This window comes from Dendrobates tinctorius, unplaced genomic scaffold (genome assembly GCF_039654945.1).
Source record: "Dendrobates tinctorius isolate UK_male_01 unplaced genomic scaffold, ASM3965494v1 ptg000430l, whole genome shotgun sequence".
Classification (NCBI taxonomy): domain Eukaryota; kingdom Metazoa; phylum Chordata; class Amphibia; order Anura; family Dendrobatidae; genus Dendrobates; species Dendrobates tinctorius.
The window spans coordinates 835,195-979,373 of record NW_027362093.1 but is presented as its reverse complement, the minus strand read 5'-3'; the positions used below and the strand labels follow the sequence as shown (position 1 = coordinate 979,373).

Here is a 144,179-nt window from a genome sequence, read left to right as displayed (position 1 = left end):
CCTCACTCTACCTAACATCGAAATAACCCTGGAGGGTTCAACCATAACTCCCAAGCAGCATGCCCGCTGTCTTGGGGTCATATTCGACACTGAACTTTCCTTTACTCCGTACATCCGATCACTCAGTCGCTCTTGTCACCTGCATCTTAAAAACATCTCCAGAATCCGACCTTTTTTCACCTTTGAAACTGCTAAGACTCTTACTGTCGCTCTTATTCATTCTCGCCTGGACTACTGCAACTCTCTTCTGATCGGTCTCCCTCTTACCAAACTTTCTCCTCTCCAATCCATCTTGAATGCGGCAGCCAGGGTCATATTTCTGTCCAGCCGCTTCACCGATGCCTCCATCTTGTGCCAGTCATTACACTGGCTACCTATTCGCTACAGGGTCCAGTATAAACTCATCTCTCTCACCCACAAAGCTCTCCACTGTTCTGCACCGCCTTATATCTCCTCTCTCATCTCTGTCTATCGCCCTACACGTGCCCTCCGTTCTACAAATGACCTAAGACTAACATCCCCCGTAATCCGAACCTCGCACCTCCGCCTCCAAGACTTCTCTCGTGCTGCTCCAGCTCTCTGGAATGCACTTCCCCAGGCGATCAGACTGATACCTAGCCCTGACCTATTCAAGCGCGCTTTGAAAACCCATCTCTTCAAACAAGCCTACCACATCAACTACCCAGCAAGCTAACTTTGCCCTGTTCCCTCCTTCCAAATATTATTCTGAATCTGCACCCTACTATTCATCTGTCTCCACACCCTTCATGCACATGATAACTGCACTTGATACTTGTCTATTGCACTTAAACACACGGGCTGATGACCGGATCATGCAGCTTTATATGAAAATCCCTATTATAATTGCCAGACCTGAATTAACAAGCATTTTTCACCTGCTGTGTCCCCCCATTTCCTTGTAGATTGTAAGCTTGCGAGCAGGGACCTCACTCCTAATGTCACTGTTTGAATTGTCTTAACTTGTATTGAATTTATTGTCTGTACATGTCCCCGCTTAATTGTAAAGTGCTGCGGAATATGTTGGCGCTATATAAATAAAAATTATTATTATTATTATTATTACACTTGTGTCTTCTGATTTTCTACTTTCTCTGCTCTCCTGGTTATGGCCAACTACCTGACTATTCTTCTTGCCATCTCACTCCACAGAATAGCAGGTAACACAATGGCCCAGATCCATGTAATGGTGTTAGATGAGCAAGGCAATCACTGGGATCTGGAAAATAGAGTAGATAGAGCCAAGCCTTCTTGTGGTGGCCATCTTTTGATCTGCCAGGTGATCACTAACAGTGCTCCCAATACATCGTGTCTGCAAACTATTCCATCAAGGTCTGTGTACGAATAGCTAAATGGCGCTCCTTCCTTTCTTACCCCTACCATGTGCCCAGAAAGTAGTGTACAACCATATATAGGGGATTGTTGGATTCAAGAGACATTGGGAAATAATTTGTAAGGTCCATTTGTTTCCTATTATCCTGGTGAACACTCTCTGGGTAATTAGAGTATGAGGCTCAGTGGCTCTTGGCAATCTAAACTATCGTAAGGGCCAATATTTTCCATCAGATGAGTTTCAAGAAGAAATATTAGACATTCACAAAGCATTTTTATAATAGTGCAGAGCTGAGGTGTCTTAAATTTAGATCTCAGGCATTTGGCAGAGGTAATGGAGATATAATTTTAAAGGCTACCAGGTAGTGGCAGACTCACATAAGTGAGGCAGGCCGATCCCACAATCATCACTCTACCATACAAAATGAACCTGTACAAAAAGAACTAGAATAAAAAACATGTTACCGTTTTTTGGACTATAAGACTTTCCTGATTATAAGACGCACCCCAAATTTTGAGGAGAAAAATAGGAATTTTTTTTTTAATAACATGGTGGCGCTTCTTTTAATCCATGCGTCTTATTGCTGTGGTGAAGTGGGGTCATAGTGTCGCTGCTGGAGGAGGCAGTAGTGGGGTGCTGCTGCTGCCGCTGCCCGGGGTTGCCACCGTTGCTGCTGCCTGGGGTGTCCGCCGCTGTGGGGGGACTCTGTCAACATTTTGTGAAATGCCAGAGCCCCCGCATGTCCTGTGCGGTGGACTCTGTAAACATGGCTGCCGGGGGGCGGCGCATGCGCTGATGGCGATTTCGGTATCAAGATCTCAGGATATGAAATTTCAGCCCTGAAATTAGATCTCAGGACTCTAGGAAGCCATTAGCATCATTACCCTCCGCTTTCTCTTACAGGCCCATCATAATATTTTTCTTCAAGTGATCTTCTAACTTGCCAGCACATTCTACGTACGCTGTCATTTGGCTTTATAGTTTACAGATCTGGGCAGGTAACATCAGCATTTTAAAGTAGATGGATCCTCCAGGTTGTAAGTTCTATAGAAAAGGGCTTTCAATGCCCAAAGTCATTTGAACAGTTTTGGGTGGAGGAGAATGTTGTGGTCTAGAGGCAAAATGGTGATCATGGTAATACGGCCGGACTACACCACCGATAAAGCAGCCACAGCCGGTGACTGAGAGGAATCTGTGACTTCTCTGCATTCAGTGGTTACTACTCACCTGGGTAGTCATATGTGGGAATCTCCTCTTTACACCACTCATTACCCCTCACATATGTCTCTGTAGTATTAATATGGGTCAGATCTTCACCCTGAAACAAATATTGTAAAAGTCACCGACAGATGGAGAAGTCCCATCTATGATCAGCTCTAATCCTGCCATCTCCACCGTTCTCATTAAACAAGTTGTTGAAATATGTTTGGTACAAAAACTCATTCCTGTCTATGAGCGTTTAGTTGCTAAATTTGTAAACTATTTATAAAGCTTAAAAAAAACTCCCAGAGGCTCAAACAGGAAGAGCGTGTGACTGTATTTCCTGTTTTCCTGCTGTGTCTGTGTATGAGAGAAGCAGCCTGCTGTAGATGCTGCACAGATAGAGACACACAAATGATTTATTCCTGATCTATTAAGCTTACAAGAGACAAAAAAACTGACTGGCACATCCAGACTAATGTGAATAGGTGCATACCAAGAGGAGCTACCCCCATATACAATATACAAAGAATGGTTGCACTCTATCATGCTAAGGCATGTCAATGTGGAATATATGTAATTAGAATTGCAATACAGCTTTAGAATTATAGAAAAAATATATGAGACTCTTAGCATAAAATTTGGCCAAATATTATCTGCCCACCAGCCATCAGATTTGAGGCCGCCTTGACGTTGGCTGGTGGGCAGATAATATTTGGCCAAATTTTATGCTAAGAGTCTCATATATTTTTTCTATAATTCTAAAGCTGTATTGCTATTCTAATTACATATATTCCACATTGACATGCCTTAACATGATAGAGTGCAACCATTCTTTGTATAATATATATGATCTATTAAGCTTATCATACAGTTAGGTCCATACATATTTGGACAGAGACAACATTTTTCTAATTTTGGTTCTAGACATTACCACAATGAATTTTAAACAAAACAATTCAGATGCAGTAGAAGTTCAGACTTTCAGCTTTCATTTGAGTGTATCCACATTAAAACTGGATGAAGGGTTTAGGAGTTTCAGCTTCCAAATGCAAGCACCACACCTCAAATCAACTCTTTATCTGCTTAATTGAGAATGACATAATGAAGGGATTGCCCACACCTGTCCATGAAATAGCCTTGGAGTCAATTGTCCAATTACTTTTCGTCCCTTTAAAAACAGGGTGGCACATGTTAAGGAGCTGAAACTCCTAAACCCTTCATCCAATTTTAATGTGGATACCCTCAAATAAAAGCTGAAAGTCTGAACTTCAACTGCATCTGAATTGTTTTGTTTAAAATTCATTGTGGTAATGTCTAGAACCAAAATTAGAAAAATATTGTCTCTGTCCAAATATATATGGACCTAACTGTATATTGCTCTTGATTGTTCCTGAAAAAACAAGTTCTGTTGTCACATGCTTGGAGAGAATCGTGAGCAATCCGCCAACAGGTTATGGGCCCAGAGTAACACAGCAACTATAGCCCAAAGCAAAAGCAGCACAGAGCAATAGAGAAGATGTCCACTAGCAGCAATCCTGTCAAGTTCTCAGTGCCAAGCCTCAAAAACCAGATATACCAGTCCTGGAAATTCAAGGGAAAGATGCTGTTAATAAGAGAAGATAGGTAGAAATACACTAAAGGGCATGTTACACTAAGCGATATCGCTAGCAATATCGCTATAACTTGTGACGTTATAGCGATATTGCTAGCGATATCGCTGTGTCTGATACTTACCTACGACCGGCTCCCCCGCTGGTTATCGCTGGTCGCGCGAGAACGTCCAGGACTGTTTCTCGTCATCAGCTTCCTGCGGTGCTTCCTGTGGAGAGACCAGCGACGCGTGGAGCTGGGCGGGAGGACGCAGGATCGCCTGGTGTGACAGGTAAGTAGCGATCCCCGTCCCCAGCAATGTCGCTGGTGAGATCTGCCTGTGTGGCAGCTCACTAGCGACCACTTAGCGATGTACCAGCGATCCTGACCGCGTCATATCGCTGGTCGGGATCGCTGGTACATCGCTTAGTGTGACAGTACCTTAAGGATCAAGTGCCTCATCCATTATCAGATGATTGGCTAGAGAAGGATCAGAGAGCACAAAGCACGATCTCCCTCAGTGTAGATGATAATCAGATTGTGCATATACGCAAATGTGCAACTGCAAAAGAGATGTGGGATGAGTTACAGAAAGTGCATGAAAGATTAAATCTCAGCAATAAGCTTTATCTCATGAGAAAGCTATATCAGTTTAAGCTAAGTGATGGACGTAATATGCAGGACTATATAAGAAAAACCCTATAGATTGTGGAGCGTCTCAGGGGTTTTGGAGAAGAAATTAAAGATTTTCATGCTGCTGCATTTCTATTAAGTGGTCTTCCAGAGAGTTATGACAGACTTGTGACTGCACTAGATGCACGGCCAGATGATGAGCTGACACTAGAGTATGTTAAAGGCACACTTTTGGATGAATTCAAGATAAAAACGCAGCATGTAAGCAGGATACTTGCGGGCAGGATCCTCTCTCCTTCTGTACTTGTGTGCACCTTGTTTTGCTCATGTTTATTGTACTTGTCTATATTTACCCCTTTTCACATGTAAAGTGCCATGGAATAAATGGCGCTATAAAAATGTATAATAATAATAATAATAATAATAATAATAATAATAATAATAATTGCAGAGAGAAAGAACCATACTCTCTGTGAAAGTGGAAGAAGTATGTTGTTTGATGCGAGTCTACCTACAATGTATTGGGTAGAAGCCATCATGACAGCTTGCTATCTTTAAAACAGAGTGCCAGGTAAAGCCACAAATAAAACTCCATATGAGCTGTGGAACTGTGAGAAGCCTAACCTGAAGCACCTCAGGATATTTGGAAGCAAAACATTTGTGTATGTTTCCAAAGAAAAACGTTCCAAGTGGGAAACACACGCAAAGCAAGGAGTCCTGGTGGGCTATAGGGAAACTCAAAAGGGATACAGAATCCTACACCCAGAGACCAACACAGCAACAATCAGCAGAGATGTAGTGATTGATGAAAACTCTATCGCTCAAATTCCATGATGTTACACCAGTTGTTGAACCTAAGAAGCAAGAACAAGAATCTTAATCACCAAACCCAGATGCCGTAATGGAAAACACTGAAGTGTAGATAAGCTCTGAAGCCACCAAGGAAGACACAGAAAAACCAAGTCAACCTCCAGTCAGGAGATCAGAAAGGCCAAACAAAGGTATCCCAGCTAGATGACTTTCTTATATGGTCAGAACTCTTCCTGAACCCGAGCCACAGTCATGGCAAGAGATGCAAAAACTGCCAGTCCACAAGAAGTAGAAGTGGATAAATGCTGCTAATGAAGAGATGGAGTCCCTCCACTAACTCCAGACATGGGAGCTTACTGAGCTACCACAAGGAAAAAGAGCTATCGGATGTAAGTGGGTCTTCAAAAAGAAATATGACTCAGAAGGTAGCGTTCACCGGTTTAAGGCAAGATTGGTCGCAAAAGGGTACTCGCAAAAGTATGGTGAAGATTATGATGCTACATTTTCTCCAGTTGTGAAGCAAGCCACATTCAGAACTTTAATGTCAGTAGCTGCAGTTCAACAGATGACAGTGAGACATTTTGACATCAAAACAGCCTTCCTACATGGTGACAATGATAAATCCACCTGAGGAAGGCAGCGATCCGCTGCCGAAACGCATAGAGGTCTAATAAAAGGCTGTTCACTATCTACTTATTGCAGTGTGCTCTATTGCCATAGTGCTCCTCAAACTGACCACATACCATTTTTTCCCTAAAAAATACATGGTGACATTGAAGAAGAGTTGTACATGAGCCAACCCAAGGGGTATATTAAAAAGGGTGATGAATTCCTTGCCTGAGGAGGTGGTGATGGCGATCTCAGTCGAGGGGTTCAAGAGAGGCCTGGATGTCTTCCTGGAGCGTAACAATATTGTGTCTTACAGTTATTAGGTTCTTTAGAAGGACGTAGATCTGGAGATTTATTCTGATGGAATATAGGCTGAACTGGATGGACACATGGCTTTTTTCGGCCTTGCTAACTATGTTACTTTGTTTAAGAGCACCTTGTTTGTAAAATGCAAAAGTCTTTCTATGGACTTAAGCAGTCGGCAAGAGCTTGGAACTCAAAAATGAACAAAGTCTTGATGGATGAAAGATCTAAAAGATCTCAAGCTGATCCATGTTTGTATATGAAAAATGTAGCGAAGGAGTGGATGTATGTTCTCCTATATGTAGACGATGTAATCATGTCTTATTAAGATGAAAAATAAAATGCAAAGCTAGGAGAAATTCCCAACCAGCACTTTGAGACTAAGAACCTTGGAAATATGACATATTATTTGGGAATCCAAATCCATAGATAGGAAGATGGGAGTTTTCTTCTCAACCAAAGCTCTAAAATTTCCACAATCCTAAACCAGTTTGGAATATCAGAAGCCAAAGGCTGAGAGTTACAGACAAGCAGTGGGGGAGCTCTGTACATAGCAACCACAACTTGTCTGGATATCACGGCCACAGTCGGAATTCTCTGTCGACGTGTAAGCAAGCCACGCCAGAGTGACTGGAATGCAATTAAGAGAATGCTTCAATATCTTAAAGAAACTCAAAGGTTAATGTTAAGATATCTGCATCAGGAGATCTCACACTGATCGAAAATCAACAAGTGGTTACTTGTTCAAGTTAGGAGAAAATTCAATTTCTTAGTCCAGCAGAAAACAAGTGTCAGTTGCATTATCTTCTACAGAAGCAGAATATATGTCTGCTGCTTATGTAATTTGGTTGAAACAACTTTTGGAAGATTTCGGCAAGCCATTAGCTCAACCAACAGCTACCTTGCCAGCAGTAAGAAGATTAGTGCAAGGACTAAGCAATTTGATGTAAAACATCACCACTTACGTGACTTAGTAGAACGTGGTGTACTCCAGTTTGTTTATTGCGAGTCTGACAAGATGATAGCTGATGGCATGACAAAGCCATTATCAAGAGCCAAGTTTGTGGAATTCAGAACCGCAATGGGAAAAACAGGATAAGTAGTTGTTGAGTGGGGGTGTATGAGTGTTTAGTTGCTAGTTTTGTATGCTGTTTATAAAGTTTTAAAAAAAACTCTCAGAGGCTCACACAGGGAGAGCATGTGACTGTATTTCCTGTTGAGTCTGTGAATGAGAGAAGCAGCCTGCTGTAGATGCTGTACAGATAGAGACAAACAAATGATTTATTCCTGATCTATTAAGCTTATCATATATTTTTCCTGATTGATCCTGAATAAGCAAGTTCTGTTGTCACACGCTTGGAGAGAATCGTGAGTAATCCGCTGCCAACACAAGTTCTGTGATGTATTAAGAGAAGTATAGAGTCTACATCACGTCAAATAATTATTCTCATCTTCTCCTTCTTGATCAGATCTCTTCTGGAACACTATGTCCAGTTCTGGGCATCAAAGTTAAAAAAAAACATTGACAAGCGAGAGCAAGTTCAGAGAAGAGCTACCAGGATGGTGAGATAAAACAAGACTGAGCACAAGACCTTCACAGCCGTCTACACATCATAGGGGAGATCTCCTGACTAGAGTTGAGCGAAACGGGTCAAAAAAATTCAAAAGTCGCCGACTTTTGGCAAAGTCGGGTTTCATGAAACGAAACCCGACCCTAGGATGAGTTCGGCCACGAGGTCGGCGACTTACGCGACAAAGTCGCGTTTCAAAAGTTTGTTTTGCGCTCTTTTTCAGCCAATCAGGATCCACGGACACTGTGGGCAACGTGATGACATAGGCACGGGTCACCACCATCTTTCAGAAGGGCATGCAAGTGATTGGCTTGCTTTGGTGGGCGTCACAGGGGGTATAAAAGGGCGTGCACGCCGACCGCCATCTTACTTCTGCCGATCTTAGCATAGGGAGAGGTTGCTGCTGATTCTGTAGGGAGAGCGTTAGGCAGGGAAGAAGACAGAAAAACTGCTTCTGCTGCTGATAGCAATTTGGCCTGCACAACACACCAGTCACTGTGTGTGCAGTGCAAGGGGAGGCTATATAGTGGTGTATCAGTAGTGTTGGTTTTGGGCTGCCTTTTAAGGCTTCCTGACAGGCTGGCATTGCTGTTTACCCACTGCTCCGCAAACTGCTTTTTTAAAAGCAATCCAATCTCCCTTATCCTCTAGTCACTTTGGTCACAGCTGTGCCATCGAGCCTGTCACATAGCGCTCAGATATTCATTGGGCCTCACACAATCCAAAAGTGTCCAGTGTCCAAAAGTGTGTGCAGAGATTCAAAATCTCCCTTATCCTCTAGTCACTTAGGTCACAGCTGTGCCATCGAGCCTGTCACATAGCGCTCAGATATTCATTGGGCCTCACACAATCCAAAAGTGTCCAGTGTCCAAAAGTGTGTGCAGAGATTCAAAATCTCACTTATCCTCTAGTCACTTAGGTCACAGCTGTGCCATCGAGCCTGTCTCATAGTGCTCAGATATTCATTGGGCCTCACACAATCCAAAAGTGTCCAGTGTCCAAATGTGTGTGCAGAGATTCAAAATCTCCCTTATCCTCTAGTCACTTAGGTCACAGCTGTGCCATCGAGCCTGTCACATAGCGTTCAGATATTCATTGGGCCTCACACAATCCAAAAGTGTCCAGTGTCCAAAAGTGTGTGCAGAGATTCAAAATCTCACTTATCCTCTAGTCACTTAGGTCACAGCTGTGCCATCGAGCCTGTCACATAGCGCTCAGATATTCATTGGGCCTCACACAATCCAAAAGTGTCCAGTGTCCAAAAGTGTGTGCAGAGATTCAAAATCTCACTTATCCTCTAGTTACTTAGGTCACAGCTGTGCCATCGAGCCTGTCACATAGCGCTCAGATATCAGTGGGCCTCACACAATCCAAAAGTGTCCAGTGTCCAAAAGTGTGTGCAGAGATTCAAAATCTCACTTATCCTCTAGTCACTTAGGTCACAGCTGTGCCATCGAGCCTGTCACATAGTGCTCAGATATCAGTGGGCCTCACACAATCCAAAAGTGTCCAGTGTTCAAAAGTGTGTGCAGAGATTCAAAATCTCACTTATCCTCTAGTCACTTAGGTCACAGCTGTGCCATCGAGCCTGTCACATAGTGCTCAGATATCAGTGGGCCTCACACAATCCAAAAGTGTCCAGTGTCCAAAAGTGTGTGCAGAGATTCAAAATCTCACTTATCCTCTAGTCACTTAGGTCACAGCTGTGCCATCGAGCCTGTCACATAGCGCTCAGATATTCATTGGGCCTCACACAATCCAAAAGTGTCCAGTGTCCAAAAGTGTGTGCAGAGATTCAAAATCTCACTTATCCTCTAGTCACTTAGGTCACAGCTGTGCCATCGAGCCTGTCTCATAGTGCTCAGATATTCATTGGGCCTCACACAATCCAAAAGTGTCCAGTGTCCAAAAGTGTGTGCAGAGATTCAAAATCTCCCTTATCCTCTAGTCACTTAGGTCACAGCTGTGCCATCGAGCCTGTCACATAGCGCTCAGATATTCATTGGGCCTCACACAATCCAAAAGTGTCCAGTGTCCAAAAGTGTGTGCAGAGATTCAAAATCTCACTTATCCTCTAGTCACTTAGGTCACAGCTGTGCCATCGAGCCTGTCTCATAGTGCTCAGATATTCATTGGGCCTCACACAATCCAAAAGTGTCCAGTGTCGAAAAGTGTGTGCAGAGATTCAAAATCTCCCTTATCCTCTAGTCACTTAGGTCACAGCTGTGCCATCGAGCCTGTCACATAGCGCTCAGATATTCATTGGGCCTCACACAATCCAAAAGTGTCCAGTGTCCAAAAGTGTGTGCAGAAATTCAAAATCTCCCCTGTCCTATAGACACCTTGTACCTTGTTTTACATACTATATAGTTTGTTGGATTTTGTCTACATTTCTGCCAAAAATGAGGAAGGCTGGTGGAAGAGGCCGTGGAATTGGGCGGGGGTTGGCAGCTGGTAATGATGGTGTTGGTGGTGGATCTGATGGTAGTGGCAAGAGCAAAATAGGACCGAATGCAGGAGGTGTTGAGCCTGCGTCATCGTCTGGCTACATAAGGCCTCGAACGCTTAGTTTTCTAGGAGTTGGCAAACCGCTTTTAAAGCCAGAGCATCAGGAAAAGGTTTTGTCTTACATTGCTGACTCAGCCTCCAGCTCTATCGCCTCCTCTTCTTCAGTTGTAAAAAGTAAAAGCACTGAGTCGTCATTGGAGGCTCATGTTCATGAACCACACCTTTCCTTGTGTCCTTCACCCCAACCAAGATTGAAGGATGACGCAGGCCATACTACTGATTACTCCATGGAGCTGTTTTCACATACCATGCCTGGATTATCAAGTGAAATGGTGAATTACCCAGGCCAAGATGAATCTGACATGGAGTGCACTGATGCACAGCCGCTGATGGATGATTCTGCTGGTACATTCACTCAGAGCACTACATTGTCCTCGCAGTGTACAGAGCCAGATTCTGACCCTGATGAGACTCAGGTGCCCCTTCCCGCACACTATACCACCATACACGGTGACACAGAGGAAGGTGCACATGACATAGAAGAGGAGGTGATGGATGACCCAGTTGTTGACCCAGATTGGCATCCATTGGGGGAAGAGGGTGCTGCTTCCAATAGCTCAGATGAGGAGCATCCACAGCAGACATCGACATCGCAACAGCTGTTATCTGGCAGGCCCGGAGCACTCCAAAGACAGGTTCCAAACATCAAAAGAGTTGCTGGACAGCTTGTCCAGAGGGTCAAAAGATCACAGCGTGCTAGGCCGCAAAATGTCTGCCAAAGTAGGAAGAGTGCAGTGTGGCACTTTTTTGAACAATATCCTCATGATCAGGCCAAGGTTATCTGTAAGAAGTGCGCAAAGACCTTTAGCCGAGGGAAAAATCTGAAAAATTTGAATACCAGTTGCATGCTTAGACATTTAACCAGCATGCACTTGCAAGCGTGGACACAACACCAAACCTCAAGTGCCACATGTGCAACTGATCACAACGAAGGTAGTCAGCAACGCTACATTGTTTCCCCCACTGTAAGCCCACCGGTTAGCACAGCAGCAAATGTTGAGGTGTCGTTGCAAGGCCACAGCAGTCAGGGAATCCCACTCTTATATCAACGAAAGACTGATTCTAGGCCATCAGAAAGAACACCAACTCCATCACCATCATCAACCCTCTCTCAGTCCGCCCTGTCCACCGCTACTTCCACCATATGCAGCTCTCAAGTCCAGCTCACCCTCCCAGACACTATGAGTAGGTCAAGAAAGTACTCAGTCTCTCATCCGCGTACACTGGGTTTGAATGCCCACATTGCCAAACTAATCTCGTTTGAGTTGATGCCGTTTCGGTTGGTGGAAAGCACAGCTTTCCGCGAACTCATGGCCTATGCAGTACCACGCTATGACCTACCCAGTCGCCACTTCTTCTCTCGCAAAGCCATCCCAGCCCTCCACCATCATGTGAAAGACCGCATTGTCCATGCACTCAAGCAGTCAGTGAGCGGAAAGGTGAAACTCACTACTGATGCATGGTCCAGTCGGCATGGCCAGGGCCGTTACGTGTCCATCACTGCGCACTGGGTTAATGTGGTGGATGCAGGGTCCACAGGGGACAGCGGTGGTGGGACAGTGCTGCCTAGCCCACGGTATAGGAAACAGTTGGCTGTAGGCGTTCCACCCTCCTCCTCCTCCTCCTCCAGAAGCGAAAGCTCGTCCACAGAGCGCAGTCGTACGAGCACTCCATCTGCAGCTGCCACTGTTGCACACGATGTGTCCCCCTATCGAGCAGCTAGTGGAAAGCGTCAGCAGGCTGTGTTGCAGATGATGTGTTTGGGCAACAGACATACCGCCGAGGTGCTGGCCGAGTACTTGAAGCGACAAACTGAGTCATGGCTGGGCAGTGTACATCTTGAGGCAGGCAAGGTAGTTAGTGATAACGGCCGTAATTTTGTGGCAGCCATAGCCCTTTCAAAACTCAGCCACATACCTTGCTTGGCTCACACCTTGAACCTGGTGGTGCAGTGCTTCCTCAAAAATTATCCGGAGTTAACAGCCCTGCTCCAGAAGGTGCGAAGACTGTGCGCGCACATCCGCCGGTCGCCTGTACACTCCGTTCGTATGCAGAAGCTGCAGCGATTGCTCCACCTTCCCAACCACCGCCTCATTATCGACATTGCAACAAGGTGGAACTCCACCCTGCACATGGTGGAGCGGCTGTGCGAGCAGAGGCAGGCCATAATGCATTTGTGGGAGGATACACGGCCAGGCACTTTGAGAGCAGACATGGAGTTGCCAGGTGTGCAGTGGTCGAAGCTGAAAGACCTCTGTAAAGTCCTTCAGTGTTTTGAGGAATGCACACGGCTGGTAAGCGCAGACGACGCCATCCTAAGCATGAGCATCCCACTTATGCGTCTGCTCATGCAAACTTTGACGCACCTTAAGGAGCAGGCGTCTGCAGCCAATGTTGATGAGGAGGAAGAGGAGGAGGGAATCCTTGATGACATTCAGCCATTGTCTGCTCAGGGACCTCTCCTGGACGAGGTGGAGGAAGAAGAGGAGGAGGAGGATGATGATGGGGATGATTACTTAGGGGAGGAGGATGCATCTCGTGGGGCAAGTGAAAATGTTGGCGTGGCAAGGTCTGGTACAGGGTTTGTGCGTGACTGGAGGGATGTGGATTTGCCAGAAAGTGCTCCTCCACCCAGCACTCGCAGTGCATCATTGACACCGGGAACATTGGCCCACATGTCAGATTATGCCTTGCAGATCCTAAAAAGGGACCCCCGCATTGCCAAAATGATGAACGATGACGACTACTGGTTGGCCAGCATCCTGGATCCACGCTATAAAGGCAAATTACAAAACATCATGCCACAGGAGAACCTTGACCTAATATTGGCTAATAAACAAGCAACTCTGGTAAATCGGTTGCTTGAGGCATTCCCAGCACACAGCAGCGGTGATAGTTCTCACACGAGCCGTACGGGCCGGGGGCAGCTTGGCAGAGGTGTTCGTGGTGCACACAGCAGAAGTGGCGTTGGAGACAGGGGTTTCATGACAATGTTGTGGACTGATTTTTCAAATACCGCTCACACAACTCGTAATACGGCATCGATGGAAAGTGACAGGAGACAGCAGTTGTCAACTATGGTTACAAACTACTTTTCCTCCCATATCGATGTTCTCCCACACAGGTCATTCCCCTTTGACTATTGGGCCGCTAAACTGGACACCTGGCCTGAATTGTCCCAATATGCCTTACAGGAGCTCGCTTGCCCAGCTGCAAGTGTGCTATCGGAAAGAGTCTTCAGTGCAGCTGGATCAATCCTGACAGAAAAAAGGACCCGTCTGTCAACCCAAAATGTGGATGATCTAACCTTCATTAAAATGAACCATGCATGGGTTTCCAAGGATTTTGTCCCACCTTCCCCTGATGACACATAGGGTGACAGAAAAATGGCTTGCTTTGGTCCACCTCTTCCTGGGACTTGACCTATTTCGCCTTTTGCATCATCTGAATGTCCAACATCAACATATGCCACTTTCTAAAACTCCCTAACTGTGCTGCCTCCCCCCCCATGGCCGGGGTCACCACCTAGCGCACGACAACGTGCGAGTGCCGTTGCCCTGGAAAGGTGGGTAGGCCGACTCTTGGGCGCGGGCACTGGCACAGGGTCCCTCATAGTGCAATCAAGTGTCTCTGACGGTGGTGGTGCACACCCGCCGTCAGACACACCACCGTACTATCAGGGGCCCTGTGCCAGTGCCGTCGCCAACGAGTGGGCCCCCCTGCTTGCAAGGTTGAAATACTGTGCAGTGAGATGGAAGATGGGGACGACGAGGAGTCCAGACAAGTACAGGGATTCCCTAGCGAGGAGACTTATTTGATTGTTTTCAATGTTGGGACAGCAATTTTTGGGGAGCACTATACTCTGGAGAATGATAGATGGGGCCCACCATACACTGGAACATTCCAAAGGTGGACATCAGACACTGGAGCAGCATTTACAGGGCCCATTATACACTAGAGCATTAGAAATGGGGCCCATTATGTTTGGAGCATTATTTGGGCCCATAAGACAGTGGAGCTTCATCCATGGGGACCAACATATACTGTAGCATTATGTGGAGCTCATCATATACTGTTTCAAACATTATATGGGACCAATGATTCTGTATGGAGAAATAGATGGGCCTCGTCATGAGATGTAAAAAGTGAGGTATTTTTCATTGTACTATACCGCTATTTCTCTGCCGTATCGGAGCATGATGAGTTGTGGTATGTGTTAGGCTGGTTTCACATTTGTGTTTTTTTGCGCTGGAAAAAAATGCATATGTGCGCATGCGTTTTTTCCCCTATATTTAACATGGGTGCGCATACCTGCGCGCTGGTAAGCGCATGTATGCGATTTTCATGCGCTGCGTTTTTTTGGGGTGTGCGTTTGTATTTTCCAGACGCAGCATGTTGCATTTTTTGGCCCTGCAAAAAAGCGCATGCGCACATATGCGCACGTTTTGCGCTAAAAATGGCCATTATAGCCTATGGATGCGCATATGTGCGCACTGGCATGCTCATGTATGCGTTTTTTTGCACATGCGTTTTTTTTTGTTAACCATGGAATTTAGGGGTTTGGGTTAGAGTTAGGGTTAGTTAAGGGGGTTTAGGGTTAGGGTTAGGGTCAGGGTCAGGGTTAGGGTTGGGGTTTGGGTCAGGGTTAGGGTTAAGTATGGTTTGGTTAAGGGTTAGGGTCAGGGTTAGGGTTAGGGTTAGGGTCAGGGTTAGGGTTAAGTATGGTTTTGTTAAGGGTTAAGGTCAGGGTTAGGGTTAGGGTCAGGGTTAGGGTTAAGTATGGTTTGGTTAAGGGTTAGGGTCAGGGTTAGGGTCAGGGTTAGGGTTAAGTATGGTTTGGTTAAGGGTTAGGGTCAGGGTTAGGGTTAGGGTTAGGGTTAGTTAGGGTTTAGGGTTTGGGTTAGGGTTAAGTATGATTTGGTTAAGGGTTAGGGTCAGGGTTAGGGTTAGGGTTAGGGTTAGGGTCAGGGTTAGGGTTAAGTATGGTTTTGTTAAGGGTTAGGGTCAGGGTTAGGGTTAAGTATGGTTTGGTTAAGGGTTAGGGTCAGGGTTAGGGTTAGGGTTAGGGTTAGGGTTAGTTAGGGTTTAGGGTTTGGGTTAGGGTTAAGTATGATTTGGTTAAGGGTTAGGGTCAGGGTTAGGGTTAGGGTTAGGGTCAGGGTTAGGGTTAAGTATGGTTTTGTTAAGGGTTAGGGTCAGGGTTAGGGTCAGGGTTAGGGTTAAGTATGGTTTGGTTAAGGGTTAGGGTCAGGGTTAGGGTCAGGGTTAGGGTTAAGTATGGTTTGGTTAAGGGTTAGGGTCAGGGTTAGGGTTAAGGTTAGTTAGGGTTTGGGTTAGGGTTAGGATTAGGGTTAGGGTTAGGGTTAGGGTTAGGGTTAAGGTTAGTTAGGGTTTGGGTTAGGGTTAAGTATGGTTTGGTTAAGGGTTAGGGTCAGGGTTAGGGTTAGGGTCAGGGTTAGGGTTAAGTATGGTTTGGTTAAGGGTTAGGGTCAGGGTTAGGGTTAGGGTTAGGGTTAGGGTTAGTTAGGGTTTAGGGTTTGGGTTAGGGTTAAGTATGATTTGGTTAAGGGTTAGGGTCAGGGTTAGGGTTAGGGTTAGGGTTAGTTAGGGTTTAGGGTTTGGGTTAGGGTTAAGTATGATTTGGTTAAGGGTTAGGGTCAGGGTTAGGGTTAGGGTCAGGGTTAGGGTTAGGGTTAGGGTCAGGGTTAGGGTTAGTAAAGTCATGGTTTGGGTTAGTGTGAGGGGCCACCTAATGTTGGAAAAAACCGCAAACGCGGTAAAAACGCACTAAAAACGCATACAAACGCATAAAAACGCTGCGTTTTTTTCATGCATGCTCATAAAAATGCTTGAAAAAAACGCAGCAGTTGTATGCTTTTGTATGCGTTTTTTCAATGCGTTTTTTTGCGGGAAAAACGCGCTGCAAAAAAAAGCAAGTGTGAAACTAGCCTTAAAGGGGCGCTCTTTCGCCCAGGGCACATGAAAACCTGCAGCCAGCCCTCCCCCCCCACAAATTTCGCCAAATAACCCCCATTTTTCAGTGCGTAACTTGTATTATGAAGTTAATTAAGGTTGACAAGCTTAAGTAAGAAGAATTGATGCTTTTGGCATTCAAATGGGCACTGTAGGTGTGTTTCCTGTCCTCCTCTCACTGCCGACTTTTATTCCCCATTGACTTACATTGGGTTTCGTGTTTCGGGACGACCCCGACTTTTCCCTATAATCGGACGATCTTGCTCGACCCGACTTTTGGAAAAGTCGGGTTTCACGAAACGAAACGCGACCCTAAAAAAGCAAAAGTCGCTCAACTCTACTGGACATGTTTGGTGTTGCCGTAATCATAGTGATGAGGAGAATCATATTACACGGTCAATTTTACCACAAAATGTACAAAAACAGTTCACAAAAAACAATGTCAGAATTGCTTTTTCACAATTTCACCGCACTTGGAATTTTTCCCTCGTTTTTGAGTACACTATGTGGTAAAATTAAGGGAGTCATTGAAAAGTACAACTCGCCCCGCAAACATCAAGCCTCATATGTCTATGTGGCCAGAGAGATAAAGAGTTATGGCTCTGGGAAGAAGGGAAGGAAAAATGGAAACAAAAAGCGAAAATGGGCCGCAGCATGAAGGGGTTAATTGTGTCTTTCTGCCGCTTACAGGGAAAGTTAGAAATTAGTTGTGTCAGGTCAGCGTTATGTTCATGGCTTCTGATTTAGAGGAGTTGACTATAAAACACATACCTGTGATTCCAGCTTACTCCGTGTCTCTGGCACCGATAGGGTCCTGGTTACCAATAGGGGGCGACTGGGAAAAGATCTGGTCACAATTAGAGACTAAATGGATCCGGCAATTAAATCCCTGACATCCCAATGGTGTAGATGACGTTCTCAGCTTCTCCCCTTTCCTATAGGGGGTTTGGTGGAATTCGTTCTCTACACTCTTTATTACATAGAACAGTTTTCTCTGATCTCAATGTGTCTTATTTGTTTCTTATTTCCCCATAATACAACGGTCACAAGATCGCCGATCTGCACGTTACTCTCCGATGGTGACGATCCTCTAGACATCCGGACAGTCAGGAGCATTGGATCCCATCTGTGTCTCCCCACTATTCTAACAATGGACGCTCTCTCCGCGATCATTTCCTCCTCTATACGGTTATTACGGGGAATGACGCTGTGATGACTTCTCTTCTGGGAGAGACACAGATCACAGGTGACTAATATTGCAGTGTGAAGAGAAACTTATATTTCCGGTATTTTTCTGCCCTTACATTGTGGGTTATGAGGTGTTTGGGGCTTGTTTTTTGTTCCGCCCTTTTCCCTTTGTTGTTATCTTTCCAGTTGGTAATTGGGATTCTAATATAAGCCCATATATCCCGGGAAGTGTCAGGTGCTGGGATCTCATTATATTATTAATAACAATTTCATTCCCGATTATTCCCGTCATTTATTGCTCGTTACATTCTCTCTATATAATAACAGATTCCTCTTTGTTACACGTCCTAATACTGATCATTTATATCTCTATACTGTAGAGGAAACATTTCTAGGAGTGTATACACTTCACCACAAACACTTCCCATAGATTTTATTATCATCACTGTTATTAAGCTGCTTTTCTCTTTATATCTTTACCATATCACTGTTTATTCTCTTTTCTTACCCGTTGCACAGTTGCACTCTCACTGGTCACTTGTTGGGGTCACATTTGGCTCTTTTCACCTGCATTGTTTTGTTTCCGGACCCCCCTCACTATCACTTCACCTGATTGGTCGCTACCAGATGGCTCTATGCAGCATTATCCATCTTGGTTTTACCAACAGGTTTTCATCCTGATCCTCCTGCTTCACTGGGGAAGATGTGACCGGGGAACAGCCCCAATTCCTTTAGGAACACCCCCACTTTACCCCAGAGTTATCCCCCTTGCCTGGATTAGTGCAGGACCTTGGTGTGTTGGAAACACTTATCCATACCCTCTGAGGAAGCTGACGGGGCGAAACGCCCGTAAGAGGGAATAGTGGTGAATCTGCCATCTTTCTCTGTACACTCCCGGCATGTCGTCTGTAGGATCTGTAATCCCCATCTCTTGTTAGGATGGCTCCTCCTTTACACTATATGGGCTGTGCTGTATTCCTGGGATATCCCATATAGCACTGGCTGCACTTTATATTTCCTATCTGTATCCCAGGGATGTAATGTGCTGTCAGCTCTGTATTCTCTCACTATTTATACCCTTTGCTCTGTGTCCTCTCATTATATAAGCTATTCATCTATAAGTGCACAGGATCTATTCCCCTTATACACTGATATCCAGTGATAGATCTACAATCCGGTTACATATATCTATGTATGGATTTATCTTACACTCAATAAATACGGTGCACCTATCTCATCTCCACCTTGATAGTGACGCTCTCTTAGGATACATAGTAGGCAAAAGAACACGGCACTCCAGAGAAAAAAAAGAAGGTTGTTCGGTGCTCAAGTAAGGTTTCCAACCCATAAATAAGTACAAAAATACTTGGCACTCAAAAATGAAGAAGCAGTATATTCTTTATTTAGCATCCAGACAAAAATAGACACATATCGTATGAACGTTTTCGGTCCAACAACGGACCTTCATCAGAAAGGTTTTTTGGTTTCTTTTGGTAGAAAACTGCAAAAGATACAGATAGGGTAATAGATATCCTTAGGTGGTAGCAAAGTCTATGCTGCTGGTATTATATAGAGGCTGGAGCACGAGTCTATCTGGTTGGAGTTAGATTAATGTGACTGGAGAAAGCAGGGCTACAGGAATGGGTTAACAGCGCTAGGAGTGCAGGCTCTGCAAACATACAGCACTTATTGCCTGCAGGAGGAATCCAGGGTGCTCCTTACACGGCACATTTATCTAACTCCAACCAGATAGACTCGTGCTCCAGCCTCTATATAATACCAGCAGCATAGACTTTGCTACCACCTAAGGATATCTATTACCCTATCTGTATCTTTTGCAGTTTTCTACCAAAAAAACCTTTCTGATGAAGGTCCGTTGTTGGACCGAAAACGTTCATACGATATGAGTCTATTTTTGTCTGGATGCTAAATAAAGAATATACTGCTTCTTCATTTTTGAGTGCCAAGTATTTTTGTACATACACTCTTAGGATACGTTACTCTATGATGGCACTTTTGCACATGGCCACTAGAAGGAGCTACAACATTTGACATTTGCCTGAATTTTGATATCTACACTTGATTTACACAAATTATATTTTCTTGTGGTAACTCTATACTATTTACCATTAGAAGCTGTGTATTTGTTTAATTATTTGTATGTATACATGATTGATTACCACTTCTGTCTCTGTAAAAACAATCCCCTTTAACCCCTTTCCGACATTGGGTGTAAATGTACTTCCTCTCTTTGATGTGGGCTACGGCGGTGATGTCACATCTTTTCCGGCACATGTCAGCTGTTTTGAACAGCTGCCATTTGCCTCTAACAGCCTCTGACAGCGGCATTTAATGCACACTTCCAGCAAGCGCATCGGAAATCCTGCCCATCGGTGACCCCATCACAGGATCATGGGTCACCAATGGGTTGGCATTACAACCAAAGGTCTCCAGCACATTACAGAGTCTCACCCTTCCACTGACCCGCCAGGATAATAGCAGCTGTGACTTCAGATCTTCCAGGGTCACTACCTGTGGCACACACACAGAGAGGAGCTAACGACAAGTGTAGGAAGATGACAGTCCATTGAGTCTATACAAGGTACAAGGCCAGTTGATCCAAAGATCACAACTTGGCTTCTCCAAACGTATCCATGGTTCCGCAATGGTCAATGTACCAGATCTTTATTCTTCCAACCGAGGCTGAAAACCCCTTGGTTGTTTCCTATAGAATGATAGATCCGTGTCCCTTGTGATGATGTTGTGGCTTCTGTCCTGTCTCTTGTCCTTTGGATGTATGGATGTCTTGGCAGAATCTCTCTGGCTGTTTCTCTCTCTCAGTCTCTTTATACAGAGGCCTGTAACCTATTTTAAGACTTAACAAGTGTCCCTCATTCAGTATTTCCATAAAGGGTAAGAATGGAGATGAGATTATTATAGCATTACTTGATTATTTAACCCCTTCACTACCGGAGCTTTGTTTTATTTTTTGTTTTTCACTCCCCTTTTTCCAGAGCCATAACTTTTTTATTTTTCCATCTATATGGCCAGGTAAGGGCTTATTTTTTGCAGGACGAGTTGTACTTTTAAATGACACCATTGGTTTTACCATGTCGTGTACTTGAAAACAGGAAAAAAATTCCAATTGCGGTGAAATTGCAAAAGAAGTGCAATCCCACACTTGTTATTTGCTTGGCTTTTTTGCTAGGTTCACTAGATGCTAAATCTGACCTGGCATTATGATTCTCCAGGTCATTACGAGTTCATAGACACCAAACATGTCTAGGTTCTCTTTTATCTAAGTGGTGAAAATAAATTCCAAAGTTTGCTAAAAAAAAATAAAAATTTGTGCAATTTTCCGAGACCCGTAGCGTCTCCATTTTTCGTGATCTGGGGTTGGGTGAGGGCTAATTTTTTGCATGCCAGCTGACGTTTTTAATGATACCACTTTTGTGCAGATACCTTCTTTTGATCGCCCGTTATTGCATTTTAATGCAATGTCGCGGCGACCAAAAAGACGTAATTCTGGCGTTTTGAATTTTTTTCTCGCTACGCCGTTTAGCGATCGGGTTAATGCTTTTTTTATTGATAGATCGGGCGATTCTGAACGCGGCGATACCTAATATGTGTATGTGGGATTTTTTTTTTACTGTTTTATTTTGATTGGGGCAAAAGGGGGGTGATTTGAACTTTTAGGTTTTTTTATTTTTAAACATTATTTTTTTTACTTTTGGCATGCTACAATAGCCTCCATAGGAGGCTTGAAGCATGCACAACCTGATCGGCTCTGCTACATATGGGCGATGAGCAAATCGCCCATATGTAGAAGATTTACTGCTGTGCTTTGAGCGCCAACAACCGGGCGGTGCTCAAAGCCATCTGCCTGGAACAACCATAGAGGTCTCTATGAGACCTGTGGCTGTCCAGGCAACGTGACGCCGACCCCCGATCACATGACGGGGGTCAGCTATGAGCTCACTTCCGGCCCGGCGGCCAGAAGTGCTATTTAAATGCCCGCTGTCAGCTTTGACAGCGGGATTTAACTAGATAATAGGCGTGGGCGGACTGCGATTCCATTCACACCTAATGCGGGCACATGTCAGCTGTTCATAACAGCTGACATGTCGCGGCTTTGAGGTGGGCTCACCGCCGGAGCCCACCTTAAAGCGTGGGACCTTACCGATGATGAACTATTACTTCATCGGTAAGGAAGGGGTTAAACTATTTGCATAGTTTTTCCCTCTATGCTTTAGAAGTCAACAAACTGGCTCCATAACACAATGTATAATTAGCATATCAGCAAACATCAGTAGTGATCAAGGATAAGCGCACAATAAAAGTCAATATTACCGGCTTACACAAACAAAAGTCTGTTTTCCTGACCAACCAGAAATCAACACTTAAATTTGAAACCAACATACAGATAACATTCTATTATTCTTCATTTTCTAAAAAATAGTCATCTGGTTCATTAAGATACAATGCTGTAATATTAAAAAAAAATATAAAAGTTCAAAACACCTCCTTTCAAAATAAAACAATAAAAAAATCAAACATACACATATTTGTTATAGCGGCGTTCAGAATCGCCCGATCACTATAAAAAAGAATTAAGCCGATCGCTAAATGGCGTAACGAGAAAAAATGTAAAAACCCCAGAATTACTTTTTTTGGTGGCCGCAACATTGCATTGCAATGCAATAAAGGATGACCAAAAGATCGTATCTAGAGTTGAGCGACTTTTGGTTTTTTAGGGTCGAGTTTAGTTTCGTGAAACCCGACTTTTCCAAAAGTCGGGTCGAGCAAGATCCAAAACACGAAACCCAATGTAAGTCAATGGGGAATAAAAGTCGGCAGTGAGAGGAGGACAGGAAACACACCTACAGTGCCCATTTTAATGCCAAAAGCATCAATTCTTCTTACTTAAGCTTGTCAACCTTAATTAACTTCATAATACAAGTTACGCACTGAAAAATGGGGGTTATTTGGCTAAAGTTGTGGGGGGGTAGGGCTGGCTCCAGGTTTTCATGTGCCCTGGGCGAAAGAGCGCCCCTTTAACACATACCACAACTCATCATGCTCCGATACGGCAGAGAAATAGCGGTATAGTACAATGAAAAATACCTCACTTTTTACATCTCATGACGAGGCCCATCTATTTCTCCATACAGAATCATTGGTCCCATATAATGTTTGAAACAGTATATGATGAGCTCCACATAATGCTACAGTATATGTTGGTCCCCATGGATGAAGCTCCACTGTCTTATGGGCCCAAATAATGCTCCAAACATAATGGGCCCCATTTCTAATGCTCTAGTGTATAAGGGGCCCTGTAAATGCTGCTCCAGTGTCTGATGTTCACCTTTGGAATGTTCCAGTGTATGGTGGGCCCCATCTATCATTCTCCAGAGTATAGTGCTCCCCAAAAATTGCTGTCCCAACATTGAAAACAATCAAATAAGTCTCCTCGCTAGGGAATCCTCGTCGTCCCCATCTTCCATCTCACTGCACAGTATTTCAACCTTGCAAGCAGGGGGGCCCACTCGTTGGCGACGGCACTGGCACAGGGCCCCTGATAGTACGGTGGTGTGTCTGACGGCGGGTGTGCACCACCACCGTCAGAGACACTTGATTGCACTATGAGGGACCCTGTGCCAGTGCCCGCGCCCAAGAGTCGGCCTACCCACCTTTCCAGGGCAACGGCACTCGCACGTTGTCGTGCGCTAGGTGGTGACCCCGGCCATGGGGGGGGAGGCAGCACAGTTAGGGAGTTTTAGAAAGTGGCATATGTTGATGTTGGACATTCAGATGATGCAAAAGGCGAAATAGGTCAAGTCCCAGGAAGAGGTGGACCAAAGCAAGCCATTTTTCCGTCACCCTATGTGTCATCAGGGGAAGGTGGGACAAAATCCTTGGAAACCCATGCATGGTTCATTTTAATGAAGGTTAGATCATCCACATTTTGGGTTGACAGACGGGTCCTTTTTTCTGTCAGGATTGATCCAGCTGCACTGAAGACTCTTTCCGATAGCACACTTGCAGCTGGGCAAGCGAGCTCCTGTAAGGCATATTGGGACAATTCAGGCCAGGTGTCCAGTTTAGCGGCCCAATAGTCAAAGGGGAATGACCTGTGTGGGAGAACATCGATATGGGAGGAAAAGTAGTTTGTAACCATAGTTGACAACTGCTGTCTCCTGTCACTTTCCATCGATGCCGTATTACGAGTTGTGTGAGCGGTATTTGAAAAATCAGTCCACAACATTGTCATGAAACCCCTGTCTCCAACGCCACTTCTGCTGTGTGCACCACGAACACCTCTGCCAAGCTGCCCCCGGCCCGTACGGCTCGTGTGAGAACTATCACCGCTGCTGTGTGCTGGGAATGCCTCAAGCAACCGATTTACCAGAGTTGCTTGTTTATTAGCCAATATTAGGTCAAGGTTCTCCTGTGGCATGATGTTTTGTAATTTGCCTTTATAGCGTGGATCCAGGATGCTGGCCAACCAGTAGTCGTCATCGTTCATCATTTTGGCAATGCGGGGGTCCCTTTTTAGGATCTGCAAGGCATAATCTGACATGTGGGCCAATGTTCCCGGTGTCAATGATGCACTGCGAGTGCTGGGTGGAGGAGCACTTTCTGGCAAATCCACATCCCTCCAGTCACGCACAAACCCTGTACCAGACCTTGCCACGCCAACATTTTCACTTGCCCCACGAGATGCATCCTCCTCCCCTAAGTAATCATCCCCATCATCATCCTCCTCCTCCTCTTCTTCCTCCACCTCGTCCAGGAGAGGTCCCTGAGCAGACAATGGCTGAATGTCATCAAGGATTCCCTCCTCCTCTTCCTCCTCATCAACATTGGCTGCAGACGCCTGCTCCTTAAGGTGCGTCAAAGTTTGCATGAGCAGAGGCATAAGTGGGATGCTCATGCTTAGGATGGCGTCGTCTGCGCTTACCAGCCATGTGCATTCCTCAAAACACTGAAGGACTTTACAGAGGTCTTTCAGCTTCGACCACTGCACACCTGTCAACTCCATGTCTGCTCTCAAAGTGCCTGGCCGTGTATCCTCCCACAAATGCATTATGGCCTGCCTCTGCTCGCACAGCCGCTCCACCATGTGCAGGGTGGAGTTCCACCTTGTTGCAATGTCGATAATGAGGCGGTGGTTGGGAAGGTGGAGCAATCGCTGCAGCTTCTGCATACGAACGGAGTGTACAGGCGACCGGCGGATGTGCGTGCACAGTCTTCGCACCTTCTGGAGCAGGGCTGTTAACTCCGGATAATTTTTGAGGAAGCACTGCACCACCAGGTTCAAGGTGTGAGCCAAGCAAGGTATGTGGCTGAGTTTTGAAAGGGCTATGGCTGCCACAAAATTACGGCCGTTATCACTAACTACCTTGCCTGCCTCAAGATGTACACTGCCCAGCCATGACTCAGTTTGTTGCTTCAAGTACTCGGCCAGCACCTCGGCGGTGTGTCTGTTGCCCAAACACATCATCTGCAACACAGCCTGCTGACGCTTTCCACTAGCTGCTCGATGGGGGGACACATCGTGTGCAACAGTGGCAGCTGCAGATGGAGTGCTCGTACGACTGCGCTCTGTGGACGAGCTTTCGCTTCTGGAGGAGGAGGAGGAGGAGGGTCGAACGCCTACAGCCAACTGTTTCCTATACCGTGGGCTAGGCAGCACTGTCCCACCACCGCTGTCCCCTGTGGACCCTGCATCCACCACATTAACCCAGTGCGCAGTGATGGACACGTAACGGCCCTGGCCATGCCGACTGGACCATGCATCAGTTGTGAGGTGCACCTTTCCGCTCACTGACTGCTTGAGTGCATGGACAATGCGGTCTTTCACATGATGGTGGAGGGCTGGGATGGCTTTGCGAGAGAAGAAGTGGCGACTGGGTAGGTCATAGCGTGGTACTGCATAGGCCATGAGTTCACGGAAAGCTGTGCTTTCCACCAACCGAAAGGGCATCATCTCAAATGAGATTAGTTTGGCAATGTGGGCGTTCAAACCCAGTGTACGCGGATGAGAGACTGAGTACTTTCTTGACCTACTCATAGTGTCTGGGAGGGTGAGCTGGACTTGAGAGCTGCATATGGTGGAAGTAGCGGTGGACAGGGCGGACTGAGAGAGGGTTGATGATGGTGATGGAGTTGTTGTTCTTTCTGATGGCCTAGAATCAGTCTTTCGTTGATATAACAGTGGGATTCCCTGACTGCTGTGGCCTTGCAACGACACCTCAACATTTGCTGCTGTGCTAACCGGTGGGCTTACAGTGGGGGAAACAATGTAGCATTGCTGACTACTTTCGTTGTGATCAGTTGCACATGTGGCACTTGAGGTTTTGGTGTTGTGTCCACGCTTGCAAGTGCATGCTGGTTAAATGTCTAAGCATGCAACTGGTATTCAAATTTTTCAGATTTTTCCCTCGGCTAAAGGTCTTTGCGCACTTCTTACAGATAACCTTGGCCTGATCATGAGGATTTTGTTCAAAAAAGTGCCACACTGCACTCTTCCTACTTTGGCAGACATTTTGCGGCCTAGCACGCTGTGATCTTTTGACCCTCTGGACAAGCTGTCCAGCAACTATTTTGATGTTTGGAACCTGTCTTTGGAGTGCTCCGGGCCTGCCAGATAACAGCTGTTGCGATGTCGATGTCTGCTGTGGATGCTCCTCATCTGAGCTATTGGAAGCAGCACCCTCTTCCCCCAATGGATGCCAATCTGGGTCAACAACTGGGTCATCCATCACCTCCTCTTCTATGTCATGTGCACCTTCCTCTGTGTCACCGTGTATGGTGGTATAGTGTGCGGGAAGAGGCACCTGAGTCTCAGCAGGGTCAGAATCTGGCTCTGTACACTGCGAGGACAATGTAGTGCTCTGAGTGAATGTACCAGCAGAATCATCCATCAGCGGCTGTGCATCAGTGCACTCCATGTCAGATTCATCTTGGCCTAGGTAATTCACCATTTCACTTGATAATCCAGGCATGGTATGTGAAAACAGCTCCATGGAGTAATCAGTACTATGGCCTGCGTCATCCTTCAATCTTGGTTGGGGTGAAGGACACAAGGAAAGGTGTGGTTCATGAACATGATCCTCCAATGACGACTCAGTGCTTTTACTTTTTACAACTGAAGAAGAGGAGGCTGAGTCAGCAATGTAAGACAAAACTTTTTCCTGATGCTCTGGCTTTAAAAGCGGTTTGCCAACTCCTAGAAAACTAAGCGTTCGAGGCCTTATGTAGCCAGACGATGACGCAAGCTCAACACCTCCTGCATTCGGTCCTATTTTGCTCTTGCCACTACCATCAGATCCACCACCAACACCATCATTACCAGCTGCCAACCCCCGCCCAATTCCACGGCCTCTTCCACCAGCCTTCCTCATTTTTGGTAGAAATGTAGACAAAATCCAACAAACTATATAGTAATGTAAAACAAGGTACAAGGTGTCTATAGGACAGGGGAGATTTTTAATTTCTGCACACACTTGTGGACACTGGACACTTTTGGATTGTGTGAGGCCCACTGAGTATCTGAGCGCTCTGTCACAGGCTCGATGGCAGAGCTGTGACCAAAGTGACTAGAGGATAAGGGAGATTTTTAATTTCTGCACACACTTGTGGACACTGGACACTTATGGATTGTGTGAGGCCCACTGAGTATCTGAGCGCTGTGTCACAGGCTCGATGGCAGAGCTGTGACCAAAGTGACTAGAGGATAAGGGAGATTTTTAATTTCTGCACACACTTGTGGACACTGGACATTTAGGATTGTGTGAGGCCCACTGAGTATCTGAGCGCTCTGTCACAGGCTCGATGGCAGAGCTGTGACCAAAGTGACTAGAGGATAAGGGAGATTTTTAATTTCTGCACACACTTGTGGACACTGGACACTTATGGATTGTGTGAGGCCCACTGAGTATCTGAGCGCTCTGTCACAGGCTCGATGGCAGAGCTGTGACCAAAGTGACTAGAGGATAAGGGAGATTTTTAATTTCTGCACACACTTGTGGACACTGGACACTTATGGATTGTGTGAGGCCCACTAAGTATCTGAGCGCTCTGTCACAGGCTCGATGGCAGAGCTGTGACCAAAGTGACTAGAGGATAAGGGAGATTTTTAATTTCTGCACACACTTGTGGACACTGGACACTTATGGATTGTGTGAGGCCCACTGAGTATCTGAGCGCTCTGTCACAGGCTCGATGGCAGAGCTGTGACCAAAGTGACTAGAGGATAAGGGAGATTTTTAATTTCTGCACACACTTGTGGACACTGGACACTTATGGATTGTGTGAGGCCCACTGAGTATCTGAGCGCTCTGTCACAGGCTCGATGGCAGAGCTGTGACCAAAGTGACTAGAGGATAAGGGAGATTTTTAATTTCTGCACACACTTGTGGACACTGGACACTTATGGATTGTGTGAGGCCCACTGAGTATCTGAGCACTCTGTCACAGGCTCGATGGCAGAGCTGTGACCAAAGTGACTAGAGGATAAGGGAGATTTTTAATTTCTGCACACACTTGTGGACACTGGACACTTATGGATTGTGTGAGGCCCACTGAGTATCTGAGCGCTCTGTCACAGGCTCGATGGCAGAGCTGTGACCAAAGTGACTAGAGGATAAGGGAGATTTTTAATTTCTGCACACACTTGTGGACACTGGACACTTATGGATTGTGTGAGGCCCACTGAGTATCTGAGCGCTCTGTCACAGGCTCGATGGCAGAGCTGTGACCAAAGTGACTAGAGGATAAGGGAGATTTTTAATTTCTGCACACACTTGTGGACACTGGACACTTATGGATTGTGTGAGGCCCACTGAGTATCTGAGCGCTATGTCACAGGCAGAAATTGGCTAGTGTATCACAAACTACAAGGTGTATGTAGAATTGGGCAGAATTGGAATCTCCCTAGAGTGCAGGTCTGTAAGAACGGAACATGTCCTCGACTTATTCTCACAGAGTGACTCACTGATAGCTTCACTGTGGCTGTGATAACAGCCGTTACACGGTACTGTGTGAGGAGCGTACACCGCTGTATGGTGTGAAAAAATGCACGCTCAGTACCTCAGCAGGACAAAAAAAAAAAATTGTGATTGCTTTTAAAAAAGCAGTTTGTGGAGCAGTGGGTAAACAGCAATGCAGGAATGTCAGGAAGCCTTAGAAGGCAGCCCAACAACCAACACCACTGATACACCACTATATAGCCTCCCCTTGCACTGCACAGTGACTGGTGTGTTGTACAGGCAAAATCGCTAGCAGCAGAAGCAGTTTTTTTTTCTTCTTCTCAGCAGGACAAAAAAAAAAATTGGGATTGCTTTTAAAAAAGCAGTTTGCGGAGCAGTGGGTAAACAGCAATGCAGGAATGTCAGGAAGCCTTAGAAGGCAGCCCAACAACCAACACCACTGATACACCACTATATAGCCTCCCCTTGCACTGCACAGTGACTGGTGTGTTGTACAGGCAAAATCGCTAGCAGCAGAAGCAGTTTTTTTTTCTTCTTCTCAGCAGGACAAAAAAAAGAATTGTGATTGCTTTTAAAAAAGCAGTTTGCGGAGCAGTGGGTAAACAGCAATGCAGGAATGTCAGGAAGCCTTAGAAGGCAGCCCAACAACCAACACCACTGATACACCACTATATAGCCTCCCCTTGCACTGCACAGTGACTGGTGTGCTGTACAGGCAAAATCGATAGCAGCAGAAGCAGTTTTTGGTGTCTTCTTCCCTGCCTAACGCTCTCCCTACAAAATCATCAGCAGCAGCAGCTCTCCCTATTCTGAGATCAGCATGAGTAACATGGCGGTCGGCGTGCACGCCCTTTTATACCCCCTGTGACGCCCACCAAAGCAAGCCAACCACTTGCATGCCCTTCTGAAAGATGGTGGTGACCCATGCCTATGTCATCACGTTGCCCACAGTGTCCGTGGATCCTGATTGGCTGAAAAAGAGCGCAAAACAAACTTTTGATACGCGACTTTGGCGCGTAAGTCGCCGACCTTGTGGCCGACCTCATCCTAGGGTCGGGTTTCGTTTCATGAAACCCGACTTTGCCAAAAGTCGGCGACTTTTGAATTTTTTCGACCCGTTTCGCTCAACTCTAATCGTATCTGCACCAAAATAGTCTCCATTAATAACGTCAGCACATTATGCAAATCGTCTCTTCAGAGAGGAAGAGGACTAGAACTCTAGTGCCACCTATTGGAAGTAGCAATCCTAATAGTCAATGTCGACCCTTTAACGAGCCTCGTTACATGACTTAGGATAAAAGCCAAGCCAGAATCTCGGTATTCAGACCCCTTTAAATTTTTCACTCTTTGTTTCATTGAAGCCATTTGGTAACTTAAAATTGATGCTATCTATTCCTGACACTGGAGTGGCTAATAAATTTACGAAGTATTTAGTTTGAAGTTTGGGATCTGCCAATAAGTGGCTAGTTTTCTGTTTCGGATAACATGATACTATTTTTTTTTTCCGTTTAGTCTTGCTTGAATATAAGTCAGTATTAAATAGTCTCTTGATGAGTCATCATTGGTGAGGACGATGAAACCACTAGAAATGAGAGGCTTGGAGAGTGTGTATACGTCACCTCACCCTATATACTGAGATGTGGGGTACATGTTTTTCTATTAGTCACTTTCCGACTAACATTCAGGGGGTGAATTATGGGTATAGTTTTACATTTGGAATTAATAAACTTTAGTTTTATCCTTTTGTCAGCAATCATGAGGAATGACAAGAGACAACCCATTTAAGAAGATTTTGGTTAAAACTATTCCAACACTATGAACATAAAAAAGGCTTCTCCCCTATGTGACGTCTCTGATGTTTATTAACAGTTGATTTCCAAGTAAAATATTTCCCACATTAAGAAAATGAAAAAGGCATCTCCTCTGTGTGACTGCTCTGATGGCGATTAAGATGCACTTTCTGGTTAAATATTTCCCACATTAACAGGAAAAAGGCTTCTCCCCTGTGTGGATTTTCTGGTGCTGAACACAATCTGATTTATTGGTAAAACATTTCCCACATTCTGAACAGAAAAAAGGCTTCTCCCCGTGTGAGTTCTCTTGTGGGTAACGAATTGTGATTTATGTGCAAAATATTTCCCACATTCTGAACATGAAAAAGGCTTCTCCCCTGAGTTCTTTGGTGGATAACAAAATATGATTTCTGTGCAAAATATTTCTTTGTATATTGTATGTGAGGGTGGCTCCTCTTGGTATGCACCTATTCACATTAGTTTGGATGTGCCAGTCAGTTTTTTTGTCTCTTGCATGTTGGCTTACTGACCGAGCACTCCGCCCTCCACCAGGTGGTGATTTTAATTATAGCAGGTCCCTACTTACTCATAAATGCAGGCATTGCTGACAGAGGTGTCCACATTCACCCTGAAATTCAGACATCAGCCTTAGAGAGGTATTCACACGGTGTAGGTACCCATCAGATTTGAGGCCGCCTTGACATTGGCTGGTGGGCAGATATTTGGCCAAATTTTATGCTAAGAGTCTCATATACACTCACTGGCCACTTTATTAGGTACACCATGCTAGTCACGGGTTGGACCCCCTTTTGCCTTCAGAACTGCCTCAATTCTTCGTGGCAGAGATTCAACAAGGTGCTGGAAGCATTCCTCAGAGATTTTGGACCATATTGACATGATGGCATCACACAGTTGGCGCAGATTTGTCGGCTGCACATCCCTGATGCGAATCTCCCGTTCCACCACATCCCAAAGATGCTCTATTGGATTGAGATCTGGTGACTGAGGAGGCCATTTGAGTACAGTGAACTCATTGTCATGTTCAAGAAACCAATCTGAGATGATTCGAGCTTTATGACATGGCGCATTATCCTGCTGAAAGTAGCCATCAGATGCCTGTTCTTAGCTGAGAGGAGTGGTACCCAGTGTGGTCTTCTGCTGCTGTAGCCCATCTGCCTCAAAGTTCGACGCACTGTGCGTTCAGAGATGCTCTTCTGCCTACCTTGGTTGTAACGGGTGGCAATTTGAGTCACTGTTGCCTTTCTATCAGCTCGAACCAGTATGCCCATTCTCCTCTGACCTCTGGCATCAACAAGGCATTTCCGGCCACAGAACTGCCGCTCACTGGATTTTTTTTCTTTTTCGGACCATTCTCTGTAAACCCTAGAGATGGTTGTGCGTGAAAATCCCAGTAGATCAGCAGTTTCTGAAATACTCAGACCAGCCCTTCTGGCACCAACAATCATGCCACGTTCAAAGGCACTCAAATCACCTTTCTTCCCCATACTGATGCTCGGTTTGAACTGCAGGAGATTGTCTTGACCATGTCTACATGCCTAAATGCACTGAGTTGCCGCCATGTGATTGGCTGATTAGAAATTAAGTCTTAACACACAGTTGGACAGGTGTACCTAATAAAGTGGCCAGTGAGTGTATTTTTTCTATAATTCTAAAGCTGTATTGCAAATCTAATTACATATATTCCACATTGACATGCCTTAGCATGATAGAGTGCAACCATTCTTTGTATATAGTTTTATCCTTTTGTCAGCAATCATGAGGAATGACAAGAGACAACCCATTTAAGAAGATTTAATTGTTGTTAAATCTATTCAAACATTATGAACACAAAAAAGTCTTCTCCCGTATGTGACGTCTCTGATGTTTATTAACAGTTGATTTCCAAGTAAAAAATTTCCCACATTAAGAAAATGTAAAAGGCTTCTCCTCTGTGTGACTGCTCTGATGGCGATTAAGAAGCGCTTTCTGGTTAAATATTTCCCACATTAACAGGAAAAAGGCTTCTCCCCTGTGTGGGTTCTCTGGTGCTTAACACAATCTGATTTATTGGTAAACATTTTCCACATTCTGAACAGGAAAAAGGCTTCTCCCCTGTGTGAGTTCTCTGGTGCTTAACACAATTTGATTTATTGGTAAAACATTTTCCACATTCTGAACAGGAAAAAGGCTTCTCCCCTGTGTGAGTTCTCTGGTGCTTAACACAATCTGATTTATTGTTAAAACATTTCCCACATTCTGAACAGAAAAAAGGCTTCTCCCCTGTGTGAGTTCTCTGGTGCTTAACGCAATATGATTTAGTGTTAAAACATTTCCCACATTCCGAACATGAAAAAGATTTCTCCCCTGTGTGAGTTCTCTGGTGGGTAGCAAAATGTGATTTATATGCAAAACATTTCCCACATTCTGAACAGGAAAAAGGCTTCTCCCCTGTGTGAGTTCTCTGGTGGGTAACAAAATTTGATTTCTGTGCAAAATATTTCCCACATTCTGAACAGGAAAAAGGTTTCTCCCCTGTGTGAGTTCTCTGGTGGGTAACAAAATTTGATTTATGTGCAAAATATTTCCCACATTCTGAACAGGAAAAAGGCTTCTCCCCTGTGTGAGTTCTCTGGTGTATAACAAAATCATATTTCTTGTTAAAGCATTTCCCACATTCTGAACATGAAAATGGCTTCTTTGCTTTAGGAGCAGTTTGTTTTTTATTGCCTCCTTTGTGACTTTGATTTCCCTTAGTAGTCAGTAATGAATCAGAAGACGGGACCTGTTTCATAGGTCCAGATGACAGATCTTTGCTGTGAATGGATGATGATATATCTGAACTAACAGCAATCCCTTCAGTTATATCTTGTAGGATTTCAAGATCATCAAATTTAAAAACTGAAGATGTCAGCTGTCCTTCTGATTTCCTGGTACAGTCATCTAAGATAAAAAACAATTATTTTTTAATAAAATATCCTTGAGTTTTATAAGTTTGAACATTTCTACTTAAACTGTCCATAAAAATGGCAATCTATATAAAAAATTTTCATTATTTACCAAGACAATGACAGTTCACAGTCTAATAGAAAACCTTGTTGGATGAACCAGTAGTGTGTGGTGTTCAACTGTTTGTTCATTCTGCCTCCCAAATATCGAATAAAAAGAAACCAATCAATGTTATGTAGGCGAAAATAATACCAATTCTCATCTCACAAAAAACAAGTCCCCACTCAGGTCCATCATCTGTCATTGGAAAAACAGAGGTTCCCACACTATTAGTGGCTCAAAGGCTGTTGAAAAGCAATAAGGTTTCTATAAACCAATCCAGCAAAATCCGCTCTCACTTCGGAGTCTTGCAGTGTGCGCAAACAACATTTAGGGTCCCTGTATTTAGCAATATTATAGTGAGAAGAATCCACTTAATTTATGGTGTGTGTCTCCTGGAGCACAATCTGGGCACTATGTGCTGGGTAATAAAATGGCAGATGTGCAATTTTCACTCTTCAACATCCACTGCGTGTTATTTTCCAGAAAGTGGCTGTGGAGTCAAAATATTCACTCCTCCTATAGATTATAACCCTCAGTGAATTAATTTATGAAATGGAATCACTTTATGAGGATTTCTACTATTCTGGTTTTCTGTCATTTAGTTATATTAGGGCATCTGCATATGGTGTGTCCAATCTCATCTGGGATCTGTTCCTGCTGTCCAGCTGGAGTAATCTGCTCCCTACTTCAGCCAACTGGAAAGTACCACACCCTACTAAAGCGCAAAGCACATGGCCGGAATCTGCCAGATACAGCGCTGTTCTCCTCTGGTTCAGTCCTCTGTACAGGGTTCCCCTGTATTTTCTATAATCAGTCTGGCAAAACTCACAACTGGGGGCTGCAAGCCTCAGCTGTCAGCTTCAGTAAGGCTGGTTATCAAGAATAGAGGGGTCCCAACACTGTTTTTTAATTATTTAAATAAATAATTTTAAAAAAACCAGTATGGGGTCCCCCCCCATTTTTGACAACCAGCATTGCTAAAGCTGACAACTGGGGGCTGGTATTCTCAGGCTTGTAAGGGGCCATGGATATTGACCCTCCCAGGATAAAAAAGCAGCTTGCAGCTTCCCAGAAAAGGCACATCTATGAGATGCGCCAATTCTGGCATTTTCCCGGCTCTTCCCACTTGCCCTGTAGTGATGGCAAGTGGGGTTCATATTTATGGGGTTGATGTCACCCTTGTATTGTCAGGTGACATCAAGCCCACAGCTTAGTAATGGAGAGGTGTCTATAAGACACCTATCCATTACTAATCCTATAGTTATATGGTAAATAAAGACAGCCAGAATAAAGTCTTTTATTAGAAATAAAACAAAACGCAGTTTTCGTTTTTTATTTAAAAATAACACAGAGAATTCTCACGATGATCTGCTGTGACGTCACTTAGCTTGAACTGTGGTGACCTCATCACTGACTTTTTCCCACGGTCCTGAGGTCACTGCAGTTCAGCCTGGCTGGAAACCTTGATGATGTCACTGCTGGTCAATGATGCTGCGCTTGCAGCAGCTCATTCACCAGTGGTTCTCAGCCTGGACGGTCGCATCTTGGCACCATCCAGGATGAAAACTAATTATTCCCCAGACCTGGATTATAGTGTGGGATAGAACGACAGACAGGTATGGTATATTGTTGTTGTTTATTTTTATTACAGGAGAACGAGGTCTTCGGTGGAAATAGGCGTTAGGTGAGTATAACTGTGTTTGCTATTTTTAAATAAAAAAGGAAAACTGTTTTGTTTTATTTCTAATAAAAGACTTTATTCTGGCTGTGTCTTTATTTACTACTAACTGAAGAGCCCGGCGTTGCCTGGGCATAGTAACCAACTGTGGTTAGTTATCACAAATTATAATGATTATACTGCACATAAAAACATTTCACATCATATTCAACACTACAGATTTGCAACACAAATTAACTAAACGATTACCCAAGTATTGATAGTATTTTATTTTCAACTCATTCAAGAGCCTTTTGATAAACAACATGTGTATCTGTGTATCTAATCCTATCCTGTGTGATACTGTCTACTGAGCCGTGTATCTAACCCTATCCTGTGTGATACTGTCTGCTGAGCCGTGTATCTAATCCTATCCTGTGTGATAATGTCTGCTGAGCTGTGTACCTAATCCTCTCCTGTGTGATGCTTTCTGCTGAGCTGTGTATCTAATCCTATCCTGTGTGATACTGACTGCTGAGCTATGTATCTAATCCTATCCCGTGTGATACTGACTGCTGAGCTGTGTATCTAATCCTCTCCTGTGTGATAATGTCTGCTGAGCTGTGTCCCTAATCCGCTCCTGTGTGATACTTTCTGCTCAGCTGTGTATCTAATCCTATCCTGTGTGATACCGTCTGCTGAGCCGTGTATCTAACCCTATTCTGTGTGATACTGTGTGCTGAGCTGCGTATCTAATCCTATCCTGTGTGATACTGACTGCGGAGCCATGTGTCTAATCCTCTCCTGTGTGATACTGACTGCTGAGCTGTGTATCTAATCCTATCCTCTGTGATACTGATGGCTGAGCTGTGTATCTAATCCTATCCTGTGTGATACTGACTGCTGAGCCATGTGTCTAATCCTCTCCTGTGTGATACTGACTGCTGAGCTGTGTATCTAATCCTATCCTGTGTTACACTGTCTGCTGAGCCATGTATCTATTCCTATCCTGTGTGATACTGACTGCTGAGCTGTGCATCTACTCCTATCCTCTGTGATACTGACTGCTGAGCTGTGTATCTAATCCTATCCTGTGTGATACTGACTCCTGAGCCATGTGTCTAATCCTATCCTGTGTGATACTGACTGCTGAGCTGTGTATCTAATCCTATCCTGTGTGATACTGACTGCTGAGCCGAGTATCTAGTCCTATCCTGTGTGATACTGGACTCCCACTGCAGTCTGTGTCAGAGGGAGGTCTGTGTTGGCACGGTAATAAATTGTGTTTTTTCCAGCTTTACAGAAGGACGATAACACCATAGAAATGATAAGAATAATAGGCAAAATTGTTTGGTGAATTGGAATGCGCGGGGTTAAAATTTCACCTCACAACATAGCCTATGACGCTCTCGGGATCCAGACGTGTGACTGTGCAAAATTTTGTGGCTGTAGCTGCGACAGTACAGATGCCAATCCCAGACATACACACACACACACATTCAGCTTTATATATTAGATGTAACTATGGGGTTGGTAATGTATAGACACCTTTCCATTACTAAGTCGTGGGCTTGATGTCACCTGACAATACAAAGGTGACATCAACCCCACAAATATGAACCCCACTTGTCACCACTAAAGGGCCAATGGGAAAAGCCGGGCAAAGTGTCGGAATTGGCGCATCTAATAGATGTGCCTTGTTTGGGCTGGTTAATGTTTAATCTTTATTTGTAGTTTTTAGTAAATGAGATTCTCATGCTTTGGGGTGGGATTGTGGGAGTGGATGTGGGTTGGGCTGTGGGCGGGGCCTTATTTGGTGCTATGCGTACATATTCATCTGTATTGGCTTATGACACTGATCCTTCAGTGACCTGCCCCCTATTTTACATAAAAAATTACATCCAGAAAAATGTCACCGGCGATGGTGGCACCTGCGCAGTAAAAACTATAAGAGATAGATGATACTGGACAGGCGCCGCTGGTGTCCCTTGTAAATTTATTTTTCCAAGCGTCACAATAGCCACAATATTATAGGCATTGTCAACAATAATATCAACACTACAACACTATTATATGCATTATGTAATAATGGGGGGCAGGTCAGTGAGGGATCCACAACCTGTCATAAGTCAATACAGATGAATATGTAATCAGAGCACCTCATAAAGCCCCGCCCACAGCCCCGCCCCAAAGCACGAGAATCTCATTAACTGAAAACTACAAATACAGATTAAACAACAACCACAAGACGGATTTCATCACCAGGTATCATTGTAATCAGTACAACGGTGCCAACCTGACAGTGACTGTAGGTTACTGAGCACAATCCGGCTGACAGGTTCCCTTTAAGACATCTCAGACATTTGGAAGAGGCAATGGAGAGCTTTTTTTCAGGACTATCAGGGAGTTACAGACTCACATTAGGCAGGAAGGCCGATCCCACCACAATTAAACCATCATACAGAATGAACAGGTTAAAAAAAGACATAGAATAAAAATATGTTACATCCCCAACAACAACAACGTATGTACGAGGGGAGAACACTAAACTGGAGCTGCACTCATTTATGGTGGACCATTGGAGCCACTATGAGTCCTGACCAGAAGAGTAGAGAAAGTATTAGCGCCCCCATTTCAGGAGCGATTGTGCAGTAATCTGAAAGCAATGTGATTTATGATGTGGAGAGAATCTATGAAACCAGGGCTGGAGCCAACACATCTCCTGCAGGCGGGAATAAATGTATATTACAGCCATCGGCCACGCACAGCTTAGAGATCTATCATGGCACAGGTGGAATGTTTGTCCTGTAGTTTATTACAATCCTCCTTGAAATTACCGTATTTTTGGACTATAAGACGCACCTAAGTTTTAGAGGAAATTAGGGGAAAAAATTGAAGCAAAAAATGTTCTCAATTCTGTACTTAATATCCCCTATCCTGGTATATATGGTCCCCTCATCCCCATTCTGATACACATGGCCCCCTCATCCCTACCCTGGTATGCATGGCCCCCTCATCCCTGTCCTGGTATGCATGGCCCCCTCATCCCTGTCCTGGTATGCATGGCCTCCTCATCCCTGTCCTGGTATGCATGGCCCCCTCATCCCTGTCCTGGTATGCATGGCCCCCTCATCCCTGTCCTGGTATGCATGGCCCCCTCATTTCCATCCTGGTATGCATGGTCCCATCCTTATCCTGGTGTCACGATCCATTTTTCAGGTCATCGGGGGTTAATATTAGTTTTTGCAGCTGGTGTTACTGCATGTTTAGTTGGTCTTCTGCTGAGTTTTTCCCCCTGGTGGACGCTGGTGTTACTGCATTGTGATTAATTACCTATGCAGGCGGAAACCACTCCCGCCGTTCTACATAAGCTCACCAGGTGCACCAACTAACTGTTGGTGATATTGTTTCTCTTTGGAGACCAACCAAGCTGGAGTTCAGGAGCTGACAGAGTCCTGTGGATCTTCAGTTGTCTGCTGTTTTCAGGTGGCTAACTCTGCTGTCCTGGAGCATTGCAGGAGAGGGACAGGTCGGAGACTTGGGCCTCACTACCATTAAGTGTACCCCCAAGTTAAGGAAAGTCAGAGCACCCCCTTAGTCTTAGGGGCAGTTCAGAGGCAATGGTTCCATATCCCCTGTTTTCCCCTTACTGCCCTGTGACACCTGGTATGAAGGGACACAATCTTGTCCTGGTATGCATGACCCCATCATCCCTATCCTGGTATGAATGGCCCCATCCATATTCTGGTGTGCATGGCCCCATCCTTATTCTGGTGTGCATGGCCCCATCCTTATCTTGGTATGCAGGGCCCCCATCTCGTCCTAGTATGCATGGTCCCATATCTCATCCTAGTATGCATTGCACCTCATCCCTATCCTGGTATGCATGGCCCCATCTCGTCCTGGTATGCACAGACCTCATCTCGTCCTGGTATGCAGTGCAGGGCCCAATCTCATCCTGGTATGCAGGGCCCCATCTCGTCCTGGTATGCAGGGCGCCATCTCGTCCTGGTATGCAGGGCCCCATCTCATCCTGGTATGCAGGGCCCCATCTCGTCCTGGTATGCAGGGCCCCATCTCGTCCTGGTATGCAAGGCCCCATCTCGTCTTGGTATGCAGGGCCCCATCTTGACCTGGTATGCAGGACCCCATCCTTATAAGTGTCCCCCACCCACATTCCTATCCTGATATGTGTGGCCCCATCAGAAAACATTACAAAAAAAAAACCATTACACTTTCCTACCCGGCGCTCCCTTGCAGCGTCCTGCTCTGGTGCCAGCAACTGCATTATGCTTGTAAGCAGCGCTGAGAACAGTGAGTATTCATGAATATTCATGTCTCTTAAGTAGCGGCACACGTGACCACAGGTAGCAGCAGGAAACCGGTGGCTGACACTGCGTGCTACTGAAGAGCAATGAATACTCACTGCCCTTTGCATGCACAGTCCTGGCAGCTGTGCTCTGCTTGTGAGCAGCACGTGACGTCCCTGTCATGTGCTGCTTACAAGCATATAGCAGTTGCTGACACCGGAGCAGGACGCTGCGAGGGAGCGCGAGGTAAGTAAGTGTAATGATTTGTTTTTTAATGTTTTCTGATGGGGCCATGCATACAAGGATTTGGATGGGGATGGGGGTGTGGGCCAATTATAAGGATGGGGCTATGCATACCAGGACCGGGGTTGGAGGCTAATCATATCAAGATACTATTATTAAAGAGAAATGAATATTCATTGTCCTCAAAGCCCATGGGCGTGGAATGCAGTGAATATTCATTTCTCTTAAGTAGCGGCACACATGACCGCCGGTAGCAGCAGGAAGCCGGTGGCTGACACTGCGCGCTACTGAAGAGCAATGAATACTCACTGCCCCTTGCATGCACAGTCCTGGCAGCTGTGCTCTGCTTGTGAGCAGTGCATGTCGTCCCTGCCATGTGCTGCTTACAAGCATATAGCAGTTTATGGCACCGGAGCAGGACGCTGCGAGGGAGTGCGGGGTAAGTAAGTGTGATGGTTTGTTTTTTAATGTTTTCTGATGGGGCCATGCATACCAGGATGGAGATGGTGGTGTGGGCCAAATATAAGGATGGGGCCATGCATACCAGGACTGGGGTTGGGGGCTAATCATATCAAGATACTATTATTAAAGAGAAAAGAATATTCATTGCCCTCAAAGCCCATGGGAGTGGAATGCAGTGAATATTCATTTCTCTTTAGCAGCGGGAACAGGAGTTAGCCGCAGCCACTGGCTCCAGCCTCGTGTGACCCGCTGCTCCGCCGATGCCGTTCCCCCACCTCCCCACCACAGCCAGAGCCGGTACATCCGGACTATAAGACGCACCCCCTATTTTCCTCCACATTTTTGAAAGAAAAAAGTGTGTCTTATAGTTTGAAAAATATAGTAGTGTTAATACAAATTGAAAAGTCAGGATAAAGGGAAACTCTGCTGTTATTGTACAGAAATTCACACTTGGCCTCACTGCACATTTACTGTTGTCGATCATAAAAGGGAAGTTTGGCCAGAAAGACTGGACCTGGTCTTGTAGGGACCATGAGACATTCAGCAGCACAGAAGGGAGAGAAGATTCATCCGATAAGATCTCAGGGATCTAGGAAGCCAACAGCATCATTACCCTCCGCTTTCTCTTACAGGCCCAGCATAAGATTTTTCTTCAAGTGATTTTCTATCTTGTCAGCACATTCTACGTACGATGTCATTTGGCTTTATAGTTAATCTGGGCAGGTAACGGTCAGCGTCTCCTAATCCCAGGGGGTAGGTGGATCCTCCAGGTTGTAAGTTCTATAGAAAAGGGCTTTCAATGCCCAAAGTCATGTGAACAGTTTTGGGTGGAGGAGAATGTTGTGGTCTAGAGGCAAAATGGTGAACATGGTAATACGGACGGACTACACCACCCATAAAGCAGCCACAGCCGGTGACTGAGAAGAATCTGTGACTTCTCTGCATTCAGTGGTTACTACTCACCTGGGTAGTCATATGTGGGAATCTCCTCTTTACACCGCTCATCACCCCTCACATATGTCTCTGTTGTATTAATATGGGTCAGATCTTCACCCTGAAACAAATATTGTAAAAGTCACTGACAGATGGAGAAGTCCCATCTATGATCAGCTCTAATCCTGCCATCTCCACCGTTCTCATTACACAAGTATAAAACATATAATACTGGTGGATAAAACAAGACTGAGCACAAGACCTTCACAGCCGTCTACACATCATAGGGGAGATCTCCTGACACCTTCTCTCCATCTACCTGATGATCCTGAGGAACACTGGGATCTTCTTGTTTACAGTCCTGTGGAAGAAGAGGACGGGGACATCTCTCTGGTGTTGTCCTCTTACTGGATAGATCTGGAGGAAACACATACAGGGACTGAATTCATTCTCTACATACAGATAATTATAGGCCGTGTGTATTTAGTCCTGTCTATTACCTGGTGATGTGAGGGGCTGGGGAACCTGCATTATGACGTTCTTGTACAGATCTCTGTGTCCTTCTAAATACTCCCACTCCTCCATGGAGAAATAGACAGCGACATCCTGACACCTTATAGGAACCTGACACATACAATGATACCATCATCCTCCCGATCCCTTCATAGTGTTACTGTATAATGTCCCAGCATTCCCAGCAGTGTCACCTCTCCAGTCAGCAGCTCAGTTATCTTGTAGGTGAGGTCTAGGATCTTCTGGTCATTGATGTCCTCATGGATCAGGGGGAGAGGTGGAGGCCCCGTGATTGGGCTCAGGGGTCTTCCAGATCCCTCAGACACAGGGTCCTGACAGTGATCACTAGAGGTCTTCTTCACCACTGTGTAATCCTGGTTATGGAGAGACACATTAATAAATCTCACTCCAGACATTTCCAGAGTCCTCACCTCTCCAGTTCTGTCCATTACTCCCATAGATAAGAATGATGTAATGTGACGTCATCAGAATCTCTCACCTCTCCAGTGAGACGGAAGAGGATCTCTAGGGTGAGGTGTAACATCCTCTCCGCCATCTTGTCTCTGTCCATATCCATCCTTGATGGGTAAATCAGGAAAATTCTCTTCTGTAGAAGATCTTCCCTGAGAGGATCCGATATTGTAGAGACCTGAATGAGAAGAAGATGATCCGATGTAACATCATAAGAATCCTGTGTAATAATACAATTACTGGAGATAATAAGGGAAACATATGAGGAGATTTATTATCTTACAGGGTTTAGTTTTCTTCCCTGACATCTACTAATAAAACCTATATATTTAGGCCACAGACAACAGGCAGTTTCCTCCTCGGAGTCGGCAGCTGAACACGTTCCTCATAGACTCATCTTCCATAACGCTAATTCTCGTCTCATTACCGACACTGGAATCGGCATTAGCAATACTGCAGGAGAGATTCATTACACGCGACATGAGAAATAACTCCTTCATGATGAGGACGACATCTTCATCTTCTACTGCGGCTCTAGAGACAGATTTGGCCAGAGTCGGTCACTGCCTCCATTCCCACCGGCCGTCTATATGAAGGTTTCCCGTCTTCCCCGCACTGGAATCTTCTCTCACGTTAGATCTCAGCTCTGAGTCACACACAGAAGTTTGAGGCTTTTAGAAAAGATTTTTTGTTTCCACAATCACAACGGACAGAAATGATCTGATCCCAAAGTCTCCATGTACAGTGATTTATGGGGATTATTTCTGGCCTTAGGCTTTCCTAATTAGCAAACGACATAATTCCTTATGGAAACATATTATATAGACACAGAGGATGTCCCCAGAAGTTCCATAGGATTCGGGAAAGGTAGTGTAACTCACCCATGTCACACTTGGCTCCTAATGCCATGGTCTCCTCCATCTCGGATACAATCCCTGATGTATATCCCTTCCAGAGTATGAAAGTGGTGATATGTGTGGGCTTGAGAATATGTGTCTATTATAACCTGACCTGGTACGAGCTCATAACTCTGATAACGGACCTGTTGGTGAGGAGGAGCAATGCTTTATAGAGCACATTATGGTGAATGCTGTGTCTCATTCGTTTTGTTTATTTCTGAAAGTGTGATATTATATCTCTGTCCCTGTGGACGGTGATTATACGGATTATTCTGATCTTACACTGCATTGTCATATGTTTGTCATCTTATTTTGTGGAATCTTTCAATAAAAAGAGTTTAAAAAAATAAATAATCCGTCACTATATGGAAAACAGAGTCACTGCACAATGTCAGTTATGTCTCGTCCTTAACGATTTTATTGTACCCCATTATCCTATACACTGTGGAGTAGATAGAAATCATAGGTCTGACAGCAATAGCTGGAATTGGAGCCCTCAACTTAAAAGGAAAAAATATATATAATATATATACACAAACACTCACAGAGTCGGACTGGCCTGGCGGGGTATCGGGGAAATCCCCGGTGGACCATTGGCTGTGGGAAGGAAAGGAGGAGAAGAAGAAGAGAAGAGAGAAAGAAAAAAAAGTCTGCGGTTTTTAGGGGTGCGGGCCTTTTAAAAGCGCAGGCAGAGTACGTGCAGGGGTGCGCGCATGCAGGGGTCATTACCTGAACCGCTGCGGCGCATGTCCCAATCAATACTGAAGAGTGTGCGCTTGCCGTCACTGGCATATGACATCACCGTTACACGCCACAAGCGATGTGCGCACACATTCACTGCCGGCCTCTGCTATGTCAGCGGCCATTTTACTAAGTGCACTGCGGACCTGCAGAGGAGGAGGACGCAACACGGCGCTGGAAGCGCAGGAAGGTAAGAGCAATCTTTTTTTTGTCCTCTCTCTCTCTGTACATGAAGCCAGGACAAGGGGCCAGGATGGATACACAAGGGGGGGCCAGGATGGATACACATGGGGGGGCCAGGATGGATACACATGGGGGGGCCAGGATGGAGACACATGGGGGCCAGGATGGATACACATGAGGGGCCCGGATGGATACACATGGGGGGGCCAGGATGGATACACATGGGGGGGCAGGATGGAGACACATGGGGGGCAGGATGGAGACACATGGGGGGGCCAGGATGGATACACATTGGGGGCCAGGATGGATACACATGGGGGGGCCAGGATGGATACACATGGGGGGGCCAGGATGGATACACATAGGGGGCCAGGATGGAGACACATGGGGGGGCCAGGATGGAGACACATGGGGGGGCCAGGATGGATACACATGGGGGGGCCAGGATGGAGACACATGGGGGGGCCAGGATGGATACACATGGGGGGGCCAGGATGGAGACACATGGGGGGGCCAGGATGGATACACATGGGGGGGCCAGGATGGAGACACATGGGGGCCAGGATGGATACACATGAGGGGCCCGGATGGATACACATGGGGGGGCCAGGATGGATACACATGGGGGGGCAGGATGGAGACACATGGGGGGGCAGGATGGAGACACATGGGGGGGCCAGGATGGATACACATTGGGGGCCAGGATGGATACACATGGGGGGGCCAGGATGGATACACATGGGGGGGCCAGGATGGATACACATGGGGGCCAGGATGGAGACACATGGGGGCCAGGATGGAGACACATGGGGGGGCCAGGATGGATACACATGAGGGGCCAGGATGGATACACATGAGGGGCCAGGATGGATACACATGAGGGGCCAGGATGGATACACATGGGGGGCAGGATGGAGACACATGGGGGGGCCAGGATGGATACACATGGGGGGGCAGGATGGAGACACATGGGGGCCAGGATGGAGACACATGGGGGGCCAGGATGGATACACATAAGGGGCCAGGATGGATACACATGAGGGGCCAGGATGGATACACATGGGGGGCAGGATGGAGACACATGGGGGGGCCAGGATGGATACACATGGGGGGCAGGATGGAGACACATGGGGGCCAGGATGGAAACACATGGAGGGGCCAGGATGGATACACATGGGGGGGCCAGGATGGAAACACATGGGGGGGCCAGGATGGATACACATGGAGGGGCCAGGATGGATACACATGGGGGGCCAGGATGGATACACATGGGGGGGCAGGATGGAGACACATGGGGGCCAGGATGGACACATGAGGGGCCGGATGGATACACATGGGGGGCCGGATGGATACACATGGGGGGCCAGGATGGATACACATGGGGGGCCAGGATGGATACACATGGGGGGGCCAGGATGGATACACATGAGGGGCCAGGATGGATACACATGGGGGGGCCAGGATGGATACACATGGGGGGGGCAGGATGGAGACACATGGGGGCCAGGATGGATACACATGAGGGGCCAGGATGGATACACATGGGGGGGCCAGGATGGATACACATGAGCGGCCAGGATGGATACACATGAGGGGCCAGGATGGATACACATGGGGAGCCAGGATGGATACACATGGGGGGCCAGGATGGATACACATGGGGGGACCAGGATGGGTACACATGGGGGGGCCAGGATGGATACACATGGGGGGCCAGGATGGATACACATGAGGGGCCAGGATGGATACACATGGGGGGGCAGGATGGAGACACATGGGGGCCAGGATGGATACACATGAGGGGCCAGGATGGATACACATGGGGGGGCCAGGATGGATACACATGAGCGGCCAGGATGGATACACATGAGGGGCCAGGATGGATACACATGGGGAGCCAGGATGGATACACATGGGGGGGCCAGGATGGATACACATGGGGGGACCAGGATGGGTACACATGGGGGGGCCAGGATGGATACACATGGGGGGCCAGGATGGATACACATGGGGGGGCCAGGATGGATACACATGGGGGGGCCAGGATGGATACGCATAGGGGGCCAAGATGGATACACATGGGGGGCCAGGATGGATACACATGGGGGGGCCAGGATGGATACACATGGGGGGCCAGGATGGATACACATGGGGGGGCAGGATGGAGACACATGGGGGCCAGGATGGATACACATGAGGGGCCAGGATGGATACACATGGGGGGGCCAGGATGGATACACATGAGCGGCCAGGATGGATACACATGAGGGGCCAGGATGGATACACATGGGGAGCCAGGATGGATACACATGGGGGGGCCAGGATGGATACACATGGGGGGACCAGGATGGGTACACATGGGGGGGCCAGGATGGATACACATGGGGGGCCAGGATGGATACACATGGGGGGGCCAGGATGGATACACATGGGGGGGCCAGGATGGATACGCATAGGGGGCCAGGATGGATACACATGGGGGTGCTAGGATGGATAAACATGGGGACCAGGATGGATACACATGGGGGCCAGGATGGATACACATGGGGGGCCAGGATGGAGACACATAGGGGTTAGGATGGATGCATATGGGGGCAAGGATAGAGGCACATGGGGGACCAGGATGGAGACATATGGGGACAGGAAGGATACACATTGGGGTCCAGGATGGATATATGGGGAAGGGCAAGGATGGACATATATGGGGGCAGATTGCATATATGGGGATATGGGGGAAGAACAAAAGACCAGGAAGCATATATATATGGGGGTCCAGGTTGGACATATATGGTGGATAAGGATGGATATATGGGGGATCCAGGAAAAGGGACCAGGAAGGATATATGGTGGCCCAGGAAAGATATATAGGGGCAGGATAAGAGACATATGAGGGCCAGTATGTATAGCTGGTGGTGCAGGATGGATATCTGGGGGCCAGGCTGGACAAGGGACATAGGGGACCAGGCTGGGGCATATCATAAAATAAAGAGGGCCAGGCTGGGTGAGATTATTAAATAAAGGGGGCCAGGATGAGGGACTAAATTACTGTTTAGGGCCAGAATGAGGAACACGCTATATTAGTGCAATCATATAATCCCTTTAAAAACATGAAACGTTAATAAATTGAGGTAAAAAACACCCCCCTAGTGCAATAACACAATTAACAAACTATACAATAATAACCTACGATAGCCCTATGCTAGCCTGCTATCCCTTCCTGACAGTGGAGGTTGGCACCCTAAAAGATACGATTTGGCACCCCCACTCCGCGGCGGCTCTCCCAGACTCACCCTAAATGATCCTTATAAACTACAGGTGGGAAAACAATAAGCAAATAAAAGAGATGAAAAAGATAGTGCTTAATAAAATACACAGGCTGTTAATGTACAATATATAAAAGACAGGCTGTTACCGTATTTTTCGTTTTATAAGACGCTCCGGATTATAGGACGCACCACAAATTTTGAGGAGAAAAATAGGAAAATACGTTTTTTTAATAAAATGGTGGTGCCTCTTATAATCCAGGTGTCTTATTGCTTACCGTGGGTGGTGGCTGCGGTGAAGTGGGGTCCCAGGGTCGCTGCTGGAGGAGGCAGGAGTGGGGTGATACTGCAGACCGCAGGAAGGGATGAGCGGGTGCTCCGATGTGCAGTGCGCTGCCAGGGGGGCTCATGCTGCTACCAGGGGGGCTCGTGCTGCTACCAGGGGGCTCACACTGCTGCCAGGGGGGCTCATGCTGCTACCAGGGGGGCTCACGCTGCTGCCAGGGGGGGCTCATGCTGCTACCAGGGGGGGCTCATGCTGCTATCAGGGGGGCTCATGCTGCTACCAGGGGGGCTCATGCTGCTGCCAGGGGGGCTCGTGCTGCTACCAGGGTGGGCTTGTGCTGCTGCCAGGGGGGCTGTACTGCTGCCAGGGGGGGCTCATGCTGCTACCAGGGGGGCTCATGCTGCTACCAAGGGGGCTTGCGCTGCTGCCAGGGGGGTCTGTGCAGCAGCCCGGGGCTATGCCCACATTTACCGGGTGTCCGTAGGCGCTGTGGGTGTCTCCGGGTGCCCAGCCGTGTCTCCACGTGCCCAGCGGTGTCTCCGGTTCCAATCCCGGGGCTCTGGCGACATTTTGCGAGAGGCCAGAGCCCCGGGGCTCCCTCTCGGTTCCCTGTTTTGGGCTCCGGCAATATGGCGGCCGCTGCCGGGGACAGCGCATGCGCTGATGATGATCTCGGGACTGAGATCTCGAGAGATGAGATTTCAGAGAGATCTGTCCCAAGATCATCATCAGCGCATGCGCCACCCCAGGCGGCAGCCGCCATATTGCCAGAGCCCAAAACAGAGGGAACCGAGAGGGAGCCCCGGGGCTCTGGCCTGTCGCAAAATGTCACCAGAGCCCCGGGATTGGAACCGGAGACACCGCTGGGCACGTGGAGACACGGCTGGGCACCCGGAGACACCCACAGTGCCGACGGACAGCCGGACACCCATGCGGCCTACACCTTGTAATGTATATCCTCTTTGTAAGACGCACCCTCATTTTCCCCCCAAGTTTGGGGGAAAAAAAGTGCATCTTACAAAGCGGAAAATACGGTACATGTAAACATAGAGTAACGTCTTGTATAACCAGTAGATAGTAGCACATCTTGTCTTTTTGGGTATTAATAGACCACAGAAAATATAGATTCCATAAGCTACCAGTAGATAGTGGCAATCTTGTCTTTTTGGGTATTAATAGACTACAGAAAACATAGATTCCATATGCATTATCAGATAAAGCCAAAAAAAGAAAAAATCTCTCTGCAGTAAAATCAGACAAGCACAGACAAGAGGTAAAAAATAGCGTGGTTCAATAAAGGAACACCAGAATTATATCCATATTGGTTCCGATAGAAGGCAATGGATGATATCAATTGCCAGAAAAAAAATCAAAGAAACAGCTGGGGGTTAACCCAAACTTAGCTTCCAGCCTCGATGCGTTTCCCCGTTCACGGTTCATCAGGAGGCACAATAAGGAACTGTAATGATCCCAGTCGTCAGGGGTTAATGTCTGGAGCCCAGTGCAGGCTTTGACCTGCATGCCTGGGGTTAATTATTGTGGCCTCTGTTTGATTCAGGGAGAGTTTCTTCTACCCCTGAGAAACTCCAATCCCCGTCAGTTATACTTTTGCCTTTGGCCGAGTGTGTTGACCCCTGTGTGCCTGTTCGTTGTCTTATAGCTTGCTTATATGGTTCTGACCCGATTCTGTCCCCGTTGTGAGTTTGCCTGTTGATTCTGTACTGCGCTACCCTCTCTGTGTATGACTCATTGCCTGTGACCTGACTATTCTCTGCTCGCCCCTCTTGTACTTTGCAGCTATCTCCGTGTATGACTTATTGGCTACGTCTTGACTTTCCGTTCTGTCTAATCCTCTGGTATTGTCGTGCTATCTCGTGCTTTGACCCCGGCTTGATCTGTTATCGCCCCTGTCTATGCCCCTTGGTAACTTTGTCCCGTAGTTACCCTGCTATGAGTTTTCCTGCAGCTCCTAGCTCTCTGAGGTTTAGGCCATGCCCCCAGCAGTCACGTGCTTCAGGTCCTGCTGTTCTGAAGTACGCACCTTCTCTGCTGCTGCCGGCTTCACAGGCATCTCTGAGCACAGTTTGCTTTACTCAGGACACGCGCACTGGCTCAGTGAGCAAGTTCACTGCGGTGTTCCTGACAGGAACCAGCCAATTCATGGATATGAGGTGTCCAGATAGAGAGGCAAACCTGTCCAAATGCCATATAGGACTAGTTTATATATCCTAAAATGGAGTCCAAGGACCAATCATGTCCAGCCAAGACAAACACACCCACATTTCCCAGGTCATAGATAGTCTCCTTAATGAATTTGAACAAAGAAAAAAATTAAAAAAAACCCACACATCAAACCCTATTTCCAGCGGTATAAATCAAAAAGGGGATAGAATGATATTATGTACAAAGCAGGAGACATAGAATGAATGAAATACCTGAAATCCACGCTGAGGGTTTCACAATCAATTCACTGTGATGTTTCCATAAACGGTCATAAAATATAACATGTCTCGACAGTTACAGACGTGCGCTCCCGATGATTACAATACAAGCTGAGCGTACGAACATGGTCGCCCCCAATGTCCTGTGGCGCTCCTCTGGGCAGGCGCAGACAGGCGTCTCATACTTGATGATTGCAGGCGTGCGCTCCGGTGTGGAACGCCAGCCTCTTTCTGTATGCTAGGAGATGGCAGGTTTTTGGACATGCGCAATGGAGGTTTTAGGCGGCGGACCAGGATGGATATTTGGGGAAGCCAGGAAAAGGGACCAGGAAGGATATAAGGGGGCAGGATAAGACACATATGAGGGCCAGTATGTATAGCTGGGGGTGCAGGATGGATATCTGGGGGCCAGGCTGGACAAGGGACATAGGAGGCCAGACTGGGGCACATCATAAAATAAAGGGGCCAGGCTGGGCAAGATTATTAAATAAAGGGGGCCAGGATGAGGGACTAAATTACTGTTTAGGGCCAGAATGAGGAACACGCTATATTAATTTATGGTAACAAGTGGGAAACATAATTTCTTTACGGTCCAATTAGGGACATTATTACTACTGTAATATAATTTACTTTTTAGGAAACACATTGGAGATCCGCACGACGGAGGCAAGCGCAAGCAAAAGGCAACAGGATTAACCACCTCTAAGATTTCGTAAGGACCAATAAACTTGGGACTCAACTTAGCAGAAGGAACCTTCAAACTTATATTCTTGGTCCTTAACCGTACCTTATCGCCCTCCTGGAATGCCAGCGCCACCAACAACAAACACCACACAGTATCACGGCCCCCACAGCACCTCACACAGTATTATGGCCACCACACCCTGCTACAGAAAATAAGGATCCCCAGTCACTATGGAGGCATTTACAGTCCAAAACAACCCCTTACTCAGTATAATGGCCTGTACCAGCCACACATTCAGATTCCTCTTGATAAAGCGGCCTGAGGCGCCGCGAAACACGCGTCGGGGGTGGCACAGCCTGGTTCTCCCTTCCTCCCTGTCTCGGTAAGCTCCCCTGTGGTCTGTCTTTGATATTATTTGGTTGCATCTTGCAGCGGGTCACTATACTACACTAGCGCCCTCTCTCTCTTCATCTTTTGATGTTTAATTCTGGATTTACTGTTTGGGCGCTTCTATCATACTATTACTTGCAGGACATGGGCCCATATGGGGAAGCACACTGGGGCTACCTTTCCACCTTGGTGGAGGAGTAGGGTATTTTGGGTTGATACCGTCTATTTTGTCTGACTAGCACATTGTTATATATGTATTATCTGTAGTACTTTTTTCTAAGAAAATTTGACTATTTTATATGCTATTTATCGCATGCTCTTATTCTGTCTCCTGGTTTTCACAGTGTATTTTGAGCTTGTGCAATTGGCGCTGGTGTTTGGGTTGCTCTTCCCCATCTCCATTACGCCACATTATGTCCAAGGGATTTTTGTTGCCAGCCACACATTCAGTATGAGAGTCCCAACAGCTCTTCCCTTAATATTAAGCCTCCACAATTCCAGATTTAAAAACACACACTATTCACCCAACCCCGTTCCCGAGGTGAACTGCTCCAGTCTGTGCGGTGTGAGTACTGAGGCTCCATACTACAGGTGTGATGTAGTGACGTCATTGTGCCTGCAGTGCACGGAGTCTCAGACTCACAGGTGAAGGCTGAATGGTGGATCAGGAGCTTTTGACTCTGACTCACTATTCTATTCAATGGTATCACCGTCATGGGAGTGTGGATATCGCTGAAACTGTGATGATGGGAAGGAGAGGGCGACCAATACCAAACCCCACGAGCCCTCTCAATGTATGGGCGTCATAGCAACCGAGTGGGCTACCTTTATGGATGATACACTCCTGCCTATTCAACTATTGTATGGTAAATATCTCATAGATCCTGGGTTCATTAGTATCTGCACCAAGAATGAGGCGAAGTGACTCTATGGAATCACTGGGAAGAGGGAGAGTTTCAGGAAGGAAGAGTCTAGATGGTGCACCAGGTCTGGTGACCTTGTTGACCCAGCTTCCTGTTATTATAAAGGCCATTGCCTCAAAGGAAAGGGGTGCGGGGAGGAATCAGAGGTACCGGCCATGGTAAAGTGCCCGAGGCAGCTGGTTGTGGGGCAGAACCCTGCTTACAGGGGCATAATGGGGGCATTACACTGTGTGGGGCCAAGAAAGGGGCCCTGTCCTATGGGAACACTCCGTCTCCTCACTGCCTGTCCTCCATAGTGGGGTCGTATGTATCTATTACAGGAAACAGAAACGTGATGATTCTTATAAAGAGTCTCAGTGCAGAAGGGGTTAATGTCCCCCCGCGCTCAGTAATGGGGAATCTCCACATACCTCCACCTGCAGAGCCGCACTCCACATATATGGCTGCTCTGTGCACAGGACCTGTGATGAGGTCACAGGAGGGGAGGAGTCAGGGGTCACATGATCTCCGGAGTGCAGACCTCCATGGAGGCTTCTCCTCAGTCAGTGACATTCCCGCCATTATTCGCCCCTCACTACTGGCACAATTACCCCGCGCCGCCTTCTCTACACAGTGTTGTGTGTGGAATGTAACGTGTGATTTCTCTGGAGGGAAATAGACCCCACACATGAGGGAATTCTCCCCAGGTACCGGCCGTCTACTATATGGCGGCATATGATTGTGCTATCGACTCCACACCAGGGGCTAAAATGCCCAAATCTCTAATGTAACCGCTATAAGAGAAGATATAACAAATTTCCCCTAAACTCACACAGCGGAGGAGGCCTCACTTGGAGCAATGTGACTTGCGCACAGAAAATCTATTCCCGGTTCTGTGATAAGTTATCGGCCGACAGGAAGAAGAAAGGTCTGAATTACAGCCCAGACTGGAGGAGAAACTGCAGGAGTTAGAATTGGCCAATCAGCGCTCTTCACCCCTATACTTATCTACACAAATACAAGATATGAAATGACAATTAGACGCCATTCTCACCACCAGAACGGAGAGGCGCTAACTTGGAGTAAAGCCGCGTTTTATCACCATGCCAATAAGCCTAATAAGATGCCGCTCGTAAGCTCAGAATGAGAGAGTCACTGCATATAATCTCCTCTATAAAAGACCCTAAGGGTCAGATCTCAGCCCACCCCGATGTCATGTATAGCACTTATAATGAATACCCCCAGAGTTTGTATTCGCCCCCACAATCACCCCCCCCACTACTGGAGTCATTCCTTCACACACTACATCTACCTAAGGCTAGTTTCACATTAGCGTTTTTTTGCGCAGCGCATCGTGCGCATAAAAAACGCAAAGAAAAACGCAAAACAAATGTGCGTTTTTTTTTCTTCATGCGCACGCTGATGCGTCAAAATAACGCAGTGTTACTTGCGTTTTACATGCGTTTTTGCATGCGGTTGCGTTTTTTATGCGCATGCGTTTTTAGGTGTGACATTTCACAATAGCAAAATCTTTGACCACCAATGGGTCACCAGTGGGCGTGTTTCATTGGAATGTTTTATAGACCCTGTACTGCTGAATTCATCAGATTTTGCTGCTGTTTCCGGTGTCAAGATGGACTTGCGTCTGGATAATTTCCGCTTCAAGCTGGATCTTGACATTGCGCTGTCTCAGGCGTATGTCTTTTGTTGCCAGCAAGAAAGGGAGAGGGAGAGACAGCAGAGACGGCAGCGGCGTAGGTTTTGGAGGCATCCAATCATCGAACTCCGGCCAAGCCGTGGAGCATATCACACGCTGTACAGCGAGCTACAGGAAAACCCGGAGAAATTTGCTGACTATACACGGATGTCCCAGGAAAGCTTCCTTGACTTGCTGGGTATGGTTGAAGGAAACATCCGGAGAAGGGACACTCAGCTCCGGTGTGCCATTCCTCCCGAAGAAAGGCTCCTTGTCACCTTACGGTATGTATGTTGTTATGTTTGCATAATTTTTTTGGCTTTTTATTTTTTTTTTTTTTTGGTCCAAAAAATTAGGTTTTTTTTGGCTATTGATTTTTAACATTATTTTTGTGAAATTGCTTTTTTGCATAATGGTTTTTCTTCTGGCATGTACTAATCCCAAGCCTTTATAAAATGTTTTTTTGCTATGTTGTATTAAAAAAACATGCAAAATAGTTAGGCCATGTACTTTTTTATTTTCAGTGTTTTTAGTAATACCCAAGACAGAAATATAATTATTTTTTCTTTTTATGTTTGGCAGGTTCCTGGCAACTGGAGAGAGTCTTTCATCCCTGCATTTCCAGTACCGGCTGGGAATCTCAACTTTATCTGGGATTGTTGCCGACACCTGCAGGGCTCTGTGGGATGTTCTGTGTCCGGAGTTTCTGCCATTGCCCACTGCCGAAAAGTGGCTTCAAATATCGGAGAAATTCTGGGCAGTCTGCAATTTCCCGAACTGCCTAGGAGCGGTGGACGGGAAGCACATCCGCATCACAAAACCCGCAAGAAGTGGCTCCGAGTACTACAACTACAAGAAGTACTTTTCCACAGTCCTAATGGCCATTGCGGATGCAGACTGCCGGTTTGTGGCGGTGGACATAGGGGCATTCGGACGGGGCAACGATTCACAGACTTTTAAGAACTCTGATATGGGCTGGAGGTTGTACGGCAACCATTTCAATTTTCCACTGGCACGGCCTCTTCCCCAAACCCAAACTCCACCACTGCCATTTGTAGTGGTTGGGGATGAGGCATTTCAGATGTGCCCAAACCTGCTGAAGCCGTACTCCAGCCGTGACTTGGACCACCGCAAGAAAATTTTCAACTACAGGCTTACGAGGGCTCGCAGGACTGTAGAGTGCGCCTTTGGCATTCTAGTGTCCAGATGGCGAATTCTCAGCACCGCCATCAATCTCAAAATGGAAACAGTAGATGAGGTGGTGAAGGCATGCGTGGTTCTCCACAATTTTGTTATGGCAAAGGAGCGGCCGAACTTTGACATGGATGAGCCTGCTGCCAACCCTTTGCCAGATTTTACTCAGCACCCTCTTCGGTCCTCAGTCGAAGTTGCCCAAATGAGGGACCAATTTGCGGACTACTTTTTATCCGATGTTGGTCGTGTAGCATGGCAGGATCAAATGGTTTAATAGTTTTCTTGTTTGTTAAAAATAAAATACATGGTTTTTTCTACCTGTACCCAGTGTACTGTGTCTTAATAAACTCCACTACTCATCTGCCCAGGTTAAATTGAAGAAAGGGAAACCACCATAAAAAAAAAAATATATATATATATATATATATATATATATTATAATATATATATAATATATATATATATATATATTATAATATATATATATATATATATATATATATATATTATAATATATATATATATATATATATATATATATATATTATAATATATATATATATATATATATATATATATATATATTATAATATATATATATATATATATATATATATATACATATATATATTATAATATATATATATATATATATATTATAATATATATATATATATATATATATATATATATTATAATATATATATATATATATATATTATAATATATATATATATATATATATATATTATAATATATATATATATATATATATATTATAATATATATATATATATATATATATATTATAATATATATATATATATATATATATATATATATATTATAATATATATATATATATATTATAATATATATATATATATATTATAATATATATATTATAATATATATATATATATATTATAATATATATATATATATATTATAATATATATATATATATATATATATTATAATATATATATATATATATATATATATATATATTATAATATATATATATATATATTATAATATATATATATATATATATTATAATATATATATATATATATTATAATATATATATATATATATATTATAATATATATATATATTATAATATATATATATATATATATTATAATATATATATTATAATATATATATATATAAATATATATATATATATATATAAATATATATATATAAATATATATATATATATATATATAAATATATATATATATATATATATATATATAAATATATGTATATATAAATATATATATATATATATATATATATAAATATATATATATATAAATATATATATATATATATATATAAATATATAAATATATATATATATATATATATATATAAATATATATATATAAATATATATATATATATAAATATATATATATAAATATATATATATATATTTTTATATATATATAAATATATATATATATATTTTTATATATATATATTTATATATATATATATATATATTTATTTTTATATATATATATAAATTTTTTGTTTTTTTTGGTGGTTTCCCTTTCTTTACTTTCTACCGGATGGTCAGCCATCCAACTCTGAAAGGGATACTATATTTCATTTTTGTTTTATTTATATATATATATATATATATATATATATATATATATAAAAAAAAAAAAAAGAAATATAGTATCCCTTTCAGAGTTGGATGGCTGACCATCCGGTAGAAAGTAAAGAAAAACAAACCATAGTGTAGGGCGCAGTGTGTGCAGGCGGCGAAAGACACAATAACCAAACATTATTTTGAAAAAAAAATATAACATTTATTTAAATTATTTTTTAGTTGCTGGAAACTGGGGGGTGTGGAGGGATGAGGAACGGCTTTGGGTGGAGTAAGGGGTTCTAGGGGAAGGAGGAACCAAAGAAGTGGGGGAAGGGAGCTGAGGCAAGGAAAGTTGTGAAGTGGGAGGTGAGGGAGGAGGGAGGGTAAGAGTCCTCCTCTTAGTTTTTTTAGGACGGTGGCCCGTCGTCTTCCTGCTGTCCTCGCTTGAGCCTGAGGACTGGCTAGACCCCGGGGACCGCCTTGAGCCTCTGGACCGCCTTGAGCCTCTGGACTGCCTTGAGCCTCTGGAACGCCTGGAGGCTGGGGACTGGCTGGAGCTGGGGGACCGCCTGGCACTTGTTGACCGCCTGCCAGGATCTTGTTCCAGCTGTGGCATGCTGGAGGTGGTGGATGTCCTGGCAGGGGCCGTAAATATTGAATGCGGGTCCCCCAGCTGATGCTGCTCCGAGGTGGTGGTGGTGGCGGTCCATGCAGGCGTGGTGGCTGTGGCGGTCCATACCGGGGTGGTCCTCCCGCTGGTGGTGGTGGTTGCGGCGCTCAAGGCAGGGGTGGTGACGACGGGCCATCCAGTGGTGGTGGCGGCAGCAGTGGTGGGCCAGGCAGGAGCAGCGCTTGGCATGGTGTTGGCGGGTAAGTGTCCAGCTGCACTCGGACTTGGGGCGGTATATTGGTGTCCGGCGAGGCTTGGAAGTGTGGTGGCTGTGCAGTGATATGCAGCAGAAGTAGGTAATGCTGTAAAACGAGTCAGTGGTGGCACCGGTGGAAATGCCACCACTGACTGCTGCATAATCCTACTCTGCTGCATAGCCTGCATAAAAGCATTGTTGCAGGCCTGCATGACAGTCAACTGGAGGTCAGGGGTAAGGTGTTCCGCCGTGTCCCGAGCTATTTGGGTATAAAAATGATGCGCTGGTCTGGCGAGGTCGACTTCCAGGCGCTCAAGGCGACCCTCGATAGACTTGTAGCGTTGGTCCAAAAGGAGGAAACCACTCTCAAGTCTATCGGAGAGTGCCTTGAGGCTACTCTGAAAGACCGAGCTCAATTCAACGAACTCGGGCATGAGAGGCCTGTCCAAGGTCCTCTGCCGCTGCTGGCGGGAAGTGCCCGCAAAACCAGTGGCAGAGACCTGGGACAGGGGAACACCTGAGCGACCAGCTTCCTGGTCTCCAGATGACTGTGGTGCAGACCTGCAAGGTGCTTCCTCGCTGATGGATGGCTGGGAGGGGTCCGGGGCAGCTTGATGAAGGACCGCTTCGGGACCAGGTTGCAGGGTGCTGCTCCAGGTGCTGTGAAAAGAAAAGAAAGAAATTACTACCATAAATTAACAATCGCCAACTCCTGTGGAATAGAAAAGCACAGAATAAAACACAATACAACTAGAAAATACTTACGTTCGGGAGGCAAGGACCGGTCTTAAAAATGCCAAGGCACGATGGTATCGGTACTTCGTGCCGGTCCTTGCCGCAGCACCACTGCGAACCTTATTCTCCTGACGGATATCCCTGTTGAAGCGGTCCTTCATCGAGCGCCAACGGGTTCTGACTTTGTTCACTGTGATGGAAAAAAAAAAAAAAAGAAAAAAAGTAAGACTATGCACTGGAGGCTGTGATCATCCAACTGTGTGTGATGATAGAAACTCCATGGAGTTAATAGCATCACACACAGTTGGGTGATCCCGGCCAAGATCACTGCTGCATCACACTGCATTTAAATACTTACGAAAATCCTTGCGGACCCGGGGAGAGGCATTGTCCCAGCCATCCATCAGCGATGCGGCCACCTCGTTCCAGAGCCGCCGGATCACCACGTTGTCCGAGTGCAGTTGGTGACGGGTGTCCCACAACGGGACTCGCTCCTGGACTAGACGGATGAGCTCGTCGTTGTCCAGGGCGAGGTCCTCCTCCCGCTGTGGAGCCTAGAAAAGAAAGACAAACATTAATCTTTGAAAGATTTAAAAAAAAAAAAATATCGATAACTAGCTGAAGAGCCCGGCGCTGCCCGGGCATAGTAACTAACTGTGGTTAGTTATATAAATTTAAAATTATCCTCCATCCCATAGTCCCGTGCCCATATTCCATCATACATATCCTCCATCCCATATGCCTGTGCCCATATACCCATCATACATATTCGCCATCCCATAGTCCCGTGCCCATATTCCATCATACATATCCTCCATCCCATATGCCTGTGCCCATATACCCATCATACATATTCGCCATCCCATAGTCCCGTGCCCATATACCATCATACATATCCTCCATCCCATAGTCCCGTGCCCATATACCATCATACATATCCTCCATCCCATGCCCATATACCCATCATATATATCCTCCATCCCATAGTCCCGTGCCCATATTCCATCATACATATCCTCCATCCCATAGTCCTGTGCCCATATACCCATCATACATATTCGCCATCTCATATGCCTGTGCCCATATACACATGATACATGTTCGCCATCCCATAGTCCCGTGCCCATATACCATCATACATATCCTCTATCCCATGCCCATATACCCATCATATATATCCTCCATCCCATAGTCCCGTGCCCATATACCCAAACAAACAAACATACACACACACACACACACACAAACACACACACACACATACACACTTTGAGCCCTAGATATTGATAAACAATCCATGAAAAAATTATTTGTTTTAAATGGAAATAAATGGAAAAAAACAACAAACATCGAAAAAAACAACCATGAAAATTTAAAAAAAATAAAATTAAAAAATACCAAAAAAAAAAAAAAAAAAAAAAAAACCAGACGAGAAAATAAGTAAAAAAAAAAAAAAAAACAGTCCGTCTGTACTTACATCACGTCTACCCGCCCGCACTTGGCCTTGCTGCTCCTGCCGTTCCTCCGGTGGTGGTGGCGTGATGGAGGATGAGCTCTGAAAATTAAACCAAAAAAATTAATCACATGTGTTTATTTTTTCAAATCCATACGGAAGCATAGTACTCACTTCTTCTGCCTCTTGCCCTGTCCCGGGGACATATTCTTCACCAGATGAAGACATGCTGCAATAAAAAAAAAAAGAGACATAAGTACATAGAAATGTATTGAAATTTCAGCCAGACATTAGGTTTTTCATACTTACATTGGTGCAGCTTGTGCTGTGTGTCCACTAGTGAGCAATCCTTAAAGTATTGTGGAATCCCAGTGCCCACACCATTTTATCACCTTGGTTCAATTTTTTTTTTTTACTGTCTAGACCAAATTTCAGTCATGTTTATGTAAAAAACGCATGCGCATAAAAACGCAAGACCATGCGCAAGTATTGCGCTCCCATAGGCTCCAATGTGGTGTTTTTGCGCATTCCGTGCGCATTCCGTGCGCATGCGTTGTTTTAACGAGACAGGGCGGAACCAAAAATGCAACATGTTGCGTCTGACGCGCCTGGCGCAAAAGACAAAAAAACGCATGCGCACGAAAGCGCAAATATGCGCAAGACCATGCGCACATCATGTAAAATATAGGTGCGCATGCGCACTGGTGCGCCCGATGCGCTGCGCACAAAAGCGCTAATGTGAAACCAGCCTAACCTGACTGAGTCCGCGGCACAACAACTCCATTTACACATCTCTGAGGAGGAAATAGTTTCACCAACCAAAAAACTAAAAAGAGGAAAGGCCCCGGGGCCGGATGGTCTTACAGCAATATATTATAAAAAATGTAGCGATGTGCTGACACCACCTATAAAAACCTCTGTAATTCACTACTAAATGGCTCACAGCTGCCCCCTGAGTTCTACGTGGCGCATGTAACCGTAATCCCTAATCCTAAGAAAGATCATCTCACAACAAATTATAGACCTATATCCCTCTTATACATTGACTTCAAAATCTTTACATCCATTGTGACTAACAGGATCAATAAAATCCTCCCTCACCTCATCCATCGGGATCAGGTTGGTTTTATACCAGCGCGACAGGCCCCAGATAATATTAGGAGAGCGTTAAATATTATTCATACAACTAACCTACAGCGAAAGCGACTTCTCCTGCTTGCATTAGATACTGAGAGGGCTTCCGATTCGGCGTCCTGGACATATCTCTTTACGGTTCTATCGGAAGTCGGATTCTCCCCTAAACTTATAAAGTGCCTCCAATTGTTATATGATAGCCCTATCGCTTATGTAAAACTCCCGTCACCACATCCCCCTCCAATTAATATTCAGAGGGTACCAGGCAGGGCTGTCCTCTATCTCCGGATCTTTTTGCACTTACAATGGAACCCATTGTGGAAGCAATAAGGAGAGATCAGAATATCCTGGGCCCTGAGAATATGGGAGACCAATATAAAGTCAGCCTCTTTGCGGATGATCTCCTGCTAACATTAATACGTCCCCACACTACACTCCCTCACTTGTTTTCTCTCCTTCACGAATTTGAGAAGATCTCAGGGTTTAAGATTAACATTGATAAACCCGAAGCATTATTTGTAAATTTTCCTAAGAGCAAACTAATATAGCCTCCCATTTTGGGTTTATACACAAAGAACATTATCTAACATATCTGGGTATCAACTTAACAGCCAACAGGTCAACTCTGTTTAGGTGGAATTACACTCCACTGATCCAAAACTTCCAGAGGGACCTGGATAGATGGGCTTCCTCAAAGTTATCCTGGCCCGGCAGAAAACATGCATTAAAAATGGTGTCACTGCCTCGCTTCTTACATCTATTTAGGTCCCTCCCAATTATGGTACCAGCCAGAACGTTCACTCATTTACACTCCATGATGTCTAAGTTTCTTTGGCTCGGAAAACAACCAGAATTGTGCAAAAACTTATGTTCCATCACAGAAAAGAAGGGGGTTTATCCCTCCCTAATTTTACACTTTATTACAAGTCGGCACAGATTGCTCCATTAATAAGTGCGTGTTCATATCCCAATAGTCCGAGATGGGTTATTCTGGAATCATTTCTCTCCAAACCATTCTCTTTATCAGGCCTAATGTGGACCACAGACCGACTTCCACGGGGGTTAATGAATGTGGCTCCTTTTACAGTCCACTCGTTGCTTCTTTGGAGGAAAGTCCGGTTTAAATATAACTTACAATCAAGCCCTTCTCCCCTGACAGCTATATTACAAAACCCCATGTTCCCGCCAGGCCTTGAGCCACAAATGTTTTCTTGGTGGAAGCTGAAAGGTATTCATATACTTCAACATTTGTGTTCCCCATTTAATATCTTACTTGACAGACAGGAATTTGTTCAACCATTTGAACCTCCAGTTAGGGAGGTAATGCGATTGAACCAGATCTTCCACTTTGCAAAGCAGATCCTCCCGAGCGGTACTACTCTCAGGGCAACCAGTTTTGAAAATTAATGTCTAAATGACACTTTGGGCAGGGGAACGATCTCTCATTGACAGTAGTGTAGCTACCGGGGGGGGCAGAGGGGGTGGTGGTCCCGGGCCCCGCGCTCTGATGGGGCCCACCCGAGCTATGCTATGTAACTATATCGGCATGCAGATCGTGCCGATACAATTACATGCTGCAGCAGGGAGTGAGTCATGTGACCGCTCTTCTGCAGAGGAGAGGGGGAGGGGAGGTCACTCACCCAATCCTGGCTGAGCGCGCTCTCCTTGAAAGCTCCCTGCTGCAGAGAAGTCATCAGCTCCAGCAGCAGCCTGGACGCGGGGGGGCTCTGCCTCTGCCTGTGAGCTGAGTTCACTGTCTGCTCTGCACTTGATTGCTTCTGACTGAGAGGAGCCTGACAGCTGAGGAGCCGCTGCTCCAGGACCAGTGGACACTGCACACAGCATGGGGATTGATGAGTATCTATGGTAATTACTATTTGAAGTGTCTAATCTGTTGATTTGGATATATACATACAACTTACTGCTATTGGGGTGTAATATTCATTACATGATGCTCTCCTTACGTGTTACATAGTTTTCAGGCACTTTGCAGCGGTCACTGATGCACTATATGGCGATGCTTTGTCTTGGCCTGGGAATTTACTGCACTTTGGGACTGAGAGAAAACCAGGAAAAGTGCAAACTAGAGATCGCACTGCTGGCAGCAGGCATTGAGCTGTGCAGAGAGAGCGGCGCATCCTCCCTGGCAGAGGGAGGGTTAAACCAGTGTATCACCTTATCTCGCTGTTTGTGCTGGCGTGTAATTATTAACCTACCCGTTACCAGGCTGACAACGAGTCCTAGAGGATTAGGGGATGTGCACACGTTGTGGATTACTCTGCGGATTTTTCCGCACGGATTTGGCTAAATCCACAGGTAAATCTGCAGGTTAAATGACCGGCGTTTTACCTGCGGATTTAGTGCAGATTTAGTGCGGATTTCCCCTGCGTTTTTACACCTGCGGATTCCTATAATGGAGCAGGTGACAAAACGCTGCGGATTCCGCACAAAGAATGGACATGCTGCAGATTTAAATCCGCAGAAAATCCGCAGCGTGTGCACTGTGTTCTTCATTTCTCATAGACTGTACTGTACAACGCAGCAGAAACTGCTGAGGATCCACAGGACCAAATCCACTGCGGATCCGCAGCAGAATCCGCAACGTGTGCACACACCCTAACTAGTGTTTGCTGCTCCTACTGGGAAGTGAAGTCTGGCACTTGTAGTGCCACAGCAGCAGTTAGTGCTTGGTGACAAATAGCTGTGGAATAGTGTGTTTCTATGCAGCGATTGTTAGTGGCATGGACATGTTACTAGTGTGATATATTAGTATCAGTAATGCAGGTGACTTATCGTTAATCCTACAATGTGGGGAGCTACAGGGGGGAGGGAGGTCACCCCAGGACCAGCGCTCTGAGGGGACCCACCCACAGCACGCCGATAGTGTTACATTCTGCGGCAGATCAGGCAGAATCGATCTCCCTGCTCTGCCACCCGGCCGCTATGGGGCCCCTGAGCAGGCGCTAGGGCCCTGCGCCAGCAGTGGGTCCCCACCTGTCATTGCAAAATCAACTGTGTTGGCTGGAGGCCATTTCAGCTGACTCCATTGATGAGATAAGGAGCATTACGCTCCCTCTCCCATCATCCCCCTCTCATCAGCTTCTGATGTCACTAACGCCAACACTGACAGGGGGTCGCAATGACGTCACTACTCGGAGCCTACAGTCCGGAGATGTGCGGGAGCTCGCAGCAGTGAAGAAACCAGGAGGAAAGGTGAGTTTTGGATTTATTTTTTATGAGGCTGCCTATGGGGTGCATTATATAAAGGGCTGCATTATTCTATAGGGTCTGCCTATGGGGAGTGCATTATACTATATTGAGGATTATAGTGAGACTTGTCTGGCACATTATACTATATGGAGGCTATCTAGCGGGCCATCATACAGTGTGGAGATTACAGTGCTGGAGCTATCAAACAATTTGGGGAATACTAAGCGGTCAGTGTATATACAGTGAGGGGGGATTAGACTGTGTATAAGAGAGCATCATACTGTGTATAGGGGAGCATCATACTGTGTATAGGGGAGCATCATACAGTGTAAAGGGGAGCATCATACAGTGTATAGGGGAGCATCATACTGTGTATAGGGGAGCATCATACAGTGTATAGGGAAGCATCATACAGTATATAGGGGAGCATCATACAGTGTATAGGGGAGCATCATACTGTGTATAGGGGAGCATCATACTGTGCATAGGGGAGCATCATACAGTGTATAGGGGAGCATCATACTGTGTATAGGGGAGCATCATACTGTGCATAGGGGAGCATCATACAGTGTATAGGGGAGCATCATATTGTGTATAGGGGAGCATCATACTGTGTATAGGGGAGCATCATACAGTGTATAAGATAGCATCATACTGTGTATAGGGGAGCATCATACTGTGTATAGGGGAGCATCATACTGTGTATAGGGGAGCATCATACTGTGTATAGGGGAACATCATACAGTGTATAGGGGAGCATCATACAGTGTATAGGGGAGCATAATACAGTGTATAGGGGAGCATCATACTGTGTATAGGGGAGCATCATACAGTGTATAGGGGAGCATCATACAGTGTATAGGGGAGCATCATACAGTGTATAGGGGAGCATAATACAGTGTATAGGGAGCATCATACTGTGTATAGGGGAGCATAATACTGTGTATAGGGGAGCATCATACTGTGTATAGGGGAGCATAATACTGTGTATAGGGGAGCATAATACTGTGTATAGGGGAGCATCATACTGTGTATAGGGGAGCATCATACAGTGTATAGGGGAGCATCATACTGTGTATAGGGTAGCATCATACAGTGTATAGGGGAGCATCATAGAGTGTATAGGGGAGCATCATACAGTGTATAGGGGAGCATCATACAGTGTATAGGGGAGCATCATACTGTGTATAGGGGAGCATCATACTGTGTATAGGGAAGCATCATACAGTGTATAGGGGAGCATCATACTGTGTATAGGGGAGCATAATACAGTGTATAGGGGAGCATCATACAGTGTATAGGGGAGCATCATACAGTGTATAGGGGAGCATCATACAGTGTATAGGGGAGCATCATACTGTGTATAGGGGAGCATCATACTGTGTATAGGGGAGCATCATACAGTGTATAGGGGAGCATCATACTGTGTATAGGGGAGCATCATACAGTGTATAGGGGAGCATCATACTGTGTATAGGGGAGCATCATACAGTGTATAGGGGAGCATAATACTGTGTATAGGGGAGCATCATACAGTGTAGAGTGGAGCATCATACTGTGTATAGGGGAGCATCATACAGTGTATAGGGGAGCATCATACTGTGTATAGGGGAGCATCATACAGTGTATAGGGGAGCATCATACTGTGTATAGGGGAGCATCATACAGTGTATAGGGGAGCATCATACAGTGTATAGGGGAGCATCATACAGTGTATAGGGGAGCATCATACAGTGTATAGGGAGCATCATACTGTGTATAGGGGAGCATAATACTGTATATAGGGGAGCATCATACAGTGTATAGGGGAGCATCATACTGTGTATAGGGGAGCATCATACTGTGTATAGGGGAGCATAATACTGTGTACAGGGAGCATCATACTGTGTATAGGGGAGCATAATACTGTGTACAGGGGAGCACCATACTGTGTACAGGGGAGCATCATACAGTGTATAGGGGAGCATCATACAGTGTATAGGGGAGCATAATACAGTGTATAGGGGAGCATCATACAGTGTATAGGGGAGCATCATACTGTGTATAGGGGAGCATCATACTGTGTATAGTGGAGCATCATACAGTGTATAGGGGAGCATCATACTGTGTATAGGGGAGCATCATACAGTGTATAGGGGAGCATCATACAGTGTATAGGGGAGCATCATACAGTGTATAGGGGAGCATCATACTGTGTATAGGGGAGCATCATACTGTGTATAGGGGAGCATCATACTGTGTATAGGGGAGCATCATACAGTGTATAGGGGAGCATCATACTGTGTATAGGGGAGCATCATACAGTGTATAGGGGAGCATCATACTGTGTATAGGGGAGCATCATACAGTGTATAGCGGAGCATCATACTGTGTATAGGGGAGCATCATACAGTGTATAGGGGAGCATCATACAGTGTATAGGGGAGCATCATACTGTGTATAGGGGAGCATAATACAGTGTATAGGGGAGCATCATACTGTGTATAGGGGAGCATCATACTGTGTATAGGGGAGCATCATACAGTGTATAGGGGAGCATCATACTGTGTATAGGGGAGCATCATACAGTGTATAGGGGAGCATCATACTGTGTATAGGGGAGCATCATACTGTGTATAGGGGAGCATCATACAGTGTATAGGGAAGCATCATACTTTGTATAGGGAAGCATCATACAGTGTATAGGGGAGCATCATACTGTGTATAGGGGAGCATCATACTGTGTATAGGGGAGCATCATACAGTGCATAGGGGAGCATCATACTGTGTATAGGGGAGCATCATACAGTGTATAGGGGAGCATCATACTGTGTATAGGGGAGCATCATACTGTGTATAGGGGAGCATCATACAGTGTATAGGGGAGCATCATACAGTGTATAGGGGAGCATCATACTGTGTATAGGGGAGCATCATACAGTGTATAGGGGAGCATCATACAGTGTATAGGGGAGCATCATACTGTGTATAGGGGAGCATCATACAGTGTATAGGGTAGCATCATACAGTATAGGGGAGCATCATACTGTGTATAGGGGAGCATCATACAGTGTATAGGGGAGCATCATACAGTATAGGGGAGCATCATACAGTGTATAGGGGAGCATCATACTGTGTATAGGGGAGCATCATACAGTGTATAGGGGAGCATCATACTGTGTATAGGGGAGCATCATACTGTGTATATGGGAACATCATACTGTGTATAGGGGAGCATCATACTGTGTATAGGGGTGCATCATACTGTGTATAGTGGAGCATCATACTGTGTATAGGGGAGCATCATACAGTGTATAGGGGAGCATCATACAGTGTATAGGGGAGCATCATACTGTGTATAGGGGAGCATCATACAGTGTATAGGGGAGCATCATACTGTGTATAGGGGAGCATCATACAGTGTATAGGGGAGCATCATACAGTATATAGGGGAGCATCATACTGTGTATAGGGGAGCATCATTCTGTGTATAGGGGAGCATCATACAGTGTATAGGGGAGCATCATACAGTGTATAGGGGAGCATCATACTGTGTATAGGGGAGCATCATACAGTGTATAGGGGAGCATCATACAGTGTATAGGGGAGCATCATACTGTGTATAGGGGAGCATCATACAGTGTATAGGGGAGCATCATACTGTGTATAGGGGAGCATCATACAGTGTATAGGGGAGCATCATACAGTGTATAGGGGAGCATCATACTGTGTATAGGGGAGCATCATACTGTGTATAGGGGAGCATCATACAGTGTATAGGGGAGCATCATACAGTGTATAGGGGAGCATCATACAGTGTAAAGGGGAACATCATACAGTGTATAGGGGAGCATCATACTGTGTATAGGGGAGCATCATACTGTGTATAGGGGAGCATCATACAGTGTATAGGGGAGCATCATACTGTGTATAGGGGAGCATCATACAGTGTATAGGGGAGCATCATACAGTATAGGGGAGCATCATACTGTGTATAGGGGAGCATCATACAGTGTATAGGGGAGCATCATACAGTACAGGGGAGCATCATACTGTGTATAGGGGAGCATCATACTGTGTATAGGGGAGCATCATACAGTGTATAGGGAAGCATCATACAGTGTATAGGGGAGCATCATACTGTGTATAGGGGAGCATCATACTGTTTATAGGGGAGCATCATACAGTGTATAGGGGAGCATCATACTGTGTATAGGGGAGCATCATACAGTGTATAGGGGAGCATCATACAGTGTATAGGGGAGCATCATACTGTGTATAGGGGAGCATCATACAGTGTATAGGGGAGCATCATACAGTGTATAGGGGAGCATCATACTGTGTATAGGGGAGCATCATACTGTGTATAGGGGAGCATCATACTGTGTATAGGGGAGCATCATACTGTGTATAGGGGAGCATCATACATTGTATAGGGGTGCATCATACTGTGTATAGGGGAGCATAATACTGTGTATAGGGGAGCATCATACAGTGTATAGGGGAGCATCATACTGTGTATAGGGGAGCATCATACTGTGTATAGGGGAGCATCATACAGTGTATAGGGGAGCATCATACTGTGTATAGGGGAGCATCATACTGTGTATAGGGGAGCATCATACAGTATAGGGGAGCATCATACAGTGTATAGGGGAACATCATACAGTGTATAGGGGAGCATCATACTGTGTATAGGGGAGCATCATACTGTGTATAGGGGAGCATCATACAGTGTATAGGGGAGCATCATACTGTGTATAGGGGAGCATAATACTGTGTATAGGGGAGCATCATACAGTGTATAGTGGAGCATCATACAGTGTATAGGGGAGCATCATACTGTGTATAGGGGAGCATCATACAGTGTATAAGGGAGCATCATACAGTATAGGGGAGCATCATGCTGTGTATAGGGGAGCATCATACAGTGTATAGGGGAGCATCATACAGTATAGGGGAGCATCATACAGTGTATAGGGGAGCATCATACAGTGTATAGGGGAGCATCATACTGTGTATAGGGGAGCATCATACTGTGTATAGGGGAGCATCATACAGTGTATAGGGGAGCATCATACAGTGTATAGGGGAGCATCATACAGTGTATAGGGGAGCATCATACTGTGTATAGGGGAGCATCATACAGTGTATAGGGGAGCATCATACAGTGTATAGGGGAGAATTATACAGTGTATAGGGGAGCATCATACTGTGTATAGGGGAGCATCATACAGTGTATAGGGGAGAATTATACAGTGTATAGGGGAGCATCATACTGTGTATAGGGGAGCATCATACAGTGTATAGGGGAGCATCATACAGTGTATAGGGGAGCATCATACAGTGTATAGGGGAGCATCATACTGTGTATAGGGGAGCATCATACAGTGTATAGGGGAGCATCATACTGTGTATAGGGGAGCATCATACTGTGTATAGGGGAGCATCATACAGTGTATAGGGGAGCATCATACAGTGTATAGGGGAGCATCATACAGTGTATAGGGGAGCATCATACAGTGTATAGGGGAGCATCATACTGTGTATAGGGGAGCATCATACAGTGTATAGGGGAGCATCATACTGTGTATAGGGGAGCATCATACAGTTTATAGGGGAGCATCATACAGTGTATAGGGGAGCATCATACAGTGTATAGGGGAGCATCATACTGTGTATAAGAGAGCATCATACAGTGTATAGGGGAGCATCATACAGTGTATAGTGGAGCATCATACAGTGTATAGGGGAGCATCAAACTGTGTATAGGGGAGCATCATACAGTGTATAGGGGAGCATCATACAGTGTGTAGGGGAGCATCATACCGTGTATAGGGGAGCATAATACTGTGTATAGGGGAGCATCATACAGTGTATAGGGGAGCATCATACTGTGTATAGTGGAGCATCATACAGTGTATAGGGGAGCATCATACTGTGTATAGGGGAGCATCATACAGTGTATAAGGGAGCATCATACAGTATAGGGGAGCATCATACTGTGTATAGGGGAGCATCATACAGTGTATAGGGGAGCATCATACAGTATAGGGGAGCATCATACAGTGTATAGGGGAGCATCATACAGTGTATAGGGGAGCATCATACTGTGTATAGGGGAGCATCATACTGTGTATAGGGGAGAATCATACAGTGTATAGGGGAGCATCATACTGTGTATAGGGAGCATCATACTGTGTATAGGGGAGCATCATACAGTGTATAGGGGAGCATCATATTGTGCATAGGGGAGCATCATACAGTGTATAGGGGAGCATCATACTGTGTATAGGGGAGCATCATACTGTGTATAGAGGAGCATCATACTGTGTATAGGGGAGCATCATACAGTGTATAGGGGAGCATCATACAGTGTATAGGGGAGCATCATACTGTGTATAGGGGAGCATCATACAGTGTATAGGGGAGCATCATACAGTGTATAGAGGAGCATCATACTGTGTATAGAGGAGCATCATACTGTGTATAGGGGAGCATCATACAGTGTATAGGGGAGCATCATACAGTGTATAGGGGAGCATCATACTGTGTATAGGGGAGCATCATACAGTGTATAGGGGAGCATCATACTGTGTATAGGGGAGCATCATACTGTGTATAGGGGAGCATCATACTGTGTATAGGGGAGCATCATACTGTGTATAGGGGAGCATCATACAGTGTATAGGGGAGCATCATACTGTGTATAGGGGAGCATCATACAGTGTATAGGGGAGCATCATACTGTGTATAGGGGAGCATCATACTGTGTATAGGGGAGCATTATACAGTGTGTAGGGGAGCATCATACTGTGTATAGGGGAGCATCATACTGTGTATAGGGGAGCTTCATACAGTGTATAGGGGAGCATCATACTGTGTATAGGGGAGCATCATACTGTGTATAGGGGAGCATCGTACAGTGTATAGGGGAGCATCATACAGTGTATAGGGGAGCATCATACTGTGTATAGGGGAGCATCATACAGTGTATAGGGGAGCATCATACAGTGTATAGGGGAGCATCATACTGTGTATAGGGGAGCATCATACAGTGTATAGGGGAGCATCATACTGTGTATAGGGGAGCATCATACAGTGTATAGGGGAGCATCATACAGTGTATAGGGGAGCTGTACAGGGGGGAGACTCATGACATTATTAAATGTAAAGTGGGCACTTACTGTTATAGGGAACTCAGGTAACTGTAACTGTCAAAGGGGCACAAATGGCGCTATTACTTTCTAGGGGACAAAACATGGGCACTGTTTTCGAGAGTTGCTTTAGAAATTAGAGGGCACAGAGAGCCACACAGTAGGTACAGTTAAAGGGACACATACAGCAGCAGCGGCTCAGCATTGGGGTATCAGCAGGGTAAGGAGTTTGTGCAGGTCGGGAGTAGTCCCATTGGTGACAGTGCTGAAAATATGAGACATGAAATGAATCTTTGTTGTAATCTCTGCAGACGAGTCCTGGCTGGAAGAAGTTGTCATGTTGGTCTGGGCCAGATGGAAAAGTGAACGATTCCAACAGAACGAACGTCAGCTGTAAGTCACCATCTGTAACTGTGCTGTGATCTCTTATACGGTATGTTGTGTAGGACGGGTATCTACCACTCACTATATGGCGGTAATATCAATATTGGTCTTATTTAGAAATTATATTCAGCAACAGCGCGGTCCTCTGCTGAGGTTCTCCTCCACTATTACTGTGCGTCACCGAGCTGTAATCAAGGTTACCTGGTTGGGGGCCCACTCAGAAGTTTCGCCCCCGTGAACCAAAACCCTAGCTACGCCTCTGCTCATTGATCTACTATGCTATAAATTCTCCACAAAATGATAAAAAAATTGAAGTATATGTTACAGTGGGAGGAGGATCTGGGGTTTGAACAGTCAATTGATGAATGGTATCGTAGCTGTGACACCCTATCATGAGGTAGTCACCAGACTTCCCTTGTGGAGACCTCCTCAAAACTATTGCACAGAGTCTATTATGTACCGGAAAAAATTCACAGCATTTTTCCTAAAATCTCGGGAGACTGTTTTAGGGGCTGTGGAATATCTGGTGACATGAGACATATTTGGTGGTCTTGTATGGTGGTTTCTGGGCTTTGGGACAAGGTGAAGTGTCTGATAGCACAGATGTATGGTGGACCGGTTGATCTGGAACCTTCTACCCTGTTACTGGGAACCAGGCCTTCCCGGCTTCCAGAAAGCTTTCAGAAGCTAGTAAACTACTTATGTATGGCCACTAAAATCCACATTGCGGCAAAGTGGAAGTCGCCCTCACTGTCAATATCTATGGTGAAAGATAAGATGAGCGACATTATGTTATTCTCATTTGTGGCCCCAGCGTTTCTTGTAGAATAAATCCCTTTCTCACACAGTCCTGTAGTAATGACTTTGTTCTCACGTTTTGTAGGAGGGTTCGTCTGACTCCATCTTATGTTATCAGTATAAGTGCGAGAGATGAGAGACCGACAACCGCAGTTTCACCGTGTGTGTCCGGCGTCAGTTCTACAGTGTGAGAGATGCGGGGTCTGTGACCGAAGCTGGGGGTATACAGGTGTATACAGCATACACAGGGATCTGCAACCAAACTGGGGGTATACGGGTGTATACAAAGTACACAGGGGTCTGCGACCAAAGCTGGTGGTATACAGGTGTATACAGCATACACAAGGGTCTGCGACCGAAGCTGGGGGTATACGGGTGTATACAGAGAACACAGGGATCTGCGACCGAAGCTGGGGGTATACGGGTGTATACAGCATACATAGAGGGGTCTATGATCGAAGCTGGGGGTATACGGGTGTATACAGAGTACACAGGGATCTGCAACCGAAGCTGGGGGTATACGGATGTATACAGGGTACACAGGTGACTGCGACCAAACCTGGGGGCATACAGATGTATACAGTGTACACAGGGGTGTGTTACCGAAGCTGTGGATATACGAGTGTATACAGCATACACAGAGGGGTCTATGACTGAAGCTGGGGGTATACGGGTGTATACAGTGTACACAGGGGGGTCTGTGACAAAAGCTGGGGGTATACGGGTGTATACAGCGTAAACAGGGGTCTGCGACCAAAACTGGGAATATACGGGTGCATACAGTGAACACGGGGCTGTGACCGAATCTGGGGGTATACGGTGTATACAGCGTACACAGAGGGGTCTGCGACCGAAGCTGGGGGTATACAGGTGTATACAGTATACACAGAAGGGTCTGTGAGAGAAGCTGGGGGTATACGGGTGTATACAGCATACACAGGGGGGGTCTGTGACCAAAGCTGGGGGTATACGGGTGTATATAGCATACACAGAGGGGTCTATGACTGAAGCTGGGGGTATACGGGTGTATACAGCGTACACAGGGGGGTCTTTGACCAAAGTTGGGGGTATACAGGTGTATACAGTGTTCACAGGGGTCTGTTACCGAAGCTGGGGATATACGGGTGTATACAGCATACACAGAGGGGTCTATGATGGAAGCTGGGTGTATATGGGTGTATACAGCGTACACAGGGGTCTGCGACCAAAGATGTGGAATACAGGTGTATACAGCGTACACAGGGGTCTGCGACCAAAACTGGGGATATACGGGTGCATACAGTGAACACAGGGGGCTGTGACCGAATCTGGGGGTATACGGTGTATACAGCATACACAGAGGGGTCTGTGACCGAAGCTGGGGGTATACGGGTGTGTACAGCATACACAGAGTGGTCTGCGACCGAAGCTGGGGATATACGGGTGAATACAGTATACACAGGGGTCTGTGACTGAAGCTGGGGGTATACGGGTGTACACAGCATACACAGAGGGGTCTGCGACTGAAGCTTGGGGTATACGGGTGTATACAGGGTACACAGAGGCGTCTGCAACCGAAGCTGAGGGTATACGGGTGTATACAGCGTACACAGGGGTCTGCACCCGAAGATGGGGGAATATGGGTGTATACAGGGCACACTGAAGGGTCTGCGACAGAAGCTGGGGGTATACAGCGTACACAGAGTACACAGAGGGGTCCACACAAACACGGCTTCGCTCCGTACACCTCGTACACACACGACCCTGCTCCGTACACCTTCTACATACACAACCCTGCTCCGTACACCACGTACACACGCAGCTCCGCTCCGTACACCTCGTACACACGCGGCTCCGCTCATCACACCCCAAACACACGCGGCTCCGCTCCGTACACCTCGTACACACACCGCTCCACTCCATACACCTCGTACACAGGCGGCTCTGCTCCGTACACCTCGTACACACACGGCTCCGCTCCTTACACCTCATACACACGCGGCTCCGCTCCGTACACCTCGTACACACACGGCTCCGCTCCGTACACCTCGTACACACACGGCTCCGCTCCGTACACCTCGTACACACACGGCTCCGCTCCGTACACCTCGTACACACGGCTCCGCTCCGTACACCTCATACACACACGGCTCCGCTCCTTACACCTCGTACACACACGGCTCCGCTCCGTACACCTCATACACACGGCTCCACTCCGTACACCTCATACACACACGGCTCCGCTCCTTACACCTCATACACACACGGCTCCGCTCCGTACACCTCGTACACACACGGCTCCGCTCCGTACACCTCGTACACACACGGCTCCGCTCCGTACACCTCGTACACACGCGGCTCCGCTCCGTACACCTCGTACACACACGGCTCCGCTCCGTACACCTCGTACACACACGGCTCCGCTCCGTACACCTCGTACACACACGGCTCCGCTCCGTACACCTCGTACACACGCGGCTCCGCTCCGTACACCTCGTACACACACGGCTCCGCTCCGTACACCTCGTACACACACGGCTCCGCTCCGTACACCTCGTACACACGCGGCTCCGCTCCGTACACCTCGTACACACACGGCTCCGCTCCGTACACCTCGTACACACACGGCTCCGCTCCGTACACCTCATACACACACGGCTCCGCTCCGTACACCTCGTACACACACGGCTCCGCTCCGTACACCTCGTACACACATGGCTCCGCTCCGTACACCTCGTACACACACGGCTCCGCTCCGTACACCTCGTACACACGCGGCTCCGCTCCGTACACCTCGTATACACACGGCTCTGCTCCGTACACACGCGGCTCCGCTCCGTACGCCTCGTACACACAGGGCTCCGCTCCGTACACCTCATACACACGGCTCCGCTCCGTACACCTCATACACACGGCTCCGCTCCGTACACCTCATACACACGGCTCCGCTCCGTATGCCTCGTACACACAGGGCTCCGCTCCGTACACCTCATACACACGCGGCTCCGCTCCGTACACCTCATACACACGGCTCCGCTTCGTACGCCTCGTACACACACGGCTCCGCTCCGTACGCCTCGTACACACGCGGCTCCGCTCCGTACGCCTCGTACACACAGGGCTCCGCTCCGTACACCTCATACACACGCGGCTCCGCTCCGTACACCTCGTACACACGCGGCTCCGCTCCGTACACCTCGTACACACGGCTCCGCTCCGTACACCTCGTACACACGCGGCTCCGCTCCGTACACCTCGTACACACGGCTCCGCTCCGTACACCTCGTACACATGCGGCTCCGCTCCGCACGCCTCGTACACACACGGCTCCGCTCCGTACACCTCGTACACACACGGCTCCGCTCTGTACGCCTCGTTCACACACGGCTCTGCTACATCCACCCTGTAAACCCCTCCTGACCCCACACAGAAACTTCCCCTCTTCCAGCACCATGACAACCAGCACAGCAGAGTCCTGCCCACACTGAGGCCCCTGATCATGTGACCCCTGACTCCTCCCCTCCTGTGACCTCATCACAGGTCCTGTGCGCACAGAGCAGCTGTAGAAATCTCCGGCCTCGGGGGTCTCACCAGACTTCGCTCTTTTCTTGCAGGGGCCGCAGTGGATTTCATCCTGGATCCATAGAGCTGAATAGAGGAGCGATGTTCCTTCACTCTGATGGGAATTGATGGTGACGTTTGTCCAACGTCCACGTTACCGAGTAAATCCCCCCAGGACTGCAGCCGGTAAAGACCCCGATATCCACAGGTGTCCCCTCTAATTGGGGGAAAGGGATAGAAAAGCCTCTTATCCCGAGGGGAAACCCTGTACATGGAGACATCGGCCTCAGATCTCTCCTGTCCTGTTCTTCCAGAAAAGCCTCAAACTTCTGTGTGTGACTCAGAGCTGAGATCTAACGGGAGAGAAGATTCCAGTGCGGGGAAGACGGGAAACCTTCATATAGACGGCCGGTGGGGATGGAGGCAGTGACCGACTCTGGCCACATCTGTCTCTAGAGCCGCAGTAGGAGATGAAGATGTCGTCCTCATCATGAAGGAGTTATTTCTCATGTCGCGTGTAATGAATCTCTCCTGCAGTATTGCTAATGCCGATTCCAGGGTCGGTAATGAGACGAGAATTAGCGTTATGGAAGATGAGTCTATGAAGAACGTGTTCAGCTGCCGACTCCGAGGAGGAAACTGCTTGTTGTCTGTGGCCTAAATATATAGGTTTTATTAGTAGATGTCAGGGAAGAAAACTAAACCCTGTAAGATAATAAATCTCCTCATATGTTTCCCTTATTATCTCCAGTAATTGTATTATTACACAGGATTCTTATGATGTTACATCGCATCATCTTCTTCTCATTCAGGTCTCTACAATATCGGATCCTCTCAGTGAAGATCTTCTACAAAAGAGAATTTTCCTGATTTACCCATCAAGGATGGATATGGACAGAGACAAGATGGCGGAGAGGATGTTACACCTCACCCTAGAGATCCTCTTCCGTCTCACTGGAGAGGTGAGAGATTCTGATGACGTCACATTACATCATTCTTATCTATGGGAATAACAGATGGACAGAACTGGAGAGGTGAGGACTCTGGAAATGTCTGTAGTGAGATTTATTAATGTGTCTCTCCATTACCAGGATTACACAGTGGTGAAGAAGACCTCTAGTGATCGCTGTCAGGACCCTGTGTCTGAGGGATGGGGAAGACCCCTGAGCCCAATCACGGGGCCTCCACCTCACCCCCTGATCCATGAGGACATCAATGACCAGAAGATCCTAGAACTCATCTACAAGATGATTGAGCTGCTGACTGGAGAGGTGACACTGCTGGGAATGCTGGGACATTATACAGTAACACTATGAAGGGATCGGGGGGATGACGGTATCATTGTATGTGTCAGGTTCCTATAAGGTGTCAGGATGTCGCTGTCTATTTCTCCATGGAGGAGTGGGAGTATTTAGAAGGACACAGAGATCTGTACAAGAACGTCATAATGGAGGTTCCCCAGCCCCTCACATCACCAGGTAATAGACAGGACTAAATACACACGGCCTATAATTATCTGTATGTAGAGAATTAATTCAGTCCCTGTATGTGTTTCCTCCAGATCTATCCAGTAAGAGGACAACACCAGAGAGATGTCCCCGTCCTCTTCTTCCACAGGACTGTAACCAAGAAGATCCCAGTGCTCCTCAGGATCATCAGGTAGATGGAGAGAAGGTGTCAGGAGATCTCCCCTATGATGTGTAGACGGCTGTGATGGTCTTGTGCTCAGTCTTGTTTTATCCACCAGTATTATATGTTTTATATTTGTGTAATGGGAACGGTGGAGATGGCAGGATTAGAGCTGATCATAGATGGGACTTCTCCATCTGTCTGTGACTTTTACAATATTTGTTTCAGGGTGAAGATCTGACCCATATTAATACTACAGAGACATATGTGAGGGGTGATGAGCGGTGTAAAGAGGAGATTCCCACATATGACTGCCCAGGTGAGTAGTAACCACTGAATGCAGAGAAGTCACAGATTCCTCTCAGTCACCGGCTGTGGCTGCTTTATCGGTGGTGTAGTCCGGCCGTATTATCATGATCACCATTTTGCCTCTAGACCACAACATTCTCCTCCACCCAAAACTGTTCAAATGACTTTGATACAGGAAACATATATATCTTTGTACCGTGTAAGCCAGTAGATAGAAGAATATTTAGAATTGAGAGTCCTCAGTAGTTGATACCTTTTAATGGCTAACTGAAAAGGTGGTAACACATTGCAAGCTTTCGAGACTACTCAGGTCTCTTCGTCAGGCTAGACTAATACAACATCTGAAAAATCACATATTTATACACAAAACAACACAGAAATATCGCAATAGATAAGACAAGTGACATTTAGCAGAATTGTCATTATGGGAGAGGGATAAACATAAATATTGGAACAGTTCACAGATAAGGAGTGTGAAAGTTTTATTATCCACTGATTGGGGTCTAGTTCTGTGTTGTGTGATGACCCCAGAAGTTCTGAAGAGCAAATTCCTTAATTGATGTAAAAAGACATAAATCCATGTGACACATTCATTCCTGCACTGAGTGTGTCAAAAGATGTCACAAATTTATACTCCCAAACCCTCCTGTCTCTCTGAGAGTTGAAGTTACCATTTAATACAAGTAATTTAATGTCCATCATGCTATGACCGGGGATACAAAAATGTTTTGCCACAGGTAGATCCCTTCTTTTTTCTCTTATTGTGTGACGATGAGCATTCATCCTTGTTCTAAGCTTTTGCCTGGTCTCTCCCACATACGGACCCCAGTTGGACATTTAGTACAAATAATTAAGTACACCACATTAGATGTGATGCAGCTGAGAGTACCTGGGATCTTGTAGTCCTGATGTGAGTTGGGGATCTTTATCTTGTCCGTGGTCATTATAAATGGACAGGTGTTACATTTTTTTCTGGTTGCAAGGAAAGGTTCCTGCAACTGTTGGGGAGGACAGGGAGCTTCTAACAATGACGCTTCTTAAATTTGGGGGCTGCCTAAAACACAGTAGTGGGGGGTCTGGAAACATGGATTGTAATCGGGCATCTTTTTGTAGTAAAGGTTGTAATTTCCGTGCCGCTCCCCTTAGCACCTCCAGATTTGGGTTGTAGGTGACCACTAGAGGCTCCCGGTTATTCTCTTCTTTAGCTTTGTAATGTAGCAGGTGATTCCTTGACATTCTGGTGGCTCTTGTAATTTGGTTTTCAGCTGTTCTTGGATGGTAGCCCTGACTCAAAAAGGACTTTCTGAGGTGAGAGGTGACCAAGGTGTTTGTCTCTATCCATGGGGATGGAACATGCGTTATATGTTATATATTGGTAACGTATGATATTCTGATCACACTCAGTAATGCAATACAATGAGTGCGTGGAAAACACCAAACCACTCCGATGACATAATGGAGAAGAGTTTGATCTCCATCTTTTCCTCAGTGTTCTCTGATTTTCTCATCCTAGAAAATCGGACCACACTGTGCTGACACTCGGGTCAGATCCTGATCCAAGTGTCAGCTGTACAGTATAATTGGCCGATTCTCTCAGATCAGGGAATATATATGGCCGTCTGCATTGGCCCTTAGAAATCCATACAATCACAAAATTGGCCCAAAAAGCATGAATCCATGCATAAATAATTCACCACAGAATCATATTATTACTTTTGTGGTAACAACGTAACAAAAAATGTTGACCCCACACAATAGTGTATACTTGTTAAAAATTTATATTTTATTGCACAAAAAGACACAAAAATATATACACAGGAAAAGTGCTGGAACATAAAATAAGGAGGGGGCCTACAAGTCCATGGAATCTCACATCCTAACACCAAAATTCACCAAAGAAAAAGTAAGGGGGTAAAAGAACAATGCACCTGATATCCTACAGATCATCACCTTGCAATGGTAAAACATTTGCTGGCCACATCATTTGTATTATGACATTTCATTGCTGCATAAAAGCAGCTATATCCAATTATCCCAAAAATGAACCTCAATTGAGGTAAAATTAATGCCGGTGAATATAATAAAGGCTAGACAATTCTATACCTGTAAATGCGGGTGGAGATGCCTGGACGTCCCTCGACCCCAACGCGCGTTTCGCACTGCTTCTTCGGGAGGCGTGTCAGGGCAGGGGGAGATCCGATTTATATACCAGTACCACGTGTGCATAATCATTAAAAGTTGCGCAAACCTGCATTCACTATGTCCACCATAATAGATCGCTACTGGCGCCTGCGCAGAAAACAATTGTACCGTTGTGGGGGATCAGTGGCGGCGCCTGCGCAGCATAGGTCTATAGTCACTATACCAAATGATCAGCTGCGCCTGCGTGCGATGAACACCAAAGGTCCTGCTCAAATCCCAATACTGAGGTGTTTATGACGCATGCGCTGCATCACGTGGGACATAGAGTCCAATGGGAATAATACTTTGCGGTCACATGATAAGGCATCGCCAGGTCCTATGTGGAGATGTGCGCACCTAATTCATGAACAGACCGCTTTGCATTTTCCACCGTCCCCGTATACCACGCACGCGTGCTACCACAAATGGGTGGGCATGAAATAACACGACCACAATTCCGTCATATCATATTAGTGAATACATAGCTATAATAAAGTGACGGTGCAATTAAAGTATCAGTAAATCGATAAAAGAGCTATGTCTAAATATTCATATCTAGTGCAAACATGAACTCGATTATGATATTCCAATGCCCTGTCAATATCAAAAAAGTATATATAACGTTTATACGCTGTACTAGGATTAACCAATACATTTGTTATTAATATCACATGATAATATTCCTCAGCAATATCAGACTTTTGATTATAGTATTTAACTGACAAGACAATATCAAAAAATCTACATAATATTTGAATGCCGTACTAGAATGGTATTATTAATATCGCATAGCGGTATCACTCAGCAACATCACCACTCAAGTGCAAAGCACAAGAGATGATAATGTCACACAAGGCGTCACTGCTGCGGTGTCAACCAAAAACAGCATAACAAAAGATCTCATGGTCATCTCATATCCATAATGGCATCCATCCATCTATTAGTGCAGGACAACGAAACCCCATCGTAAAAAATCCTCTTCATGATCCCATCTGAGGAAAGATGTACATCATTCTGCGATATGAACAGGAGTGGAGGCAGGAGTACTAAACATAAAAATAAATACAATTAAAGAGAGACACACAAACTAATTGACACATTAAAACCCCCTACCCTCAAAGTAACCACCCCTAAAGTTATCAGAGATAAGCGCTAAAGCCAGAGCTTTCATCTAGACCCTGGGGTGTGAGGGTCCCCAGCCTATAAATCCATTGACATTCTTTTTTGGCCAGTATTTTAGAAACATCCCCCCCCCCTCTAGGGCCAAGGGTCACCATATCAATCCCCTTCACCTTAAGCAGTCTAGAATTACATTGATGGTACTTCCTGAAATGCCTAGGAAGGGTCTTTAGAGAGCTGATGTCAGTGGCTGTTTTAGCTTTCTCAATGTCTAAACAGTGCTCACGGACATGAACTTTGAGCTCACGACTGGTCATACCTATGTAAATTTTTCCACAGGGACACTCTGCATAATACACAACCCCCTTAGATGAACAGGTGATATTGACCCTAATGTCAAATTTTCTAGACTGGTCAAAGTTAGAGAAACTAAAGCCCTTTTTCATATTAGCACAACCCTTGCAAAACCCGTAAGGGAAAAACCCTGTTAAGAGTGGCGGAAGGCACTAAAAAAAATAAATAATTAAAGTGCCTTTGCCACTCGGGGTCCACCGTGCGGCAGATGGCAAAACCGCTGCTAAGGGAGGCAGTGCACTACAGCGGTAATGTGCACAGGGTTCTAAATCACCCAAGTGCAAAAGAGGCAGTCTCTGTTATGGGACACAGAGCTGCACAGGAAAATAATAAAGAAAAGGTAACGCTGAGCCTGTTAAACGCACAGCGGCACACGTACGGTAGCCGAACACAGGAGTAGTTAAAGTGGCACTACAACCAAACGGACTTACCGTAAATGAGCGTGTGCACGGCGTCGCAACTGCGAATGCCACAGAAGTCTGCAACCGCAATAACGCAAGCGCGATGCAGGACGCTTTGCTGCTGAGATGGCTTGAAGCTTGAGCGCGCTGGCGCTAGCGCTGCTACTGGCTGACCCAATCACTCACACACTCGTAATAACCGAGGGAAGGGGTTTCATAATAAGTCATCCACCAGACCAAGCATCCATCAACAAACATACAGCTGCAAGTATCAGAAAATACTAGCGCATGGCATAATGGCCATGCGCACTTTTTATAGTGACCGGGACCTTCCGGAAATCTCCAGAGACCTCAGCTGAACCAATGGAATCAGGAGCAGGACCTGAGCACCTGACTCCTGAACTCCAATGGGAGCTCATTCCAGGAGCATGCTCACAAGCTGGCAGAAAGGACTTAGCCTCTGGAGATGAATGTGAGGATCTGGATCTCTGCATTAGTATGGCAGGACACAGATTCCTAACATTACCCCCCCTCCTAAGGCCCCCTCCTCCCCGAGCCCTGGTAGGAGTTACAGTAACCCGAGACACCTGGAAGGCATCAGAGGAACCGAGGTCACCAGGTTTCAAGAGGGAGATAGTAGGAGCGGGAGTGACAGAGGCACGCTGCCGCGTGTTGGCAGTTGTCGCCACCCTCTGTCTAGGAGGGTTAGGCTGAGCACACAAGGTGCATTCCTGAATATATCTTTTTATGTCCCGAGCTCTATGGGGCCACCAATACGCACCAGCCAACAGTTTTGAGACCTGCATATAGCCCCAATGGTGGTGCGTGTTAGGTGCATGCGCCCAGGCGAGCACCTGATCCCTAAGATGAGGAGGAACAAAGGTCTCGATAACTGGTTCAGACTCCAACCTTTGCGGGGAGACGGCTTCCGGAGAAACCGCACAGACAGATGACAACCGCAGATGGATTCCTGGTCGGAGTCTGAATTAAGGTTGGTACGAGATATCTCCATGGGCTCAGGAGGTAGAACCTCTGGCTCCGCCAGCTCAAGGGGTTCAAAAAATTTGGGAGCTGAAACGGATTTGCGCTTGGAGTGCGCCCGCTCCATACCGCGCTCCGAAAAACGGAGGTCAATCCGTGAGGAGACGGAGATTAGCTCCTCTAAGCTGGTGGGGATCTCTCTAGTAGAGAGAGCATCCTTCACATGCTCCGCTAGACCTCGCCAAAAAACGGGGATTAGGGCCTTGTCGGACCATTCCAACTCGGACGCCAGTGTCCGAAAACGGACGGCATACTGGCTAACCGAGAGTAACCCCTGAGTAAGGGCGAGTAGCTGCAGGGACGTATCATGCGTGACCCGAGGACCGAGAAAAACTAGCCTGATGGCAGTCAGCAAGTTAGCCGCGGACCGAATCTCGGGGTCACCACGCTCCCACAGAGGCGTAGCCCATTCCAGCGCCTTGCCTGACAGTAGGGAGATGACAAAAGCCACCTTAGCCCACTCCGTAGGGAATTGCGCAGCCAGCAGCTCTAGGTGTATCGAGCAATACTGATAAAACCCCTACAGGAGGCGCCATCCCCAGCATATTTATCGGGCAATGGGAGGCGGGTAACTGTCGGCGCAAGGGCGGACATGGACATACGCCCTACCGCGTCCGTAAGTGCCTGGACGGCAGCATCTGTGGCCTGCGCAGCTGCGAGAGACCTCTCGAGGGAGGCCAAGCGAGCCTCGAGCTGACGCACAAGCTGTAACAGCTGCTGCTGATCCGCCATCTCTAGCCAGATCCTGGCGCTAGTATTATGTTAAGAGTGGCGGAAGGCACTAAAAAAAATAAATAATTAAAGTGCCTTCGCCACTCGGGGTCCACCGTGCGGCAGATGGCAAAACCGCTGCTAAGGGAGGCAGTGCACTACAGCAAGTATCAGAAAATACTAGCGCATGGCATAACGGCCATGCGCACTTTTTATAGTGACCGGGACCTTCCGGAAATCTCCAGAGACCTCAGCTGAACCAATGGAATCAGGAGCAGGACCTGAGCACCTGACTCCTGAACTCCAAAGGGAGCTCATTCCAGGAGCATGCTCACAAGCTGGCAGAAAGGACTTAGCCTCTGGAGAAGAATGTGAGGATCTGGATCTCTGCATTAGTATGGCAGGACACAGATTCCTAACAAACCCCTTACGTTCTGAATTTTTCTTATTTTTTTCTTTTCTTTTGGGGTCATATGCACTGTGGACCAATATATCCCGCAGGTTGGGGGCCCTTCTTGCCACAAAAGACGGTGCATCTGGCAAGCATTGTTTAAGAATGGGATCAGTGAGAAGGATTTTCCAGTGTTTGTCAATAATTCCTCTCAATTCTGGCCACCTACTGTTATAATTGGTAATAAACCTTACCTGCTTGTCCCCCTCATCACACGACACCAGGGGCTGATTTTTGTGAAGAAGTGATTCTCTTGGCGTATTTTTGGCTTTATTATATCCCCTTTGAATGGCCTGGTGGCCGTACCCTCGATCTTGGAACCGTTTTTAAGAATACTGGATTGTTCCTCAAACTGAGAATCTTCCGAACAAATCCTCCTGATGCGCAGAAACTGGCCAATTGGTATGCCTTGAATTGTTGATTTAGGATGAGCGGCAGTGGCGGATTAAGTGGACTATGGGCCCGGGGCTGTTCATAAAACCTGGGCCCCTGTACCCCCCTTCCCACCTGAGCGCTGCGGTCCCCGTGCGGGAATTGACAGCCGTACGGACCGCAGCACTTGGTTTGCTGCGGGTCCATACGGAAAACCCGCCACCATTCCACCATGTGAAGCCCCCACTCATCCCCCCTTCATCCTGTGAAGCCCCCACTCACCCCCTTCATCCTGTACAACCCCAGTCACCCCCCTTCATCATATACAGCCCCCAGTCACCCCCCCCCGTCATCATATACAGCCCCCAGTCACCCCCCTTCATCATATACAGCCCCCAGTCACCCCCCTTCATCATATACAGCCCCCAGTCACCCCCCCGTCATCATATACAGGCCCCAGTCACCCCCCCTTCATTGTGTACAGCCCCCACTCACCCCCTCCCCCATTTAATTCATTTTATAAATAAAAAAGTTCCCCATACTTACCTCACAGCCGGCTCGCTCCCCAGCAGCGCCTCTGCTTTCAGCATCCTCCGGGACATGTCGGCGCGTGCACGATGACGTCATCGCGCACGCCCGACATCTGACCCGGAAGTATAGCCGGAGGGCAGAGGCGTATCTAAGCTTTCTGGCACCCGGGGCAAGAATTTGGTCCGAGTGGCATTTGCCTCTCTGCCACCCGGCCCAGCCCGCCCCTGCCCCTGGGCCCCCAAAAAACCTTGGGCCCGGGGCGACCGCCCCATCTGCCCCTATTAGGATCCGCCATTGATGAGCGGAGGATGCATGCAGTAAGTAATTAGTTGATGTTGGTTTACGAAGAACCGTTGTAGACAAACTTCCATCAGGGAGCACTGAAAATGGATAAATCCAAGAAATTGATCTTTCGTCCAAATTTATAAGATAGTCTGATATTTTGATCGTTATCATTAAGTGCATTCATAAATGTCTCAAGGTCCACAACTGGACCCTCCCAGATGAACAAAATATCATCAATATAACGAATCCAGTTGTGGACCCGATCAACATTAGGGATCTCCTCACCTTGGACGATGGACCATTCCCAGGCCCCCATAAACAAATTTGCATAAGAGGGGGCGCACGAGGCCCCCATTGCTGTTCCTCTTTGCTGCAAAAATATCTTCCCATCGAAAGTGAAGTCATTATGAGTAAGGATAAACCTCAACAGTTTCAAGATAAAGGAGGACATATCATTCAAGTTACTATGACTCAAATATTTCTCTACTGCCTTCAATCTGTCTGAATGACCGATAGAAAAATATAATGCCTCCACATCTGCGGTGACATGTACCATTTCCTCAGTAAGTTGAATGTTCTCCAGATGACCCTAAGCTGCGCTAGTGTCTTTAATAAAAGAGGGCAGTTGTGTCACAAGAGGTTTCAAAAAGTGATTCACAATAGCACACGCTATTTCACAAAGGCCTTCATTAGCTGCAATAATCGGCCTCCCAGGTGGGTTAAGGGGGTCCTTATGCACCTTTGGAATTAAATAAAAGGTCGCAAGCTTGGAACAACATTTTTCATAAATCCTTAGAAATCCATGTAGCCGCACACTCCGGTCCGAGTGCCGGTGGCAGTGCCGGGTGTTGTTTCTCGCATCACACACCCTAGTGTGACCCCGGCCTTAGAATGATTCTTGTACTCAGCGTTTGCAGGGTGCTGTAGCCTAGTGTTTGTATCTAGGGTATGTGCACACAATTTTTTTCTGGGGGCATAGCTGTTTCAGGAAAGTGTCTCCGGTCTTTTACCTGAAGGCGCCATGTCTTTTGTGCCACCGGCGTCTTTTCTCGATAGTTTCTATTATAGTTGCAGGTGACAGAATGTGCTACTTGTATTAATGGCCTCAGTTTCCAAGCACTGAAGCAGATAAAAGACGTAACAGACGGAGCGGGTACAGCAATGTGGTTTTCCATTGCCGTGCACTAAGTTCATGTTTAGCGGCAGGTTTGTGGCGCTTTTTCAATCCGCCTGACAAAGATGTGTGCACATCCCCTTACCTTGGTTCTGCAGCCACAAAATACAGGCATCCCAGAATGAAAACCATCTGTCCAGTCTCTGCCGCTTCTATAAGGAAGGCAAGGCAGCAATAAACTGGTTAATGAGTCACTACACATGGGCCAGTGATGGGTGCGGCCCCCAGACGGGAACTTTAGTGATTTTCACGTTTGAAAAAACTAAATGAATTAAAATCTCCTATACATTACAGTGTTAATCCGCGCAGAGTGTGCACTGGGGCGATCTATGTGGGGTCTGTGATCGGCGCAGGTTCAGAGACTTGTGGAGGGGATTGTGTCTGTGACAACGATAAAAAACGACAATGTCTCTGATTTTTATTTGGGGAGACACAGACTGCAAGAACATGAGCCTGTGAGCAGCACCATACACTATAATGGAAGAGAACTAATGAAAACCACAGAGAGAACATGGACGTGAGAAACGGCCGTCTGACTGAGACTTTCCTGTCATTACTGTGCTCCAGCATGTCCACGACCACCGACCAGCCATATACACGTCAGTCAGTGTCCTCTACGGCCTGTTCACACAGGAGGACGCACTTCTCTGTGCACACAGCGACTGGTAATATGTTCTGTGCACGTAGAAAGTCCTGTTCTCAGGAGCGCATGTCCTGTTTACCCCGAGCAATGTGCCACCAAGAACCTGGATTGTTAAGCCGTGACTAATAATCATTTTTCCTTCCATCAGGTGATTACTGACCTATTGAAATGAGCCGATAATCAGGAAGCCGCGCTCTTACAATCCCACATTTCATGATTATTGGCTCATCTAAAGTGGCCATAATTCAGTGGCTGTCAGCTCTGCAGGTCACAACACTAAACGTTGTGATTGTAGGCCGCGGACCTGTATTAGACTATCTAGAGAGCAAGATTACAGAGGGTACAAGACGTGGGCCTGTGGTCTTACAAATGCCAGGGCTGAATTTCACTCCCAGTCCGGCCCTGGTTACACGGAAAATAAAGACACAGCCAGAATAAAGCCTTTTATTAGCAATAAAACAAAAAAATTTCATTTTTTATTTAAAAATAACAAACACAGTTATACTCACCTAACGCCTATTTCCACCGAAGACCTCGTTCTCCTGTAATAAAAATAAAATACAACAATATACCATACCTGTCTGTCGCTCTGTCCCACGCCATAATCCATGTCTGATGGATAATTAGTTTTCAACCTGGACGGTGCCAAGATGCGACCATGCAGGCAGAGAACCACTGGTGAATGAGCTGCTGCAAGCACAGCATCATTGACCAGCAGTGACATCATCGAGGTTTCCAGCCAGGCTGAACTGCAGTGACCTCAGGACCGTGGGAAAAAGTTAGTGATGAGGTCACCACTGTTCAAGCTAAGTCACTTCACAGCAGATCACCGTGAGAATTCTGTTTGTTATTTTTTAGTAAAAAACAAAAACTGTGTTTTGTTTTATTTCTAATAAAAGACTTTATTCTGTCTGTGTCTTTATTTACCATATAACTATAGGATTAGTAATGGAGAGGTGTCTTCTAGACACCTCTCCATTACTAAGCCGTGGGCTTGATGTCACCTGTCAATACAAGGGTGATATCAACCCCACAAATATGAACTCCACTTGCCATCACTATAGGGCAAGTGGGAAGAGCTGGGCAAAGCGCCAGAATTGGCGCATCTAATAAATGTGCCTTTTCTGGGCAGCTGCAGGCTGCTATTTTTAGACTGGGGGGTCAATATCCATTGCCCCTTACAAGTATGAGAATACCAACAGCCAGTTTTTAGCTTTAGTGAGGCTGGTTGTCAAATAGGAAACAAATGGATCTTACAAATTATTTTCCAGCTTCACACTATACCCTACATACGGTTGTACACTACTGTCTGGGCACATGGCAGTGTTCAGAGGGAAGGAGCGCCCTTTAGCTATTTGAATGCAGATCGAGCTTGAATAGTTTGCAGACACAATGTATTCGGAGCACTGTTCGTGGTCACCGGGCAGCACAAAAGATGTCCACCATGAACATTCTTGGCACTATCTTCTCTGCTTTCCATATCCCAAGGATTGCCTTGCTTATCACCCTTTAACATCCTCACATGGAATCTGGACTTACACAGGGACCCCTAGGCTTGGACCATGGTGTTACCTGCTATTCTGTGGTGTTAGATGGCAAGAAGAATAGCCAGGTAGCTGGGTCAGAACTAGAAGGACAGAATACAGAATCAAGACACAAGAGTAGTCAGTAAACGGGCCACGGTCACAACAGGAGATAAATACACAAGCCACAAGCTGAGCACAGAGGACTGAACCAGAGGAGAACAGCGCTGTATCTGGCAGATTCCGGCCATGTGCTTTGCGCTTTAGTAGGGTGTGGTACTTTCCAATTGGCTGAAGTAGGGAGCAGATTACTCCAGCTGGACAGCAGGAACAGATCCCAGATGAGATTGGACACACCATATGCAGAAGCCCTAATATAACTAAATGCCAGAAAACCAGAATAGTAGAAATCCCCATAAAGTGATTCCATATTATTAATTAATTCACTAAGGGTTATAATCCTTAGGAGGAGTGAATATTTTGACTCCACAGCCACTTTCTGGAAATGAACATGCAGTGGATGTTGGAGAGTGAAAATTACACATTTGCCATTTTATTACCCAGCACATAGTGCCCAGATTGTGCTCCAGGAGACACACACCGCAAATTTGTCATGTCGGACGCTATTCACACCACAGCGTCCGGCAGGCAGCGGTAGTTCCATCTCCGTCCACTATAGCCGCAGTGGCGCCGGCTTGATTTTACTCAGGTTATCAGGGGTTAATCTAGCTGGAAATCAGGTGGGATGTTTAGTCACGCCCACGGTCTTTAAATAGTCGTGCTGGCCTATGGGCGTCGCCGATTATAGCTTGTGTTTTATGCCAAGTGGTTCCGGTCTGGAGAGGAGGTGTTGGAGAGAGAAATTCGTATCTGGTGGCGTATGATCCGTTGTTACCTTTTCGCCTTCCTATATTTGTGTTTTGTTTTGCCCTGTTCACATTACGGTATTGTCCTGTGTGTATGCGGCGCGGTGCGGTTTAAGTTCTCCCTGTCTGTCATTACTGTGGGGGCTTTGGTGGTTTGACGACTCACTGGGTGGAGGGTGGAGGGTTCAGCTTAGGGCTGAGCAGGAGATAAGGAAAGGTTGGAGGCTCAGGCATTTGCACCATTAGCAAAAACCCTGGGTTGAGGGTCAGACAGGGTTTTCCCTAGTTGGAGGGACTCCGCAGGGGCCCCGGGTATTTCAGCCTTCTTTGACCTAAGCCCCGCGTAACATTATAATCGGCCCACAATATTTTGGTAGTCCATGGATTTCATGACTTCCATAAACCGCCAGTTGGTGGCGCTGTCCTTACAGGTCACCGAGTTGAAGGGGGCAGTTCAGTAGCAGGGCCTGGTTGTAGCTAATGTGCAAGTTGCTTCTGCAGGTGCAGGTGCAGAGTCGAAGATTCCGCTGCCAGAACGATTTGCTGGGGAACGCAGCAAATTTGTCATCTTTCGGGAGGCCTGCAAGTTATACTTTCGCATGTGCCCTGTCTCCTCAGGTAATGAGGCTCAGCGGGTGGTTCTGGTGTTATCATTACTGAGTGGGGACCCCCAAGCATGGGCGTTTTCCTTACCAGCTGACTCTGCTATGTTTCATTCGGTTGATAATGTTTTTTCATCACTCAGGCTCATTTATGATGATCCAGACAGATTGGCTCTAGCGGAATCTAAAATCTGCGCCCTCCGTCAGGGGGAACGGATGGCGGAAGACTATTGCTCAGAATTTCGCCGTTGGGCAGTAGACACACAGTGGAACGACCCAGCGCTGCGGAGTCAGTTTATTCATGGGGTTTCAGGAAGAGTTAAACAGGCCCTCCTGATGTATGAGACTCCTGCATCGTTAGAGTCTGCCATGAGTTTGGTTATTCGTATTGATCGACGTTTGCGTCAGGGGGCACAGGAGACGCTACCCCTGGGGGAAAGCAGGGGTGCAAGTGTGGTTACTGCAGGTGAGCCCACGGAACCTATGCAAATCGCTGGGGTATCACATGTTAAGCGTCGCGTTCCTGGGTTCAGGAAGCAAGGAGCATGTTTTTACTGTGGTAAAAGAGATCACTATGTAAATGCTTGTCCTGTGTTACCAAAGAAAGTCGCACCGGCGGAAAACTGGTAAGCTCAGAGGGTATGGAGGAGGCCCAGCTGAGCGTATGCATATCCTCCATGATGGTATCTCAATGTATGCTCCCTGCCAGGGTTATTATTGCGGGCAGAGAGCTACCAATATCAGTGTTTGTGGACAGCGGTTCCACCACCAATTTCATGGATGAGGAGTTTGCACGCACGGCCGGTTTTAAGATCGAAAAACTCCCTCATCTTATTCGCGTGGTTACCATTAATGCCGCTCCCCTCCCACAGGGGGAGATTACTGAGTTTGTAGCTGAGGTTAAACTCCACATTGGGGTCCTACATTCTGAGTGGGTTACATGTAGGGTACTCAATAATCTCCCAGCACAAATGGTCCTGGGTTTCCCATGGTTGTCCAAGCACAACCCGGTGATTGACAGGAGAACCCAGGACATAGTCCAGTGGAGTGGTTTCTGTCAGGAAAATTGCTTGGCCACATGTGTGTCCGCCGTGAAGTCCAGGTTTCCGGAGGCATTGCTGTATTTTGCAGATGTCTTCTTTGAGAGGGGATGCTCAGAACTACCTCCACATCGAACCTATGACTGTGTGATTAGGTTAAAACCCGGGGCCAAATTGCCAAAGGCTAGGATGTTTAGTATTTCTGGTCTGGAGAGACAAGCTCTTAAAGACTACATCGCAGAGAGTCTAAGTAAAGGGCACATCCGGCCTTCATCCTCGCCTGTAGCAGCGGGGTTTTTCTTCATTAAGAAGAAAGATGGGGGGTTACGCCCGTGTCTGGATTTCCGGGAGTTAAACCAGATTACGGCCCGTGATCCCTACCCGATGCCTCTGATCCCTGATTTGTTCAACCAGGTGGCTGGTGCGAAGTGGTTTTCCAAACTTGACCTCAGGGGGCGTACAACCTCATAAGGGTCCGTCAGGGGGATGAGTGGAAGACGGCGTTTAAAACCCCTGAGGGTCATTTTGAAAGCCTAGTTATGCCATTTGGGTTGACAAACGCACCTGCTGTTTTCCAACATTTCATAAATGATGTATTCGCTCATGTGCTGGGGAAATTTGTGATTGTGTACCTGGATGACATCCTCATTTATGTGAGTGACTGGGACACTCATTTAGAGCATGTCAGGCAGGTGTTACAATTGCTCCGTGAGAATAAGCTCTATGCTAAGCTTGAAAAATGCGTATTTTTTGTTCAGGAGTTGCCTTTTTTGGGATATATTGTGTCCGCCGCAGGGTTTAAAATGGACGCCGCGAAGGTGCAAGCGGTGCTGTGATGGGAACGGCCTGATAATCTAAAAGCGCTCCAGCGGTTCCTTGGGTTTGCCAACTATTATAGGAAGTTTATTAAGAATTTTTCTACTATAGCCAAACCGCTCACGGACATGACGAGAAAAGGTACCAATCTCGCTATCTGGTCTGAGGTTGTGGTGCGTGCATTTGAGCTTCTGCCCCCATTCTGGTGCAACCGGACGTACCTAAACCTTTTACTGTGGAGGTCGATGCGTCTGAGGTGGGAGTGGGGGCAGTACTGTCACAGGGCTCGTCCTTGAGCAATATGCTTCCATGCGTCTACTTCTCCAAGAAGCTGTCGCCTGCCGAACGGAATTACGATATCGGCAACAAGGAGTTGTTGGCTATCAAATTGGCTTTTGAGGAATGGCGTCACTTCTTGGAGGGGGCGGCCCACCAGGTCACAGTCATCACCAACCATAAAAACCTGCTCTATCTGGAGTCGGCCAAGCGTCTGTCTCCCAGGCAGGCTCGCTGGGCATTGTTTTTTACACGATTTAACTTTCTGGTGACTTACCGTCCTGGGGCTAAAAACACCAAGGCGGATGCCTTGTCCAGGTGTTTTCCGGGGGGGAGAACCTCGGGAAGATCTGGTACCCATCCTCCAGGAAGGTGTAGTGGTTTCGGCTCTCACGACTGAGGTAGAGGCGGAGATTGCCGAGGCCCAGGAGGAGGTACCGCCAGGACTTCCCGCTAACAAGTCATTCGTACCCCTTCATGTTCATCTTAAGGTGTTGGGGGAACACCACGACTCTGTCCTGGCCGGTCATCCAGGGGTTAGGGGCACCTTGGAGCTGGTATCGCGCCGCTTCTGGTGGCCAAAAATCCGGCAGGACGTGGTCTCGTACATGGCAGCTTGCATCACGTGCGCCAGGGCCAAGTCGCCCAGATCCCGTCCTGCTGGCACTCTACAGCCTCTGGGGGTACCTAGTAGGCCATGGACAGAAATCTCCATGGACTTTATCACGGACTTGCCTGCCTCGGCGGGGAACACGGTCATCCTGGTGGTGGTTGATCGATTTTCGAAGATGGCGCATTTTGTGTCGTTGCCTTCCTTGCCCAACGCGAAGATGTTGGCTCAGGTTTTTGTGCAGGAGGTGGTCAGACTACACAGAGTTCCGTCGGACATAGTGTCTGATAGGGGTACCCAGTTTGTGGCGAAGTTTTGGAAAGCTTTTTGCTCACGATTGGGGATCAAGTTGTCTTATTCGTAGGCGTTTCATCCACAGTCAAATGGTCAAACTGAGCGCATGAACCAAAATCTGGAGCAGTATTTGCGATGTTTTGTGTCTGACAACCAAGAGGAGTGGTCGACATTCCTTCCCTTGGCCGAGTTCGCGTTAAATAATCACCGCCAAGAGTCATCGGGAGAGTCTCCGTTCTTTTGTGTTTACGGGCACCATCCTCAATTTTGTACCTTGCGTCAGGGTGGCTCTGGGGGCGTCCAGGAGGAGGAGCAGCTTGGAGTTCAACTATCATCGGTCTGGAGGAGTGTGAAACAGCAATTGCTGAGCATGAGTGCATGAGTGCAAGGTACAAACGAGTGGCTGACGCTAGACGCGTGCCAGGTCCGGACCTGTGTGTGGGTGATTGGGTGTGGTTAGCTACTAAAAACATAAAACTCAAAATTCCATCATTGAAATTGGGTCCAAGGTTTATTGGCCCTTTTAAGATTGCTGCCATCATTAACCCGGTTGCTTATCGGTTGGAACTTCCTGCGGTATACAAGATACACAACGTGTTTCACAGGGCTTTATTGAAAAAGGTGGTAGCCTCTGTGGACACGACGCCGATGCCACCTCCAGTCATGGTGGATGGCGATTTAGAGTTTGAAGTCTCCAAGGTGGTGGACTCTCGAGTACTGCGCCGTACTCTTCAGTATTTGGTACAATGGCGGGGGTATGGTCCGGAGGAGAGGTACCAGCCTCGGACATACATGCGGATCGGCTGGTCAGTTCGTTTCACCGCCGTCATCCGGACAAGCCGGGTCCTATGAGTCTTGAGGGCCCTGGGGTCCCTCGTAGAAGACGGGGTACTGTCATGTCGGACGCTATTCACACCACAGCGTCCGGCAGGCAGCGGTAGTTCCATCTCCGTCCACTATAGCCGCAGTGGCGCCGGCTTGATTTTACTCAGGTTATTGGGGGTTAATCTAGCTGTAAATCAGGTGGGATGTTTGGTCACGCCCACAGTCTTTAAATAGTCGTGCTGGCCTATGGGCGTCGCCGATTATAGCTTGTGTTTTATGCCAAGTGGTTCCGGTCTGGAGAGGAGGTGTTGGAGAGAGAAATTCGTATCTGGTGGCGTATGATCCGTTGTTACCTCTTCGCCTTCCTATATTTGTGTTTTGTTTTGCCCTGTTCACATTACGGTATTGTCCTGTGTGTATGCGGCACGGTGCGGTTTAAGTTCTCCCTGTCTGTCATTACTGTGGGGGCTTTGGTGGTTTGACGACTCACTGGGTGGAGGGTGGAGGGTTCAGCTTAGGGCTGAGCAGGAGATAAGGAAAGGTTGGAGGCTCAGGCATTTGCACCATTAGCAAAAACCCTGGGTTGAGGGTCAGACAGGGTTTTCCCTAGTTGGAGGGACTCTGCAGGGGCCCCGGGTATTTCAGCCTTCTTTGACCTAAGCCTCGCGTAACAAAATTAAGTGGATTCTTCTCACTATAATATTGCTAAATACAGGGATCCTAAATGTAGTTTGCGCACACTGCAAGACTCCGAAGTGAGAGCGGATTTTGCTGGATTGGTTTATAGAAACTCTGTTGCTTTTCAGCAGCCTTTGAGCCACTAATAGTGTGGGAACCTCTGTTTTTCCACTGACAGATGATGGACCTGAGTGGGGACTTGTTTTTTGTGAGATGAGAATTGGTATTATTTTCACCTACATAGCATTGATTGGTTTCTTTATATTTTATATTTGGGAGGCAGAATGAACAAACAGTTGAACACCGCACACTACTGGTTCATCCAACAAGGTTTTCTATTAGACTGTGAACTGTCATTGTCTTGGGAAATAATTAAAGTTTTTTACATAAACTGTCCATAAAAATGGCAAGCTAAGTATAAATGTTCAAAAATATAAAACTGAAGGATATTTTATTAAAAAAATAATTGTTTATCTTAGCAGATGACTGTACCAGGAGATCAGAGGGACAGCTGACATCTTCAATTTTTAAATCTGATGATCTTGAGATCCTACAAGATACAACTGAAGTGATTGCTGTTACTCCAGATATACCATCATCCATTCACAGCAAAGATCTGTCATCTGATCCTATGAAACAGGTCCCATCTTCTGATTCATTACTGACTACTAAGGAAAATCAAAGTCACAGAAGAGGCAATAAAAAACAAACTGCTCCTAAAACAAAGAAGCCATTTTCATGTTCAGAATGTGGGAAATATTTTGCACAGAAATCAAATTTTGCTATTCACCAGAGAACTCACACAGGGGAGAAACCCTTTTCCTGTTCAGTATGTGGGAAATATTTTGCACAGAAATCACATTTTGTTATTCACCAGAGAACTCACACAGGGGAGAAGCCTTTTTCCTGTTCAAAATGTGGAAAATGTTTTAACAATAAATCAGCTTGTGTTAATCACCAGAGAATCCACACAGGGGAGTTGCCTTTTTACTGTTCAGAATGTGGGAAATGTTTTAACAGTAAATCAGATTGTGTTAAGCACCAGAGAATTCACACAGGAGAGAAGCCTTTTTCATGTTTAGAATGTGGGAAATGTTTTGCACAGAAATCAAATTTTGTTACCCATCAGAGAACTCACACAGGGGAGAAACCCTTTTCTTGTTCAGAATGTGGGAAATATTTTGCACAGAAATCACATTTTGTTACCCACCAGAGAACTCACACAGGAGAGAAGCCTTTTTCCTGTTCAAAATGTGGAAAATGTTTTAACAATATATCAGCTTGTGTTAATCACCAGAGAATCCACACAGGGGAGAAGCCTTTTTACTGTTCAGAATGTGGGAAATGTTTTAACAGTAAATCAGATTGTGTTAAGCACCAGAGAATCCACACAGGAGAGAAGCCTTTTTCATGTTTAGAATGTGGGAAATGTTTTGCACAGAAATCAAATTTTGTTACCCATCAGAGAACTCACACAGGGGAGAAGCCTTTTTCATGTTCAGAATGTGGGAAATGTTTTAGGCATAAATCAGATTGTGTTAAGCACCAGAGAACTCACACAGGGGAGAAGCCTTTTTCCTGTTCAGAATGTGGGAAATATTTTAATCAGAAAGTCCTTCTTGATCGCCATCAGCGCAGTCACACAGAGGAGAAGTCATTTTCATTTTCTTAATGTGGGAAAAATTTTACTTGGAAATCAACTGTTAATAAACATCAGAGATGTCACATAGGGGAGAAGCCTTTTTTATGTTCATAATGTTGGAATAGTTTTAACCAAAGTTGAATCTTCTTAAATGGGTTGTCTCTTGTCATTCCTCATGTTTGCTGACAAAAGGATAAAACTAAACCTTATTAATTCCAAATGTAAAGCTATACCTAAAATTCACCCCCTGAAGGTTAGTCGGAAAGTGACTAATAGAAAAAACATGTACCCCACATCTCAGTATATAGGGTGAGGTGACGTATACACACTCACTCTCCAAGTCTCTCATTTCTATGTGTTTCATTGTCCTCATCAAAGACGACTCATGAAGAGACTATTTAATATTGGCATATACTCAAGTGAGACTAGACAAAAAAAAACTAAAATCATGTATCATGTTATCCGAAACAGTCAGAAAACTAGCCACATATTGGCAGATCCCAGACCTCAAACTATATACTTCGGACGTGTATAAGCCACTCCAGTGTCAGGAATAGATAGTATGAATTTGAATTTACGAAATGGCTGCAATGAAACAATTTAAAAATTGAAAGGGGTCTGAATACTTTCCATACCCACTGTATCAGTAAAAATAACTCATCTTTATTAGGTAAAGTATAAAAGAATTGCACCATTTTCCGATACCCGTCGCGTCTCCATTTTTCATGACCTCGGGTTGGATGAAGGCTTATTTTTTGTGTGCCGAGCTGACGTTATTAATGGAGACCATTTTGGTGCAGATACGATCTTTTGGTCGTCCTTTATTGCATTTTAATGCAATGTTGTGGCGGCCAAAAAAAAGTAATTCTGGCGTTTTGACCTTTTTTCTCGTTACGCCATTTAGCGATCGGGTTAATTCTTTTTTATATTGATAGATCAGGCGATTCTGAACGCCGCTATAACAAATATGTGTATGTTTGATTTTTAATTGTTTTATTTTGAAAGGGGCGAAAGGGGGGTGATTTCAACTTTTATACTTTTTTAAAATATTTTTTAAAACATTTTTTTTTTTACTTTTGGCATTGTGAAGACATACAGCATTGTATCTTAATTAACCAGACGATTTTTTTTAGCAAAAGAAGAATAATAGAATGTTATCTGTATGTCGGCTTTAAATTTAAGTCTTGATTTCTAGTTGGTCAAGAAAACAGACTTTTGTTTGTGTAAGCCGGTAATAAATGACTATTATTGTGCTTATCCTTGATCACTAGTGATGATTGCTGATATGCTAATTATGCATTGTGTTATCGAGCCAGTTTGTTGACTTCTAAAGCAGAGAGGGAAAAACTATGCAAATAGTTTACATAATCACCCTACACTGTCATTTCTGTGTGTGGTTCCACTATTACTCCCCAGCAACAGGCCCGCTGTCTTGGGGTCATACTTGACTCCGAACTTTCCTTTGCCCCCCACATCTGATCACTGGCTCGCTCTTGTTATCTGCATCTCAAAAACATTTCTAGAATTCGACCTTTTCTTACTTTTGATTCCGCAAAAACTCTTACTGTTTCTCTTATTCATTCTCGTCTCGACTATTGTAACTCTCTTGTAATCGGTCTCCCTCTTACCAAACTCTCCCCTCTCCAATCTGTCTTGAGTGCTGCAGCCAGGATCATATTCCTTGCCAATCGTTACACCGATGCTTCTACCTTGTGCCAGTCATTACACTGGCTACCCATCCACTCCAGAATCCTGTACAAACTTATTACCCTCACCCACAAAGCACTCCATGGCTCAGCGCCACCCTACATCTCCCTTGTTTCAGTATGTCACCCTACCCGTGCCCTCCATTCTGCTGATGACCTGAGGTTAGCATCCTCAATAATCAGAACCTCCCACTCCCATCTAAAAGGTCAATATGATTAGTCCCCAATCCCTACAATTTTAAGCGTGCCCTGAAAACGTATTTATTCAGATTGGTCTACCGCCTCAACACATTAACCTAACTATGCCTGTGTGGCACAGTCAAAAGTTTTACCATAACCAGGTTCCCCGTATCATGTTCCCACATGCTTTATGCATCCATTAGCCCTCTGTGTCTGTACTTAACATTATGGCTGGTCCATACAATCAGGGCAACTGTTACCACCCACCTTTCGTGTCTACCTTTTTTCCTCATAGATTGTAAGCTTGCAAGCAGGGCCCTCATTCCTCTTGGTATCTGTTATGATCTATGTGATTATTGTTATGCTGTAATGTCTATCGTCTGTATAAGTCCCCTCTGAAATGTAAAGTGCTGCGGAATATGTCAGCGCTATAGAAATAAAATGTATTATTATTTTAATCAAGTAATGCTATAATAATCTCACCTCCATTCTTACCCTTTATGTAAATACTGAATGAGGGACATTTGTTAAGTCTAAAAATAGGTTACAGGCCTCTGTATAAAGAGACTGAGAGAGAGAAACAGTCAGAGAGATTCTGCCAAGATATCTATACATCCAAAGGACAAGAGACAGGACAGCAGCCACAACATCATCACAAGGGACACGGATCTATCATTCTATAGGAAACAACCTAGGGATTTTCAGCCTTGGCTGGAAGAATACAGATCTGCTCCATTGACCATCATTGAACCATGGATACGTTTCGAGAAGCCAGATTGTGATCTTTGGATCAACTGGCCTTGCACCTTGTATGGACTGTCATCTTCCTACGCTTGTCGTTACTTCCTCTCTGTGTGTGTGCCACAGGTGGAGTAGTGACCCTGGAAGATCTGAAGTCACAGCAGCTATTATCCCAGTGGATCAGTTGCGGCAGTGACAAGCATAGAGGTCTGCTGGAGACCTCTGGTTATCATGTCAATCCATCGGTGACCCATGATCATTTGGCGGGGTCACCAATGGGCGGGATTTCTGGCGCGCTTGATGGAAGTGTGCATTAAATGCCAGTCAGAGGCTGTTCAGGGCAAATGGCAGATGTTCAAAACAGCTGATGTGCCGGAAAAGATGTGGGCTCACCGCCGGAGCCCACATCAAAGGGAGGAAGTACATTTACGCCCGATGTCGGAAAGGTGTTAAAGGAGATTGTTTTTACAGAGACAGAAGTGGTAATCAATCATGTATACATACAAATAATTACAGAAATACACAGCTTCTAATGGTAAATAGTATAGAGTTACCACAAGAAAATATAATTTGTGTAAACCATGTGTAGATATAAAAATTCAGGCAAATGTCAAATGTTGTAGCGCCATCTAGTGACTATGTGCAAAAGTGCCATCATAGAGTAACGTATCCTAAGAGAGTGTCACTGTCAAGGGGGAAATGAGATAAGTGCACCGTATTTATTGAGTATAAGATAAATCCATACATAGATATATGTAAGCGGATTGTAGATCTATCACTGGATATCAGTGTATAAGGGGAATAGATCCTGTGCACTTATAGATGAATAGCTTATATAATGATGACACGGGGGGCGTGTCAGGATGAGGAGCTGAGCGGGCGCAGGGAACGCTAGCTCCGGGCCCCAGCAGCAACTAACGGTGGGGGAAACCCGCAATTCCACTCACCACGACCTCAGACGGGGTCCGTGCACTAATGGGGCGCGCAACGAGGAGCATTGGAGCAGCGCTGGGCAGGATGCCGTTCATTTTGCCGGAGCCTGGGAAAATCCAAGATGGCAGCCACAGCACTCACCATGCGGCCAGCGGTGGTGTTGAGCGCTCTGGGGGTCTGATCTGACACTGGGCCAGACCTTACTGGAGAGGGGTATGAGTACAGAGGAGCAGGCACAGGAAAGATCGGGCAGCTCTTTACCCAGGACCCCGGAGAAGCACAAAACGCAAGTATATGCACCTGACACAGGGAACCCCTCCACCCCTATCACTGAGGCCACACTGAAGTCCCTGCTAGGAGATCTAAAGCAGGCTATACATAGTGACATTACCTCAGCCTTCACTGCACTACAGAAAGACATTGGGCACATAGGGGACAGAACAGCCATACTGAGGAGAAGCTGGAGGAGTCACCACAGCCCACAACCACTTATTGGACTCTCATTATGAGGCAGATGAGGAGATCACCACCCTAAAACTAAAGCTGGTGGATTTGGAGGACCGCTCCATGTGCAACAATCTGCGCTTCAGGTGGATACCAGAAAGTGTTACTGCAGACGCGTTGAAGAAGTTCCTAATATTTCTTTACCGCACTAGTCTCCGAGGCGGAAGAGCGAGACCTCATAATAGACAGAGCGTACAGGTTCCCCAAACCCAAAAATGCCCCCGCTCTGTGCCCAGGGATGTAATTGCCAGGCTTCATTTTTATCATTTTAAAGAAACCATTATAAAAGCTGCAGCGAGTGGACCGGAGCTCCCAGAGGTTCAAGAGCATCATGGTGTTCACCGACCTATCCGCCGTCATCCTGAACAGAAGGCGGGTGTTCTCCACAGCCACGAAGATCCTACGGGACAACAGGATCACGTACAAGTGGGGCTACCCGGTGATCGTCACCAAGAATGGGGTCACACAGGTCCTGACTTCCCCCTGAGAGGCCATGTCTCTGCTGCAGAAGTGGTTGCTGGCGACGGTGGACGAGGATACCAGCTCCCCGCTGAAGAAGATGCCGCCCATCCTGATGGAGTGGACATGAACAAGAGAAAAGAATACAAGACTATTTTTCACCATGGTCTGCGGAGGCACGAGAGGAGAGGTTTTTCTTTCTCTTCACCCCCCCCACTATATACTGGACAGAGGAGCATATCAGCCCCCAATGCCCCCACTATATACTGGATAGAGGAGCATATCAGCCCCCAATACCCCCCCACTATATACTGGATAGAGGAGCATATCAGCCCCCAATGCCCCCACTATATACTGGATAGAGGAGCATATCAGCCCCCAATACCCCCACTATATACTGGATAGAGGAGCATATCAGCCCCCAATACCCCCCACTATATACTGGATAGAGAAGCATATCAGCCCCCAATGCCCCCACTATATACTGGATAGCGGAGCATATCAGCCCCCAATGCCCCCCACTATATACTGGATAGAGGAGCATATCAGCCCCCAATACCCCCACTATATACTGGATAGAGAAGCATATCAGCCCCCAATACCCCCCACTATATACTGGATAGAGAAGCATATCAGCCCCCAATGCCCCCACTATATACTGGATAGAGAAGCATATCAGCCCCCAATGCCCCCACTATATACTGGATAGCGGAGCATATCAGCCCCCAATGCCCCCACTATATACTGGATAGAGAAGCATATCAGCCCCCAATACCCCCCACTATATACTGGATAGAGGAACATATCAGCCCCCAATGCCCCCACTATATACTGGATAGCGGAGCATATCAGCCCCCAATGCCCCCACTATATACTGGATAGAGAAGCATATCAGCCCCCAATACCCCCCACTATATACTGGATAGAGAAGCATATCAGCCCCCAATACCCCCCACTATATACTGGATAGAGAAGCATATCAGCCCCCAATGCCCCCACTATATACTGGATAGAGAAGCATATCAGCCCCCAATGCCCCCACTATATACTGGATAGAGGAACATATCAGCCCCCAATGCCCCCACTATATACTGGATAGCGGAGCATATCAGCCCCCAATGCCCCCACTATATACTGGATAGAGAAGCATATCAGCCCCCAATACCCCCCACTATATACTGGATAGAGAAGCATATCAGCCCCCAATGCCCCCACTATATACTGGATAGAGGAGCATATCAGCCCCCAATACCCCCACTATATACTGGATAGAGAAGCATATCAGCCCCCAATGCCCCCACTATATACTGGATAGAGGAGCATATCAGCCCCCAATACCCCCACTATATACTGGATAGAGGAGCATATCAGCCCCCAATACCCCCCACTATATACTGGATAGAGAAGCATATCAGCCCCCAATGCCCCCACTATATACTGGATAGAGGAGCATATCAGCCCCCAATGCCCCCCACTATATACTGGATAGAGGAGCATATCAGCCCCCAATACCCCCACTATATACTGGATAGCGGAGCATATCAGCCCCCAATACCCCCCACTATATACTGGATAGCGGAGCATATCAGCCCCCAATACCCCCCACTATATACTGGATAGAGAAGCATATCAGCCCCCAATGCCCCCACTATATACTGGATAGAGGAGCATATCAGCCCCCAATACCCCCACTATATACTGGATAGAGGAGCATATCAGCCCCCAATACCCCCCACTATATACTGGATAGAGAAGCATATCAGCCCCCAATGCCCCCACTATATACTGGATAGCGGAGCATATCAGCCCCCAATGCCCCCCACTATATACTGGATAGAGGAGCATATCAGCCCCCAATGCCCCCACTATATACTGGATAGCGGAGCATATCAGCCCCCAATACCCCCCACTATATACTGGATAGCGGAGCATATCAGCCCCCAATACCCCCCACTATATACTGGATAGAGGAGCATATCAGCCCCCAATGCCCCCACTATATACTGGATAGAGGAGCATATCAGCCCCCAATGCCCCCACTATATACTGGATAGCGGAGCATATCAGCCCCCAATGCCCCCACTATATACTGGATAGCGGAGCATATCAGCCCCCAATACCCCCCACTATATACTGGATAGAGGAGCATATCAGCCCCCAATGCCCCCACTATATACTGGATAGAGGAGCATATCAGCCCCCAATTCCCCCCACTATATACTGGATAGAGGAGTATATCAGCCCCCAATTCCCCCACTATATACTGGATAGAGGAGCATATCCTGGAGATTCACTTAGAACCAAACTCTATTTTTGAAACTGTTACAGTTTTTTCACAAAATTAAAAAAAAAAAATTGTTATTCCCCCATTTTTTCCTAATTGTCTAGTGGTGACACATAGATTGTATTTGTAATCTGTACATGGTTCTTCACATTTCTAGCATTAATGTAAAGGGACTGAATAGTCCATTGAGAAGATCCCTTCTGTGGAAAGAGGCCAAATCCCTAAAAGCAGATGTATTGTGCATTCAGGACACACACCTATATAGCACTGACGCCCCCAGACTGCAGAATAGAAATTTCCCAAATGTCTTTCATTCCCATGCAATTGACAAAAAAAGAGGAGTAGTAATCGCGATAAAGAACACCGTCACCTTCCTGCTAATCACCAGCGTAGTGGGCGACGAGGGCAGATACGTCATCCTAGTCTGCACCATAAATAACAAGACCTATACAATTGTCTCTATTTACGCCCCTAACTCCAAGCAGATCTCATTTCTTAAAGACACCCTGGCGGTAGTAGCAAAGGTTAAAAAGGCGCCCTGTTAGTCTGCGGGGACTTTACCATCACCCGATGTCCTAACATTGACAAATCGGTGTCCCCTCAAAAGAAAGAAAATACCCGATCACTCTCTCAGACCCTCCTAGCAGAAGAACGCTATGATGTCTGGCGGGTTCTACACGCCTCCGAGCAGGATTACACCATCTACTCACACTCCCATAGAGGCGACTCCAGAATTGACCTAATGGTGACAGATAAATGGTTATTACAGGACGTCCAAAAGGCCACGATAGGGAACATCACCTGGTCGGACCATGCCCCGGTCTCCTGCCAAATTACAGAGGGACACAACTATCCGACATATTCCCCATGGAGAGTAAATAACTACCGAATCACATCCCATAAAATTAGGCCCCAATTTCAGGAAGCATTATCATAATATTTCACAATTAATATCACACCTGATGTGTCCGTATCTACAGTATGGTGCACCCACAAGGCCGACATCCGGGGTAAAATAGCATCCCAGAATAAAAAAGCAACACTACACCAAATAGAGGAAATTAATCAAAACATAGCCGCCCTAGAAGAGGCACACAAACGTAGCCCCACAAACACAATCCTCCAAACATTACAGAAACTAAGGTATGAACTATACCAACTGCTCCAACACAAATACGAGCACAATCTACGGAAAAGTAAAGCCAAATATTACTGGCAGGGGAACAAACGGGCAAAATTTTAGCCAACAAAATCACAGCCAAAATGACCAAAGATTGTCCCACATACAGGGCGACCAAAAAATATATATAACCCTAAATTGCTAAAATCTTCTCAGAATACTATTCCTCCCTCTGTAATCTGCAGGAAAATACCGCAATTCCACAACCCCACCCCCAACTAATAAATCAGTTCTTAAAGAGCGTAAAACTTACTAAAATACCGTAAGACGAATTACACATGTTGAATCAACCAATATTCCAAACAGAAATACAGCAAACAATTAGAGGGATGAAAAATAATAAGTCCCCCGCCCCGACGATCTAACGAGCGAGTACTTCAAAATATTCCAAGATATGACATCAATTTTCCAAAATTTTATCCTTGTTTAACTCACTGAAAAAGATCAATTGATGGCGCATCGTATCCATTGACTGACACCTGAGTATAAGGTTTGCATGGAGGTAGTGAACATATTGTAAGAACTTCGGGCTGAGATTTTCCCTATCCAGGACTCTGTATAGAAGAGGCCATGACACTTTGTCAAAGGCCTTTTCGGCATCGAGACTCATCAGCATTGCAGGTGGCCACAATGTATCTTGAGCCAGGACCGTGGCTGCGACCGCCATGCGAATATTTGCCACACTGCTCAGTCCCTGGCTAAATCCTGTTTGAGCCTCACATAGGAGGCCAGGTAGCAGCATCTGCAGTCAGTTCACCAGGATCCTCGCCAAGAGTTTATAGTCGTGGTTGAGGAGTGAGAGTTGGCGATAAGATTGTGGCAATAGTGCGTCTCCTGAAGAAAAATCACATCTGGTCGGAATCATTTTATGTGTATTAAAACTGTTTTGCATTTAAGGGTGGTGTTAAGGCCCGCCACGTTCCATGGCAAGAATCAAAAGTGCGGTGAGGAGTAAATGGTGTCAGAATCTGGTGTCTGAGGTATACTTATCCTGGGTCCCAGGGCGAGGTCAGTGCGGAGTGTAGTATTAAGGTGTGACCATCCCTTTCAGTCCCAGGAAGCCGCAGGCATGAACAAGTATTAAACTATACCAAAAAGAGAAAAACGAAGGAACATGATCCCAATATATAACAAATTTTATTGCACCATGATTAAAAAGTATATATCATACAACACCATATTTTAATAGTACAGTACAGAGTATATAAGGGGAGAAAAATACCTCACCCTAATATCAGCAAACTTATGGTTAGTGGATAAGAGACAAACTGTATGACGATACCCAGCACCTAAATAGGGCGCAGCATAGGTCTATTATATATTGTTATGCTGAATATGCAGCCTAAAAATGACCTACAAGATGCAGCAGATTTGCTATAAGAAAAAGGCACACACAAAAATCGCCATATAGAGAAATACCAGTGTACCTGTAATCATGCTGCCACCCAGGTGGAGGGGACCTGTGAACACACCCCGACGCGCGTTTCACCGCCTCTGCAGTTTCATCAGAAGTATTAAAGGTGGGTTCCGTATCCATTGGTGTTTGATCTAAGAAGGGGGAAACACAAGAGGATAGAGGTAACAGAGAACAATAAAAAAGTAAACAACATAGTTAACTTTACAAATCGGTGGTGGGAGCTCGCTGGGAATATACCAGGAGAGCCATGCAACCAGCAAAGAGAACACTCTATAACAGAAACAACAGTCCTCCTAGAGTGAGAAATAACATATATAGCAGGTTTCATAAATCATCCCACTGTGACGTCTCCATGGTGTTGTAATCTTCTGTATGCCATTGTAGGGAGATGGGCCGGGCCAGTAACATTCCTAATAATACATCCGGTACTACCCCCCCATGGCCAGCTAGGGTTGGTAAATGTTCCAATGACATTTCCCAGTGAATGCATTTGTATTGGTTGAAAGCAATGTTAAAGTTGAAAAACGCTTCAAAAATGCTGCGTCTGAACATAGCCCAAGTGGCAGAGGAAGATATTGGTCTGGGGTTAATTATTTTATCTTATATACAAGTCATTAACCTGGAAAGGATGCACCTTAACATATTTCCCAGCAAAATCCATTTTGGTTTCGTTTTTGTACGTTTATTGGTGAACCTGTAAAAATGGTATGAAACTCTGAGAACATTGTTTACAGCTGTGACCTAGGAGTGACAGATGCTTCCAGGGGTCTTCCCCATGATGTTCCCGTGTCATTTGAGCAGTGTTTCAATAATTTTCAGATGTTTTTAGACCTTAAAAGGACCCCCGGGGGATCGCGGTAAAAATGCTCGGGTCTCCCATAGACATTGGGCTCGTTGTTCTGTCCGAGTACCCGAGTATTCCAATTTGCTCGACCCGAGCAACCAGCACCCGAGTATTTTAGTGCTCGCCCATCACTAGCCATAACCAATGTGGACATGTCCAGTTCAATAATGTTGCAATGCTGACCCAAAGTAAGGGAGGATAAGATGAACCTACCACGCTCCCCCGACGCACGTTTAGCGTATCAGCTTTCTCAAGAGGAATTGCCATTGGAGTCCTGCCCCATTAGCTATTTATATGATAATCTCATCTGCCAATTACAGTGGAGCATGGTTACTCTTGTCCACGTCATTATGATTTGCTTCTGCCCACCACCATCATAGCGGCGTGCGTGTCGGGTAAATCAAACCCAGTGACACCATAGACACGCATGAGTCACATAACAGATGACCTGACAGTGCAGAAAGGAACAGGAGCGCAGGGTGCAGGCGCACATTGGTGGCCATTTTTAAGAATTCAGCTGGAAACAGCCATGTATAAGGAGATTGTTCTGGCATAAAAGTCATGGAATCACATTGTAAGAAAAAAACAGACTTGAAGGAATGGGGAGGGAGCAGAAAGAAAGCTGTTACCAGGCGCCAATCAAAAGGATTATATGCAAATAAAATTGTACAAAGTGCTGAGTGCCAGAGTCGGTGAATAAAAGTTATTAATGTGCACATACATCATGGTAACGACTTGTGGAAATATTAGCAAATAATATGTAAATGAACAAATACTGACACTGTGTGAAAGGGTGTCAGGACAAAGGGAGAAATAATGAGGAGAAAAAAATAAAATATGTGAAAAAAACAAAAATGAATGAAAAATAAGAATAAAATAAAAAGTGAAAATACGAGTACAAGTGAGGCTTAGGCCTCTTTCACACTTCAGTTTTTTGTTACAGTTAAAATCCGCCAAAAAGGCGGAAAAGCGGATCCGTTCCTATCTGATGTGAACGGATGGCACAGGATGGTTTTTTTGACGGATCCGCAGAATGAAGAATTTTAAAGGAACCGCTGGCCGAGAGAGAGAGAATTTTTGTCCTCCGCCAGAAAGGATTTCAGGGTTAATTTTCTCCCTGACTTCCTTTCTCCGGGCATGCGCACTGGAAAATGCGGATCCAACAACAAAAAAAAGTTGCAAGGTCCGTCCAGGCATGCCGGCGGATGAAAAAATTTGGCGGATCCTCACAAAAACGGATCCAACGGATGGCCATCAGTCAAGATCCGCCAGTAATGCAACTCAATGGGGAAAAAAACGGATCCGCAAAAAAAATGGCGGCTCCGTTTTTTTCAAAACCTGGCGTATTTTGACTGATGGTCAAAAACGGAAGTGTGAAAGAGGCCTAAGAAGATGAGATACAGTAGATCTGTCAGTTGCTGAGCTCAATTCCCTCAATATCCATGGGTGAATGCCATCTGTGCCGGGGGATTTGCCAATGTTCAGTTTGCTCAGACGCTGGCGACCTTCTCTTGTGTTACACTAGCTACAGTAGGGTTCAGTATAACAGCAGTCCAGTATGACTAACCCGATTAATCCCTGTTTTTGGTATAAATTAAATTACGTGTCACACAATTTACCAGTTGGTGCAGTAGATTCTAAGAAAACCACCAGACTCCGCATTCATGATCTGCAGGTTTTTGAGTCTGTGTATTAGAATGATTGAAAGGCGGTGATCACAATAATAGCGGTGTGGAGATCAATCAGTGAGGGCAATCATTCTGTGAAGAGACAGGTGGGAATCCGATGACCCTTATCTAAGGGTGAGGCCAGGACATGTTGTACATGCATTTCTCCTTGAAACCCTGAGAAATATGGGTCGCTCGAGACATTGTTCAGAAGAACAGAGTACTTTGATTAAAAAGTTGATTGGAGATGGTAAAACTTATAAAGAAGAGCAGACAATGATCGGCTGTTCAGCTAAAGTGATCTCCAATGCTTTACCATGGAAAGCCAAACCAGAGCGACATGGAAGAAAACGGAAGACGACCATTCAAATGGATGGAAGAATAGCCAGAATGGCAAAGGCTCCGCCAATGACCAGCTCCAGGATGATCACAGATAGTCTCACGCTACCTGTGAGGACTGTGACAGAAGACGCTTGTGTGTAATCTCTTACCAAGAAGTCCCCGCAAAATTCCACTGTTAATAAAACACATGTACGGAAGCGGACACAATTTGCCAAAGAAAACATCAACTGGCCTAAAGAGAAATGGAGAAACATTTCATGGGCTGATGAAAGTGGAATTGTTCTTTTTGGATCCAAGGCCGCAGACAGTTCATCAGACATCTCCAAACTCTGCATTCTAGCCTCGGTACACTCTGAAGACAGTGACGCATGGTGGTGCCGGCATCATGATATGGGCATGTGTCTCTTACTATGGTGCCGGGCCTATTTACCGCTCACCAGGGATCATGCACCAGTTTGTATATATTACAATACTTGAAGAGGTCACGTTGCGTTACGCTGAAGAGGATATGTCCTTGAAATGAGCTTCACCAAGACAACGACCCTAAACACCCCAGTAAACGAGCAAAATCTTGGATCCCATCCAACATAATTGACGTTATGGAGAGGCCAGCCCGATCCCCGGACCTCAATCCAATAGAACACTTGTGGGGCGACATCAAAAATGCCGTTTCTGAGGCAAAGCCAACAAATGCCAAAAAATTGTGTGGGATGTAGTCCGAGCATCCTGGGCTGGAATAACAGCTGACAAGGGCCAGAAGTTGGTTTACTCTATGTAACATAGATGTGAAGCCGGTCTAAAAATCTGTGGGTAACAACTAGTGATGAGTAAATTTGTCTGAAAAATGATTGCCAAACAGAAATTCGGCACAAATATGGTGCATTCGGATCTGTGATCGGAAACCCGAGCAAAATTTAAAAAAAAATCAAGAAAAATCGGTAACATTCGGTACAAAGTGCAGGAAAATATTTTCAGCACTTTAGTAACAATAATGGTGGTGTATCATGAGTGTTTGGCACATGTTTGATGAGGGGAGGGGTGTGCAGAGCTCAGAGGCGTGGCGCTCTTGTAAGCACAACAGTCAGCCAATCAGGGTGCAGGAAACACAACGTCCTGACACTACGGCTTGTGTCATTGGCTGCTGAAATCACATGTCGCTCTCCATATAAATAGCGGACATCTTGTTTTAGCGCCAGAGAGGCTGCTCCTGACGCTGCCACTGTTTACAGCAAGATTTCAGCTATTTAGTTAGGCCGTTGTATATCAGTCAGATCGTGTAGCTAGATAGTGTCCAGTGCGGCTGTAAAATTTACATTCCGGAATATTTTATTTTTTGGGGGCCATTACTAAGGTCCACAGACAAAGGCAGCAGGCACATGTCCTACAAGTGTGTTGTGCGCTGCTTCTATAGTGCTCCATGCACAACTATAGCATTCTAAATAAGATTATAGCAGTAGGTAAATGTGATAAAGCCTGCTGTATCCCACCTTGTCATTCAGTGCTGTGGTGATAAAAAACCTAAGGCACATATAAAAAAAGATTTTTAATTGCAAAAAGTTTGACAGCCCCGCACACATACACACAGCCCCACAGACCACTGCACACATACACACAGCCACACAGACCACTGCACACAGATACAGCCCCACAGACCACTGCACACAGATACAGCCCCACAGACCACTGCACACAGATACAGCCCCACAGATCACTGCACACATATACACAGCCCCACAGACCACTGCACACAGATACAGCCCCACAGACCACTGCACAGATACAGCCCCACAGACCACTGCACACAGATACAGCCCAACAGACCACTACACACAGATACAGCCCCACAGACCACTGCACACAGATACAGCCCCACAGACCACTGCACACAGATACAGCCCCACAGACCACTACACACAGATACAGCCCCACAGACCACTACACACAGATACAGCCCCACAGACCACTACACACAGATACAGCCCCACAGACCACTGCACACAGATACAGCCCCACAGACCACTGCACACAGATACAGCCCCACAGACCACTGCACACAGATACAGCCCCACAGACCACTGCACAGATACAGCCCCACAGACCACTGCACACAGATACAGCCCCACAGACCACCTCCGTCACACACATTCTCTGCCCATTAGACTTACATTGGACTCGCTACGAGTACCCGAGTATTAGGAGCTACTCACTAATCCCTATCCCTAACCTGTGTGAATACCTCTCTAAGGCTGATGTCTGAATTCCTGGGTGATTGTGGACACCTCTGTCAGCAATGCCTGCATTTATGGGTAAGTAGTGACCTGCTGTAATTAAAATCACCACCTGGTGGAGGGTGGAGTGCTCGGTCAGTAAGCCAACATACAAAAGACAAAAAAACTGACTGGCACATCCAGACCAATGTGAATAGGTGCATACCAAGAGGAGCTACCCTCACATACAATATACAAAGAAAGGTTGCACTCTATCATGCTAAAGCATGTCAATGTGGAATATGTGAAATTTGACATATTCCACATTGACATGCTTTAGCATGATAGAGTGCAACCTTTCTTTGTATACTTTGCCTGCTCCAGTCAAGTTGACGGAGATGCTGCCTTCAGCTGTAAAGGAACCGGACAAGCCTGCTTTTTTTGACTGATCAGAGAGAACGATCACACCACAAGTTTCTCAATCCACAGTAACATCTCCGCCTGCAACTTTCTCATGGTCCAGCAGTTTGTCCGGTTCACCGTACTTCACCCTCTCTCAGCACTGCAGCCAGCCCATGGTTCCACAGTTGTGGTCACGTAAAAGATTGCTTTGTCATGCGTAGGAGGAAACAAAGAGGATGAACTCCACTATCTCCAATTTGTTGGCCACGGAAATGCTGCCTTTCTGCCTAATAGATACAGACATTTTCTGAAAGTGGATAGCCGTTGCAGTCCCCCACTACCAATTACCCAGTTGCTATTACTTTTCTAAGAAAGCTGTGCCTGTGCTACACCAGCATATCTCAGACATCACCCGTTCCTTGACAAAATCGCTGCCTGCCAGAATGCATTTCACCACAGACACTTGGACGAGTAAGCATGGCCAAGGGCATTACATCTCGCTGACTGGGCACTGGGTGACTCTGGTGGCTGTGGGGACAGGTGCTGCTCCACAAGTCTTGGAATCCCCAAGGCTTGCAGGACAAACCTCTACATTTAACACTTCCTCCACTGCTTCTGCCTCCTCTATCTCCTCTAGGGCCTCCACCTGTGCCCTCAACCTCTGCCTTAACGAGACACGCATTCCAAATGCGGAGAAAACCCCCACCACCTCTGTACAGCTCAGCCAGGGCTCTCTGCAATCAGGCAGTCTTAAAATGGATGTCTTGGAGTTCGCAGTCATACAGCTGAAGAGTTGCGGACAGTTCTCCAGGCTCAGTTTGATCAATTGCTGTCTCTGCTGAACCTGCATGCAGGGAAGGTGATAACGGTGCAAACCTGGTGGCGGCCCTACGGCAAGTCCACACATGTGCCTTGCATGGCTCATGTCCTCAACCTGGTGGTACAGTGTTTTCTCAGCCACTATCCTGGCCTGGGTGAGATGCTCCAGAAAGCACGCAAGTTGTGTGCTCATTTCCGCCATTCGCACCCCTCTCCTCATCGACTTGCATTGATACACGGTGGAATTCCACCCTGCAAAGGTTGCAGTGACTGTGGCAGCAGCAACAAGCCCTGATGCAGTATGTCATGTCGTATAGCCTGGGCCAACACAGTATGGACATGGCGCATGTCACATTTACAGGGTGCACACAGATTAAGGACCTCTGCACCCTTCTGTGCTGTTTTGAAATGGCTACTGAGATGGTTATCACTGATGCCACCATCATCAGCATCACTATTCTGGTCATCTATATGCTGGAGAAGACTTTGAATAGCCAGCGGGAAGAGATGGTGGTCCTAGAAGAGGAGGAAGCAGTGGAGGATGCAGAAGGGATAATATTGTCTTTAAGTTCAAGACTGTCGCCACACAGGTGGGTGCCAAGGGAGGGTGGAGTACTGTGATCGATGAAGGCTGGTGATAACAGACAAGCTGTTATTGAAGGGGCAAGATCCAAGGAACAAATGGAGGAGAAAGAGGTGATGGGCGAGTAACTGTCAGATGAAGAGGATAATCCTCCCCTCTCTGTTGTTTGTGGTTGGTTGGAGGGATGGGACGGAGGAAACGAGCCTCATTGTTACTCAGCCACCAACACAGCATGGGCTTGGACCTCATGGTAGATCCCTACATATGAGTGCCTTCTTGCTGCACTATCTGCAACATGATCCCCGTATAGTTATGATTAGGAATAATGCTGACTGCTGGGTTGCCACTTTATTAGATCCACGTTATAAAACCAAATTTTGCCAGATCATTCCTGCCCTAGAAAGGGAACAGTGAATGCTGGAGCATCAAAACACGCTTTTACACAACCTTAAGAGAGCTTTTCCCCAAGACAGCAGTGAAGCACACCGTTCACATCGCAGCTGTAGACTTCCAACCTCTGGACAGTCAATTCTTCAACGCCAAAACATTAGCAGCAGCAGCGGTGGAAGTAGAAGCAATTTCTGTGAGTCCTTTGACACTTTTTTAGGCCAACGCATGACGTGGGTTACTTGCTTACGTATTTTACCCAAAATATTAACTAACACATCTATTTTGTATGTGTTTTTTGCACTTTATTTTTTAGGGTGCAGTTGGGCCCATTCAGTCTTGTAAGCTGTGGTGTCTGTTCACATTGGATGCAGTTGGATGGCACTAGGCAGCCCGCCTGATCTAATAGTATGGGTGTAACTAATAGGCTGTTGGCCTGGATGCTGTGCATTCCCATTGTGTGAACAGCGCCGCATACAAGTCTTCATTGCGCATTAATATACCAAGTAACCGTCCCTCCATACATTGGTAGGTTGTGAGCGGTTGTCTCATCGGTATTCTTGCACCTGTGTTGCCCTCATCCTAACTATATGGGCGCACTCACCCTGACAGTGCATTTGTTTGGAGGTCTGGGCAGGTCGGCATCTCTGCCTTTTTGCTGTGGTTTTGAACATTTGACATTTGCCTGAATTTTTATATCTACACATGATTTACACATTATATTTTCTTGTCTTAACTCTATACTATTTAACATTAGAAGCTGTGTATTTTTGTAATTATTTGTATGTATACATGATTGATTACCACTTCTGTCTCTGTAAAGACAATCCCCTTTAACCCCTTTCTGACATCGGGTGTAAATGTACGCTGATGTCGGACTCCCTCCTTTTGATGTGAGCCCCGGCGCTGAGCCCACATCTTTTCTCGCACATGATAGGTCAGAAACCCCGCACTTCAGTGACCGTCACGTGATCGCGGGTCACCGATGGGTTGACATGACAACCAGAGGTCTCCAGCAGACCTCATTGGTTGTCACTGCTGGATCCTATGAGTGCTGCCCAGTGGTTGGCGCTCATAGCAAGTAAGCAACTCTGCTACATGCAGGTGATCGGCTCTGCTACATACAGGCAATGCTCAGATCGGGTTATAGCAGCTTCTAGCCTCCCATTGAGACTATAGAAGCATGCCTGTGGAGACATTGGGTGGTCAGCGCGTACCCCGGTCCGCTGGCCGAAACCACATGGATCAGGGATCGTCCCACCGAACGCCGGCTCTCCCTTTAACATGGGCATAACGCTACTCAGACAACACACAGTGAGGGTAAAACAGTGTGGCAATGCTTTATTGAAGGCTTTACCACAAAACAGGCAGATAACACATAGAACAGTCACAGCAAAATACCCAACAGAGTGCACATTACAGAGTCTCACCCTTCCGCTGATTCGCTCCCAGGGTCGCTACCCCACCTGTGGCACGCACAGAGAGGAGGTAACGACAAGCATAGGAAGATGACAATCCATACAGTCCATACAAGGTAAAAGGCCAGTTGATCGGAGGATCACAACCTGGCTTCTCCAAACGTGTCCATTGTTCAGCGATGGTGAATGGAGCAGTTCTGTATTCTTCCAAGGCTAAAAACCCCTAGGGTGTTTCTCTGTAGAATGATAGATTTGAGTCCCTCATAATGTAAAAACTATACGAAGTATATAGTTTGAAGTCTGGGATCTGACAATATGTGGCTATTTTTCTGATTTGAATAACATGATACATGATTTAAGTTTTTTTGTCTTGCTTGAATATAGATCAATATTAAATGTCTCCTGATAAGTCACCTTTGGTGAGGACAAAGAAACCCGTAGAAATGAGAGGCTTGGAGATTGTGTATACATCACCTCACCCTATATACTGAGATGTGGGGTACATGTTTTTTCTATTAGTCACCTTCTGACTAACCTTCAGGGGGTGAATTATGGGTATAGTGTATATTTGGAATTGATAAAGTTTAGTTTTATCCTTTTGTCAGCAAACATGAGGAATGACAAGAGACAACCCATTTAAGAAGATTCAATTTTGGTTAAAACTATTCCAACATTATGAACATAAAAAAGGCTTCTCCCCTATGTGACATCTCTAAATATTTAACACATAAAAAAAATGAAAAAGGCTTCTCTTCTGTGTGACTGCTCTGATGTCTAACAAGAAGCACTTTCTGGTTAATATTTCCCACATTTTGAACAGGAAAAAGGCTTCTCTTGTGTGAGTTCTCTGGTGAGGTGGCTCAATGGTTAGCACTGCAGCCTTGCAGCACTGTAGTTCTGAGTTTAATTCCCACCAAGGAAAACATCTGCAAGGAGTTTGTATGTTCTCGTGTTTACGTGGGTTTCCTCCCACATTGCAAAGACATACTGACAGGGAATTTACATTGTGAGCCCCATTGGGAACAGCGATGATAATGTGTGCAAACTGTAAACGGCTGCGGAATATGTTATCGCTATATAAAAAGAAAGATTATTATTAAGATTCCATTTCTGGTTAAAACATTTCCCACATTATGAACAGGAAAAAGGCTTCTCCCCTGTGTGAGTTCTATGGTGAGTAACAAAATGTGATTTACTTGCAAAACGTTTCCCACATTCTGAGCAGGAAAAAAGTTTCACTCCTGTGTGAATTCTCTTGTGCTTAACACAATGTGATTTATGTGCAAAACATTTCCCACATTCTGAACAGGAAAAAGGCTTCTCCCCTGTATGAGTTCTCCGGTGGGAAACAAAACTTGTTTTCTGAGCAAAACATTTTCCACATTCTGAACAAGAAAAAGGCTTCTCACCTGTGTGAGTTCTATGGTGAGTAACAAGTTCTGATTTCTGATTAAAACATTTCCCACATTCTGAACAGGAAAAAGGCTTCTCCCCTGTGTGAGTTCTCTGGTGAGTAACAAAATTTGATTTACGTGCAAAACATTTCCCACATTCTGAACAGGAAAAAGGCTTCTCCCCTGTGTGAGTTCTCTGATGAGTAACAAAATGTGATCTCTGGTTAAAACATTTCCCACATTCTGAACATGAAAAAGGCTTCTCACCTGTGTGAGTTCTCTGGTGAGTAACAAAATTTGATTTACGTGCAAAATATTTCCCACATTCTGAACAGGAAAAAGGCTTCTCCCCTGTGTGAGTTTTATGGTGAGTAACAAAATGTGATTTACGTGCAAAACATTTCCCACATTCTGAACAGGAAAAAGGCTTCTCCCCTGTGTGAGTTCTCTGGTGAGTAACAAAATGTGATTTCCATGTAAAATATTTCCCACATTCTGAACATGAAAATGGCTTCTTTCCTTTAGGAGCAGTTTGTTTTTTAATGCCTCTTTTGTGACTTTGATTTTCCTTAGTAGTCGGTAATGAATCAGAAGATGGGACCTGTTTCATAGGATCAGATGACAGATCTTTGCTGTGAATGGATGATGGCATATCTGGAGTAATGGCATTCACTTCAGTTGTATCTTGTAGGATCTCAAGATCATCAGATTTAAAAATTGAAGATGTCAGCTGTCCCTCTGATCTCCTGGTACAGTCATCTGCTAAGATAAAAAACAATTATTATTTTTAATAAAATATCCGAATTTTATATTTTTGAATTTCTACTTAAACTGTTCATAAAAATGGCAAGCTATGTAAAAAACGTTATTTATCAAGACAATGACAGTTCACCGTCTAATAGAAAACCTTGTTGGATGAACCAGTAGTGTGCAGTGTTCAACTGTTTGGTTTCTTTTTATTCAATATTTGGGAGGCAGAATGAACAATCAATGTTATGTAGGCGAAAATAATACCAATTCTCATCTTACAAAAAACCAAGTCCCCACTCAGGTCCATCATCTGTCAATGGAAAAACAGAGGTTCCCACACTATTAGTGGCTCAAAGGCTGTTGAAAAGCAACAGAGTTTCTATAAACCAATCCAGCAAAATCCGCTCTCACTTCGGAGTCTTGCAGTGTGCGCAAACAACATTTAGGATCCCTGTATTTAGCAATATTATAGTGAGAAGAATCCACTTAATTTGCGGTGTCTCCTGGAGAACAATCTGGGCACTATGTGCTGGGTAATAAAATGGCAAATGAGTAATTTTCACTTTCCAACATCCACTGCGTGTTAATTTCCGGGAAGTGGCTGTGGAGTCAAAATATTCACTCCTCCTACACATGTGGTCAAAGTTGTTGGTACTTGTCGTTTGATGACAAAAAAACCTACAATGGTCACAGAAATAGCTTGAATCTGTCAAAAGTAATAAATAAAAAATCTATGAAAATTAACAAATGAAAGTCAGACATTGCTTTTCGGCCATGCTTCCACAGAATTTAAAAAAAAATAAAACTCATGAAATAGGCCTGGGCAGAAATGATGGTTCCTTAACTGAAATATTTTGCTGCACAACCTTTTGAGGCAATCACTGCAATCAAATGATTTCTGCAACTGTCAAGGAGACTTCTGCACCTCTCGACAGGTATTTTGGATCACTCTTGAAGAGCAACTGCTCCAGTTGTCTCGTGTTTGAAGGTTGCCTTTTCCAGACGGCATGTTTCATCTCTTTCCAAAGATGCTCAATAGGATTTAGGTCTGGGCTCACAGAAGACCACTTCAGAATAGTCCAATGATTTCCTCAAGGCCATTCTTGCATGTTTTTAGCTGTGTATTTTGTGTTGTTATCTTGTTGCAAGACCCATGACCTGCGACTGAGACCAAGCTTTCTGATACAGGGCAGCACATTTCTCTCTAGAATCCCTTGATAGTCTTGAGATTTCATTGTTCCCTGCACACATTCTAGACACCCTGTGCCAGATGCAGCAAAGTACTCACGGAACATAACAGAACCTCCTCCATGTTTCACATTAGGGACAGTGTTCTTTTCGTGATATGCTTCATTTTTCCATCTGAGAACATAGAGCTGATGTGCTTTGCCAAAAAGTTCCATTTTTGTCTCATCTGTCCATAGGACATTCTCCCAGAAGCTTTGTGGCTTGTCAACATATAGTTTGTCAAATTCCAGTCTGGTTTTTTTGTGATTATTTTCAATAATGGTGTCCTCCTTGGTCGTCTCCCATAAAGTTTACTTTGGCTCATACAACGACGGATTGTACGATCTGACACTGATGTTTCTGGAGCTTGAAGTTCACCTATAATCTGTTTAGAAGTTTTCTGGGCTCTTTTGTTACCATTCGTATTATCCGTCTCTTGGATTTGTCATCAGTTTTCCTCCTGCGGCCACCTCCAGGGAGGTTGGCTACAGTCCCATGGAGCTTACATTCCTGAATAATATGTGCAACTATACTCACAAGAACATCGAGCTGCTTGGAGATGGTCTTATAACTTTTACCTTTAACAGGTGTCTATAATTTTCTTTCTCATCTCCTGAGACAACTCTTTCCTTCGCTTCCTCTGGTCCATGTTGAGTGTGATACACACCATGTCACCACACAGCACAGTGAGGATCTGTAGCCTCTATACAGGCCACTCACTGATTCCAAGATTGTAAACACCTGTGATGCTAATTAGTGGACACACCGCGATTTCACATGTCCCTTTTATCACATTATTTTCAGGGGTTCCATCATTTCTGTCCAGGCCTATTTCATGAGTTTTATTTTAAAAAAAAAAATATCTGTAGAAGGGGTAACAACAATTTTGACCACGTGTGTATAGATTATAACACTCAGTGAAATAATTTATAAAATGGAATCACTTTATGGGGATTTCAACTATTATGGTTTTGTGTCATTTAGTCATATTAGTAGGGCTTCTGCATATGGTGTGTCCAATCTCATCTGGGATCTGTTCCTGCTGTCCAGGTGGAGTAATCTTCTCCCTACTTAAGCCAATTGGAGAGTACCACACCCTACTAAAGCGCAAAGCACATGGCCGGAATCTGCCAGATACAGCGCTGTTCTCCTCTGGTTCAGTCCTCTGTGCTCAGCTTGCGGCTTGTGTATTTGTTTCCTGCTGTGACCGTGGCCCGTTTACTGACTACTCTTGTGTCTTCTGATTCTGTATTCTGTCCTTCTGGTTCTGACCCAGCTACCTGACTATTCTTCTTGCTATCTAACACCACAGAATAGCAGGTAACACCATGGTCCAAGCCTAGGGGTCCCTGTGTAAGTCCAGATTCCATGTGAGGGTGTTAAACGGCGATGAGCAAGGCAATCCTTGGGATATGGAAAGCAGAGAAGATAGAGCCAAGCATGTTCATGGTGGACATCTTTTGAGCTGCCAGGTGACCATGAACAGTGCTCCCAATACATTGTGTCTGCAAACTATTCCAGCTAGATCTGCATTCAAATAGCTAAATGGCGCTCCTTCCCTTCTGAACACTGCCATGTGCCCAGACAGTAGTGTATAATCGTATATAGGGTATAGTGTGAAGCTGGAAAATAATTTGTAAGATCCATCTGTTTTCTATTATCCTTTGTGAAGAATTCCAAACTTACCACCACATAAAGTGACACACGTCAGATATTAATAATGGGGCCTGATTAGGAACACAAAACTGGCTGCGGGAAGAGGTTAAATCAGAGGATTTTAGACACTACTGTAATCAAACACTGTGACTATAGACAATAACATCTACTGAAATGATCAAACTCCACAGTCTCCATCAGTAATAAATGAGCAGCTAGTGGTGAAACCTCTCTGGGTAATTAGAGTATGGGGCTCGGTGACGTCACAATCTAAACTATCGTAAGCTCCAATATTTTCTGTCAGATGAGTTTCAAGAAGAAATATTACACATTTATAGAGAACTGTGTATAATAGTGCAGAGCTGAGATGTCTTAAAGGGAACCTGTCAGCAGGATTGTGCTCAGTAACCTACAGACACTGTCAGGTCGGCACCGTTATACCGATTACAGTGATACCTGGTGATGAAATCCGTCTTGTGGTTGTTGTGTAATCTGTATTTGTAGTTTTCAGTTAATGAGATTCTCGTGCTCTGGGGCGGGGCTCGGCTGTGGGTGGGGCTTTATGTGGTGCTCTGATTACATATTCATCTGTATTGGCCTATGACAGGTCGCTGACCCCTCACTGACCTGCCCCCCATTATTACATAATGCATATAATAGCATTGATATTATTGTTGATAATGCCTATAATATTGTGGCTATTGTGAGGCTTAGAAAAAAATTACATCCAGCACAATGTCACCGGTGATGGCGGCGCCTGCGCAGTAGCCTCTATAAGTAAGAGATAAAGGCTACTGGACAGGGGCCGGTGGTGACATAAAATCTCAGCTTTTATTCTTCCTCCAATAACCACAACGCGTTTCTACGGTCACAGCCGTCTTCCTCAGGTGGAATGAAGGAAGCATCAATTATTACAGCCTTTGTAGGTAGCCCTAGTTGGAACAACCCACAATCCTATGTGACCTCCCCCTGGTATTGCGCGTTAACCCTTACATCCCCAATAAAAACACTGTGAAAAAAATATTCGTTAAACAATCATTATACATTTTGCAGGTTATGACATTCAGCCTCATCAATATTCCATGGGACACTTTCTCCCTCAACTGCTCTATGGGTTTCCTTAAATGATTGATATCTAAGAGAGATTCCCTGGCAGAAATAGCACTTGAGGGTGCCAGACACCTGAGGGAAAATTTGGAGATTTTGTCTTTGTCATCGGAATTTAGGACTTATGATGTAGGACTGAGAACCAAACTGAATAAATCTGAGGAAGATCTAATAAAGAGAAAAGCTGCCAAACTATGGAGGGATAGGAAGGAGAACTCAGCGAGTGGGAATAGTCATGAAAAAGCAGAGGCTGTGGATACTGGTGAATTTATGATATCCGATGGGGGAAATGGTAATCAATCATCAAGCATTAATAATAATTATGAAAAAAAGGAGGAGAAAAATTATAAAGATGCCAGGAAGGATGAAGCCTTTTCTATTTTAACATCTGAAAAACAAAGGGCTCACTCTGAGGAACAGAGGAGCAAACTGATTAATGGTCTGAGTAAAAGAAATACAAAATGGATTAATACAAACTGGAATGGGAAGGATGGGACTAGCACTGAAGGTAATAAGAGGAAAAATAGCAATAGGAATGAGGGAGGGTCTGGCAATCATACAGTACCAACAGAAATATCTAATTGTTCACCAATAAAAACTGCGGGGAATATGCAAACCATTCTGGAGACCTCTGAAACACCGATGCAGGGGGAAGATATTATTTCAAGTGGCTTCACCAAAAAAGAAAAGAGAAATACAGATGGCACTCACCGGGTTAAAATCTGCTTTATTCTATTTCTTTAAAACATCGGCAAATTGTTCAATCTGACAGAAAAAGAGGTCAGACTGTTCTGGACTCACAATTCTCTTCAATCTTATGTGGAAGCAGGCAGAGTCCCGTGAGGCGTAAGGATTTTTAAAGAGCATCACATTTCAGAGAGGAGCCGTTATTTTTGGCTGAATGGCAAAAAATATTTTTGGAATGTTCAGAAAAATTACTGAAATTGGTTTATGAGTTTAATATGAAAAGTGACACTCAATTGGAGTGGGATATTAAAAAAACCAAGGATGAGGTCAAATCTAGACTAACGGATCCACAGTGGTTATCCCTGAATAAGAAAAGGACCCTAAACTGATGACCATTCAGGCGAATGTGAGACAGGTCAAAAGGGACAAATGTATCCGTGACAAAGGTGATTATGACTCCAACCGCATTTTTTCACGGAATAAAAATAAGAATGAACATGAGAGTGGGAAACCACAAAGGTTCTTTCATTACAAGAGAAAATGGAATTAGACTTACCGGTAATTCGGTTTCTAGAAACCTTCCACGACAGCATAGGAGGATGTCTCCACGCCCTAATGGGGGACAGGAAGCGCGAGAGGTGAAAAGGTCCCACCCACCTCCCTCTCACCAGTGACTTATAACTGATTACCATAGCACCGGTTACCTTAAGATTCTCAGAATTTGTCCAAGAATGCAGGGAGGGAAATAGTGGTGTCGTGGAAGGTTTCTAGAAACCAAATTACCGGTAAGTCTAATTCCATTTTCTCTAGCAACCTTCCACGACAGCATAGGAGGCATAACAACCTATACTGCACTGGGGGGGGACAACGGCCTGAAGAACTTTTCGGCCAAAGACTAGATCCCTGTTGGACACAAGGTCCAACCTGTAGTGTTTAGTGAAAGTATGTAAGGAGGACCAGGTTGCTGCCTTACAAATCTGCTCTGAAGATGCACCTGCCCTCTCAGCCCATGAAGTAGAGGTAGATCGTGTTGAATGCGCTTTGATCCCTGCAGGGGGAGTGATGTTTTGCGCCAGGTATGCTTCAGAGATAGCCTTTTGAATCCAATTGGCAATGGTGTTCTTTGCCACCTTCTTTCCTCTGTTTGGACCAGAGGTATGGATAAATAGGTTGTGGTCGATTCTATATGGTTTGGTGTACTCCAAGTAGTGGAGAATTATACGTCTTACATCCAGCGTGTGAAACATCTCCTCTTTGGGGTTTGCTGGGTTTTGGCAGAATGAAGGTAGAATTATATTCTGAGACCTATGAAAGTCAGACACAACCTTTGGTAGAAAAGATGGATCAAGAGAGAGAACTATGGAATCGACTCTAACTGTTAGGTAGGGTTCCTTGACTGAGAGAGCTTGAAGCTCTCCTACTCGCCTTGCTGAGGTTATTGCTATAAGGAAGGCTACTTTATAGGTGAGGAGCTGAGAAGTACAGGATGACAGAGGCTCAAAGGGTGATTGAGTGAGTCCCATAAGCACCACATTCAAGTCCCATGGCGGAACAGAAACTAGTTTTTTTGGATGTAGCCTAGCAGCAGATGTCATGAATCTTCTTATCCACCTGTGGTTAGCCAAGTCACAGTCAAACATAGAGCTTAATGCTGATACCTATACTTTCAGTGTGCTAGGTTTTAGACCTAGTTCCAGCCCCCTCTGTAAGAAATCCAGGATACGGGAAATGTTATGGTTCTCTGGGTCGGGAAGGTCTGGCAGACACCAAGAGGAGAATTTTTTCCATATTTTATTATATATGGCAATGGTGACCGGCTTCCGAGATTTCTGGAGGGTTTTAATTACTGCCTCTGATAGCCCCTTGGCCCTCAAGATCTGGGCCTCAGAAACCAGGCCGCTAACCTCATTCCCCGGAGGTTTGGGTGATATAGAGGGCCCTGCAAGAGAAGGTCTTCTTCTATGGGTAGGATAAATGGCCCGTCTACCTGTAGTTCTGTGATTAGCAAATACCAGCTCTTTGGCCATAGCGGAGTTACTAGAATGGTTGGGGTCTGATCCTCCCGGATTTTCCTCAGGGTTGCAGCAAGGATTGGAACTGGCGGGAAGGCATATGCCAGATGGAACCTCCACCTGTGGGCGAAGGCGTCCACTCCCAGGGATCTGTCCCTGGGGTTCAGGGAGAAGTAGTCCCTCACTTGAGCATTCTCTCCTGAGGCTAGTAGGTCCACCTCCAGGAGGCCCCACCTGCTGACTAGTGTTTGAAAGATTCTTCCATTCAGGGTCCACTCGCCGGGCTGGATGCGTTTTCTGCTCAGGAAATCTACCTGAAGATTGGCCGTACCCTTCAGGTGGACCGCTGTCCGTGAACGGAGGTGTCTTTCGGCCCAGCAAAATATTCGGCCTGAGAGGCCCTCCAGGTTGCTGGATCTTGTGCCGCCCTGGTGCCTGAGATGTGCCACTGTTGTTATGTTGTCCGAGTAGACTCTGATATGTTGGTCTTGGACCAGGTGTCTTGCTGCCAGGAGAGCTTCCTCCACTGCCTTCAGCTCCCTGAAGTTTGAGGATCTTGCACTCATTTTCTGGCTCCATAACCCTTGGAATGGCTGTCGAGACACTACGGCTCCCCAGACTTTTTTTCTGGCGTCTGTCGTTACTGTAACCAAGGGGATCTGGGACCAGTTAATTCCCCTGCACAGGTTTTTGCGGTCCATCCACCATGCTAGCGAAGCCCTCACTATTCCTGGGGTCTGGACTCTTTTGTTCAGGCAGGTATGATCCCTGTTCCAGTTTCTTAAGATATGGGACTGGAGTGTTCTGGAGTGGGCCTGCGCCCAGGGCACCTACTGGATGCAGGAGGTCATATACTCTAGTATGGACATAGCTGACCTGAGGGTCGGGGACCTCTGACCCCTGAAATCTGAGACTCTTGACATTACTGATCTCTGATGTTCCTCCAGTAGGAAGGACATTTGATTCTTTGAATCTAGTAGGATTCCCAAGAATTGTACCTCCTGAGAGGGTTGAATTTGTGATTTCTTTATATTTGGGATCCACCCCAATGATTGGAGAATGTCCAGAGTCTGGGCTACCTGGTCTTCCAGGGTCTTGTAGGAGAACCCTATTATCAGTAGGTCATCCAGGTAAGGTACAATAGATATACCCAGGCTTCTGATGTAGGACACAGCTTCTGTCATAATTTTGGAAAACACTCGAGGGGCAGAGGATATTCCGAAGGGAAGCACATTGTATTGAAAGTGCTTGACTTCCGGACCCTGACGAATCGCAAACCTGATACTTCCTGTGGGAAGGATGTATGGGGATGTGGAAATAAGCATCCTTCAGATCTATGGTTGCCATGAAGTACGACGGCCCTATCAGTGGAATGGCGGTCTTTACTGACTCCATCTTGAATTTGCGGTATGCAATGTGTCGGTTGAGGCCTTTCAGATTTACTATTCTTGCCTCCCCTGTGGGCTTTTTTACTAGGAACAATCTGGAATAATGCCCCCTTCCTTGTTCCTCCACAGGGACCCGAGAGATGGCATTTGAGTGTAGAAGCCGAATGTCGGATTTTAGTGCTGGAGTCTCCCGAGGTGGTAGGGAGGTAACTCTTATACCCCGCGGGGGGGAGGATTCGAGCTCTAGCAGTAGACCCTCTCTGATCACACTGAGGACCCAGGGACTGTTGGAAATCAACTGCCAAGCAGGAACAAACCTCGAAAGCCTTCCCCGACCGGGGTCGAGTCTTTGTTTTTCTTGTGATTGCTGCTGCTGCTGGGGGACCAGGATGTTCCTGCCTCTCCCTTTAGCGTAGCTCCATCTTCCCGTCTTTCCCTTTCCTCGCGGTTGGGATGACTGACTCTGGGGGGCTCGAAAAAGACTCTTTCTTGTGGTCTGTGAGGAACTGAAATACTTTCCCAGCACAGATGACTAGTTACCTCAATTTATGTTGTATTTACATGCAATGACCTTATCTGGTGGGGGAATATGTGCCTTTCTTTCTCTCGGCAGGGGGGCCACTTGGGTTCACACCACTCCAGACTGGCCGGAGACTTCACTGGCTGTGAATTCAATGTACATTGGTTAGGGGGTTGGGTGTAGAGTTGAGAGACTTGATGGGGGAGTGCAGTTGTGTCTGGGCATCTGAAGCAAAAGGAGCAGAGTTAAGGCCGCTCCTGGAACCCATGAATGGACGATCGGACTTGGAACTAAGTTTTCTCGGGCTTCGGTCGTGAGATCTATATTCCCCTAGGAATTATCCCATGGACTATTTTTACTGACTTGTTGCTGATCCCGTGGACTGGGGCATTACATTGGGGTCATCTACCTGGACTTACTGAAATGCTTGTATGGATACAAATAAAATTTGTTGCATCGTTAACCTGCCTAGGTGATTACTAACACCCACAACTCTAGATCTTCACAAGTGGTGGCAGCAGTGGGATCACCTATCTCTGAACAGCGTAACAGAGAAAGTTACTGATGGTGACTTGGCAGAAGAGATGGCAGACTCCATCTACAAGAGACTCAAGTAGGAGCAGCTGAGAGCCCTGTGCTCTGGGAGAGAGCTGGAGTGGTCGATGGCGGACAACCGGATGGCCCTAATACAACGATTGGACGAGTGGGATCGAGAACACCCACAGCAGGAGATCAGTCCAGATGTAGAAGAGGACAGCGCAGTGGACGGACAACAGCCGCGGGCAATCATTCCGATGGCAGAGGATCGATTGACCGAGTTGGGACGGGTGCTGGCTGCGCTAGGAGAGTGGGCCACAGAAAGAGAACGGGCGGCTTTGATAAGCAAATATCTGGGTGTCCATGTAGCCGTAACCCCACCACCCTCTGCGCAGATGACAGTGGATAACGGGAGAGAGGGACCTGCATCTTTGAGGTACCGGGACATACCACAGTTTAATGAAGACACCACGGGTATTGATGACCATCTTCGATTATTTGAGAACCTCTGCCTGCTTCATGAGGTGTCCATTGAGGACTGGCCGAGATTTTTGAGTGTTGGCCTGACCGGGAAAGCCAGAGAAGCTTTTAATAACTTGTCTTCTGGGGATCAGAGGTGTTACGCTACCATTCGCAGCGCATTACTGGAGAGGTATGCCGTCACACCTGAAACCTACCGGAGGAAGTTTCGGGAGACTGAAAAGCCCAATGCACATACGCACCGGGAGTTTGCCAACACATTACGTACAGCATGTGCTCGGTGGATTGAAGGACTGGGAGCTCGGGAAGCTGAACATGTCTTGGATATATTCATGCGGGAGCAATTTATGTCCAAGCTCCCACGTGACATAAAGGAATGGGTGGCGGATAGAAAACCACGGAGTCTGGAGGAGGCTGCAAGATTGGCTGATGATTGGTCTGCCAATCGTCCAGGGCGGTGTGGGAGAACAGCTCCGGCAAGTCGGGAACAGGGGCTTCCCCAGAGGCCAGCGAGACCCATGGTCCAGCGAGAGGAGGAACTGCGAGGATTTCATACTCTACAAAGAGGGGGAGGTCTCCAAAAACCCCAAGTACGGCCAGCATCAGGGCGAGGGGGATTAAGCTGCCATAGCTGTGGACGCATGGGACACTTCGCCAGGGAATGCAGGGCCCATTCGGGTCCACGTCATCCGCATTTCCAACCTGTGAACAGTGTACTGCAATGGGGCTGGATTGCTGGGGGCGAGAAAAGTGGGGGAGGTCCCCCAAAACCCCAAGTACGGCCCACATCAGGGCGAGGTGGATTAAGCTGCCATAACTGCGGGCGCAGGGGACACTTCGCCAGGGAATGCCGGGCACATTTGAGTCCACGTAGCTGGAGGAGAATCTCTGAACATTCGGACAGCCCGACTACATTTAGACTGGGGACACAGCAAGGATGTGGGGGTAGTGCGACACCTACCTGTGGATGTGTTGCTGGGCAACAGCTTAGGAGCAGGGTTGGTGTGCCACTGGACCAGTGTTGCAACCCGAAGCCAAGGACTCATTCCCGCTGCATCAGAAGACCTTGACATGCCAAATAACCTCCCACCAGTGTGGGAGAGACCACGGCAATGCTGATGGACTATCGAGACAGACTGAGGAAGCCACGAACTCTGGTAATTGTCGTCAGAAGGATAGTCAATTTCATGAATTGGAGCCCAATACTTGCCGTGCTGGAAAAGTGGGGGAGGAATGTGAGGAGCTGAAATACTTTCCCAGCACAGATGACTAGTTACCTCAATTTATGTTGTATTTACATGCAATGACCTTATCTGGTGGGGGAATATGTGCCTTTCTTTCTCTCGGCAGGGGGGCCACTTGGGTTCACACCACTCCAGACTGGCCGGAGACTTCACTGGCTGTGAATTCAATGTACATTGGTTAGGGGGTTGGGTGTAGAGTTGAGAGACTTGATGGGGGAGTGCAGTTGTGTCTGGGCATCTGAAGCAAAAGGAGCAGAGTTAAGGCCGCTCCTGGAACCCATGAATGGACGATCGAACTTGGAACTAAGTTTTCTCGGGCTTCGGTCGTGAGATCTATATTCCCCTAGGAATTATCCCATGGACTATTTTTACTGACTTGTTGCTGATCCCGTGGACTGGGGCATTACATTGGGGTCATCTACCTGGACTTACTGAAATGCTTGTATGGATACAAATAAAACTTGTTGCATCGTTAACCTGCCTAGGTGATTACTAACACCCACAACTCTAGATCTTCACATGGTCCTCTGCTCTGGAAGCACCTTCTTTTTATCTGTGGCCTTTTCTAGAATTTCATCTAAGGCAGGGCTGAAGACATGTTCACCTTTGAAGGGTAAAGAGCAGAGTTTAACCTTGGATGTCCAAGTTTTAAGCCAGAGGGCCCGCCTGGCGGAATTTGACTGGACCATAGCCCTGGCAGAGGCACGGATCATCTCCATTGATGCATCTGTCAGGAAACCCGTAGCTCTCTGCAAGATAGGGAGGGAGTTAAGGAGGTCACTCCTTGAGGTACCACGAGAAATATGGCTCTCTAGCTCCTCAATCCATTGGAAGGGGGACCTAGAGACACAAGTGGACACGATTCCTGATTTTAAAGTAAAGGCAGAGGTTTCCCAGGCTTTTCTTAGGAGGCTTTCTGCTTTACGGTCCATCGGGTCTCTAAGCTGGGATACATCATCAAACGGCAGAACCGTCTTTTTTACCACCCTTGCCACCTGGACATCAACTTTCGGGATGTCCCATTTAAATTCCTCTCCCTCCAGGGGAAATCTATGTCGGAGTTCTGAAGGGGCCGAGTAGCGTTTTTCTGGATACTCCCATTCCTGGGAAATCATATTTGCTACGCTCCTGTGAACTGGAAAACATGTTCGTTTAGGCCCCTCATATCCGCCGAACATGCGATCCTGTGCTGTCTGCGTGACGGGTTCGTCCTCTAGGCCCATAGTTGCATGTACTGCACTGACCAGCTCTTCCACATATTCCGTGGAAAGGAGGCACTTCCTAGTGTCGGCTGACCTAGAGGTTACCGGTTGTTCCCAATTCTCGGATCCCGAATTGTATGATCTTTCTGATTCGGACCCGAATCGTCTATTTGAATTTTCCGTTTTTTTGGGGGTGGTGAGCCCACAATCGGAGGGAGTGGAGGTGGTGGAGGGGGGGGGCAGGGCAGCTAAAGAGGCTTGAACCTGATGGGTAACCAAGCTGCAGATTTCGTCGATCAAAGACGGGTGCTCAGCCCTAACCACCTTATCCTTTGTCGATCAATGACAGGTGCTCAGCCCTAACCACCTTATCCGTGCAAGCTTGACATAGCTTCTTCTCCCAATTTGAGGGAAGCTTTGTGCTGCATATGGCACATTTGGCCGACTTACTGGATGTATTGGTGCTCTTATGGGCAGACTTTTTTCCCTATGGAACAAGGGGGAGAAGTATTTTGAGGACCTAAACCCTGGACCGCACCACTAGGAACCACCCCAGGACACTTACTGTGGCTGGGGCAGTGCTGGGCTCTGCAGACGCAGGGCAGGAAGACCCGTCCATGCTAACAGGGGATTCTGCATCTTACCTGTCGGCGTCTTCCGGTGGGTTAATAACAGATTAACCCCACCCTCAGCTCAGTCATTTGTTTCCCCCTCCTCCTCGATGGGTCCCGAAGCAGGCACAGCAAGCGCTGGCGAGCTCCACGCGCCGGCAACAGGATGGGGCCGCCATGACAGCGCATCCTCCACATACCCCGGAAGTGACCATGCACTGCACGCAGGGGGAGGAGGAGAGACCGGAGAGCTACAGGAGGCCTCCGGTCAGGGATCACTGGCCCGCTTTACTCCCCATAGGGGAGCGCGGGAGGGCCAGGAACGGTCCCCAGTTCAGAAGACGGGAGCAGATCGGAGGAGGGAAGGCAGCGCCACCGACCACCACTGCCCGGCTTTTGGATCTTTCAGGTACGCTGCAGCAGCCGGTCACACAGCATACCGACCTCTCCATGCCCCATGTGGGACAGGAAAGTCACTGGTGAGAGGGAGGTGGGAGGGACCTTTTAACCTCTCGTGCTTCCTGTCTCCCATTAGGACGTGGAGACATCCTCCTATGCTGTTGTGGAAGGTTGCTAGAGAAATAATAGGAAACATGGTGGCAAGAAATATAGGAATGAATATCTGACAAGAGTCTGACTCAAGTGCACAAGAAGAATCCCTCACTTCACCAGGCTATTCAGAAAGGACTTATGCTAATGCAGCAGATTCCGCTCCGGCGCTCCCTTTAGGCGGAGAACGCGCAGAGGGGGGAAGGGAGAGAAGGCGCAGGACGCCAGTGGAAAAGGAAACATGTGTCATGGAGGCAGAAGCAGCAATAGACTCTTGTGATAACATGGTGAATTTAACTGATCATGCTCTGAATAGCTCACACGTGTCTGTTCTTTCAAAGGGATTGGGTTTTTGTGTTTCAGAAGCGTTTAACTTTGTGGACTTTAAAATAGATCTTTTCAGGGCTATGCGAAAAATTCATTTACACAAATCATTTGCTTCAGGTGTTTCAGAGGAAACAGCATTAGAAGGAGAGAGTCCGTGTCAGGTGGGCCCCTTGGGGTTTCTTGCTGGCACCAATTCACTGGCCGATGTCAGGGCGGATGCCCAGGTTTTGTGCGATCTGACTGCTCCAGAATTGGCTCATTCTGTAGTTTCAGACTCCTTAGAACCCTTTACAGGAGGTGTACCGTCCACTTTCATGCCCCAGGTGGCCCCTGGGAATGTTATCGATTTAGTTGAAACGCAGGTGTTGAAGAATGTTGAGTCCATTGTATATCTGACCGCCCCGCCCAATCTGTCGGCCTCTGAAAGACGTGCCCTCTTTGAGATTAGAGAGTGGTTGGATGTGGTCGTGAGGAACGCTGATAAGGGTGGCAATGTAGTCCTATTAAAAAACGAGCAGTACATGATGGAGGCTATGAGACAGTTATCTGACACATCTACTTATTTAAAATTGGCATAAGATCCGACGATCAAGTATAAAAATGAATTGCCGAGTTTTTTATGGAAAAACGTGGAATTAGGTGTGTTGTCTAAGAAAAAGGCTGAAAGGTTATTACCGGAGTTCCCACGCCGCCCCCATTGGTATTATATTCCAAAGGTGCATAAATCCCTTATTGCTCCACCAGGACGCCACATTGTGTCAGGGATCGGATCCCTCACAGAACCATTGTCACAATACATGGATTGGCTGTTGCGCCCCGTATTGCATGATATCCCTTCCTACATCAAAGACACTGATGAATTTTTGGGGGCGCTTAGAGGCATTACATGGCAAACAGGCTTCTCTTTGGTGTCGATTGATGTAGAAAGCCTATACACGAGGATCCAGGTATTGTGGTCTTGAGGAGGATTTTGGGGTCTTTGAAGAGAAGTGACAGTTTTGTCAACTTTGTATGCGAAGAGGTTGACTTTGTTTTAAAACATAATGCATTCAAGTTTGAACACGCATGGTTTTTCCAATGCACTGGGACTGCGATGGGAACTCCGGTCGCTTGCACTTTCGCGAACCTTTTTCTAGCTGTGTTGGAGGAGGACTAGGTGTATAACGTGGGGAATAATTTTCTGAGACATATCAGACTTTTTGTGAGCTATGTGGACGATATATTCATGATATGGGACGGACCCCGTGAATCATTTGATGAATTTGTCTAGTACCTCAATAAGTCCAATGGTATGAATATGTCGTTCACGTCGAGATATGGAGGTCTTAACCTCGATTTTTGGGATGTACAGATTAGTGTTGTAGATGTTGAGTTGCAGACCAAGGTATTTCATAAACCCTCCGCCACAAATACCGTTCTGCGGTTTGATAGCTTCCATCCAAATCATGTAAAACGGTCTCTCCCTTACAGCCAATTATTGAGATTGAAGAGGATTAATAATACCCAGGAAGGTTATAACCAGCAAGCAGAGGAATTATGTGATAGGTTCCCTTGTAGGGGCTATCCTAATGGTCTTCTCAATGAGGCTAAGGCTAGGGCTGATCAGGCAGGAGGTCGCAATCGTAGTCCTGCCTGTGGATCTGAAAAGAGATTTGTTTTTTGTTTCAAATTTGGCCCTATGGATGGGGTTATACGATCTGCCATTCGCAGGAATTGGCCTATTTTGGAGCGTGATAAGGATATCGTAGAGGTGGCAGCAAGGGGTCCCATTATTTCTAATAGACGGGGTACTACCTTGGGTGACATAGTAGTAATAAAACGGATGGTGAAGCAACAAAATAATTGGTTAAGCAAGGGTGTTCCACATGGTAATTATAAGTGTGGCCATTGTCCTTTCTGTAATTACCATATTGTAGATAGAACACTGTGCATCGGGGGAGTGTCTCACGTTGTCAAGGATTTTATCACCTGCAAAACAACTCACGCGGTTTATGTTGTTTTATGTTGCTGTAAAGCTTTTTACATCGGTAAGACCATTCGCCCCCTACATGTGAGATTCAGGGAGCATTATAACTCGACTCGCCTAATTAAGCATGTCAGGGAATCTCATGGAGGAAATCCAGAGGTACTCTCTTTTGCTGGCCTGGAAAGGGTGTCTCTTCCAGTACAAGGGGGAGATTTACATGAACTTCTATTGAAAAGAGAGGCCATATGGATCATGTGCACTCGGGCCCAAGAATCTGCTGGTCTAAATGAGAGATTGGATATGGCTGTTTTCCTATAATAAGCTTTCATGATTGTATATGGGTTTTTTTCTAAAATCTTTTAATTGTCATTGATAATTGCTGCATATGTGTTGAAGCAGTGGGGGTGAGGTTTGATTAAGAGGTGAGACTGGGCTCACTCCCCTCTGAGACCAGTAGAAGCGCTACTGCAGCGCCAAACAGCTGTCGCCATCTCCACTCCCGATCCCATCCTCCCTATGCCCATGTTTTAAAGAAATAGAATAAAGAAGATTTTAACCCGGTGAGTGCCATCTGTATTTCTCTTTTCTTTTTTGGTGAAGTTGCTGTACTTACTGCTTTGGAGTGGCACCCCGGTCCATGGACAACTTCTTATACTGCACGCTTTTCTAGGCGGCAGTTCACACAGGCATGTGCACAATGAATGCAATTTCTTGCAGTGCGGATTGATTTCATGTTGGAGATATTATTTCAGGTGGTATGGATTTATCCATTTTTACAGTACATGAAGAGAAAAAGGGGAGAAGAGGGTGTAGGGGGAGTGGATGTTCCAGAAAAGGGGGACACTCAAAATCAGGAGACCACACTGAAGCAATCAAAAGCAGCCAGCCCCAGAATGGATTAGATGTAGTAAAAGAGGGTTGTACTGAAAAGGAATTGGGGATTTATAATCTTTCCAAATACACTCTCACACAGGAGGAGAAATCCCTTTTGGGAAAGGGACTCTCTTTTTGCCCCACTGCGAATTTAGTTACTTTTTCATTATATTTGGATCTCAATGAATTTTTCCGGAAACTCACCATACAAAGGCATTTTATATTAGAAGAGAAAAACAAAAGTAGAACCAATATTCAGAAATTTCAAGAAGAGTCAGAGTCCACTAAGAACATGCTACATGTTGATGTTAGGAATCCCAATGATAAATTCTATCCTCTTCGTCATAAGGGCTCCCATATTGAGACATTCCAGCAACTGGTTGTGAAAGAAGTTAGGGCAATTTCACAACCAAAAAGGAGGTGCAATCTAAGTAGGGCTGAGAGAGAAGCCATTACCTCCATTAGGGATAATGAAAATATCGTCATACGTAGTGCCGATAAGGGGGGGGGATAGTAATAATGGACAGGGCATGGTATATAGAGGAAGGCAGAAGGATTTTAGAAGATGAGGATTTTTATGAGAAATTAGAAGATGATCCAAATATCAAAATGTTTTTGAATTATAATTCTTTGATTAAGGGAGCCTATGAGAGGGAAATCATTAACAAAAAAGAACGCAAATTTCTTGATATTGCCCAATATAAAAGTACCATTTCTATATTTTCTACCCGAATTGCACAAGGACCCGAGTAACCCCCCAGGTAGGCCCATCATATCGGGCATCGGGCCCATAACATGTAAGTTATCTCACTACATATATTTATTCTTACAGAAATATGTAAAACAGTTAAAATCCTTCGTGTGGGACTCATCGCAACTTATCAGTGAGCTGAGGAATTTACCCCCAATGACGGGATGCATCCTGATAACACTGGATGTCACAGCCCTTTATAACAATATATCGCATGAACTGGGCCTTAAAGTGTTAATGAATGATACTACCATGCCAGCTGAACAAAGGGAATTCATACTGAAAGCCATCTCGTTCATCCTGAGTAACAATGTGTTCTCTTGTGAGGGGGAACTCTACCGCCAGGTGAAGGGCTGCGCAATGGGGACGAGATTCGCACCAAGCTATGCTAATTTATTCATGGGTGCGGTGGAGTCCGTCCTCATTGCGCAGCACAGTCTTGAAAAAGAAGGGGTGGCCTTTTATCGAAGGTTCATTGATGATTTGTTTATCCTGTGGAGGGGTCGGTTGAAGAGGCAGAAACATTTGCTAACAATCTCAATATGAATGATCGGGGACTAACCTTTACGGCTACCATTTCCACCGATTCCATCCAGTATTTGGACTTATGGGTGCAGCTTGACGACCTGGGGATGTTGTCCACTGCAACACACTTCAAACTGGTTGATGTCAACAGCTACCTTGGGTTTGACAGTGGGCACCTCCCCGGGTGGGTGAAGAATGTACCCTGTGGCCAATACTGGAGAATTAGGAAGAATTGCTCTTCTGACCAAGACATCCAAACTGAATCTAGAATACTCAGGAAGAGGTTTGTGGAGAAAGGATACCCAAAAAATCTTTTAAAAGATGCTTATAAGAGGACATGCAATTTCACACAAGATTTGTGCATAAAAATAATGGAGGATAAAAATAGGACACCTGGGGTGAATTTGGAGAGGAATAAATGGAGTTTGATAACCACCTTCTGTCATTCGAGATCAATTGTGCGTAAATTGCTGGAGAAACATTGCTTGATCCTACAAGGAGATCCTCTTTTGGCCCCAATGATTCCCGATAAACCAAATATTATTTATAGAAAAAATAGAAGTTTAAAGAACTTGGTAGCACCAAGCAACATAACGCGGAAATATAAAACGCCATATGGAAATGATAATAGCAGCTGGGGCTGTTTTGCATGTAAAGTACCCAAATGCTTGTGTTGTGGAGTGATTCAGGATAATGCGAGGGATTTTCATTCTAATACTACCAATGAGACATTCCAGATCAAGCACAAGGTTACTTGTCAGTCCACCTATATCATCTCTTTGTTGGAATGCCCTTGTGGGCTTCAATATGTGGGAAGGACCATCCAAACAGCACATGCAAGATGGAATAAGCACAGACAGAACATCCGCTCGGGTTACCAATTACACAGTGTATCCCGACATTTTACAGGGAGTCACAATAAGGATCCAGGAAAGATAAGATTGACCATCACTGACCATATCAAGGAGCTTGGAGAAGAGAGGCTGAGTAACCTTATTAGAAGAGAAAGCTACTGGATGTTCAAGTTGGTTCGTTATATCCGGAGGGACTGAATCTCACTATAGTGAACGTTTCCAGGTAGGGTTAATAGTTTAGTGATTATGACTGATTTCTTTTTTTATATGTGCAATTTGTATTTTTTTTTAATTTCCCTTTTTTTCTTTGGGGGGGGGGTTATTACTTGGATAGGGTTTATTATAATTTTTTTATGGAATATTGATGAGGCTGAATGTCATAACCTGCAAAATGTATAATGATTGTTTAACGAATGGTTTTTTTACAATGTTTTTATTGGGGATGTAAGGGTTAACGCGCAGCACCAGGGGGAGGTCGCATAGGATTGTGGGTTGTTCCAACTAGGGCTACCTACAAAGGCTGCAATAATTGATGCTTCCTTCATTCCACCTGAGGAAGACGGCTGTGACCGTAGAAACGCGTTGTGGGTATTGGAGGAAGGATAAAAGCTGAGATTTTATGCCCTTTTTCTGGTTTCTGCCTCTCCTTTAGCGCTCCTATACACCGCTTTTTTTGTTGCTTCGCATTGAATTTTCTTCTCTGAGGATCAGCGGCAGGAGCAGCTTGGAGGGCAGCTGTTTGTGGGAGAACCTGCGATTGCTGGGCGGTGCTGGGAAGCTCTGGGACCCTTGGTGTTCACTTACGGCTGGGATTGGTCTCAACATCACGTCCGGAAGCCAGTGAGAGATGGACTGACCAGGAGAGCGGAGATTGCTGACACCCACGTGCAGTGCCCTTCTGGGCTGCGAGGACACGCTCCCCAACTACCATTCACGCTCACACCGTGGTTGTGCAAGAGAGGCACAACCCTGTAAGGTGAGCACCCTGCTGATTCAGTTAGGGAATTTTATTCTAACACAGGTACACTCATTGCGCCTCTCTTTGCATTTTATTTTTCTTGTAGGGACCATGAGACATTCAGCAGCACAGAAGGGAGAGAAGATTCATCCGATAAGATCTCAGGGATCTAGGAAGCCAACAGCATCATTACCCTCCGCTTTCTCTTACAGGCCCAGCATAAGATTTTTCTTCAAGTGATTTTCTATCTTGTCAGCACATTCTACATACGCTGTCATTTGGCTTTATAGTTACAGATCTGGGCAGGTAACGGTCAGCGTCTTCTAATCTCAGGGGGTAGGTGGATCTTCTAGGTGACAAGTTCTATAGAAAAGGGCTTTCAATGCCCAAAGTCATTTGAACAGTTTTGGGTGGAGGAGAATGTTGTGGTCTAGAGGCAAAATGGTGATCATGGTAATACGGCCGGACTACACCACCAATAAAGCAGCCACAGCCGGTGACTGAGAGGAATCTGTGACTTCTCTGCATTCAGTGGTTACTACTCACCTGGGTAGTCATATGTGGGAATGTCCTCTTTACACCGCTCATCACCCCTCACATATGTCTCTGTAGTATTAATATGGGTCAGATCTTCACCCTGAAACAAATATTGTAAAAGTCACAGACAGATGGAGAAGTCCCATCTATGATCAGCTCTAATCCTGCCATCTCCACCGCTCTCATTACACAAGTATAAAACATATAATACTGGTGGATAAAACAAGACTGAGCACAAGACCTTCACAGCCGTCTACACATCACAGGGGAGATCTCCTGACACCTTCTCTCCATCTACCTGATGATCCTGAGGAGCACTGGGATCTTCTTGCTTACAGTCCTGTGGAAGAAGAGGACGGGGACATCTCTCTGGTGTTGTCCTCTTACTGGATAGATCTGGAGGAAACACATACAGGGACTGAATTCATTCTCTACATACAGATAATTATAGGCCGTGTGTATTTAGTCCTGTCTATTACCTGGTGATGTGAGGGGCTGGGGAACCTCCATTATGACGTTCTTGTACAGATCTCTGTGTCCTTCTAAATACTCCCACTCCTCCATGGAGAAATAGACAGCGACATCCTGACACCTTATAGGAACCTGACACATACAATGATACCGTCATCCCCCGATCCCTTCATAGTGTTACTGTATAATGTCCCAGCATTCCCAGCAGTGTCACCTCTCCAGTCAGCAGCTCAATCATCTTGTAGGTGAGTTCTAGGATCTTCTGGTCATTGATGTCCTCATGGATCAGGGGGTGAGGTGGAGGCCCTGTGATTGGGCTCAGGGGTCTTCCACATCCCTCAAACACAGGGTCCTGACAGCGATCACTAGAGGTCTTCTTCACCACTGTGTAATCCTGGTTATGGAGAGACACATTAATAAATCTCACTACAGACATTTCCAGAGTCCTCACCTCTCCAGTTCTGTCCATCTGTCATTCCCATAGATAAGAATGATGTAATGTGACGTCATCAGAATCTCTCACCTCTCCAGTGAGACGGAAGAGGATCTCTAGGGTGAGGTGTAACATCCTCTCCGCCATCTTGTCTCTGTCCATATCCATCCTTGATGGGTAAATCAGGAAAATTCTCTTCTGTAGAAGATCTTCACTGAGAGGATCCGATATTGTAGAGACCTGAATGAGAAGATGATCGGATGTAACACCATAAGAATCCTGTGTAATAATACAATTACTGGAGATAATAAGGGAAACATATGAGGAGATTTATTATCTTACAGGGTTTAGTTTTCTTCCCTGACATCTACTAATAAAACCTATATATTTAGGCCACAGACAACAAGCAGTTTCCTCCTCGGAGTCGGCAGCTGAACACGTTCCTCATAGACTCATCTTCCATAACGCTAATTCTCGTCTCATTACCGACACTGGGATCAGCATTAGCAATACAGTGAGGCCGTACTGGGGGGCCACAGGCCATAAAAGTGAGGACAGCATGACGGGGTTGAGAGGGACTATAGGGTAGGATATTTGTTAAGAGGGACAGGCTAGTAAGGGTTAAGGAATTTGAATGTGGATATCTGATAGGGCTGAGGGGGTAGAAGGCGGGGTTAAGGTGTATACAAAAAAAGGGGGTAGGCATTTTGTAGGGCAACCATTTTAGGTTCCCCTATCACAGAGAACACAACCTCACACCCACCCGCCCTTGAAAATGGCATCGATATGCAGTTAATTCATAGTAATCTCATCTATGTTACTACTAACATTTATGTATAACTTGTCATAGCAGCGTGGCGTGGGGGAGGTGGTCCTCGAGGTTGGTGGTGATAGTAATTGGCGGCTTGGAAGGGGGGGGATCTCTAAGGTCCTGGACTCCCCCCTTGGTTGGATTACGTAGAAATATTGGATCACTGGGAATTCATGACGGATAATGGCCGGGGGTGAGTCTCTTATTGTCTCTGAGCTGGTGCCTACTGGCTACAGGCAGGACTCAACCTGGAGGCCAAGTTTATTATTACGGGACTGGAACCTGAGGCGATTACAATTTGGGGCCTTCGAGGACCGCCCCCTTTTTCAATAACGTTTAAAGGAACTGTTATGTTAAATGTTTTAATAAATGGCTGCTGTGGCCAATTTATCCAAATACGGTGTTGAGTCATTTTTGTGGCGGGTCTATGGTATTCAGATGGGGGGGAATTACGGGCTGAGGGTAGTTTTGGGAAAGGGGGTAAAACCCAAAAGGGATCTCAAATATCCAACCGTCGTGCAGGAGATATTCATTACACGCGACATGAGAAATAACTCCTTCATGATGAGGCGACATCTTCATCTTCTACTGCGGCTCTAGAGACAGATGTGGCCAGAGTCGGTCACTGCCTCCATCCCCACCGGCCGTCTATATGAAGGTTTCCCGTCTTCCCCGCACTGGAATCTTCTCTCACGTTAGATCTCAGCTCTGAGTCACACACAGAAGTTTGAGGCTTTTCTGGAAGAACAGGACAGGAGAGATCTGAGGCCGATGTCTCCATGTACAGGGTTTCCCCTCGGGATAAGAGGCTTTTCTATCCCTTTCCCCCAATTAGAGGGGACACCTGTGGATATCGGGGTCTTTACCGGCTGCAGTCCTGGGGGGGATTTACTCGGTAACGTGGACGTTGGACAAACATCACCATCAATTCCCATCAGAGTGAAGGAACATCGCTCCTCTATTCAGCTCTATGGATCCAGGATGAAATCCACTGCGGCCCCTGCAAGAAAAGAGCGAAGTCTGGTGAGACCCCCGAGGCCGGAGATTTCTACAGCTGCTCTGTGCGCACAGGACCTGTGATGAGGTCACAGGAGGGGAGGAGTCAGGGGTCACATGATCAGGGGCCTCAGTGTGTGCAGGACTCTGCTGTGCTTGTTGTCATGGTGCTGGATGAGGGGAAGTTTCTGTGTGGGGTCAGGAGGGGTTTACAGGGTGGATGTAGCAGAGCCGTGTGTGTACGAGGTGTACGGAGCGGAGCCGTGTGTGTACGAGGTGTACGGAGCGGAGCCGTGTGTGTACGAGGTGTACGGAGCGGAGCCGTGTGTGTACGAGGTGTACGGAGCGGAGCCGTGTGTGTACAAGGTGTACGGAGCGGAGCCATGTGTGTACGAGGTGTACGGAGCGGAGCCGTGTGTGTACGAGGTGTACGGAGCAGAGCCGTGTGTGTACAAGGTGTACGGAGCGGAGCCGCGTGTGTACGAGGTGTACAGAGCGGAGCCGTGTGTGTACGAGGTGTACGGAGCGGAGCCGCGTGTGTGCGAGGTGTACGGAGCGGAGCCATGTGTGTACGAGGTGTACGGAGCGGAGCCGTGTGTGTACGAGGTGTACGGAGCGGAGCCGCGTGTGTGCGAGGTGTACGGAGCAGAGCCCTGTGTGTACGAGGTGTACAGAGCGGAGCCGTGTGTGTACGACGTGTACGGAGCGGAGCCGTGTGTGTACGAGGTGTACGGAGCGGAGCCGTGTGTGTACGAGGTGTACGGAGCGGAGCCGTGTGTGTACGAGGTGTACGGAGCGGAGCCGTGTGTACGAGGTGTACGGAGCGGAGCCCTGTGTGTACGAGGTGTACGGAGCGGAGCCCTGTGTGTATGAGGTGTTCGGAGCGGAGCCGTGTGTGTACGAGGTGTACGGAGCGGAGCCGTGTGTGTACGAGGTGTACGGAGCGGAGACGTGTGTGTACCAGGTGTACAGAGCAGAGCCGTGTGTACAAGGTGTACGGAGCGAAGCCGCGTGTGTACGAGGTGTACGGAGCAGAGCCCTGTGTGTATTAGGTGTACGGAGCGGAGCTGTGTGTGTACAAGGTGTACGGAGCGGAGCCGTGTGTGTGCGAGATGTACGGAGCGGAGCCGTGTGTGTACGAGGTGTACGGAGCAGAGCCGTGTGTGTACAAGGTGTACGGAGCAGAGCCGTGTGTGTACCAGGTGAACGGAGCGGAGCCGCGTGTGTACGAGGTGTACAGAGCAGAGCCGTGTGTACAAGGTGTACGGAGCGAAGCCGCGTGTGTACGAGGTGTACGGAGCAGAGCCCTGTGTGTATTAGATGTACGGAGCGGAGCCGTATGTGTGCGAGATGTACGGAGCAGAGCCGTGTGTGTACAAGGTGTACGGAGCGGAGCCGTGTGTGTACCAGGTGTACGGAGAGGAGCCGTGTGTGTATGAGGTGTACGGAGCAGAGCCGTGTGTGTACGAGGTGTACGGAGCGGAGTCGCGTGTGTACGAGGTGTACGGAGCGGAGCCGTGTGTGTACGAGGTGTATGGAGCAGGGTCGTGTGTGTACGAGGTGTACGGAGCAGCCATGTGTGTACGAGGTGTACAGAGCGAAGCCGTGTTTGTGTGGACCCCTCTGTGTACTCTGTATATACCCCATCTTCAGTCACAGACCCCTCTGTGTATGCTGTATACCCCCAGCTTCGGTCTCAGACCCCTCAGTGTACGCTGTATACACCTGTATTCCCTCAGCTTCGGTCGCAGACCCCACAGTGTGCTCCTTATACACCCGTATACCCCCAGCTTCGGTCGCAGACCCCTGTGCACACTGTATGCACCCATATACCCCCAGCTTCAGTCGCAGACCCCTGTGTATACTGTATACACCTGTATACCCCAAGCTTCAGTCACAGACCCCACGTCTCTCACACTATATACACCTGTATACCCCCAGCTTCAGTCTCAGAACCCTGTGTGTATGCTGTATACACCCGTATACCCCCAGCTTCGGTCACAGACCCCTCCCTTTACACTGTATACACCCGTATACCCCCAGCTTCGGTTGCAGACCCCTCTGTGTACGCTGTGTACACCCGTATACCCCCAGCTTCTGTCACAGACCCCTCTGTGTAAGCTGTGTACACCCGTATACCCCCAGCTTCGGTCACAGACCCGTGTTCACTGTTTATCCCCAGTTTTGGTCGCAGACCCCTGTGTATGCTGTATACACCCGTATACCCCCAGCTTCGGTCACAGACCCCTGTATTCACTGTATACACCTGTTTATCCCCAGTTTTGGTCGCAGACGCCTGTGTACACTGTATACACCCATATACCCCCAGCTTCAGTCACAGACCCCTGTGTATACTGTATTCACCTGTATACCCCCAGCTTCAGTCACAGACCCCTCGCCTCTCACACTGTATACACCCAGCTTCAGTCTCAGAACCCTGTGTGTATGCTGTATATACCCGTATACCCCCAGCTTCGGTCATAGACCACTCTGTATGCTGTACACACCCATATACCCCCAGCTTCGGTCACAGACCCCTCTGTGTACGCTGTATACACCGTATACCCCCAGATTCGGTCACAGCCCCCTGTGTTCATTGTATACACCCGTGTATCCCAAGTTTTGGTCACAGACCCCTGTGTACGCTGTATACACCTGTATACCCCCAGCTTTGGTCACAGACCCCCCCGTGTACGCTGTATACACCTGTATACCCCCAGCTTTGGTCACAGACCCCCCTGCGTATGCTGTATACACCCATATATCCCCAGCTTCGGTAACAGACCCCTGTGTACACTGTATACACCCGTATACCCCCAGCTTCGGTCGCAGATCCCTGTGTACTCTGTATACACCCGTATACCCCCAGCTTTGGTCGCAGACCCCTATGTATGCTGTATACACCCGTATACCCCCAGCTTCGGTCACAGACCCCTCTGTGTATGCTGTATACACCCGTATACCCCCAGCTTCGGTCACAGACCCCACATCTCTCACACTGTAGAACTGACGCCGGACACACACGGTAAAACTGCGGTCGTCGGTCTCTCATCTCTCGCACTTATACTGATAACATAAGATGGAGTCAGACGAACCCTCCTACAAAACGTGAGAACAAAGTCATTACTACAGGACTGTGTGAGAAAGGGATTTATTCTACAAGAAAAGCTGGGGCCACAAATGAGAATAACATAATGTCGCTCATCTTCTCTTTCACCATAGATATTGACAGTGAGGGCGACTTCCACTTTGCCACAATGTGGATTTTAGTGGCCATACATAAGTAGTTTACTAGCTTCTGAAAGCTTTTTGGAAGCCGGGAAGGCCTGGTTCCCAGTAAAAGGGTAGAAGGTTCCAGATCAACCGGTCCACCATACATCTGTGCTATCAGACACTTCACCTTCTCCCAAATCCCAGAAACCACCGTACAAGACCACCAAATATGTCTCATGTCACCAGATATTCCACAGCCCCTAAAACAGAGATTTTAGGAAAAATGCTGTGAATTTTTTCCTGTACATAATAGACTCTGTGCAATAGTTTTAAGGAGGTCTCAAGAAGGGAAGTCTGGTGACTACCTTCTGATAGGGTGTCATAGATACGATACCATTGATCAATTGACTGATCAAACCCCAAATCCTCCTCCCACTGTAACATACTGTATACTTCAATTTTTTTTATCATCTTGTGGAGAATTTATAGCATAGTAGATCAATGAGATCGTTCCCCTGACCAAAGGGTCATTTAGACATTAATTTTCAAAACTGGTTGCCCTGAGAGTAGTACCGCTCGGGAGGATCTGCTTTGCAAAGTGGAAGATCTGGTTCAATCGCATTACCTCCCTAACTGGAGGGTCAAATTTTTGAACAAATTCCTGTCTGTCAAGTAAGATATTAAATGGGGAACACAAATGTTGAAGTATATGAATACCTTTCAGCTTCCACCAAGAAAAAAATTGTGGCTCAATGCCTGGCGGGAACATGGGATTTTGTAATATAGCTGTCAGGGGAGAAGGGCTTGATTGTAAGTTATATTTAAACCGGACTTTCCTCCAAAGAAGCAACGAGAGGACTGTAAAAGGAGCCACATTCATTAACCCCCGTGGAAGTCGGTCTGTGGTCCACATTAGGCCTGATAAAGAGAATGGTTTGGAGAGAAATGATTCCAGAATAACCCATCTCGGACTATTGGGATATGAACACGCACTTATTAATGGAGCAATCTGTGCCGACTTGTAATAAAGTGTAAAATTAGGGAGGGATAAACCCCCTTCTTTTCTGTGACGGAACATAAGTTTTTGCACAATTCTGGGTTGTTTTCCGAGCCAAAGAAACTTAGACATCACAGAGTGTAAATGAGTGAACGTTCTGGCTGGTACCATAATTGGGAGGGACCTAAATAGATGTAAGAAGCGAGGCAGTGACACCATTTTTAATGCATGTATTCTGCCGAGCCAGGGTAACTCTGAGGAAGCCCATCTATCCAGGTCCCTCTGGAAGTTTTGGATCAGTGGAATGTAATTCCACCTAAACAGAGGTGACCTCTTGGCTGTTAAGTTGATACCCAGATATGTTAGACAATGTTCTTTGTGTATAAACCCAAAATGGGAGGCTATATTAGTTTGCTCTGTCTTAGGAAAATTTACAAATAATGCTTCGGGTTTATCAATGTTAATCTTTAACCCTGAGATCTTCTCAAATTTGTGAAGGAGAGAAAACAAGTGAGGGAGTGTAGTGTGGGGACTTATTAATGTTAGCAGGAGATCATCCGCTGAGAGGCTGACTTTATATTGGTCTCCCATATTCTCAGGGCCCAGGATATTCTGATCTCTCCTTATTGCTTCCGCAATGGGTTTCATTGCAAGTGCAAAAAGATCCGGAGATAGAGGACAGCCCTGCCTGGTACCCTCTGAATATTAATTGGAGGGGGATGTGGTGACGGGAGTTTTACATAAGCAATAGGGCTATCATATAACAACTGGAGGCACTTTATAAGTTTAGGGGAGAATCCGACTTCCGATAGAACCGTAAAGAGATATGTCCAGGACGCCGAATCGGAAGCCCTCTCAATATCTAATGCAAGCAGGAGAAGTC

The 144,179-nt window shown here is 46.2% G+C and overlaps 2 protein-coding genes across 2 annotated transcripts; one reads left to right on the top strand and one right to left on the bottom strand.

Moving 5' to 3' along the window:
* Nucleotides 1–32,383: 32,383 nt before the first annotated feature.
* Nucleotides 32,384–139,127, bottom strand: LOC141076809 (uncharacterized). Its single transcript, XM_073564117.1, has 7 exons — nt 138,603–139,127; nt 137,370–137,519; nt 137,061–137,240; nt 122,264–122,513; nt 115,360–116,373; nt 111,673–111,678; nt 32,384–33,262 (listed from the first exon to the last, which is right to left on the bottom strand). Exons 1-7 carry the CDS (start codon nt 138,651–138,653, stop codon nt 32,577–32,579), a joined length of 2,337 nt encoding a protein of 778 aa, XP_073420218.1. The 5' UTR covers nt 138,654–139,127; the 3' UTR covers nt 32,384–32,576.
* On the top strand, nt 94,867–98,499 carry LOC141076817 (uncharacterized). The gene has a single exon (XM_073564125.1). It carries the CDS (start codon nt 95,137–95,139, stop codon nt 96,175–96,177), a length of 1,041 nt encoding a protein of 346 aa, XP_073420226.1. The 5' UTR covers nt 94,867–95,136; the 3' UTR covers nt 96,178–98,499.
* Nucleotides 139,128–144,179: the final 5,052 nt, after the last annotated feature.

What these genes read in the sequence shown, in the direction of transcription:
- LOC141076817 (XM_073564125.1), top strand. Translation starts at nt 95,137, where the DNA reads ATGAAACAGGTCCCATCTTCTGATTCATTACTGACTACTAAGGAAAAT.
- LOC141076809 (XM_073564117.1), bottom strand. Translation starts at nt 138,653, where the DNA reads ATGAAGGAGTTATTTCTCATGTCGCGTGTAATGAATATCTCCTGCACG. An exon ending in TGAATATCTCCTGCACGACG is followed by an intron (nt 137,520 to 138,602) that starts GTTGGATATTTG and finishes CTTCTCATTCAG; the next exon opens with GTCTCTACAATATCGGATCC. An exon ending in TTGAGCTGCTGACTGGAGAG is followed by an intron (nt 122,514 to 137,060) that starts GTGACACTGCTG and finishes TGTACTTCTCAG; the next exon opens with CTCCTCACCTATAAAGTAGC.